General features: G+C 38.1%; 39 protein-coding genes across 39 annotated transcripts; 22 read left to right on the forward strand and 17 right to left on the reverse strand.

Moving 5' to 3' along the window:
* Positions 1-1,085: 1,085 nt before the first annotated feature.
* GCK72_010584 (uncharacterized protein) lies at positions 1,086-6,604 on the forward strand (the record flags this gene model as incomplete). Its single annotated transcript, XM_003110690.2, has 11 exons — positions 1,086-1,256; positions 1,307-1,444; positions 2,147-2,272; positions 3,175-3,282; positions 3,335-3,443; positions 3,891-3,950; positions 4,302-4,444; positions 4,494-4,598; positions 4,768-5,153; positions 5,652-6,352; positions 6,405-6,604. 11 exons carry the CDS (start codon positions 1,086-1,088, stop codon positions 6,602-6,604), a joined length of 2,247 nt encoding a protein of 748 aa, XP_003110738.2.
* A 748-nt stretch (positions 6,605-7,352) lies between these two features.
* On the reverse strand, positions 7,353-8,516 carry GCK72_010585 (uncharacterized protein; the record flags this gene model as incomplete). The annotated part of the gene is made up of 5 exons (XM_003110847.2): positions 7,353-7,385; positions 7,432-7,857; positions 7,905-8,247; positions 8,298-8,409; positions 8,474-8,516. The coding sequence occupies 5 exons, from the start codon at positions 8,514-8,516 to the stop codon at positions 7,353-7,355; spliced, it is 957 nt and encodes a 318-aa protein (XP_003110895.2).
* A 240-nt stretch (positions 8,517-8,756) lies between these two features.
* GCK72_010586 (uncharacterized protein) lies at positions 8,757-9,819 on the reverse strand (the record flags this gene model as incomplete). The annotated part of the gene is made up of 2 exons (XM_053727941.1): positions 8,757-8,987; positions 9,649-9,819. 2 exons carry the CDS (start codon positions 9,817-9,819, stop codon positions 8,757-8,759), a joined length of 402 nt encoding a protein of 133 aa, XP_053587518.1.
* Positions 8,786-10,023, forward strand: GCK72_010587 (uncharacterized protein; the record flags this gene model as incomplete). The annotated part of the gene is made up of 3 exons (XM_053727942.1): positions 8,786-9,062; positions 9,109-9,608; positions 9,655-10,023. The coding sequence occupies 3 exons, from the start codon at positions 8,786-8,788 to the stop codon at positions 10,021-10,023; spliced, it is 1,146 nt and encodes a 381-aa protein (XP_053587519.1).
* Positions 10,024-18,619: 8,596 nt separating this feature from the next.
* GCK72_010588 (uncharacterized protein) lies at positions 18,620-25,818 on the forward strand (the record flags this gene model as incomplete). The annotated part of the gene is made up of 10 exons (XM_053727943.1): positions 18,620-18,829; positions 22,000-22,050; positions 23,877-23,948; positions 24,047-24,283; positions 24,330-24,477; positions 24,524-24,597; positions 24,643-24,825; positions 24,876-25,216; positions 25,266-25,388; positions 25,716-25,818. The coding sequence occupies 10 exons, from the start codon at positions 18,620-18,622 to the stop codon at positions 25,816-25,818; spliced, it is 1,542 nt and encodes a 513-aa protein (XP_053587520.1).
* A 449-nt stretch (positions 25,819-26,267) lies between these two features.
* On the reverse strand, positions 26,268-27,317 carry GCK72_010589 (uncharacterized protein; the record flags this gene model as incomplete). Its single annotated transcript, XM_003110929.2, has 3 exons — positions 26,268-26,666; positions 26,746-27,030; positions 27,087-27,317. 3 exons carry the CDS (start codon positions 27,315-27,317, stop codon positions 26,268-26,270), a joined length of 915 nt encoding a protein of 304 aa, XP_003110977.2.
* Positions 27,318-29,114: 1,797 nt separating this feature from the next.
* Positions 29,115-30,769, reverse strand: GCK72_010590 (uncharacterized protein; the record flags this gene model as incomplete). The annotated part of the gene is made up of 6 exons (XM_053727944.1): positions 29,115-29,215; positions 29,262-29,354; positions 29,695-29,779; positions 29,824-29,911; positions 29,959-30,246; positions 30,672-30,769. 6 exons carry the CDS (start codon positions 30,767-30,769, stop codon positions 29,115-29,117), a joined length of 753 nt encoding a protein of 250 aa, XP_053587521.1.
* A 1,871-nt stretch (positions 30,770-32,640) lies between these two features.
* Positions 32,641-33,302, forward strand: GCK72_010591 (uncharacterized protein; the record flags this gene model as incomplete). Its single annotated transcript, XM_003110991.2, has 3 exons — positions 32,641-32,838; positions 33,077-33,166; positions 33,219-33,302. The coding sequence occupies 3 exons, from the start codon at positions 32,641-32,643 to the stop codon at positions 33,300-33,302; spliced, it is 372 nt and encodes a 123-aa protein (XP_003111039.2).
* A 3,024-nt stretch (positions 33,303-36,326) lies between these two features.
* On the forward strand, positions 36,327-42,054 carry GCK72_010592 (uncharacterized protein; the record flags this gene model as incomplete). Its single annotated transcript, XM_053727945.1, has 11 exons — positions 36,327-36,497; positions 36,714-36,858; positions 36,941-37,897; positions 37,943-39,049; positions 39,419-39,565; positions 39,696-39,918; positions 39,971-40,220; positions 40,801-40,961; positions 41,009-41,629; positions 41,693-41,827; positions 41,877-42,054. 11 exons carry the CDS (start codon positions 36,327-36,329, stop codon positions 42,052-42,054), a joined length of 4,095 nt encoding a protein of 1,364 aa, XP_053587522.1.
* On the reverse strand, positions 38,655-43,114 carry GCK72_010593 (uncharacterized protein; the record flags this gene model as incomplete). Its single annotated transcript, XM_003110987.2, has 5 exons — positions 38,655-39,012; positions 41,181-41,451; positions 42,554-42,635; positions 42,689-42,792; positions 42,838-43,114. 5 exons carry the CDS (start codon positions 43,112-43,114, stop codon positions 38,655-38,657), a joined length of 1,092 nt encoding a protein of 363 aa, XP_003111035.2.
* Positions 43,115-43,304: 190 nt separating this feature from the next.
* Positions 43,305-44,291, reverse strand: GCK72_010594 (uncharacterized protein; the record flags this gene model as incomplete). Its single annotated transcript, XM_003110795.2, has 4 exons — positions 43,305-43,546; positions 43,594-43,890; positions 43,941-44,121; positions 44,178-44,291. The coding sequence occupies 4 exons, from the start codon at positions 44,289-44,291 to the stop codon at positions 43,305-43,307; spliced, it is 834 nt and encodes a 277-aa protein (XP_003110843.2).
* Positions 44,292-44,631: 340 nt separating this feature from the next.
* On the forward strand, positions 44,632-45,454 carry GCK72_010595 (uncharacterized protein; the record flags this gene model as incomplete). The annotated part of the gene is made up of 3 exons (XM_003110877.2): positions 44,632-44,648; positions 44,876-45,013; positions 45,187-45,454. 3 exons carry the CDS (start codon positions 44,632-44,634, stop codon positions 45,452-45,454), a joined length of 423 nt encoding a protein of 140 aa, XP_003110925.1.
* Positions 45,455-46,142: 688 nt separating this feature from the next.
* Positions 46,143-47,450, forward strand: GCK72_010596 (uncharacterized protein; the record flags this gene model as incomplete). Its single annotated transcript, XM_003110984.2, has 6 exons — positions 46,143-46,210; positions 46,267-46,339; positions 46,390-46,511; positions 46,568-46,773; positions 46,820-46,974; positions 47,019-47,450. The coding sequence occupies 6 exons, from the start codon at positions 46,143-46,145 to the stop codon at positions 47,448-47,450; spliced, it is 1,056 nt and encodes a 351-aa protein (XP_003111032.2).
* Positions 47,451-47,937: 487 nt separating this feature from the next.
* GCK72_010597 (uncharacterized protein) lies at positions 47,938-48,841 on the reverse strand (the record flags this gene model as incomplete). The annotated part of the gene is made up of 4 exons (XM_003110954.2): positions 47,938-48,073; positions 48,219-48,479; positions 48,562-48,674; positions 48,722-48,841. 4 exons carry the CDS (start codon positions 48,839-48,841, stop codon positions 47,938-47,940), a joined length of 630 nt encoding a protein of 209 aa, XP_003111002.1.
* Positions 48,842-54,039: 5,198 nt separating this feature from the next.
* On the reverse strand, positions 54,040-56,537 carry GCK72_010598 (uncharacterized protein; the record flags this gene model as incomplete). Its single annotated transcript, XM_003111016.2, has 6 exons — positions 54,040-54,200; positions 54,373-54,985; positions 55,046-55,490; positions 55,538-55,623; positions 55,672-55,824; positions 56,322-56,537. The coding sequence occupies 6 exons, from the start codon at positions 56,535-56,537 to the stop codon at positions 54,040-54,042; spliced, it is 1,674 nt and encodes a 557-aa protein (XP_003111064.2).
* GCK72_010599 (uncharacterized protein) lies at positions 56,091-56,841 on the forward strand (the record flags this gene model as incomplete). Its single annotated transcript, XM_003110890.2, has 4 exons — positions 56,091-56,144; positions 56,206-56,295; positions 56,340-56,655; positions 56,705-56,841. The coding sequence occupies 4 exons, from the start codon at positions 56,091-56,093 to the stop codon at positions 56,839-56,841; spliced, it is 597 nt and encodes a 198-aa protein (XP_003110938.2).
* An 847-nt stretch (positions 56,842-57,688) lies between these two features.
* Positions 57,689-59,571, reverse strand: GCK72_010600 (uncharacterized protein; the record flags this gene model as incomplete). The annotated part of the gene is made up of 8 exons (XM_003110755.2): positions 57,689-57,967; positions 58,029-58,245; positions 58,292-58,743; positions 58,797-59,002; positions 59,054-59,113; positions 59,163-59,249; positions 59,297-59,510; positions 59,563-59,571. The coding sequence occupies 8 exons, from the start codon at positions 59,569-59,571 to the stop codon at positions 57,689-57,691; spliced, it is 1,524 nt and encodes a 507-aa protein (XP_003110803.2).
* Positions 59,572-59,775: 204 nt separating this feature from the next.
* Positions 59,776-60,232, reverse strand: GCK72_010601 (uncharacterized protein; the record flags this gene model as incomplete). The annotated part of the gene is made up of 3 exons (XM_003110709.2): positions 59,776-59,859; positions 59,908-60,000; positions 60,044-60,232. 3 exons carry the CDS (start codon positions 60,230-60,232, stop codon positions 59,776-59,778), a joined length of 366 nt encoding a protein of 121 aa, XP_003110757.2.
* A 411-nt stretch (positions 60,233-60,643) lies between these two features.
* GCK72_010602 (uncharacterized protein) lies at positions 60,644-63,947 on the forward strand (the record flags this gene model as incomplete). Its single annotated transcript, XM_003110760.2, has 7 exons — positions 60,644-60,692; positions 60,758-60,898; positions 61,379-61,585; positions 61,684-61,782; positions 61,826-62,298; positions 63,402-63,751; positions 63,806-63,947. 7 exons carry the CDS (start codon positions 60,644-60,646, stop codon positions 63,945-63,947), a joined length of 1,461 nt encoding a protein of 486 aa, XP_003110808.2.
* A 250-nt stretch (positions 63,948-64,197) lies between these two features.
* GCK72_010603 (uncharacterized protein) lies at positions 64,198-67,328 on the reverse strand (the record flags this gene model as incomplete). The annotated part of the gene is made up of 8 exons (XM_053727946.1): positions 64,198-64,377; positions 64,424-64,975; positions 65,022-65,306; positions 65,352-65,598; positions 65,652-66,411; positions 66,458-66,600; positions 67,102-67,229; positions 67,278-67,328. The coding sequence occupies 8 exons, from the start codon at positions 67,326-67,328 to the stop codon at positions 64,198-64,200; spliced, it is 2,346 nt and encodes a 781-aa protein (XP_053587523.1).
* A 148-nt stretch (positions 67,329-67,476) lies between these two features.
* On the reverse strand, positions 67,477-68,023 carry GCK72_010604 (uncharacterized protein; the record flags this gene model as incomplete). Its single annotated transcript, XM_003110903.2, has 2 exons — positions 67,477-67,673; positions 67,798-68,023. 2 exons carry the CDS (start codon positions 68,021-68,023, stop codon positions 67,477-67,479), a joined length of 423 nt encoding a protein of 140 aa, XP_003110951.1.
* Positions 68,024-68,674: 651 nt separating this feature from the next.
* On the reverse strand, positions 68,675-73,815 carry GCK72_010605 (uncharacterized protein; the record flags this gene model as incomplete). The annotated part of the gene is made up of 12 exons (XM_053727947.1): positions 68,675-69,105; positions 69,160-69,359; positions 69,407-69,582; positions 69,749-69,907; positions 70,179-70,304; positions 70,434-70,544; positions 70,589-70,737; positions 70,781-70,864; positions 70,910-71,072; positions 71,121-71,228; positions 73,533-73,739; positions 73,786-73,815. The coding sequence occupies 12 exons, from the start codon at positions 73,813-73,815 to the stop codon at positions 68,675-68,677; spliced, it is 1,944 nt and encodes a 647-aa protein (XP_053587524.1).
* On the forward strand, positions 73,007-75,634 carry GCK72_010606 (uncharacterized protein; the record flags this gene model as incomplete). The annotated part of the gene is made up of 8 exons (XM_053727948.1): positions 73,007-73,065; positions 73,115-73,236; positions 73,287-73,731; positions 73,822-74,010; positions 74,088-75,192; positions 75,245-75,376; positions 75,419-75,556; positions 75,602-75,634. The coding sequence occupies 8 exons, from the start codon at positions 73,007-73,009 to the stop codon at positions 75,632-75,634; spliced, it is 2,223 nt and encodes a 740-aa protein (XP_053587525.1).
* Positions 75,635-77,546: 1,912 nt separating this feature from the next.
* On the forward strand, positions 77,547-78,352 carry GCK72_010607 (uncharacterized protein; the record flags this gene model as incomplete). The annotated part of the gene is made up of 4 exons (XM_003111021.2): positions 77,547-77,694; positions 77,773-77,883; positions 77,987-78,195; positions 78,275-78,352. 4 exons carry the CDS (start codon positions 77,547-77,549, stop codon positions 78,350-78,352), a joined length of 546 nt encoding a protein of 181 aa, XP_003111069.1.
* A 4,208-nt stretch (positions 78,353-82,560) lies between these two features.
* On the forward strand, positions 82,561-88,822 carry GCK72_010608 (uncharacterized protein; the record flags this gene model as incomplete). Its single annotated transcript, XM_003110722.2, has 15 exons — positions 82,561-82,708; positions 82,924-83,087; positions 83,141-83,515; positions 83,582-84,425; positions 84,480-84,607; positions 84,653-84,871; positions 84,928-85,091; positions 85,136-85,371; positions 85,418-85,514; positions 86,008-86,128; positions 86,978-87,036; positions 87,086-87,167; positions 87,215-87,859; positions 87,906-88,611; positions 88,656-88,822. 15 exons carry the CDS (start codon positions 82,561-82,563, stop codon positions 88,820-88,822), a joined length of 4,155 nt encoding a protein of 1,384 aa, XP_003110770.2.
* A 229-nt stretch (positions 88,823-89,051) lies between these two features.
* GCK72_010609 (uncharacterized protein) lies at positions 89,052-89,867 on the reverse strand (the record flags this gene model as incomplete). The annotated part of the gene is made up of 3 exons (XM_053727949.1): positions 89,052-89,330; positions 89,376-89,747; positions 89,799-89,867. 3 exons carry the CDS (start codon positions 89,865-89,867, stop codon positions 89,052-89,054), a joined length of 720 nt encoding a protein of 239 aa, XP_053587526.1.
* A 318-nt stretch (positions 89,868-90,185) lies between these two features.
* On the reverse strand, positions 90,186-90,949 carry GCK72_010610 (uncharacterized protein; the record flags this gene model as incomplete). The annotated part of the gene is made up of 4 exons (XM_003110960.2): positions 90,186-90,407; positions 90,453-90,542; positions 90,590-90,802; positions 90,908-90,949. The coding sequence occupies 4 exons, from the start codon at positions 90,947-90,949 to the stop codon at positions 90,186-90,188; spliced, it is 567 nt and encodes a 188-aa protein (XP_003111008.2).
* A 1,238-nt stretch (positions 90,950-92,187) lies between these two features.
* Positions 92,188-92,754, forward strand: GCK72_010611 (uncharacterized protein; the record flags this gene model as incomplete). Its single annotated transcript, XM_053727950.1, has 3 exons — positions 92,188-92,302; positions 92,475-92,632; positions 92,677-92,754. The coding sequence occupies 3 exons, from the start codon at positions 92,188-92,190 to the stop codon at positions 92,752-92,754; spliced, it is 351 nt and encodes a 116-aa protein (XP_053587527.1).
* A 684-nt stretch (positions 92,755-93,438) lies between these two features.
* On the forward strand, positions 93,439-95,803 carry GCK72_010612 (uncharacterized protein; the record flags this gene model as incomplete). Its single annotated transcript, XM_053727951.1, has 13 exons — positions 93,439-93,454; positions 93,502-93,632; positions 93,680-93,773; positions 93,816-93,907; positions 93,953-94,079; positions 94,126-94,210; positions 94,262-94,337; positions 94,686-94,819; positions 94,863-95,035; positions 95,082-95,212; positions 95,258-95,351; positions 95,518-95,740; positions 95,791-95,803. 13 exons carry the CDS (start codon positions 93,439-93,441, stop codon positions 95,801-95,803), a joined length of 1,389 nt encoding a protein of 462 aa, XP_053587528.1.
* Positions 95,804-96,221: 418 nt separating this feature from the next.
* Positions 96,222-98,943, forward strand: GCK72_010613 (uncharacterized protein; the record flags this gene model as incomplete). Its single annotated transcript, XM_053727952.1, has 10 exons — positions 96,222-96,329; positions 96,372-96,678; positions 96,723-96,853; positions 96,900-96,993; positions 97,040-97,258; positions 97,311-97,474; positions 98,045-98,351; positions 98,396-98,526; positions 98,571-98,664; positions 98,711-98,943. 10 exons carry the CDS (start codon positions 96,222-96,224, stop codon positions 98,941-98,943), a joined length of 1,788 nt encoding a protein of 595 aa, XP_053587529.1.
* A 39-nt stretch (positions 98,944-98,982) lies between these two features.
* GCK72_010614 (uncharacterized protein) lies at positions 98,983-99,596 on the forward strand (the record flags this gene model as incomplete). The annotated part of the gene is made up of 2 exons (XM_053727953.1): positions 98,983-99,138; positions 99,528-99,596. 2 exons carry the CDS (start codon positions 98,983-98,985, stop codon positions 99,594-99,596), a joined length of 225 nt encoding a protein of 74 aa, XP_053587530.1.
* On the reverse strand, positions 99,435-103,822 carry GCK72_010615 (uncharacterized protein; the record flags this gene model as incomplete). Its single annotated transcript, XM_053727954.1, has 8 exons — positions 99,435-99,497; positions 99,543-99,823; positions 99,869-100,699; positions 102,315-102,517; positions 102,562-102,654; positions 102,702-103,279; positions 103,323-103,748; positions 103,796-103,822. 8 exons carry the CDS (start codon positions 103,820-103,822, stop codon positions 99,435-99,437), a joined length of 2,502 nt encoding a protein of 833 aa, XP_053587531.1.
* Positions 103,823-107,484: 3,662 nt separating this feature from the next.
* Positions 107,485-108,015, reverse strand: GCK72_010616 (uncharacterized protein; the record flags this gene model as incomplete). The annotated part of the gene is made up of 3 exons (XM_053727955.1): positions 107,485-107,689; positions 107,739-107,908; positions 107,953-108,015. 3 exons carry the CDS (start codon positions 108,013-108,015, stop codon positions 107,485-107,487), a joined length of 438 nt encoding a protein of 145 aa, XP_053587532.1.
* Positions 108,016-119,831: 11,816 nt separating this feature from the next.
* On the forward strand, positions 119,832-120,438 carry GCK72_010617 (uncharacterized protein; the record flags this gene model as incomplete). The annotated part of the gene is made up of 3 exons (XM_053727956.1): positions 119,832-120,050; positions 120,101-120,278; positions 120,335-120,438. The coding sequence occupies 3 exons, from the start codon at positions 119,832-119,834 to the stop codon at positions 120,436-120,438; spliced, it is 501 nt and encodes a 166-aa protein (XP_053587533.1).
* A 623-nt stretch (positions 120,439-121,061) lies between these two features.
* Positions 121,062-121,964, forward strand: GCK72_010618 (uncharacterized protein; the record flags this gene model as incomplete). The annotated part of the gene is made up of 4 exons (XM_053727957.1): positions 121,062-121,124; positions 121,197-121,289; positions 121,430-121,736; positions 121,780-121,964. The coding sequence occupies 4 exons, from the start codon at positions 121,062-121,064 to the stop codon at positions 121,962-121,964; spliced, it is 648 nt and encodes a 215-aa protein (XP_053587534.1).
* Positions 121,965-122,894: 930 nt separating this feature from the next.
* On the forward strand, positions 122,895-123,730 carry GCK72_010619 (uncharacterized protein; the record flags this gene model as incomplete). The annotated part of the gene is made up of 5 exons (XM_053727958.1): positions 122,895-122,912; positions 122,957-123,050; positions 123,098-123,316; positions 123,361-123,524; positions 123,611-123,730. The coding sequence occupies 5 exons, from the start codon at positions 122,895-122,897 to the stop codon at positions 123,728-123,730; spliced, it is 615 nt and encodes a 204-aa protein (XP_053587535.1).
* Positions 123,731-124,089: 359 nt separating this feature from the next.
* On the forward strand, positions 124,090-126,061 carry GCK72_010620 (uncharacterized protein; the record flags this gene model as incomplete). The annotated part of the gene is made up of 8 exons (XM_053727959.1): positions 124,090-124,188; positions 124,243-124,549; positions 125,128-125,258; positions 125,330-125,426; positions 125,473-125,564; positions 125,613-125,830; positions 125,876-125,951; positions 125,999-126,061. The coding sequence occupies 8 exons, from the start codon at positions 124,090-124,092 to the stop codon at positions 126,059-126,061; spliced, it is 1,083 nt and encodes a 360-aa protein (XP_053587536.1).
* An 8,171-nt stretch (positions 126,062-134,232) lies between these two features.
* GCK72_010621 (uncharacterized protein) lies at positions 134,233-134,610 on the forward strand (the record flags this gene model as incomplete). Its single annotated transcript, XM_053727960.1, has 1 exon — positions 134,233-134,610. The coding sequence occupies one exon, from the start codon at positions 134,233-134,235 to the stop codon at positions 134,608-134,610; it is 378 nt and encodes a 125-aa protein (XP_053587537.1).
* A 1,265-nt stretch (positions 134,611-135,875) lies between these two features.
* Positions 135,876-136,684, forward strand: GCK72_010622 (uncharacterized protein; the record flags this gene model as incomplete). The annotated part of the gene is made up of 2 exons (XM_003110803.2): positions 135,876-136,287; positions 136,452-136,684. The coding sequence occupies 2 exons, from the start codon at positions 135,876-135,878 to the stop codon at positions 136,682-136,684; spliced, it is 645 nt and encodes a 214-aa protein (XP_003110851.2).
* Between the last annotated feature and the right edge of the window lie 789 nt (positions 136,685-137,473).

The following is a 137,473-nucleotide window of genomic DNA, read 5'->3' on the forward strand; positions in this document are numbered from 1 at the left end:
TTTTTGAATATCGACACCCAGATTTGTCCACGGAGGTACACTCTCTCATTTATCGAATTCTACTTACCGTAAATACTGTATTATAACGACACCTGTAATAGAACGGCGCATGTATTATAACGACACCCCATCTATACTTGGAATCCATGAATATGATTATCCCGGCGTTTTTTCTTTTAGTTTCAATGAGTTTCTGAAACCACAAAATTTCTCTCGGAGGCAGTTCAAAAATATAACGACATGCCGTTATAATACAGTATTTATGGTATGTTTCTGTGACTGCTGTTTAGGCGGGTGGGCATATTTTGTTCAAGATTTAAAATAATTCTTTTATTGGGAATAAGGTAATCGCCACAGAGAAACACCCGTCATCTTTCCAATACAAAGTGCTCAATTTTTTTCTTCCCTAAGAATTTTTATTCCATTTTATATCTCATCTTATTATTTTTGAATGACTCCACTCTATTGTCCATTCTTTGACCTTCTTCTCTCTTCAATATAATTCATTTTCTCTCACTCTTTCGATAATTCCATGATCTTCCTCTCTGCCTTCAACCGTAATTATCTCAATTACCTTTTCCTTTAAAATGTTTAGCTAACGAGCAGACGTTCTTCCATCAGCTAATCCTTCTTCTCAACGAAACTCCGCCCCTTGTTCCATCCGGTCGGTCCCAAAAGCCCCACCTCCGTGAAGGACTTTTCAGGCCCCGCCCACTTTCCGGTGAGCCGATAAAAGAGGCGAGCGATACATTGGTTCTCTCACTCTTTCGCTTTTTCTTCTCTTCTTCCTTTTTCTTTATTTCACATTGCTCCCACTCTTTTTTCGAACTGAACACAAGTTCCGCCTTTCATCAAATCTTTTCTAAAATTTTCTGCAAAAGTTGCATTTGTTTTGCGATTCCCTCCGAAGAATCACGTCAAATACACGGAGGTTCATTTCAGAACAATTGATAAGAGAGAAACACATATATACATATTGCTTCCTTCTCTCCACTTCCTCTTTTATTTCCCCATTCTCTCTGCTCTTGCTCCCCGCATCATCAACAATTCTTCTTGTTGCAAACTTTTCATTTTTCAATTTCAGAATGATAGACAAAGGGACTGTAAAACTCAAGCTGATCCTCCTAGTACTTATCTTCTCTACATGTCTTCTCAATGCCCTTCCGACACCCAATTTGACTTCTGAAACAAATTCAGATGACGTTCCAGAAGACGTTCGACGAGCACAGATGGATGATGAAATTGTTGAGAGAGATGTGAGCCTACAGATAATAGAAATTAGACAATTCCATTGTATTATTTTCAGTTTGACGATTCGCTTGTCACTAGAGCTTTTGTCAATGAAACAAACGGAACCATCTACATTCAGCCTGTCTCGGAGCAGAAAGAAGAGGAAGATGAAGAGCCAGAGTTGGAAAGAAGGGATGATTCAATCGAATGTGACGTGAGTTTGATATGCGTGAAATGAGGAAATGATACTTTAAAGTATTACGGTAGATCTCATGTTTCCTTTGAAAATCTTGCTCTTGACATCCTTCCTCAAATCCTACGAATTTGAGAAGTTTTTCTCATGGATACATCGAGAGAGTAGTACTTGTAGCATTACGTTTTTTGAAGTGTTTCGAGACAAAGTTCAGAGAAATTTCCATAAATCAGTCAAAGTGGATGCATCTAGCTGACATATTTTCTATCGTATACTTTTCAAATTTTCTGTGATGTTTCGATTTCTCGGAAACTCTGTCATTATAATTTCCAACAATTCTGAAGATTAGGGATACTTCTTGTAAACATGCATTAGATTACAAATGTCACTATAATTTGATTCTTCGAGAGGAGGCACCGTAATACATTTCTTTGCAGAGAGTTGATGATGTGTGTAGGAGGGGATAGGGGTACGGTAGCTGTGAATTGAAAGTTCGGTTCGAAGACTGATAACCGTTACAGTACTCATTTGTTGGACTCTACGAAAATCGAGGAAAGTGTGCACAGAGGAACGCAAATTTTCGGCGCAGTTTCCAAACCGTAGTTGTTGTCCCCGATTTTCGTTCCCCGATTGAAAGTCTCTCCTCGATTTTCGTGGGCCCCCATTTGTTAAACTGCCTCACTCACTCAAAACATTAAAACCATCTCGTCATTTAAATTTCAGCACTACGATGAATCCAAGTGCGAGAAACTGGGCGAGTGTTCGATCACGAAAGAAGTTTGCCACCCGGAGAAACATTTGAAGATGGTCGGGTGTCTTGCAGTGTTCGCTTATCCAGACAATCTCACTGTAAGTTTGTTTTCTTTCTGGAGAAGTCACGAGAATCCTCTTCTTTTGTTTTCTATATTGTTTCAATTTGTTATTCATGAGTGACTTCTGCTTCTCCAGATGAATTCATACCTCTCTGACTTCTGACTCTTTTTTGTGAAGTCGAACGAAAAATATGAAAAGAACAAAATATAAAAAGAGAGAACGAGTCATGCGATTTCGGAAATTTGTAGATTTGTGCATTTTGATAATTCGAAAATTGAATTAGTTTAGGGGTATACTGTATTTGTTTTCGAAAAAAGGGTGACATTAAAAAGAAAATAAAAATAGAAAATATGTAGATGGGGGGATTGAAGAAGCATTCAATCTAATCCGTGTATTTATCTGTTTCAGAAAATGAATAAAAAGGGATAAGAATAGTTTAAAAATGGAGAAGTGGATTAGGATAAAATAAAAGATTTGAAGACAGGAGGATTTCGACTGGGAGATAACATTACATGAAACTATTCATTTTTTAGATTAATGTGTCATAAACATCAGAAATTATTTCTCAAGAATCAGGGCGAAAAATCTCTAAAAATAGAGAGACTGGAATCTTCGATGTAACTTGATACAAGAGTTCTGGAGAAAGGGACGAAACGTTAGTAGTAGGGTAGGGAAAGCGAAATTCTGATTGGAATGCGAGATAAGGAAATACTGGCATTTTGAGAGCAATTTATGATAAGAGTTTACCAGAAGATATTGAAAAATAAGGTGCTGTAGACTTGAAATAACAATCATGGAATCTTCATTAAAAAATGTTTCGGAGGCGCTCTGAAAAATACGTATGTTCACCTCCAAATTATCGGACGCGTGATCTTCACCTAAATTTCAAAAAGCTCTTGCAAAACTCAAACGTGATATAATTTCGCTGTTTTTTGCAGACAAATTCCACGGACGAATACTTTCCAGTCAACCGTTCCCTCATCAAAACCATGGGATGCATGCAGTATCAACACGATACTATGATGGATTGTGTTGATAAAAAGAAGGTAAAATCTAACTTTTGCCCGCACTAATCTTACAAAATAATCCAAATTTCAGTGTCTCCAGACGAAACTCACACACGCTCAAATCGGAATGTGCTGTTGCAAAACACCGAATTGCAATGTGCTTGCAAACGTAATGCTCATCAATCCTGATGTTCATAAGGGTCAGTGAGCACAGAAAACTCTCTTGTCACCACTCACTTATCCACTTTTCTTTTCACCCTTATCCGTCTTTTCTGCTTTTCTATATCACACTTTCCCAGTACACCGCATCCAAACCTGTAACTATATCCTGTATCTATATCTTTTCTATGTCTTCTTCCCTCTCTGATTTTAAAGAAAAACGCATGATTTGTCATTTCACCCACCCAGTCATATAGAGAGAATCTCTTGCCTTCAATTCGTCTTCCCATAATTGTGCCACCTATATTTCTTTTTATGTGTTTTGTGGCTTGGACAGTAAACCACTTTTCTTTTGTTTTCAGTTATTTTTCACCTTGTTTTTTTTTAGTTTTGTTTTCTGTTCTTTTTCTCATTGCACTCTGGAAAGCACACACAAACAAACTTCGAAAAAAGAAAATAAGATGTTAAAAACAGACAGAATATTTCAGAATCAGATGCATCCAAAGGATTCTGGCAGTCGACTCCTCCGTCTGGTATGGATGGTTTAGGTACATAAAATTGGCTTTATGCTTTGGGAATGCTTGGTTACTAATTATGGAGGCTTTTTGGTAGTCCGTTTCTTTCAAAGTGGCAACTTTGTATGTCCACAGTCAGATGTTTCGAAACTTTTAATATCACTGCACTGTTTTTTTTTCAACTGCGCTTTACGGAAACCGTGTTGAAAAGTATATAATCTATCACTATTACTCGGTTTCAATGGAGCACAGTCTTAAGAATTCACGTTTTGTTATTGTAACTTTCTAACTCTGAACACTTTGTGCACTCAGCGCTTCCAAAAGGTTTCCCAAGTGATCTCCCCAACTGTCAATTCACTCTGAATCCATTGTTTTAACTTTCAGGTGGTCTTCCCATTTATTGGGTTCTCACAACTGTTCTGGGTGGAATATTTTTCTTTGCAATCTTGATCGCTTTATATGTTTTATGGAGATGCAGGCAGAGACAAAGAGAAGAAGATGAGAAGAAAAGGAGAAACTGTGAATCGGTTGGAATACTTCTTTTTGCAGAATAAATGAAAATTTATATTATTTTAGGAGAAAACGAATGTGATGGAAGCTGGAAATCTGCCACTTGTAGATCACGAAGTGATGATAGAAATGGTTGAGACACCGAAGGAATTGCCCATTACTGACTTCCAGGTGAGATTTTTGAAAATATTATTTCACTTTTCAAAGAATGAGGTCTTGGAAACTCTGATCTTTTCATGAACTTTTTGATGACACCCGGAAAGTAGTCTTTCTCGTGATTCCTCCTGTTTGACGTCACGCAACAACTGATTCTATCCGTTTCTCCAATAATTTCTTGCAGCTGATCTGCAAAGGACGTTTCGGAAGAGTATTCAAAGCAAAGTGGAAGAGTCAAAATGGAGAAGAGAAGATGGTTGCAGTCAAAAAATTGGTTGATACTCAGAAGTCAAGCTTCGAGGCGGAAAAAAAGATATTCGAGGGACTGGTCTCACTTCCAAGGTGGTATGCAAATGTGGTTCAGTTCATTTGTGCAGAAAAGATGGGAGAAGAGTATTGGATCGTGACAGAGTTCCATGAGAGGCTTAGTCTTTATGAACTTTTGAAACATAATGAAATCAGTGTGACGTCATGCAATCGGATTATAATGTCAATGGTGGATGGATTACAATTCTTGCATGATGATAGGCCGTTCTTCTTCGGACATGTCAAGAGACCCATTATTCACAGGTTTGTCTTATTGAGAGGGCTTGATTTTTTAGATCAAATGTAAACCTTTTGGGGTGTTTCCTTTCGTGAGTTATCAAGAAAGCTCCAATATACTCATAACTATGGATACTCGAGACGTTTAACTTAATTTATTGTTCTTTCTGAAACCACTTCCAACCTTGAACAACGGCAAAAAAGCAATCGTCTCTCCCTCCCGGAAGTAACATTTTTGTTTCACAACTTGCAAAACAACAACGATCATTCCATTCACTTTGCAGTTAATCTCTGTTTCACTTAGCCCCTCTTTTCACTAATCGACTCAAAAAAAGAATTAGGATCTGGCATAAAAAGAAGAGATTAATGACTTGTGCTCTCCGATAAGATTTGAGAGTTCTTTTGATTCGATAAAGCATCTTTTCAAGAGATAAGTGTAATATGTCACGTAGGTCGATGAGTCGAATGGGAGGAAGAAAAACATAAAGTTTGTTTTTTAGTTTCCACATTTTCTTCGTTTTGCAGAGATATCAAATCAAAGAACATTCTGATCAAGACGGACATGACAGCGTGTATTGCGGACTTTGGACTTGCTCGAGAGTATAATTCTAATATTGAAAAGAGTGATCTATTGGGACAAGTTGGAACAAAAAGATACATGTCACCTGAAATGTTGGAAGGAGCTACTGAATTCACTGCAACTGCCTTCAAATCAATGGATGTGTACTCAATGGGATTGGTTATGTGGGAAACTATCAATCGGACGAAATTGAAGTCGTCTGATGTCGTCCCAGAGTATCAGATGCCATTCCAAACGATTGGTTTTGATCCGTCTATTGGAATAATGAGAAATCATGTCGTTAGTAAAAAGGAGAGACCACAGTGGAGACCAGAAGTGTTTGGACAGATATCTATGAGTTTTATGGCAGGCGTAGCTGAAGAGATGTGGGATCCAGAGGCATCTGCAAGGATAACAGCTGGATGTGCATTCGAAAGAGTATGGACTCATGTGTTTAGTTTACAAGATTGTTCAGAAGGATATCACAGTGGAAATAGTCTTAAAGATGGAAAAGGTGGCGAAGATAGAGAGGAAGAGCGTCGCAAGAATCGTAGGAATGATGAGATGTTCAAGTACCATTCGAAGCCAAATAAGCCTCATCCTAGCCCTGATCCATCTCTTGACGATTGTCCCCAGCTACCTCCAATTCCAATTATTACTGAAAGAGGTACGTAAAAAAGTTCTCGAGTCTGTAAATTTTACAAACATTCATTTTTCAGGGATCATCCACAATGATAGTCCTGACGCGGAGCCAAGTATCGGAAGAAACGAGGATCAACAGAAGGAAGAAGAGCCAATTGTTGAAAAAATCTTTGATATTGCAACGAATCGATTGTTGACAAGAGAGGAATTCGAAGCACAAGAAGTAGAAGAAGTCAATACGAGAGCATCTACGCCTACACCTTCTGGAACTTTCTGATTCCAAGTTTATTATTTTTTGTTCATTAAACATTATTATTCTTACCGTTTAGGCATCAAGTAATCTAGTCACTTTTCGTTTTTCATGGTCTCATTTTGACTGCAACCGGTGTTATATTGTAAATCTATCTGATTAGAACCGTCTCTTTCCATCTCTATTTGTCTGGTAACACCCCTAATTCCACAGCTTGATCTCTGAAACCCTCCCAATTACCTCAAAAACAACTACTATACTCTATTAATCTGTGATAAATAATAACTAGATTCACATCACAAAATCAAACTGAATTGTATTTTATTTATCTGTATATCATTGTTATTTATTGTAAAAATCTTTCTTTTTTTCTTTTTTAAGACCCTTCTGTACAATTCATAAATTTTCTAAACCAACTCATCTCGTTATCTGAAAAAAAAAACTCGGTTATGGAAAGCCTCATTCTCAGATTTTCAACGCGCAAATATTGTAGCTTTTTGTTTAAATAGAATAAGAACCACTTCAAAATACACTTCTCCTAAAACGTTGGTTCAGTTGGGGAATGTCGAATATTTAGAGGAGTCGAGGAGTTAAAGTCTTAAGGAATTGTCAATGTTTTGTGCTGAATCGAACAATAACCAAAAAAAAAGGATTAATTCAAACTGAAATAAAACTGATGAGCTCCGTCTTCAATCGTAAACAAAAACCGGTAAATCAAAAATGGTTTATTTTAACTGCGAAAAAAAAGTAACTGTAAGTTTTTGTGCATTCCATCTCAGTCACTTCCCTTCTTTTCCGGTCTCAGTATCTGGAAAATAATACTTGATCAAGACTCATCTCAAAATTGAGGCTACCTGAAACGAGCAAAGCAAGTTCACATCAACAGACATTATTGCAGCTGCATTATCGAATTCTCCACAATAGTGAGGAGCTGAGAATATAGTAACCAATTTCTTTTTATAAAAGAATTCGTATCCGTCTTGAACGACTTGATGAGCACGAGCAATCAAATCAACACCTAATCTATCCATTACTTCTTGAAGTGCTTCATCCCCAAATACTTGTCCAACTCCACGTGTACTGTCGTCGAATCCATGAATAGTTTGGTCTGGATCCGACCAGAGAATATCGATTTCTAGACTGGGATTCGGGATATCCAGCACTGGGCGAGGCAATTTTCGGAGTTGATTCAAACTTTGCATTCTTTTACTGATTCCACCATGCATGCAAAGAATCCTTCCAGCTATTAAACCAGTGTATGGCATATATGCAAAGCAGGTCTAAAAATGAAATTGGTTGAATTTGAGTTCATCATAATATCATTCACCTGAAAAGTGTTCCATAAGTTCGCACCGATTTTCGAGCCGTATTTCCGTTGTATTTCATCCAGAAATCCATAGACACGATTGATTGCTCCAGTTTCATGATTTCCACGAAGCATGAAAAAGTTTCCAGGAAATCTGACTTTGTACGCCAAGAAAAGAGAAACAACTTCAAGACTTTGGGGTCCTCGATCAACATAATCACCAAGAAATAGATAATTGACGGTCGGAGGGAAACCGCCTTTCTCCAGAAGTCGGAGAACATCTGAATACTGTCCATGCACGTCTCCACATACTTTGACTGGTGTTTCCAGCTCTACCATTGCACCTTGTTTCCAAAAAACATCTCTGAAAATAAAAAGGAATTTCAACGTGGCTCTTTGATTCAGAACACGAACCTGACCACATCCAACAGTCCGAAAATCTGTTTTGATGACATTATCGCCTCGAATTTGTTTCCAACTGCTCCCATGTTCAGGATTTTTACAATGATTTCGTCTGCGAAATCATCTGAAATTATGAAATTGTATAGCCTCGGTGATTCGGAACTATTCTGATTTGAGAAGTGACTTACTTTTATTGTTGCAAGTTCCATATGTCGAACGGTTATTTGCCATCACCGGACAATTCGAAAATAACTGAGAATTTCCTAAAAATAATTGATTTTTTAAACCACGTTAAGAATAGAAGTTCACGTCTACATGGCACTCCACACTTTTCAGCCTCTTTTTTTCTCAAATCCCCGTAACTTTTTTCCTAGAAAATCTCCGTAAACTGACCCGGTCAGATCGTTATCTTTGTGCATAAAATGAGACGAAATCGCCAGTTTAGCCTCATCTTGGAATAAAAAACCTTTATCACCAACGATCGACGCTATCAACATCTGATGGCGCCGAAACCGAATCCCCCACCGAAGGAAGACACTTGGGCGTTCCAGCCCATTGGCTCACCGTTTCCACCGAGTCCAGTGAAATGTATGGGAGAGCAGAACATGTACGTGGCTCTCTGGTACAAGCATGGAAAGCCGATTCATGGTCGTTCGTGGAACAACGGAGGAGTCGTTGAATGTTCATTTCCGTACAAGGAGGCTGAATTGACTACCAAGGCTCAATTGGAAGGACAAATTCAAGTGCTTCAATATGTTGGAGACCACAACAACCAAGGTAAGAACTGTCGACAACATTTCAAAGTCATTCGTGTCACTTTCAGGTTTCTGGTACGAGTGGATCAAGTACAAAGATCGTATTGAAAAGCTCGATGACAAGCATCAATTGGTTCGTTGTGGAGACTCTTTCCCAATCTTTTGGAAGAGAAAGGAGGGAAATCTTCTCGGATATGTTGATAACAAAACCGAGGAGGCCTGGTTCTCATTCAACGGAAAAGTCATCAAACAATTGGGTCCTCAGTTGAATGAAATGTACATCATCACCCGTAATTGCATCGGAGGACCACCACATTGCGAATGTGACAACTGTCCGAAACCACCTCCACCACCACCAATTCCACCACCAGGCCCACCACCACCACGTGTCATGCACGACGAATGGATCGATATTCGTGAGGGAGATCCGTTCCCGACTCGTAAATTGGTTCAAGCTTTGGACAAGACTCTTGACACTTTGCCCGGAGTCAATCCAGATCAATATGTCGCTTTGTGGTACATGCAGGGAGAACCTGTCATGGGACGTGTCTGGAATGAAGGAGGAAAGGTTTGTATATTCAGGAATTAATCAAAAACTAAAAATATACCTTCAGGTTGCTGCCAACTTCTCCTGGTTCAATAACGAATACTGCAAGAATGTCGGATCCATCCAACTTCTTGTTCGTCTTGGACCACACGTTGTTGGATACGAGTACGGTTGGATTCCATTCCCAGAGGCGGCGACATTCGAAGAAGGAAAGACTTGGAAACCAGTTCATGTCAACAATCACAAGGGAGATATCTCCGTTGGAGTTGTCAACTTGCCAGGTGGAAAACAAATTCTCGCCAAAGTCGATGTTCGCAACGAGTCATACGGATACGGATACCAAGGAAAGGAGCATTCGGCTCGTGGACCTGCGTGTGCTTCGAGTGTTACTGTCCTCTGCCGTAAGGCTCTGCCAGGATACAAACTCGATGGCTGAATTGCGTCAGCTGCCATGCCGTGATTGCTCATTTAAGTCAATGCCCCAAATGAAAGTGTTTGAAAATGAAAAAAGCCTTATTGTATTCTATTGTTTTTATTCTCAACCAGTTGGCTTGTCTTGCAAGCATTCTTCTGCTCTCAGCTTTCTGTTCCATCGAAACCTTCAGCCCCATATCCAAGAATAAGTTTAGCTGGAAGTGTGCTGCGTCTTCGACGCGATTTTACCTAGGGCGAGCTACGATTCTCATTCTACTGTTCCATCAGACTACATTCAGACTAGATTTACTCTTTTCAAATTTTGTTTTCGAAAATCCGTTGGTCTAAAATAAACTCGAGACTGTTGTTGTCATTTTTTGAGAAAAGAACCGATCTATTCTTAGTGAGTAAACGCAATTTGGCTCCTTCTCTTCGTGTCTTGTACATCAATCATATTTGGCGTGTCTCTGTCCTTCTTCTCCGTCTCTTTTTCTCTCATTTTTCATCTCGAGGAGCGAATTCGATGTTTTGTGTCAAATTGAGAAGCGTGCGAACGAATTCGATTGGGCTCCTCTAGAAAAGAAGAGAAAGTCAGTTGTAGTGGGAGAAGAAAAAGGAAACATAGGTCTCTCCTCTCTTGTCTCGAAATTCGAACTCACCGATGTTTTGTGTCTAAAAGAATCGAAGGGAAAGATGCTTCTCCGTGTGCTTGGATTGACGCTTTAGACCAGAAGGAAATGGCCCTCTTTTAGGCGGAGTCTCGGTTTTCAAGATGCCTTTTTTCTTCGAGTTTTCTTTTTTTCCGCCTCTCTTTTCCCCGTTTTCTTGTTTTGTTACGAGACCACCAAAACAATACAACTTTTATGAGTTGAAAGAGTGACACGCTCATGCCGTATTTGGAGTATTTACTGGCAGTTTCTAACTATTTTAAAGTGGTCCCAAGTTTTTGGTTCTTCTGAAAACGGTTTTTCAGAGAGGGGTATTCATGATCTTACTCTATTCCAAGTTTCAGAATCGTTAAAACTTTTGAGAAATGATGGCAAACTTAAAACCGTAATACTTGAAATAAACTACTGTAGATCTGTCACTGAACTGGTTTCTTTCCGACTCAAGACTCTACACATGTTAACAAAAAAGACAGTTTTGGAATGAACCGTTCCGTTCTAAAACCTGAGAGAACCAAATCTATATAACTCTCATCCATGTTTGTAAAATTGTATCTGTTCAGTTCTAATATAACTGAATTTTGAGTTCAGTTTTTATCTGATTTCTCGAATTAAAGAAACCAGAATATATCTCTTCCATCTCAACAAATTCCTATACAACCAATTATCCGTTCAAACTATTATATTTTTCGAAAAAGCTCATTATTCCCAAGATCATTTCATCCAATTTTCCCATCTAACGCGGGTTTCATGACACTTTGAAAATGGTTCTCTCACACGTTTCATCAATTTTTTCATCAATTTTTCCGTCAATTTTGACTGAAGTAGAAGATTAGATGGAGGAAACCACAAAAAAATGAAAAAAGAATAGTAGATCTTTTGCTTTCAAATAAGCTATTAGTTTGAAATTAGCTGAAGTGGGTTAAGAGTTGGAGATAATGAAACGGAACTAGAATGGAGTCTTTCAAGAAATAAGTCCGCTTGCATAGAAAGTTTTTGCTGAAATTTCACTTTTTAAGTGTCTCCTTAAAACTCAGTCTTTCTTACTATGAGCAGCTAAATTCGGATGTCTCCTGACAACTTTTATAGCTGCTAAGCGTTCAATTTAGGTGTTCACAAAACTGGAAGTCCCGCACTGGACGATTTCTTACACAAAATCTGCATTCGTACAGTACACGAACAGACCGACTGAAAAGGAATTTGTTTTAAATGACCTCATATCTCGGTTATATTTCGTTCACATCTGAAGATGCATCTTCGATAGGTAACGTATTCTTAGAGTACTATCATACCGATATTTTTCAACGTCCGTGGAATCCGCGTTTTCTCAGCTTTCCAACGATATAGGTTACATCCCATAACTCCACGGTCATCCGGAGGCCTTCCCTAGTAAGAGGTTCAACTGAGATTTTCTCTTCCGATCCTTTTTTTCAGTAAGCTAGTAGGTCGGTTATCAGAAAACTTTTCTGGAATCAACTTATTGTTTTTCTAAAGTCTGCGTTACTTTATATTTTCTACTATTCCTCAATACCTTTCAATCGGTAGAATTAAATTCCGGAGCCTCCCCCTTTTTTCTATTTTTCTGTACTCTTTTTAGTCAAATTCCTAAAAAATCAAGAACATACACTTCTTTCCATTTTTAGAAGTCATGTATCCGGGATTACGTAGAAACACAAATTCTCGAATTCCATAAAAGTGCAATGTATTTCAATCTTTTCTCCTTCTAGATTTTTGAGTTTTCACTCTCTCTCTCTCCTTGACTACAAAGTTAATCTCCATCCTCTCAAGTGCATTGATCCATAGACAAGTTTAATTTCTTCTTTTGGAATATGTGCTTTCTTCTGGAAAGAAAGACAGAAAGAAGAGGCAGTTCCTGTTCCTCATTCTCTCCGTCAATTACCATGTCACAATTGGTTTCTTCAAAAAATAGAAAGAGAGAACCAGAAAAAAGAGACTTTTTGGAGGAAAACCCTCCTCGAAAATTGGCTGTGCCAGTAGAAGTCAGACCCATTTTTCTCCGTTTTCTTATTCCTTTTTTCTCCTTTTTCCTTCCTTCTTTTTCCTTTTTCTGTTGTTCTTTTTGTTGTTGTTTTCATGTATTTTTACATTCAAAAACCCTCTTTTTTTCTTCCAATTCTAACTCTCTTTTCTTCTTTTTATTCTTTTTTTCTGATCTCGAATCGTTTTTTCTCTCTCAATCCATTCAAATTCATCAAACAATTCATATCATATATCTTTTTATTTTCACAGGAAACAACAATAAGAAAAATGAAGAATACATTTGCACGTTACTCGTTAACAATTCCAAGTATACCAGAGAACGTCATCTCTCATCTCAGACAGTGGAATGAATGGTAAGTGCACTTTTTATTTTCGATTTAGTAGGAAAGCAGATGCTTCAGATGAGATTTCTAGTAGAAAGATGCTGAAAAAACTTATTTGGGGACTCCGAGAAAGTATTAGGTTTTACGATTGACCAACTACGTGTGTTAAATAACTACAGTCATCAGATTTCCATTCTGTTTTCATCTGTAATTTTTTTAAATTGAAATGCGAGCGTTCTACATTCAGGTTTTCAATTTTAAGATCAGACAGAACAAACAATTTGTACCTATTCAAATATCCCTTTGTGTTTCAGTCTCTGTTTATCTTTTTATCTTATTTCGAGTAACCCATTCTGATTTTTTGATAAAAATCCGATTTGATTTGTAGTAGTGAGATTAAAATGTGAATCTAGCACGTGCTTGACTCGAAAACTCGAAAGTTGACTTTTTGAGCTTTTCACATTTCGGAATTCTCATTGTTTGGATCAAGTGAAACCTTTCCTACATCTTTTCTCCAGCTCAAAAGTGATATTTGTAGTGAAAAATAAATCAGAAGATTAAGCTTAATCAGGGATTAGAAAAAGAGTTTGGAAGGATTTTGAAAAGTGTTCGTGAAGTTTTAAACTTGTTTCTTTTATTTTTTGGAAAAAAGGAGAATTATGAAGAAGAGATGTTTGAAATAGAGAACCAGGATGCTGATTTTTTAAAGAATACTTTCTAGAAACTGACTTTAGCGGCTCTCACGCATGAAATGCTAGCCAACGTCAGTTAAAAAAAAATAATAATGAAGCTATCTTTCCGTTTCTGTTTCTCTGAATTCACTTATTATCCGATTCAAATTCTCATAAAACCGAATTCCCTGTAAGTTTCCCTTCCATTTCTCCCAAAGCGATACATTCCTTTCTCTAAATGCACTTCCTTTCCTTTCTTTCACTCGAAAAAAGAAGTTCTTTCCGAGTGCGAAAAAGTCAAACGGGAAGAAAGTCATCAGAATCAACTGAAAGCACGCACACACACATTTTGTTCCGATTGCCCCGTGGCGTTTTCTCTTTTTCTTACTATCCAATCCAACTAATCCACTAGAGATAATCCTTGATTGTCTGCATTTTTTAGAGGAAGATAGATGCACCCACATAATAATATAATATAATTGTGCTTCTTCTCTTCCTTTTTCTTTTTCCCTTTTTTCAGCTACAAATTATGTACTCTTTCGGATGAATCATTCATCTAGGAATACTGTGAAAACTAGAAAGAAATGAGAAGAAAAAGAAGACAAATTTTGAAATTTTATACCAATCCCGGATATTAGATATGAAGATGATCTCTGACATTTATCCGGTTTTCAAATATTAAATATGCAAATTCTAAGAAAAACGGAACTTACAAAAATTTGAAACCCAATAGAACTTGTGACTTCAAAAATTCTTCAAATATCAGTTTTTGAACTAAGGAGTTGAATTTCAAAAGTTTTATTTTTTGATTTGAGAGAGAAGCTTCAAAGTTTAATCAGCTGTTTGGAAACGGGTTGAAAATTCAGAATCGAGAATTTTCATCAATAAAATTTGCAAGTGAATTAAAGTTAGTTTATTTTGTTTTAGAAACGAACACTGTTAAACTTTGTTTGTTCTGAAACTTTCTGGAATAACAAAGTGCAGGAAATGCATCTCACCATCCGGATTCTAACTGTCACTTATCATTTAGTTCATAATCTGAACCCACGTCATACTCACTGATACTTTTATAATTTTCGATTAGATCTGTCCCACTACAGTAAGATATTTTAGATAGAGATTACAGAACACCATAGTTTACTGTATCAAACTTCAAAGGTGCCGTGTGATTTTTATCATAATCTCGTATTCAATGAGCCTGAACCTCAAAAATTACTGTATTTGAAAACCCTCAACTCATCCGATATAACCACAATGAAAATCCTTTTCCTTCTTTCGACTTTCGGATCCGTTGTCCGTGTTGTCAAAGGTCATTTGTACTATTGCATACCTAATTTCTCTTCTGGATCAAAAGAAACAGATACATTTTTAATAATACAATTCATAACTCTTTGTCTTATTCTTTCCTCCATCAGATATAAAGTAGTCCGTTCAATTTTCTCTCACTTTTAAATGTAGTTGCTCTTTCTCTCTCTTTCTCACCTTTTCCTTCTCTCCATCCTCAGTTTTTTGTTCAACAGCTCCACATATTCTCTGCGTCTCCTCGTCCCTTTCAGATCTCTTATTCAGCTCTTTCTAATTCTGTCGTCTGTGTCTCTTATGCTCAATACTCTCTCGTTCTCTCTCTCTCCATTCCGAATTGCCTTTTTGGTGAAAGAGTAGTGTCATTGGCAAGGAGAGCTCTCACATAAGATACATGTGACGAAAAAAGAAACAAATGCTACTATTTCTCATTCATTTCGACCCCACTCCAATCCAATTTTTTTGTTTTTTTTCTTGTTTCAGTTCTTTTTTTGTTTTTCCCAGTTTCAGGCTTCCTTTTTATTCTTACTCATTTTTTGGAGCTATTGTAATTTTCGAAATATGAAAAGAATAACGAGAGAAAAAGAGAAATATCAATCTTTCGACCTATATTTGCTAGCTGGTAATTAAGAACATCCCTTTTAAACTATTCTTGTTTAGGGAGAAGTGGACAATTGGCTTAGCAAACGATGATGTACTTTCCAAATGAAGTTTTCTAAAAATACTTTCTCTTCTGTTCAAAAGTTTTAGAACAACTTTGCACCTTCTAACTTGAATTATATAAGTATCAGAGTTTTCAAGCTCCAATTTTCTCATTTTTCTCTCTTTTACCAATTCTTCAATTTCTTTCACCTGTGACCTAGTTTTGAATATTTCTATGTTCTATCTCTCTTCCCCGAATTTAAGTTAAAATATATTATGACTGAGCTGAAATCTATACATTTTGATAACAATTTACATGTACACATGTATAAACTCGAGAGTATCTCTTCGTTTTCTTCTGTTCTTGTTAGACATTTTATTTCAGAAGTAATTTATATCAGTTTCTGTGAAATCGTATTTTCATTTCCAAAAAAAAATCTGCTTCTGCTACATAATTTTTTCCAGATCATTCATGCCAAATTTCATCATATTTACCGTACCTCATTAATATAATAATATAATCACATTCTGCTTCTACAAACCCATTCGTTCTCTGCTCTCTTCTCAGAATTTCCATTCTTTCATAATCAGAAAATATTTCCGTTCTGCAAGAAGAAAAGGAAGTCATCTGAATCTTCTTGTGTACTTGCACTTTCTTTCTCCAAATGAAGCCTTCATTCTGCTCATTCCAACTTTTCATTTTTCTTTCTTCTTTTTCTATTCCCGTCGAAAAAAAGTTCATTATCCGTTTATTTGGAGTGTTAAGATCTTTCTAAGGACTCATAAATCATTTACTTTTTCCTTTTGCTTATATTAATGGCAATCGAAATAATTAGGTTGGGTTCTCATATCGACGTCATCCATTTCGTTTTCGTCATTTTCTCCGTTATTCCTCATGACGCCAAACTTCCAATTAACCGCGTTGGCGGAAAGATAAAACAGCTACTCGAAATTCTTCTTCCGATCCAGAAAATACTATTTATTGTTGCTTTTTTCACTCGATTCTTGCTCCATGAGAAAGAAAAAGAAAACTAATCAGCATAAAACAAAAATTTGGATTGGCTTTCGGGACTGGTTCTCTCTGGAAAAATGAGAGTGATATATCTCAATTTCTTTCTAATTCAATCTCTTTCGGTAGTATATATTCAATCACTCTCTTTCTACTCTCTTCCAATTTAAATAATGTCTCATTTGATCTATTTTCTATGGACACCTGACTTCTCACGAGGTCTCGCTTCTCTCTCGTTTCTCTCTTCTGCAAATCCATATGTTTTGTGCAATAAATCGGAGATAAATCTACATGTGAGTTAACTATAAAAGAAGGAATCTATTCTGTTTTGAATGATTTTATTCCTGAAACTGTTAGGCAGGTTCTAGTGGATAGAAAATCAAGTTCGAGTGATCTTACTTTCGAGTTCTCGAGAACAAAAAGCTCTAGATTATTCTGGAAAGTCTTAGGTTTGATAGTATCTTTCATCGAAGTTTCTATTCTCTTTTTCCCATTTTAATAACAACTGAATCTCCCTCTCTCTCTCTCCTGTTCCCATATCCACTACTCCCGCCTCTTCTTGCCCTAAACTCAATTCTAATATCAAATTCATTGGTTTCCTAAGAAAAACTAGAAACTCCAAATGTGATTGTCAAAACGAAAAACCGGAAAACTTTTTGAATCCAAATGCCACAAAATATCACACGAAATGCACCTGTTCGTTTAGAGAACTAGGTTTCTGTGGTTTCTTTTCCGATTCGTAATGTTCAATTTTTGTGTGAGGTCTTCGATTTTTTGCAGAATATTCTATTGTTAGATTTTGACAGTCTACAGTTTTATTTTTGTAAATTGATCTCAACAAATTCCAACACTCAAAAAATCAGTCATTTTTTTCGTTTTATTTTTCCGACTCTTTCACTCATATATATGTTTTCCACTTGACTGACTTACTGAAATCGAATTTCCGTCTTCGTATTCATCATCGTCCGAAACCAAAAAAGAGAACTCCATATAAATCCAACATTTTCAGAGTGTAGAGTTTCAGACTCATTTTCTTTCCATATTTTCTTTTTCTAAAAAGCACTCCGCGACGCGGAGGGCCGTGAATAATTTATAGTTCTGTTGCGGAGCCCATGTGAGAGCTCAGCCATAGAGAGACGGCTATTTTCCTCTTTTTTTGGTCCATTCGCCGCCAGTTTCATTCACTATTTAATTCATTCATTCACCAGTTTCTCTGCCCAGCTTCTTCTTCTTTTCATTCTTCTTTTTTTGCCTTTTTTTTCTATTTCTTCCAGATCTTTTTCATTTTCTCTCTTCATTTCCATCTATCCTATATATTTCATTTTATCTAATTTCCAGTTATATCAGTCAAGATGTTTGCAAGTGCACACGCAAATCAGATTACTGAAAAGAGAAAGAGAAACACAACTTTTATGTTTTTTGTCTAGATTCTTTTTCCTAGTTTTAATTGTATATCTGTCAATTTCATAAATGCTATTCGTCTGTTTGCAACTACTCACTAGAGATCTTTGTCTCGTAACTTCCCACATTTCTACTTTTTGAGAGTTTACTCATTCCAACTCTTTTATGCAAGATTCCGAGGAAATTGTCGTACTGACCAGCCTGTACGTAGTCCAGAAGATAGCTTGGTTAGCATAAAACATAATGCTTTCATTTTTTTCAAATGTTATACAACAATCTTTGTCAATGTTAATCAAATGTTATATATCTTCTAATAAAAGAGAACCCACACTTAAAAGACTCAAACTATCATCAAAACTCAAAAATTTCAAATACAGACTATCCAAAATAATCCTGAAATAATAAACGAGGCGGTCTTTTCTTTTTCAATTTCCGCAAATAGCCATCAGAATCGCCTTATAAAAGATATTTTGTACGTGGCTTCTCGCCTTCAAAATCTTTTTCGAAATCCTCTTTTCTGCTTCTTTTTTTACCCAGTCTTTCCTCAAAAGTCGCCCACATTTTCTTCAAATATTATTATACATCATCTTTTCTTCCTTTCAGGATGGTCGGCGATACATCCGATGATTCGCCGGGTCCATCGTCTTCTTCTCAAACAAATGTAATGACAACAACAGGCAATGTGGATAGAAGATCATTATTATCAGCTGCTTCAATGGTTAGACAACAATCAGATACAACTGGAGTCAGGAGGCTAGTGAGGGCAAGAGCTGTTCAGGAAGATGATGAAGCTGGACCTCATTCTAGTAATAATGTAAGTTCTTTTAGACAGATGCAACAAGGAAAATAAAAATAGCTGACTTATCTGATTTTTTCTTCCTTTTCTTGGTTTTCTATTCTGGAGATTACCTTCTGTAGAGGAGCCGAACACATCACTGTTCGCGTGGTAAAACGTTACCTACATGGCCAGGCTTTTTTTCAACTCTTCCGAGCCATTATAATCCTGAATTGGATTCTTTTCCGTTCTCACCCTTCGAATGCTTTAAAAAGCCTACAGCATTATTCTGTCATCCACCAACCCACCCAACCTAGTCACAACTTCCTCCCCTTTTTTCCTTAATTTGTTAATTTGAATCTTCCGGGTACAGACGTCATGGTACTCCTTCATACATATTTTCAAAACAATTCTTGTTTCTTTGGGGATTCCATGAATTCGTGATAATTATTCAATCACCCACACGACTAGACAATTCTCAAAATATCATGGGAAAGGTTTAGTGTGAATATATAGAAAGAGATAACATCAGAACGTATTGATAACTTTAAAAACTCTCCAGAGAATCTCTCCTAGACTCTTGTTTTCAATTCATCTTTTCTCTTTTTCATGATTCCAAGTATCATGAACGAACTTGACGTATATCTGAATTTCACTCTGTTTTGGATGATTTCCAATTGGATATTCTCCTAAAAACTCATCTGAGCAAACGCATTTCATTTTGATCTCTTCCTTATCTCCTTATTTTTTCCTGTACTCCGGAGATCATCAGTCAACTCAAAACATCTTCATGATTTCATTTTTCTCAATTTTTTTGGAGTTGGAACTGACTATTCGTTCTTCGAAAATTTTTTGTGGAACATCAGAAAAAGTTCAATAATCAGACTACATCAAATCCTCAAAAACTTATCCCCTAGGAGTCGCAAATTTTAATAAAATGAGCTTGTCCGTTGATTTTTGAAATAAGAGAACAACGACTCTCGCTCCGAAAAATATCTGAACTTCATCGATTTTACACCGAAATAAAATTGGATTCCTCTATAGACAACAAGTAGAATCTTATGAGCCGATAACATTATCGTGATAATGTTGTGTGGACACCAGGTCGCGCGCTAATTGGCTGACCGGTTCCTAAAATTTCTCTACAGTAATCCATGAAAGCTCAACTGTCACCCGGTGTCTCTATTTCTCAATGTCCATCTTCATCATCTCCTTCTCTCCTTTCTTGTCTCCAATATTTTCATTCTCACAAACAAAAATGCGCTGTCAGGGACCAGTTCGGATGGCTCATAATGGCAGTGAATTGTTCCCGAGGGAGTATCATTTCGAATGAACTGCGCCACACTTCTCTGTAAGGAAAAGAAGAAGAAGATCTCCTTATTTCTTCTCCATTTTTCTGGGATACACCCAGACACCCCTCTTCGCTCAATGATGAACATGACCACTCGTTGTGAGAAGGAAACTCTCAACGAACATCTTTTTTGTTTTTTTTTATTCAGTCAACAAATTCAGATCTATTTTTTAGCTCACCGTCTACACTTTATTCTTGAAAAAGGAAAACTTTTCGCTTCCGTCTTCTTTTTTTGCTCTTAACTCATAATTGGAATGAGACTAAAGGCAAAAGACGAAAAGAGAAAAAGAAGAAGACAAGAGTACTTGCCATGATCCTTTTTAGTTCCACTTGAACTTTTTTCTATCACTTTTCAAGAATTGAATTCCTCATTTTTTCCAATTTTCTCTAGGTTTTGCTCTAAATTCGGACATAGAACACAGTTCTTCACTCTATTTTATGCAAAATGTTTTCGAATAAAAACTGTATGAATTGTATTCCTTGAATCTGATTTCTGGAATTCCAAAATATCAAGAAAGGTGTCATGTGTGAAGTAGTAGTTGTAGTCTTCAGACAAGACAATGAAACATTTGCAGAAAAAAGACAGAACAAAACCAGGAAGAAATAGACAATTTTCACCCAAAGATCATAATTTTCGAACTGGTTGACTGGGTTATTCTTCTTAATCATATCCAGAAATACTGTAAATTGCACCATGTTTCAATAAAACTATGTAATTAATGTGGCTTCATTATTTTGGCCTTCTCTGGTCAAGAATTTAATGAAAATACTTGGTACCGTACTGTCAATCGATTTTCGTTTTTTTTTTCATTTTTTAGTTAAAAACCAGCTTTGAAAATGAGTTATGGGTGGGCAGTAAGTACCAAAATATCAACTTTTTAGTTTAATATAGATAACGCGTAGATATTCATTTTCGTAACTCCCAACCAATTTTGTGTGACACCACCCTATCAGGCTTCAGACTTGTTCCTTTCAAGTTGACGCATTTAAGTTAAAAAAAGCTCAGACTTTTAATATCAACTATAGATTTTTACTTATTGAGAAGTTATCCACTGGAAAAGTGAAGTTCTCGGTTTTTCTACAGTTTCCCAACACTCCGAGACGGTGTTGCAGATTCTGAAGACCAATGGTTTACAGTTTTTTTTTGAGAATTCCATGATGGATCAAACAACACATTCTGAATGTAGTGTAGAAACGTTTTTTTTTTGAAAATAACATAATAATATTCGAGATCCCTGTTCCATTTTTCTTCGTTTAACTTCTGAATAGGTTCAATCAAATCAGAAAAGAAAGCGATGAATCGAGGACCTTCTTTATCTGCAATAAAAGCCAAGTGTCCTTCTTCTTCTTCTTTTCAAAATCTCAATGGTGTCATTTCGAATCAACCACCTCCTTCTTCTTCTTCTTATCCTTCCCCACTTTACTCCACTTGTGCTCATTTTCTCTTTGTGTGTAACATTGTTTTCACAATTTCTTCTTCCATCGCTTTGCAACACTTTCCCAATATTTTCCTTCCGCTTTCTGATTCTCTTCTGATCTTTTCATCTCTTTGTCTGTTCCAACTCATCTTTACTTTCCACGTCATTTTATTCCACTAGAATGCCACCTTCACGACATTAAATCTTACTGTAATGGGCATTTCTGATTGTTGTTGTGTGGGCTAGAATAATGAGAATAGGGGAGAAAGAGAGCTGACGCCTTCTTTTTTTTACGAGGTTGCATAAATCGAAACGACGGAAAAGGAGAAGAAGAAGGCGTATATTTTTTCTATATCAAAAAGCCGTCGAGTCGATTGAAAATTTTTAGGAGGACGGCCGGGTCCTTATTCTGCACCACTTCAAGTCATTTTTCATTTCAGCTCGCCGCCACAATGTCACCAAATTTATCGAGACCGACGAGATATGTTAAGGTGAGTTATTTGATTTTTCTGCAAAATTATGATTGAGTTTCACACGAGTTTGATTACATTACAACTGGGCTCAGTTCTGATGATCTCACTCGTAGAAGACGGTCTGAAACTCGAAAAATACAGGGGAATTGATTGTAAAGTTTGGATGTTAAATGATAAGTTACAATCTGTATATCGGTGTGTTCTCAATCTATAGTTTCGGCTTCGTATCACTTCGAAATTATTCTTTTAACAACAGAAATAATAATTCAGTGTGGAAATATATTAGATTCTTTTCATCTCTCTCTCTAAAACTCTCTAAAACTTTCAACTGAAGGTGTATATAGCTGCAAAGACCTTATTAACTCGTCACAATCAAGATTTGGGAATTTATACAAAAAATAAGGCGCATCTTACAGTAACTCTAGAGACTACAATACACCAAACCAAACTTCTGGGAATTCTCTTTCGCCACACCAACTTTTGTACTTCCGCTTTTTAGTCAACGATTTTGTTTGTTTCTATTATTTAGAAACTGAAAATTACCCTCATATTAGACACCAATTTTGTCTATTTTCAGTTCCTTCTCCATAACATAATTACACGTTTTGACCTCCACGGTTCTGTGTTTTTGATTTTGAAACAAAATATGAAAATCTCACGGAATGGCTAGAAGGATAAGGAAACAAATATGATTAGGGGCTAAATTGGTTCCAAATATTCTCACACACTATGACGTTGAAATCTAAAAAAGAAAAGTGAAACTATGAGATTTTGCAAGATTTACGACGTGCTAGAATTTGAAATATTGAATATTAACAGGGGAAAGGAGAAGTTTAAAGGCAGTCCCGAAAAATACCGGATCTATTTTTTGAGTCTTAATTTTTTTATTTCGTAAGGTTTAAAGGAGATGGGAAAAAGAAAATAAAAATGGTACGGAATTCGGAAGCAATTTTCTTTGGAAGTGTGAGTATACAAAATTACTACCGACTGTGCGAAGACCTCGGGAATGTAAAAGTGAGAAATCCTTCAAATCTTAATATCGGTCAGAATGCGTTCTCACTTCCTAGATGATGGAGCTTTTCGTATTAGTCATTTCTCATAAGCTCCTTGTATCACGAACACAAAACATCTCATTTCGGTCTAATTCGTGCTTTGAAAAAATGATTCCTTCATTACATATCAAAGCCTGCAATCTTCTCATTCCCATTTTCTAAACCAGATCATTTTGTCATGTTTTCATAAACAGAAGAAGCCGTTTATTTATATTATTCGTTTTCAATTCTTCAAAATCCAAACACTCAAAACCATATGTAAAAAGTGACGTTTCTCGTTCAACTTCCGAAATATTTTTGGTGTCTTCCGAGAATTTTGGAAAGAATTTTGAAGATCATGAAAAATGATGAATTGATGAATGACTTTTTCCATAGTAACGTATTCGGACACATATTTTCCCTTATTTTCTAACGAAAGAGCAAAAAGAGCAAAAAGAAGAAGAGATTTTGGGGGAAGTGCATTCAGCGACTAATCCGTAGATTCACTTATCCCCTCTTAAAAGCAACATGTTCAAGAGAACGGAAGTCGTTTTCTCCACTCTTTTTCCACCTCCCCGACATCCATTTGACCCACCTTTCTTCTTCTTTTTCTTCTTTTGTTCTCTCATTTTTTGAGCAAAAGATCTCTTAAATCTACTGCCACATCATTCTCTTTTCGAGTGTCAATTTGTTTGTTCACTCTGAAAGATAAAATGAAAAAGAAGAGAAGAAGCCGTAAAACTGCGAACGGTGCTTAGCAGCAATTCATTCCACAGTGAGATGTTCCTATTTTCCAAAATGTACACTTTTCAGTCGGTCTCACAGCAGCGGAGCGAAAGTTATATTCAATTGAATCAATACAGGCTAATGGAGGAAATAGGACAGGTAAGAGGAATCCCTTTTTAATTTCAATGATTACTAAAGCTGAGAGAGATTGGAACGATAAATTACCAATAACGTCCAATCACTTTTCCTATTTCCAGGGTTCTTATGGAATTGTTAAACTCGCTTACAACGAGGAAGACAAGAATCTTTACGCGTTGAAAGTACTGGATAAGATGAAACTTCTGAAGAATTTCGCTTGTTTTCGACAACCGCCTCCACGACGAAATAAGGAAAATGCAGCACCATCAGTACTCAAAAATCCCCTTCAATTAGTACAAAAAGAGATTGCAATTCTGAAAAAGTTGTCACATCCGAATGTTGTCAAATTAGTCGAGGTAAGCATTCAAGCATCTTTGAACTCAATAATGAGAGTGTTCGCAGGTTCTCGATGATCCAAATGACAACTATTTGTATATGGTTTTCGAGTTTGTGGAGAAAGGATCAATTCTGGAGATTCCAACAGATAAACCACTAGATGAGGATACTGCGTGGAGCTATTTCAGAGATACATTATGTGGATTAGAGTACTGTAAGTTGACGACATTCAAGCTGATTACAAATTTTGGAATTTCCAGTACATTACCAAAAAATAGTTCATCGAGATATCAAACCATCAAATCTATTGCTCAGTGATATAGGGCAAGTAAAAGTGAGTCATCCCAAGCCTACAATAAATCATCTTCCTTCTCTTCAGATTGCTGATTTCGGAGTTTCTTGTGAATTCGAAGGGATCGACGCCTTCTTATCGGGAACTGCTGGAACACCGGCATTCATGGCTCCAGAAGCACTTACAGAAGGAGCAAATCACTTCTATTCGGGTCGAGCCCAAGATATCTGGTCATTAGGAATCACTTTGTATGCTTTTGTTATTGGAACTGTGAGTAGTATCACTGAAACTTTGAATATTGAAAACCTATTGAATTTCAGGTTCCATTTGTGGACAATTATATTATCGCACTTCATAAAAAGATCAAAAACGATCCGATCATATTCCCAGAAGCACCTGTTTTGAGTGAAGCACTTCAAGATTTGATTCTCGGAATGCTGAAAAAAGATCCTGGTCATCGATTGATGCTTCATGAAGTGAAAGTTCACACCTGGGTGACACGTGGTGGAACTGTTCCAATGTCGTCAGAACAAGAGAATTGCCATCTTGTAACTGTGACAGAAGAAGAAATTGAGAACTGTGTCAGAGTGATACCTCGACTAGATACTCTCATTCTTGTGAAAGCAATGGGACATCGGAAGAGATTCGGAAATCCGTTCAGGTAACTAACACTACTTTTCTATAATCGAACTTAATTCGAATACTTTCAGAAATAAGCTGAGTGCGCAATCAAGTATTCGAGACAGACGGAAAAGCTCTTCTGTCAAAGATCCAACCTATGTTCCACCGCCTAACTCTCCTCCAGCTACATCCAATAACAACTCAAGCAACAAGTGAGTTTATTTTACAAATTCTACACTAGAACTATTTACTTTCAAAATTTGTTTCATTTATTTGAAACCCGCTCAGACAAATGCCTCATATCCGCAATGGAATTAGGATTCGTCATTTAGTAGTCTTCATCGACGGGTTATTCGAGTAAGGTAGACGGAAAAAGCGAAACGCCGCGTCTAATGTTTATCAAGCGGCCGACACTTCACGGGTTCCGCCGGCCACCGCATTTTGTGTATAGATAGACTCCGCCCACAAAAATTGGGAGACATTCTGAGTCGGCACAATTCACGAAAAAAAGAAATATTTACTGAAATTATGAATTTCAGAGTCGACCGTCCAGAAATCAAATGTATCGAGATGAATTTATCGGGTTTAACGTTGAAAGTCGACGAAGCAATGCAGCCGAAAGTCGAATCCGCTAGACAATGAACTACTCCTCAATATTTTAAATTCCCATTTAAACAACCGGTTATCTTGAATCCATTTCCTCCAAAAAATCTTCTAGATCTCATTTGCATCGATTATTTTCGAATTTGTCATCATCATTCCCTGTGTTAAATTGAATCAAATCTTTCGGCTTTTCTCAATTTTTGAGTATTTGAAATGATGTCTTTGAATCAAAATGTCGTGGGATACATGTGCTTAGAATTGTATTAGAAGTGCCTCACTTTGCCATTTTAAGAATAAATGCTCTTTTTGGTTTTTAAAGTTTTATTGAATCGAGGGAGAGATGAAAAAAAACAGCACAGGAAAGAAAAAATCACAGGAAAAAATTGGGACAAGAGATCATACAACTTACAGAGATATCACAGAAAAAGAAGAAAAATACAAAGTTATCGAAAGGTCACAAAGAAAAAAGACTAAACAAAAAGAAAAGACTAAACATAAACCGCATCGGAAACACTCACATCCACTTGGTTTTCGTAGCAGAAGTAATCGTAGACGAGAGATCCGAGACGTGGCATTGATTCGATGTCGATTGAAGCATCCAAGTCCAGCTCTTCGTATTCGATAACTGGAGGCATCAGAGCAAAGAAATCGACAAATTCTTTTTGTTTCTTTTCCGGAGAGATGACAGTGGAATATGACAATGGAGTGATGGTTGATATTCCTGATTCCAGAGACGGGCACGTTTTGAATCCACGTCGAAGTGTCATGAATCGACGGAGGACGAAGTAGAAGAGGCAGAAGGAAAGAATAGTGAAGATGATGAGAAGAATGATAGCAATCAAAGGCAAACGATGAGTATAGATGAACGATTCTGGAGCGAGGGTTGTCTGAAAATATGGAATTTTGATGCAGGAAAGATGAAAAGATTTGAATCACAATAATCTCAATAATGGAATGAAAACTAACCGGTTGTGGAGTGGTGGTTGGTGGTGGACAATACGGGCATTCTGTATCCACTTTCAGAAGAACTTTTGCAGTGAAACACTGGGAATTAATGACAACAACTCTTGTGGAAAGACGCTCCATGACATCGATTGATGACTGATTGAAGACGACTTTCGGGTGAAATCCTTCATCACATTTTGCAACGAGACCGAATGGATTCAATGGATTACTTCCTTCGACTTGGACAGAAACACGGATTGAATCGATTGAACCATGCCATTGACTAATGAATGTTGGATTTCCGGTCTGAAATCAAGATATAATCAGCAAACTAGATATAAATAATGTTGTTTAAAACTTACCGAGTTGAGAATCTCCTGAATTTGCCAAGCACGTGAAGCGAATTGAGTTGGTTGATTGATATTAGTAGAGATTCTGAGAGATGGATTCGAACAAGCTTGGGATTGATTCCAGAAGGCGGCACACTGATCACGAACTTTGAATTCAGTGAGAACACTTGTCACCCAGAATTGATCATTTCCAGAGACGATAGTGAAAATGGAAGCGAGAAGGAAGAAGAGACGAGTAGACATGACGACTACAATGAGGTAAGACTGAAATGAGAAATGGTTAGAGCAGTGGGTAGACACATATGGGCGGAGTCAGAGAAAGGAGGCGTGGTCGTAAAAGGAAGGGGTCCTGGGAAAACGGAACGGAAGGGTAGAGACGCGGCATGGGAATGAAAAGATGCCAGATGTGAAAAGAGGGGTTGTAAAAAGATTGAAGTAAGTTGGGATTGAAAAAATGAAGTACATAGAAATATAATACTGTCTAGACTAGGAATAGAAGTAGAAGACTAGAGTCTTTTGGGTTATTGATGTTATGATTTTGGGTCATACATCACTAGGATTACCACAATGATGAATTAATAACAATCCCAGGAAGGCCAACATTTAGATGTAAAATGTATATCCACCTTCATAAGATTCTCATTCGTAAATAACCTACTTTCTCATAAAAACAATGTACAATAAACTTGGGACACCGACTGAAATGATGCGATGAGCGAGTCAATAAGGAAGTCTTCCGGAGCCATCTGCACTGACAATGTGAAGATGATGTTGCAATTTATGACTGACGGATGAGAAATGTGGTGATCGCAGAACATAAAACTGTCATCAAATGAGTATACCGGAAGTGAGAACGTGTAAATTAGAGTGAGTGTGAATTAACTATCAACCTTTTTTGCACTGTTTTTTACTATCGAAGATATTAATCTCGAATCGTAAAGCTCATAAGGATGACGTAAATTCGTAAAAGTAGATGATAGATGATGACAATGATTATTATACATATCAAGATATCTGATCAGTAAATAATGCTAAAAAGTGATTTCATCGTACGAATCAATTATATTTAATCCTTTCTAAACCTGAGAAACCACTTGGAAAAAACAAAGAACTCGGAATAACAACGAGTCAATTTGGGGTTTCAGCCTAGTTTTCAGCTCTCTCATATGAAGATCTCTACCAAGAAAGAACAGGTTGGCACATAACCAAAGCTATAAAAGACGCAAAGACCACACGAGAACCAACACAACTGACTTGCTCTCTATGTTAGGTACTGTGATGATAGCATTCCAATTAGGTGATCAATCATTTGTCGTTCTTTTTTCTCTGTGTTGCATCATGAGATTCATCAAAAGATTGCCTTCTGGAGTCTTCTTCAATTCATCATTTTCTGTTGACACTTTCGTTTGACTGCACTTCGGAAGGTGTTGATTCTCGTGCTCACACTTTCAATCATCACGGATCTTTGAAAAAAAAGAGACTCCGGGAACATAAAGAAAGATGAAAGAATATGTTAGATGTCCAAGAATGATTTGTGTGATAGTATCAACTTTTCTATTGAATCACTGGAGTCGTACCCTTGAGTGCAACATGGAACCCTTCCTTGGTAGATCTAGATTATGAGATTGCACGTCATAATCATGATTTCGAAAAATTTATGAATCCATGTCGTTATTTACGAGCTGAGATTAGAAGAATAAAATGTTGGAGTGTTGGTGGAGGATCTAGTCGAAAAGAACCGTGACGAGGGGCTTCAGCTTGGGCACTACAGTAGAGATTTAGGATACAGTAACTCAATAGATGTTTTCATTTCCCCTGATGGCACCAGGAGTTGTTTATATTGAGATGGTTGCCCTTTCATTTCGTCTTTTTCTAGTCGGTGTCCCAGTTTTATTAGAGCAGGTTATACGAGCAGTATTTCATAAAATAATTTTAAAGTCTTGTGAAAGGAATATTATCGAAGTTATTGCAGTAGTTACAATCCACAATGAGATCTAGATCTGATCCTGAGTGAATAAACATTTTAATAAAATAAGTTGATTATCCAAAAAACGGATTAAACATTGTCTGTGTTGGATAACTGGAATCAACTGCAAAGCACCATGGGCATGCTCTCTGCTCTCTGGTACGGTATTCGTCACCTGAAAAATGGAAAACACAATTGTTATATTCCCTGGATTAACTCACCAGGTCGTCTGAATTGATTTTTATACCAATCTCCCCTCCCAGCATAATAATTATGGTACAGTGATGGAACAGGATTATTAGCTGGTTTCAGGTCTGCAAAAAAAACAAAATTTGAACTGCCGCTCAGAAAGGAGGTGTGAACACGACGGCGCAAAAGTACACACTCAGCGGAAAAATCTCTAACCTATTTTTTATCGCAATATTTTTTTCCCGCTAAACTTTTAACGAAAGCTGTTTTTATTTTCTTTGTTTTTAAATATTTTTTCTAAAAAAGATTAGCTCCTCATCTTTTTTACGAAATTTTTACGTGCCGTTCTGAATTCGTCTTCTAAATAGTCTTGATTGTCATACTTTAGTTTTTTTTTCAGTTCTTCTATTTTCGATCTGCTTTGAGGTATTTTTTTCTTTTTACTTTCCCATGAATAAAACTTACATTGCCCATTTGTCTCTCCGACTTGATAAGGCCCCACAATTGATCTTCTTGATGTTGGACCGACATTCACACCAAAAAGCGTATGCTGAACTGAGAAATAAGGGTTTTCAGAGTTGTCAAATTTATTACCCGTAGTTTAATGAGGTCATCAGCAACCGAGGCTCTTGAGCCGATGTCCACACCTGCTCCCTGACTATCCCATTCAACTAGTCCTCCTCTTCAATTTCTTGTGTATCCTTTTCAACTTTGTTTCTACAATCTCACCTATTATGCTTCCAAGCTTGAAATATTTTGTCTCTGGTACCTACTTCAAGCGCTCCATCGTCACGAGTTACATCTACCGTTGCCCCAATACTATGACCTATTTCGGTATCATCGTTTATTAGTGGGACTTTATGCTTTCTCAATAATCGAATGTCCACTCCGTTGTGATATCCATAAGTTGCTCCTTTCCTGTTGGTCAATCCGATCCTCTCTTCTTTCAAAACTTGAACTCTCGGACCAAGACATAGATTCTCCCTGATCCCCGGTGTTAAGCAAGTTATAGCAGATCTAAACAGTTTTTAAACCTTGAACACTTATTTTTTGCCTACCGTAAGGTGAAAGGAATATCGATTCCATCTTTAGTTGCAAGTGATGCTTGTCTTTTTAACCGAGTAAACTCGGAATTAGCAGAAGAAATCAGTAACAAAATTAGGAAAGAATAGAAATAAGCAACCAACACCGCCGTCATTGTACATGTGTGACCAATGATACAGAATTGCGTAACATTTTTGAAAGCGAATCTGCGTAAGAAACGGGTTCTTCTAGGTTTTCCAAGATATTATCTATCGTCCTAATTGTTTTTTTTCCTGTTCATTGTCGTGTTTCTGAGTGATAAAGGTCATCAAATTCACCAGAAACACTCATCATCTTGTGTCCACTTGTTCTCTTCTCAGTCGGTCATTATTTGTTTCTGGTTCGATTCTTCCTCCCACCTCAATCCGCTTTTCGGCTGACCTTCAGAAGCATTATCATTGTTGTCCGTTGTCATCTGAAGAATTGTGAATCTCGTGGAACACCGCGTGCCGACCATCGTTTCCGCATCGCATTGAGTGTCGGTCCGGCATATGTTTCTTTCTCGGTCCCAATTTTTATTTCCTGCAAACTTTTCGGTTGCAAGCTGTTTTGTTATGCATTTCACTATATTTCCTGCGGCAAGTCTGTGAATTTAACATTGTAAACTAGGCTCCCCTCGTCTTTATTTGTGAGCCTTTTCTTGATTTTTTGAATGCTTTGTTTGACTGAGCTTCAGTTATTTACAAGATTTAGTGAAGCTTGCTGTTTCTTCCCACTGAAGTTGGAGAATGGGTACGTAGTCAGTGTATTTTGAGTTCGGACAATTGGCAACCGGACGTTACCGGACGTTCGGCAAAGTTTTTTGGAAAAAAAGAAAATTTCTCGATACTTTTTTGAGAAATTTCTCAGGAAATTTCTCGAAGCGGCCTCGAAACCACACGCTGGCAGTATGAACTCCAACTTCAGAACTTGAATCTCCGCACCCTTTTTATGCTCAAACATGGCATATTTGCAAGTTTTACCTTCTGCTTTTTACTCATCTTTTGTGTTAACAAATGCTATCCTGGAAAAACCACTTCTTTCCTCTTTCATTCCTTGTCTTTTCGGCGCCCCAAATCCCATGGATAGTTTTCCATACGACATGTTTTTTCTCTCTCATTTAACAACGTGGTGGTTGCTTTTTCCATTAACTTTGTCATCACTTACGCGCGCGATGGCCCCCTTCACAAGTAACGGACGGTTGGCCATAAAAGTACCGAGCAAGGTCAGACCAGAAAAAGAAGAGGGTCGTCGTGCATGCATACCTCTACACAAACAGTGTCGGTCAATTGTCGGCCGCTCGTGGTTCGGTCCGATTGACAAAGGATGAGAGAAGGAAACGCCATTGGCACTTTCCTGACAGTTTTTCTCTTTCTTCTTTACATTTCGACGTTCCTTTTCATTTTTTATCTTGAAGTTTGACAAGTGCGAGTGGCGGCAGTGAGCTAGTAATTCACTGTTTTTCATATCCGCGCGAGCGCCAATCTGTTCGCTTATCTCCGCGCCTAATGCTCGGCAGCACTCACTTCAGATCACTTATTGACACGACTAAAATTTGTCATTTCGTTTCGCCTCCATCTCTCATAAATTATGTGCTCCAAGTTGTCCAGTGGCATATGCAATGAAGAGCAAGCATAGCTAACCCAACATCTTGCGCAGCTGCCAATGACTCAACCATTTTTTTGGGTAACACTTTGAATAAGCTTGACATTTTGTTAGAAAGGTCACCTTACACAAAATGCTCCTTCTTTTGTCATAATTTGAGAATTTTACAAATTCTGTAAACTATCTGACGGTCAGTTTTCTGTTTTCATTCAAAATTTCTTTGAAAACTGGTTCAATTTGGAAAAGTATTCTTAAGAAATACTGAATGTATACTCACCTTCAACACATTACATCTCATTGACTCCCACTGGAGAAATCCCCTTCAGTATGCTCATTAATATGGCTCTTCTTCCATTTCTGTGTAACACTTGACAAATTGACCAAGTGGAATGGGAATCCTGGTAAAGAATCCGAAAATGTAATTGGATAACCACCTTCCTTTCCCATCTTTCATTTCTCTTTCAGTGAATTCTCACAAGACATCTTCTTCATTATTTGTTTTGAATTCAAATACTCTATGGTCCCATCCACTCTCAATTTCTCTGTATTGTGTATTGTATTTTTTTCCTTTCTTTTTTTCCTTATGTATTTTTTCTCGAGTCAATCCCAATCATTCGCCTATCTTCTCAATTTTGCAGATAAAAAGACGCAAAGCAAATAGGTGAGAAACGAAACGAGACGAAAGTGTTGATTGGTTAGTTACTTTCTACTTTTCTCTCACCACTTGAAAACTGATTTCACTCAATGCTCACTTTCGCAGGTCGATTGCTCATGTCAGCTTCATCCACATCATCATCGACATCGTGTTCACAAGAAGACGGCGGAGTACCGTCTGATTGCTGTAAAGACGGTGACGAGGGAGACTCCACGTTAAAGAAGCGAATGCAACAGTATGGAAGTGTCGGGGCGTATGCAAACTCTACAATTTCAACCCTCGATCGAGTAAGTAACACTAGAACTCGTGTTCATTTGGAAAGTACTTTAAAGTTCTTAAAATCTTTAGGTAGATGTAGTCAGCCAACATAACTTTTTCAGAACTCATAAACTACATTCAATGTGACGACTAAGTTTTATTGAAAATTAAACCGAATTAATATTGAAAATTAAATTTCGAATTCCGTGAAGTTAATTTCAATGTTCCCTCATAATGTTGTCCTTTACACAAACTTTTTCTTTTCAGAGTCAATACCAATCACTCCCGCTAAATGGAACTCGTAGAGTTACTGTACAGTTTGGACACATGAAAATTGTGGTTCCCTGGAAGGAGTCCGTAAGTAGCTTTTTTAGTTTTGACACTCCTGAATTCTGAATTATTTTTTTAGGATCTAACAGTGGGACAGTTAGCCGAAGCAGCACTAACTCGTTATAAAAAGGCAAAGGGATTTGTGAGTTTTCATTTCAATTAGAGTAGAAAGATTTTATCATTTGAGAGATGGTCATTTTGAGTGAATAAACTGACCTGGGTTCTTGAATAGTTTCCCATGAACACATCAGATGGAAGCTCTATAATAAAACCAACATGACTCTTCTTCCCCTTTTTTCCTATTATTCAATCCCGAAAACTATGGGTTAATTCGACTGAGAACAAGGCCGATGCGGCGGCATGATGCGGAATAGCCTTCCCGCATATGTGGTCTTTTCACTCTTCCGTTTTCCGAAAATAAGCAAAACGAGAAAAGAGTAAATGGTTTCAAGAGAAGAGACACACAAACGCTGTTTTCTGCATCTCTGTGGTTGGCACATTGTAAATAATACGCCTGTAGTTTTTATTTCTCTTTTCTGTGTGACTGTCAAAAACTCTCCCACCGATTCACGAACTCTGATGCTCTTTTGCTTCCTTCAAATTGAAGGCAATTTTCTTTTTCGTCAGTGCTCTATTTTTTCACAATTTCTCACTAATCTCACAATTTACATTCCAAGATTAATTTCCAAAGTGGAATCGAGAGAAATTTCTCCACAAGTCCAAAGTGAATTTGACTTTAATCGGTGCGAATTCCGGACGATGGTCGTCGTCGCATCCGCGATTTTGCAATAAACGGATTGATTTCGACGCGCTTCGTAGATTTTTGTTTATATAACATGCATCTCACTTCTCTACCGACCAGGCGGATTTCGTACGAATCTTCTTCGTCTCTTCATCATCGTTCATCGCTTGTTCTCCTTTTTACGCAGTAAATTTTTTCACGACGAACGAGATGGCCTCCCCTCATAGTGTGATCTCAGTCTGATAAGAATGCTGTCTCCAGGTTTAGATTTGTGGGTGGTTGTGGTGGTATTTGTCTTGTTGATTTAGATTTATTTTCCTCCGGCGGAATCAGCTTTAAATTAGACAGAATAGGAATGTAAGTGGTAGTAAGTGATAGTGACTCATATATTACGAGTTAGGAAGAAATGTTATGATAGGAAAGGTGGCGCCGATTACCGCCTACACTGATACGACGAACATGGAATGCTTCAATTCATTCGAACCCTTTCAATTCACATGTTCAATGTTTAATTCAATTCAATCACATATCTTTTATTTCCCGTGATTGTACGACAATGCAATCTTCCTTTTCTTCTGAGTGCTCTGTCGAAATTTTCACTTTAATATTTTCCTCGTCTGCTCTGAAAAAAAGACATGCCGTCTCTTCCCACTTTCCTATGTCAAAACATCTCATATCTCATGCTATCCACTTTTGCCGCCACTTCTTCTCCAAATCATCCCGTTTTTACTTCTCTTCTCAAGTAGGCGCTTCTTTCTGTCGTTACCAACCGAAAAAAAAACAGCTGATAAACAGCAGTGTTGTTCAGTAGAACACACATAAACATACAAACAAAATGTACAACAACTCGACATCACTTGAACATCTTCCATCATTTTCAGGTGATAAGAAAGTGACACAGACGGAAAAGGGGTTTTGTAAAAGTGTGTATACCACCCATCATCTCCATATGTATTTCTATTTGTCGTTCGCTTCGCCGTGTCGATCGTCATTTGCCGCTCCTTTCTTTATCATTTAGATATCAACCCCACATGCCCTTGTGCAACCTCCTCTGATCTAGGTTACTTGTAGATGAAGCATTCTTTGAGATGGCATAGAGAGCACACAACATTGTGAGTGAGTCATTCATGAATGTGAATTCTCCTCTTGTACATACACAGCCATAACATCCTCATACAGAGTTCACACGGGTTATTTCTCGGCTCTGCGTATTTCGCATAGCAGTCGGAAGGTCCAAAAACGTCATAAAATAGGCTCATAAAAGAATACTGTAGCTGAGGGCATGACCACTCGAAAACTACTACATTCTTCCGCTTTTTGTCGTATTTACTTTCTGTTCGTTTCCTCTCCTGTTGTTCTTTTTCACTTTTTCTTTTCTCATTACATCATGTTCTTCTTTTTAAAACATCTGACCTCCTCTCTCGTTTGAAGAATGAAAATTCAGAACATCTGTGCTCCGTACCAGCCGGCTGAAGCATTCTTTGTTCTCATCAATTGTTCACCTCTTTTCGTTGAAACATATATGTGGTATCAGTTTGCAGTTCACACAGTTTTAACGTGAAATTTGAATACATTGTTTTTGTATTATTGTCATCGCTCTCGGGTATAATGCTATTATTTTCTGGCATGGAAACTCTGTCGAAAACAAGTTTGTGTTCGTTTACCCTCAACGTCAATCGAAAAATTAGTTAGAAAAACGAGAAGATTGGATTAGAATCGTGTACATACTTCTGTTTTTTGTTTGAAAGATTCATTCAAATCTTCGAATTCAGAACATAACACTCATGTTAATGCTTGCTTCCTGTCGTCTAATGAGTCGGCTTATATCTTGTCATTACAAGGTACTGTCTCAATAATCTCGCAACATCTGCTCTTCCACATCTCTACCGTATCCGCCTTCCTCTCGCTCTCTCTCTTTTACAGGCTCTTTGCCGCATTTCTTCCCTTTTTCATCTCGCTATGCATTGTTCGTCAGACCTTTTTCCACTCTTTTCACCTGCGCAGGTGTATGAACAATTTCGGAAATAGTAAAGGTGTTTGGAGAGACGCAGATGAATTGCGCGCAATGACCATGCTCTCTTTTGCCTCGATAGAACGTGCCGGAGAGAAGAAAGAAAGAAAGAGATGGAGGACATCGACCTCCTCGGAGAGAAAAAGAGACTACCAAATACAGGCGAAGGTATTTGTTATAGTATTTATTAATCACGGACGGATTCATTCCATTCATCTTCCTTGCTCCGTTCATTCTCGTTTGCTCTCTTTACATTATTTGGCAAGGTGTCCTTTGCTTTACTTCCTCTTTCTCTTTATATTTTCTTTTCTTATTCCTTCTTCCTCTCTTTGGTATTGTTGCTCTCTCCATCTCTCTTCCTGTTATACTTTTGTTTGGTTTCGCAATACATCAATCATTCCTACTGTAGAGCTGTAATTTCAGCATCAAAGCAGATGCATACCGGTGGTCGTAGTCGGTATGACTCTTCAGTCATTCCGCCACCACCACCCTATCATTTTAACCACGTGCACACTCCACCGCAACGTGTAATTCATCAAACACATAGAAGTCGTGATCCACCAGTTTATTCACCCAATATGACCACCACAAATGATAATGTTACGGTTAGTAATTTTCGTACCTTTTTCTTAAATTTCAGGGTAGTAATGATCGCATTCGAGTGCACCGTTTAGAGTGTGCATCAGACGGCGGAATTCTGGATATGGATGATGTTTTAGAAGAAGTTTTTGATTTGAATTATGACCAGGTTTGCCTGCTAAAGCGATATTCGAGATCTTTATATTCAAAATGATTTATATTTTCTTGAATATATTTTTCAGATACTAGCTATAACCGATGAAGCGAATGGGGGGACAACAACTCCCACTTACTCACAAATTCAAAAACAGCAACACCATTACGCACAACCTCTTCCGTATTCGAGGAAGTTTGAAGGTCCTTCCACTCCAATTGCCAGTGCATTCGGTATGTTTTATTTGGTAAATCTAGAATCAGGAAACAGAAAGCTCTTAAAAGATTTCCAATTTTTTAAATTTAATAATTTCAGGAAGCGTGACAGTCAATAATCAAGCCCACCGGTCTTCTTCTCCTTTTAATGTAGGATTTGCTCGTGCCACTACTCGAGATCTACCGATCCCACCATCGTCAAAAGATCGCCGAGACTCGGTTGTGGAGGTGAGCAGTTTCGAGAACATTCCCCAATCAGGACTCCGAGTGTCAGTTACCACTCCAAAAAGTGATGCTAGGTTACTCAATGAACCGATTTTACGATCTTCGCTGAGAACAGAAGCATCAGGAAGTCGAGCTGACGATTCAACACCAACGAAACATTCGAGAGTAACGCTGAGTCCAGAAGTCGAGAAAAGGCTCGCTGAGCAAGAAGGAGAAGAGCGAAGAAGTGAAAGAAGAAAGTATGAGAAAAACGGCGGTCGATTCAATCGGGGATCTGATCGAAAATCAAGAATCACGGATGCTCTCTTAGACGCTAGAGATCGAATCGCAGATCAACTTGAGAATGAGGTCGAAGAGAAGAAGGTTCATAGTGTGAGAGGACGAATTGAGCAAGGACCTTTGCCAGGAACTACATTGATTACATTTCTGCCTGTTGGAGATAAAGAAAACGATCTCTCGAAGCAAATGGGAATTGAAGTGAATGCTGTGTTCGATGAATCTTCAGAGATCCCAAGTACATCTGAACCTTGTATACTGAATTCAATTCAAGTTATGAAAATAGAAGAAGGTGGGAGAGTTGGAAAAGATGGAAGGATTCGAGTTGGAGATTGTATTCTGGCGATTGATGGAAAGTTTGTGGATCAAATGTCTATAATTCGGGCTCGTGCTTCAATCTCTGAATTGGCGTCTATCAACCGTCCTATCGCTCTGGTTATAAATCGTACGTTGGACTCTTTCCTAGAACAAGAATCTGCTAAACCTATTCAATCTGCTTTACAACAAGCTAATACACAATATATTGGTCATACAACAGTAGTTGAACTTGTTAAAAGTGAGTTTATTTCATCTGAAACTCTGTCGCAACATTCGTTTTCAGGTGCCAAAGGATTTGGTTTCACTGTGACTGGTAGAGAAACTTCGAAAGGAGAACGATTATTCTATATAGGAACTGTCAAACCATACGGAGTAGCTCTTGGTCATCTGAAATCTGGTGATCGTCTTCTCGAAATCAATGGAACCCCAACAGGACAATTCACACAGTTGGAAATTGTGGAGAAGTTGAAAGAGACTATGGTGGGGGCCAAAATAAAGTTTCTCGTCGCGAGAGTGTCCCAAACTAACTCGGTCATGAATTCTTCTTCCTCTTCTGAAAATAAAGAAAACGAAGGAACTCCTAAAAACGAAGAGGAAAAGAGTGCTCCTCAGAAACTTCCTCTCCCAGCACTAATGACACCTCCAGTGCCGAAAGAATCGCCGTCACCGTCTTCTAATCCTCGTTTCGATATTGTAATTCCATTCATCAATGGATCTAGTTCAGCCGGATTGGGTGTGAGCCTGAAAGCCAGAGTATCGAAGAAGTCAAATGGTACCAAAGTAGATTGTGGTATTTTCATCAAAAACGTGATGCATGGTGGAGCTGCTTTCAAAGAAGGAGGATTACGAGTTGATGATCGAATAATCGGAGTTGAAGATATAAATTTGGAATCGTTCAACAACATGGAAGCTCAAGCAGCTCTATCAAAAAAGTTGAAAGAAGTAGGAATGGTGAGGTCGAGTGTGAGGCTGACTATTCTTCGAGACAATGACTATCATCCTGGACATATTTCAAGAGATCTGTCTCGTATCACAGTAGATGCATCATCTCCATCTCCTTCATCACGAATGTCATCCCATACCGCTCCCGATTCTCTTCTCCAATCTCCACACACTCGAGCAACTTCATCTAGCGGACCTGATTCCTCGCATTCGAGACAATCTTCGTCCTCATCAGCTGTTCCAGCTCCTATCAGGCCGAATGAGCGTGATTCGATAATTTCCGATTCGACCAACAGGCACGATGAGTCGGAGCTTCCCGATACGGATCCATTTAATAGAGAAGGTCCAGGAAGAAAAAGTTTGAGCGAAAAGAGAGGAATGGGAGCAGCAGCTGATCCACAGCATATCAAGCTGTTCCAAGAGATAAAACATCAGAGACAGAATAGTGGTGAGTTCCTTTTATTCATTTTAAAGGGATGGAACCATTTCCAAAATATTTGATTTTTTATATGGATCGTCGTAGAATTTCTGGTAAAATTGGAAACCCTCTTGGAAGTAAATCGCCAAATCAGTCTAGAAGAAGTTAATCGCGAAAGATTCAAAAAAGACGATTCGTCGTGCACATTTCAAAGGAAAAAATTCTCGTCGTGCACATGAAACCGATTTTACCAGAAATTCTGAGTCAAACCATATAAAAATATCACACATTTTGAGAATAATTCTATCTCCCTCAATTCATTTTTCCGAGTGTTTTTGAGCTTTCGTTCTCCCCCTCTTCCTTATTTTCAAAGCTTTCTCACGCTTCTCCCCTTTACAGCGCCGACGTCTTCAACACAAAAGCGGAGCAAATCACAGCCGCGTTCTCTTTCTCAACGAAATTATCGTAGTCCGATGAAACTAGTGGATCTTCCTCAACCATCTGTTACTTCTACAGTGGCACAACATGTTCCACTTGACGATTCTGGTTGGTTTTAAATTTACAAGGATTAACAACTTCTGCTTTACTGGCATGAATTGGAACCCTGCTTTTCACAGAGATGATCCAACCTAATTTATTTAGCCCTTTTATAATTTTTCAAAAGGTTTATTTTCAGATATGCTTAATCGGCGATCGCAAAGCATGGAGAGTATCAATCGACCTGTGGAAAGCATCCTTCGTGGAACGGGTCAAATAAACCCAAGTACCTCATCGAAGGTTCAATTCATGCAGAATGCAAGTCCTGATCAACATCCATTCCCACCTGGTTCAGCATTGTTGCGATTGAAAAATGAGGAGAGTCGATCGAGGGATAAATCGAGACGGAAGAGTATGGGAAAGTGAGTGAATTGAATTATGAACCAACACTAACGAATCAAAAAGCCGTTTCAGTGCTATGAGAAACTTCTTCGGATTCGGAAGCAAATCGAGAGATGCTTCACCAGAGAAAGCCGTTGAATTGAGATCGGTCGAAAGACCGAAGTCAATTATAGATGAGCGGGGTGGAAAAGAACAACTAAAAACAACTACTGCACCGCCACCTCCTCCGCCACATCAAGGACCTCGTCGTGGAAGTGGAGGAAATGTATTCGTCGATTACGGAGAGCCATACGGTCTTATCCCACAGTACCCACACAACACGGTATGTTAACACGTTGGACCAGAAAAAACATTGTATGTGTGGATAGGATGGTGTTTCTATGAAGGGACTATTCACGTCCGAAAAAAACCGTTTTCAAATAACAAATAACTATTATATGTAGTAACTCAAAGAGAATGCTTAGATAAATAATAATAATAACATGTCGATTATTTAGTTTAATTTATGTTGTTTGGTTTTATCTAGAAATGTGTATTCAAACATAATTCAGACTAATCCATTTCAGTCGCAAATAATGGCTGCAACGGCCCCAGACGGTATCCGCCTAATTTCTTATACTAAGAATAATTCTCCGCCTCCTGGTATTTCTCCACATACAGTTCATCTTGGAAACTCAAAGTTTTACTCGAGTTATCGCGAACCATCGGTCACTCAACGGCCTAGGTACTAACGAAGATGCTTCACCGACTCAACCCGACAGTCACCCTTTTGTTCCGCCTGTGTTTTGTTTCGTTCTGTCTGTTTTTCCTGTTGTCCGGCTATACTCCACCACTAACAATCAAACCTTGCCACATAATTCCATAGATTCTGAATCAATTTATTCTAACTATCATCAATTCAGACTTCCGGATACGAGTCGTACGCCGACTCAGAGCTCTACGACCGGTATGCAGCCCATCGCTATTATCCGCGCAGGGGAATCGATGAAGACGAATACATCTACAGGCAACAGAGTAGTTCCTCGCTCAATCCATCGTCCTATGTCAACTATGGATTACCAGCGTAAGTAAAATTTCCATTCTTATTTGAATACCATTCAAATTTTTCAGATCTAATGCGTACCATGTCGATGCCAGAGTACCATCCAAAGCCAGCGGAAGTGTTTCAAAAACCACGATGCGTCGTGTCTTCCCGACCGAATACGAAGACGATTCCTATCAACACATCCCCCAGTCTTCGAGATATCAACAAGACGGCAGTGGGCGGGGCTCAGACTATCACCACATGTTCAACTCCTGGTTCGCGTATACAGGCGGCGGAGCAGTCGGCGCCGCTCCAGTCATCAAGTCGTCATACGGTCCATCGCCGGTCCGGATCGCAGCCGCTTCAGCCATCGAACGAGGAGAATCGTTCGCCGTTGAATCCGGTGGGGGTCCGCCGCCCCCGCCCATTGACCGTAGGGGACGGACCACTTCGGGTGGAGCAATTCCAACATCAACATCTGGACCATCCGGTTTCCATTCCTCGAAGGAGAAGTATGCGGATGCTAGATCTGGAAAATTCAACGGTGGCTCGACCAGACTCTTTATTCCTCGACACGGGGGTGGACTCAGCGCGGCAGCGTTCGCAACAAACTTCGGCAGCACCGAAGGATACGAGACGCGTGGAGGATCCGGCTCGCCGAGTCAATACCGCCGTAGAGACCAGGGACCGCCTCATCGTTTTCCCCAGTACTAGGTTGGTTTTTTAAAACAATTTGAATACAATTGTGTCGATATTCAAACTATTTTTAGATTCCCTATTGCTGCGTCCTCAATGCGTGTCACTTCTGTTGCAAAACCATTTGCAAATTCTGTAAACTTACGATCTGTATCTTCAAGTAATAAAGTCAATGATAGTTCATCAGCAAACGAACGAATCTCATTAAGGTTTGTTAGCTAATTTTTGAAAACGAAAAGAAAGTTAATTCATTTTCAGAGCTAGAAAGAAGCTTCATCGAGAAGCAGTAACCAGGAGCGAGTTCTTCTTGCCGTCGTATTCAAACGAGAATATCAAGCTGTTCAACAGCCTCCTTCCGCCATCTACATCGTCAATAATGAAAACAACCCCTTCCCCGACCACCACCAACGACTCAGTTACACCCCGAATACCTTGATTTCAGATACCTTAGCTTTAAACAATTTACTTCTTTATCAGAAATATATCCCACACTCACTTCCCAAACCGGTTCAGATGTTTGTGTAATCTAATTTATGTGTTCATGCCATAAGCCCGAAAATCTGAGGGCACTCGTTGTTTCAAGGTGCCTTAAAATTTCGAGATAACGTCCCTGTCGAATAGCCTCTGTGATTATTTGTTTCCAAAACGTAAATATATTGTTGTATTTAGTAGCCCCCAAATTAATTGCTCATGTTATCACCCACCCCTCATCCTGTTCTTTATTTTTTTTCTTGTTTTATAACGAATGTGCAAACTGATAATTGTCAGCTGAAATGAATGTTAATGTAAAATACTTTATCTTTTTTAATATCAAACGCAAAGAAGTCACAGAGCTCGTAACTTTCTGCCTACTATTAATTTGCTATATCGGGAAAAATTATGTGAGAAGCATTAAAGAAATGATTTTCGCATGATGAAAGCATCTGGAGGATCACATCGTTGATAATACTTTGGAACCATGCTTTCTATATTGAATCCTCTTTTTTTATAAAAACCAATGGCTTTTTTATTGGAAATCTGAAATATTGAAAATATGAAGTTTGGAAGGATTGAGTGCAAAAAAGCCTTACTTGTACATGGAGCATTGCATTCTGAAGATTCAGTGATTTGCACTTATCATGAACAAAATCCATCAGAAAGGAGCCAATTCCTGACTCTCTGTGCCGTGGATGAACTGAAAATTCATAGAAAGAATAAGAATATTTCTTCTCTTACGAACCTCCAAAACTTCTTATATACAATACTTGTCCCGTTTCGAAATTCTCTGGCTTTACAGCCACTATCGCAATAGCCTCTCCATTATGTATTATCACTCCGACTAGTTCATTATCCACGCATTCTTGATAAAATTTGTCACTGTATGACACAGGAAAAATACTCGTGACGAGAGTTCGAACTGTTTTCAGATTTTCTGGGGTTACTCGTTGTAATTTGAGACTGAATTTATTTTCCTGTTGAGATAGAGATTTTGTTGCCCCGTCTTCTTCCTCCTCCATCCGTCTTAAAAGTTTTCCGATAATTAATTAGTATAAGCAGATACACTAATAGTAATCACGATATTCATAGTTGTTGACTTTCAAAGAATACAAAAGGTTTCCAACAAAGGAAAAAGTATATAGTTTATTATATTCACATGCCATTGCTGGTTCATTTATACAGATTTTGTAGTTAAATTGCAGAATACATTTAATCACGGTTCTGATTGAAAACTCTTCCACTACTGGAAGTAAAAACAGGGGGCGGTGGCATCGTGTAAATATCAACTGTTTTTCGTTCTGACGCCGCTGGAACACTCGCTGGATTTCTCGCAGGAGTTTTCGGCAAAACAATTTTTGGTTTTAATGGTGTTTCTCCAGTTTCATCTTCATCGTCCAAGTCATCGAATTGTAATCGCCTGCGCTCATCGGATATGTTTATCATTGATATCTCTTAAATATATACAAAATTTAATTCAATAATTTATTTATAAACTTACCATGCCCGTTTAACACCGAATCATCTAAGCAGAAAGATTCAGGTTTGGGAACATTTTCTTTTTTTTCTTTTCTTGTTGACATTGCTAACGATGTATAAGTTGGTGGCTTCATTACGGGATCCATAGAAGGTGTCGGCCGATGAGCAGCATGATCTTTCATTGCAATCGTCGAACAACTGGATTCTGACAGCGGTAATTGCTTTTTGGATTCTGTTGGAATTGCAAAGACTGCTTTTTCAGTTTGGCGAGGGGGATTTAAAAAATCGATGTTGCCAGTTTTCAATAGGGTGTTCCTTTCTGAGAATCAATATAAACTTTCTCGGTGGTATTAGCGAGAAAAAACTTACTATTAGTTTCCTCAATTGCTTCGTTGAATTCAGTGTTTAATTTAGTCAGTTTTTGAGCAAGTTCACACTTTTTTCGTTTAAGTTGAACTTGTAGATTTAGAATCTCTAGATGATCTGATAAATAATCTTCCAATCCCTCACTTAGAGAAGTAGTAGTCTGAACATCGATTTGAGCGAAGTTCTGAAACCAAATTATATAAAACATTCCCGCGTTTTACTCGCAGAAAATGAACTCACTTTAAACTGCGACAGAGTCAATTTTTGGAGTAAAGCCGGTGACTGATCGATTTGAATCTCTTTAAACTTGCTCAAAAAGTGATTCAGTATCTGATTTAACTCTCCATCGTTCATTTTGGATTACTTGAAACTCTAGAGTATTGATGAAGTGAACAACTGCCAATAATCGTTGAAATTCAAAGATTCCCGCGTACGTTCCTGCCTGCGTAAATCGACACATAACATGTGCGCTCCATAGTGTATTGACTGAGGAGCGACTCATTCCTATGCTTTTGAGTGATACTGCACTGTCCTTCAGTTTGGTGAAGTTTTTTTCTGATTTTCCAAATTGAAGTTTAATTTTTGAAAGTTTCTGCAAATTTTTTTGTTGAAGATTGTTTGAGTTTCATAATTGTTTGAATTAATAATTATTGTTTTTCCAGGTAAACATCAAGGACTCCAGCTAACAAGAACAATGTCTGACGCAGGAGGGTACGGTTTTTCACTAAATCTTGCTAATTGGCACATAAACACGGAGGATTTTGAAGTCATAATTTTCTAGTCGTAGTGTGCTATAAAAACCGTTCTTCTGCCACACGGGTACTGGCCTACAAGCTGTATCGGTTCCAAAGTTGTTCGAACAATTATTAGTCATAGCTTCACGTGTAATACTAATTTCCAGTTTTCAATTTTGAATACGTTTAATTTCAGTTTTTCAGAGATGTTCAAGTGGCACCAGCCGCCATCGCTCAGGGTCCAATGGACAAGGAGCAAGCCTTGAGAGCTGTTCTTCGTGCTGCTCACCACGCCGATGGACTCGCCAAGGGACTCCACGAGACCTGCAAGGCTCTTGACAAGTGAGTTTGAAATAGTTGCAACTAAATTCCGATAGGCCCCACTTGCTTCTTCTATTAATCGCAGCTTTCATAAGTCTTGTGATGTTAAAAGGTGGTAGATGAGTCGTCCCTCTGCCACACGTGTACTGGCTTTATGCTGTATGAGTTCCAAAGATTTACGAACATTTTTTCAGGCGTGAGGCTCATTTCTGCGTTCTCGCTGAGAACTGTGACGAGCCACAATACGTCAAGCTCGTCGAGACCCTCTGCGCTGAGCACCAGATCCCGCTCATCAAGGTTGCCGATAAGAAGATCATCGGAGAGTACTGTGGACTCTGCAAGTATGACAAGGAAGGAAAGGCCCGCAAGGTCGTTGGATGCTCATCCGCCGTTGTCACCAACTGGGGAAATGAAGAGCAAGGACGTGCCATCCTCACCGATTACTTCAACTCCAAGAACTAATTTGTTCGTTGTTCCAATAAATTGTTATTGTTCCCTATCGCTCTTCTTTCAAACAATATCATACATACAATTTGTTAGGACTATATTTACTTGCAAGTTTAGAAAAGGATATCTTGAACGATCAGAAATTTTATTAGAATTACACTCTTATGGGCGATAAATAAGTTGGCTGGAGTTCAACCAGGTTTTTAAATTTGAAATAGTTCTCAGTTTGCACATTTTAAGCACTGCTGGTGAGAGTTCTATCCTAATTGACCGCTGAGCCAATCCCAGAAGGTTGTTTTCATTAAATCAACTGAAATATAAAGTATCATCCATGCATTAAACACAATTCTAGCTTTTTTTTTATGTTATTGTCGAAATAAAAAAAGTGATACCCGGTGTTTGCGGACTTAATGCTAATTTTAATAATTTTTCCACTAAGTCCGCAAACACCGGGTATCACTTCTTTTATTTCGACAATAGCTCGTATAGGTGAACAATTGTCTTTTCTGTCCGGTCAATTGTCGTGGCAAGTGAATCGATACCGTTTCGCGAAAGCGTGGCGCAAAGAGACAATTCAGCTTTTCGCTAGCTATTGCATTAATGCTGGATATCTCTTCATCTATCTTTGTCTTTTCACTATTTGCGCACCTTCCTCTTGTTGTGAATGCCAACAGCACAAATACATTCTGATTGCAGCTCGTCTATGCTGCCACGTCATGTAAAAGATGACGTTGAGCCCATTCATCTATTAGGCTTCAACATTGCGAGAAAGTAAGAACTCGTTCAATTAAATATTAGTACGGAACTATATAATATAATCATTTAAGACCGAAATGGCTTCAATTTGTTCTTCTCTCAGGTGCAATATTCGTTTTATATGTAGGATACGGGTATATGCAAGTGAGTGCAGTTTTAAATATATTAGGCGTATTGTATTCTCATTTTTTCAGGAGTTGATATTCAAGTTACCAGGAATGAAACCTTTCGGGTGGACGCTGACCCTCATTCAGTTTTTGATTTACAGTAGTTGTGGATACGCAGAATGTCTTGTATGGCATAACACTAGAAGGATGTATGTGACCAACTACTTTTAATTCATAACAGAGGAAAACGGGTTTTATTTTTCAGGATCCCATGGAGAATCTATGGAGTTATAGCATTCTTCACCGTCGCTACGATGGGCCTCTCCAACGCATCTGTCGGTTATCTCAACTACCCGACACAAGTAATTTTCAAATGCTGCAAACTTATTCCAGTGCTGATTGGTGGAATTCTAATTCAAGGGAAACGTTATGGATGGATTGATATTTCTGCAGCGATTCTCATGAGTTTAGGTGTGTTGTATTATAAAACATAGGTGAGAATTGTGAGCATTTATAGGAATCATCATGTTCACTTTGGCTGATAACAAAGTATCCCCAAACTTCGATTCTCGAGGATACATTATGATTAGTGGAGCTCTACTTGCTGATGCTGTAATCGGAAATATACAAGAAAAAAACATGAAGAAGTATGGAGGATCCAGTAATGAAGTGGTTGGTGCATTCGTCATTTGCATCTTTTCTGAGTTTTATTTCAGGTTCTTTACTCGTATGGAATAGGATCGGCATTTATCTTTTCTTATGTCATTTTATCCGGTGAAATTTTCACTGCAATTCCATTTTTCTTCGAAAATGCATGGAAAACCTTTGGATACGCATTGATATTCTCATTTTTGGGATACCTCGGAGTGAATGTTGTGTTGACACATATCAAAGTTTTTGGAGCTCTCGTTGCAGTTACAGTGACAACACTTCGAAAAGCTCTGACCATCATTTTGTCATTTCTGCTCTTCTCAAAGCCATTCACAATTGAATATGTATATGCTGGATCTGTTGTAATGCTGGCAATATATCTCAATTTGTACAGTAAGAACAAGACTTCATGGGACAATATGATTCGAAGATTAGTGGCAAGGGCAATGGGATATCATGATGTCTCCGTAGCTCGAAAGGATCCAATGTTGGTCTAATTGTGATTAATCAAATTACTTTTTGTGATAATTATTAACACTTATTTGGGACCGGGTATAACATTTGCTTTTTTTCTGTTTTACTTTTCATGTGATATGCTTATCTAATTGCTTTCGAAAATTATAGATTTCACAAATAATTTATTTGACTTTTTTGTTTTTGTAATGTAATTCATTCCATAAAAAGGAACTTCAGACAAGAATTAGGGTGTAAGATATTTACAGTAACAAAAAAGAAGAAGTTCACAAAATATCGGCAAAAATTAGTAAGTGGTGGGGGATGAGTTGATTCAGAAGAAGAGACACATCTACCCGCGGCAGAGAAGACGAAGGAGACAGGTACTCTGCGGATTGAAAAGAGAAGGAGTGCAACACAAAATAAGAATGAAGAAGGAAAATGTAAAGCTGGAAGAGAAGAAAAAGAATAACAATTGAAAATGAAATGAAACAGATTGAAGAGAAGAAGACGAAAAGAAAGAAATGTTATTTATTCAGCATCTTCAGCAGGTGACGATGGACGAGGAGTTCGTGGCATTTCCAATGCAGATGGGATATCAATTGGAGTTTCACACGGATGCACGACAATCGTTGGGGTCAAATCGTCTCCATTGTGAACTTCGTATCTGAAATTATATTTATTTTGCAACCAGAAACAATTGTTATTCGAATTCTGAACTTCTGAGGAGATAAAAAGAGATGCATGTTTTGGGAACTAAAACAAAAAGATAAACTTTTCCCGTTTTTTGATTTTTATTTCTGCTAACTCACTTTTCATCGATTGCGAATGACGCAAGTCTCGCCATCAAATCAAAATTACAAACAACAGGTGGCATATCTTTCGTTTGTTCCCATCCAACTGGCGGTGAGCATGGTGGAGAAATCAGAAACTGTTTTTCGAGTGGCGGTGGTTGAAGCATTTGAGAATTAGCACTCATATAAATCCTCTGAGCGAAAAATGCTTTCAATTCGTGTCCTTTGAAAGAGAATCCCTGGACGATGAGTTTAGCTGCCGTTGCGTTTTCAGGTGAACTGGAAAAAAGAGAGAATAAAGGAAATGGACAATTTGGAAGGAGACTGAAAATTGCTGGGAAATTTCAGAATAATAACTCACGAGAAGATTACTCGAACTCGTCGGAAGCTTCGGAGGAAATCGAAATGAATGTCCTTTTCGATTTGAGTGAAGAGAGATGAGAAGTTCGCTTTGTCTTCTTTATTATCGAACACCTGAAAAAGAAGAAGATAATTCTCACTTCAAGAAAATAAAAACTCACGTCTTCTGGAACTTGAGTCACAATAATAGCATTTGGAAGGTCATCTTTGCTTGAAACTGTGCTGATCAATGATCCGTTGGCAACAGATTTTGTGGATTTTTCCGAGTTATCAGCGACCATTTTTCTCTATTTTTCTTGAATCCAAAAAAGACGTCGAATTCAAAGAAGACGAAACTCGCCTGAAATGAATAAAAACATTTACTCTATCTTCTTCTGTGGGGGCGTTTTGAGCGGAAATCGGTTGCCGGAGGGCACAATTTCAAACTCAAATCACATGGATTTTATCGCCCAAAAACAGAGTGATGACGATAAGAAAAAAGAAACGGAACGAAGAACAGATTTTGGAAAAATAGGGAAATAAATCGATGAAAAAGGAACAGAGAAAAGAAGAGATCGGTAGACAGAGACAGACAAAGAAGAGAATACCTTTTTGAAAGAGATTCGTCTCCCACGTCATCAGGGGAATTCTAGAGAAATTCTGAAGATGACTTATGCCACTTTTCGTTTTTTGGAGGCAAGCATGAGATTTGGGTGGGTGGAAAAAAGCAAGAAAAAACGAAAAACAAAAATGAGTTTCTCCATTTCTTCTGACATGATTTCAGTTTGAATGATGTAAAAAGAAAAATGAAAATGAAACTGGACACCATTAATCAGTAATTTCTTTAATCAAATACTCAGAATAATTTCGAGAGTTTTCACCGGAAGGAAATGATGAAAAAGGGGAAAAGAAGAGGCAATTACAGATTGCGAAACAAAAGGAAACGAATAGAAATGAGTAATTGGAATGAATCGTTTTCATTCTTCTTATTTCTCCTCTTCTTCAGTTGACTATTATATAAAAGAAGGGTCTCCTCCTCTAAACATTGTGTTCTCTTCTTCTGATCCGCGCGGAAAATCGACGCAAAACTAGACGGTTTTCATGGAAAAAGGGGGTTTAGTGATGTCATTTTGAATGTTTGTTCACGTGAGAAAAGCAAATTGTGACGTGGCAAAAAAGAAAAAGGAGTGGTCGATTAGATCAGAAGAATAAGAACGGTGGTGATGAAGTTTGAGCCGGAAAGGTTTTGTGAGACATCTCTAGTCTCAAAACATGTAGTTTTAAAAATTTTCCTAAATTCCTTGTGTTGGAATATCCTAAAACGAAGGATACTATAAATAACTGAAAAAGGAAAAATGGTTAAAATAGAGATTAAACCACATTTTCGTCCTATAACCCACATGTTTTTCAGTTCAAATCTAAAAGTGTTGTTGACTTGTTTTTTGGGAGTGGGGCTTCTTCTTTTTAAGTCATTTTTCTCCAGATCAGACCTATTTATCATTCAAAATGTTATACAATGATTAAGTAGTTGGAGAAGGAATTAGAAGGATTACTCACACGAAAATATATTGGAAGAACAGGAATAGAAAAGGGATTTTTTGCTTTCAAAATTAGTTTTCAGAAGCACTAGAATCTAGGATAAAACTAGACTGAAAATTCTCCGTTTCAATTATTTATACTCGTTGAAACCTCAAAACTATTATTCAATCTATTTTCAGAGATGTTTCAGTCCTTTTTGACCTGTTCAAACACGATATGCAACTATTTTGGGTTTTATTTCGTAACCAAACACTCATAAAAAACTGAAAATTTATGTTTGCATATTCTGAATTTCTCTCTGCTGAAATTACCATAACGTGCCGTTTTGACCCGAAATTTCTCTTCGTTTGATGCAGGTTTCACTGGTCAAAATAGAATGAAAAATTGAAATTCCTGGAGAAGAAAAGGAAAAAAAAAGAAATTTGAATATATGATACAAAAAAAGAGGAGAAAAAACGGATGGAAGGTGTTGAGTCTTGAGTCTCTGAACTATGTGAGCACCCAACTGAAAAAAGAAATCGGTCAGAGTTTTTTATTCAGAATTCAGGAATTCTGAAGAAAGAGGAGGAGGGAAAAAGAGAAGAAGAACAGAAAGGGAATGCGACAAAAATAGAAAAAAGGAGGGAAAAAGGGAGCGAAATTTGAGATCACATGCGCGGATATTTTGATGCTTTGACATAGGACGAAGAGGTGTTGTATTTGACACTCTAATCGGGAAAAAAAGAGAATTCTAGGAATGTTTTCGGATAAAAAGTTGTATTTTCAGGTGAGTGGTAATATGATTATTATGTTTTCATGTGTGTGGGAGTATTCCAGATGAATGGTTATCCCGATTTCTGGTTTTTGAATTTCGGGTAAATAAAAGAGATCATATGAGAATTGGTAACTGAAATGAAGACATTAAGAATTCGGTCAATCAAACTTAAATGGTTGATTTATTTCAGAGATTCGATCCGGATGATCTGTTATAAATAAATCTAGTTTTTTTTTGGATAATCCGAAAACTAGTTCCTGTGAAATTGCGAATGTATCAAGATGATTCTCTGCCAAACAAACTATTTTTAAATATTACAACTTGTGAGAAGTGTTCTCATTTTCAAAAATACAAAGGTCATTGAGAAAGATCGAAAAAAGAGAAATCGGAGAAGAAGAAGAAGGGATTACCTAGAAAATAGTAAACTTTACAACAAAAGAGAACAAAGAAGAAGACCTTTTTATCATTTTTCCATTTCGAATAGACCATTTCACATTTTATGGAATGGAAGGGCTTTTCGAAAGTAGAAAAATCTGAAGAAGAGGACACCCAACAAAAGAATATTTCTTTTTCGTTTTCGAGTACTCATAGGCTCATGACGCAGTTCGTTTCAAATACTTTTTCTTTTCTTTCTTTTTCAAATACCGGGAGGATTTGTGTCAACACAAACACTCACAAAAATGCAATAAAACGATATGGAGCAAAGAGAGCAAAAAAACAAGAAAACGAAGAAGAAAAACATTCCAAAGACTCATCTTTGAGCTCAACACAGGTTGAGCATTGAACATCTGGAGGGCACAACACGCGAGAAAAACGAGAAGAAAATAGATATTGAAGACGTCAAAACGGTCACTAAAAGTGTCGTTTTATAGTTTTCTGAGTTATTTCTTTTTCTAATCATTATATATTTGTTCTTCTTATCGAAAAGAGCGAATCCAAATTGTCTATTGGGGGGTTTCCGTGTTAAATAGATTACGATAATCAGAATTTCAGATGATTTTCGTTGAAAAAGAGTTCGATGTAGTCTCTCCAGTAAGAGTTCACAAACCGTCATTCCATTGTTAATCGCATTGTCAATTTTCGTACTGGTGTACGTCGATAGGCAAGCAGAAAAAAGAAGAGAAAAACAAACTAGATGACGGGTTTTCTATGTTTGTTTAGTTTTTAATTAAGACAACGTTTTCTGGAAATTTATTGTTCTGCAAGTTTCTATGAGACCAGGTCTATGAGACCAGGAGATAGGAATCGTTTTCTGCTCGAATGGGATAATTAATACCAAAAATGAAATCTTCACAATTTATCAACATTTTAACGTTTCCAGTCAAAAATTTTTTTTAGAGAAGTTGAATTCTGCTTTTTCTGAATTGAATAATATCAAAAATATACATTTCAACTTAAAAATGCAGATCCTAATTTATTACCAAACAGTAACCGATAAACCTTGTTTTTGCTGATCTGAAAAACTGAATCTCACCTAACTTTGATAGTTAATAATAAAAGAAAGAAAACTTATTTTTTGTTCGAAGTATAAGAACTTGTGAAAACACAAAGATTAACGTCAGATTTACCTCGAAAAATCAGACTTACAAGAAGAAGAAAGAAGAAGAAAGAAAAAACGAAGAAGAAGAAGGGGTTCCCTGGAAAATAGATATCTTATGGGTACGCTTTACTATATTTCTCTAGGTTTTGAAGGTTTTCATTTAATATTTTTCTCAGGAAAATCTGCAGAAAACGGTTAGAAATTCTCAAATCGAGTTTTCAGAAAGATAAATTTTCCAGAAATAGTTTGCAAAACGAGATCCAATCATATTTCTGAGCAGAAAAAGAGCTCAATTGATAAACAACAAGATTTCGAAATGGGTCATCAGACATCCAATGAGCTCAACAGAACATTCTAGAAAGAAGAAGAAAAAAGAGAAAAACAGGTCCGAGAAGAGAAAAAAAGAAGCAGGTGAACCGACAAGAATCGAATAATCGTTGACTCAAACTGTCCCATTCTTTTTCTATTTTTATCGGTGACTCGTCGGTTCGGATACTATTTCGGAGAAGAGAGAAACGATCCCACAAGGTTTTTTAGTGAGGTGAGTTAACTTTAGGTAGGGAGCCAGGAAAGAGAGAAAAAAAGAGAAAAGATTGACGAAATATGTAAATAGAGAAGACAAGTTGGTGAGCCAGTAGTCGGTGGAAAATGAGGAGAGAGTGGACACTATAGAAGAGACGCAGAGATGTTAGAGCACGGGCAAAGACGTAAGAAGAGGAGCGTATCGACGTCACGGACAGAGGGCATAGGAGAGAAAAAAGAAGAAGAAGAAGAAGAAAGATGTGCTTTGATTGAAAAAAGAAAGAGAGCGAATCTTCGTATCACAGTTCAAGTACTTTCTAACACCAACGCATTGTTCAAAAACTAGAAAAAACTAAGCTGAGAAAATGTTGAAAACAATCACTAATCGGACTGCCGTTTTTCTTTTTTAGGCTCCATTTTCGGTTAAAAAAGAGGAAAAAACAACATACAAATTGGTATAAATGCCAAGTTCTAGAAGACTTTGAATAATACAGTAATCTACAGCAATCCACAAGTCATACTGACTCCATGTGTCTAGAATCATTAGTGAGATCTGCAGTCTTAAAAATTGAACCAGAAATTCCTTGTGAAGTCTAACCTTTGTTTGTGACTTCTTCTCCACAAGAAAATCTCATTTTCTTCGTCTTTCCGCCCACCGAGAAACGCGCAGTTCCCACGCCTTGCAAACTTTCTCGGATTTGTGTTTGGCGTCACTGCGAACATGAATTATTGAAAATTCCGAAATAGAAGCAAGAGAAAAAGAAGACGGCGAAGGAGCCCCCATAAGAAAGTGAATGTGAAGCAATCTCATTAAATAGGCGAGCTCGACGAGCAGAACCAAAAATAAGCGAAGAAGTAGGAAAAGAGAAAATTCTCATTGAGAGAAAAAGAAAAGAGCGCGTTCAGGAAATGCGTCGAAGACTCGAAAATAGCCGCCATCTTTACTATTTTTAGCTGCCAACTATAGGACCAGTATCCCACTGCTTCCTCGATGATTACATACATGACGCGGTTAGTCATCTACATGAGTACATCATTTATTTTCTGCTGCAAATACAGAAAGCGGGAGGCAATATATAAATATGCATATAAATATTTAGTGGAAGAAGAGAAAAAAGCAAAATGAGAAAGGAGTGAGAACTTGTTTATAATGGTACGACGTAGTTTCCAGGAAATAGACCAGTGACTCCATCAAGCACTCCCTCATACCAGTCATCGTCGTTCTTTTTCAATACGTACACGATTGCATTTTCCCGAAGTGTTAACTCGTCTTCTTTTTGAGCGTCATAGTCATACAGAACCCGTACTGAAAAAACACGAATCATTGAGAGGTTTTTGATCAAGCAGAGTAACATTGAAATTATCCGCCATAATTTTTAAATGGACATTTGAAAATATTTTCTCAGTCTCCGAAAAGAAGCTGGAAAAGTAGGCGGTGTTCGAGAATAGAATTTGTTGAGTTTAATTTGTCTACAAACCTTTTTCTAAATATTCGTTCGGCATCCATCCAGCACTAGTATCAAAGAGACTTGCTGGTTGACTTGATAAGTACGAATCTGACCTTCCTCCACTGAATACTCCGTAAGCTGAGGATCCTCCAACAGATTCTGGAGGCGGCGGCAAATCATCCATATCATCGTGTATTGAAATTCGGTTTCCGGTCAGAACTGAACTTGGAGGAGGTGGCAAGTCACTTCGACTAACTGTTGATTTTCGAATAGTTCCATAATTTTGTGGCTGGTATGGTTGCTGGTGTTGTATTTGTTGCTGTTGTTGCTGTACAACACTTCCAGGTGCTACGTACCCGTTATAATGCATAGAAGATATTTGCGGTGGTGGAAGTGGGAATGTGGGTGATTCTGGACCAGCACTACTTTGCGCAGAAGGAAGTCTTGGAGCTGCTACTGAACCTCCATCAATAGTTGTTCTTCCGCCTGCTCGAATTGTTCCGTATCGATCTTGTTGATAAATAGAATTGTAATCTGATGAACCATGCTGACTTCCGCTTCCTCCTCCTCCGCTAAGATGATCACCAAACTCTGATCCGTGACTGATTTGTCGGGTCATTCGAGACTCTGATTGTGATGACATCTAAATTAATAATCGGATTATAACTTGAATGTGGTATTCCAGGAATTGAGGTAAATTCACCTGTGGAAGACGATAATCTGAAGGAGCAATAGACGGAGCATAAGGTCTCATAGTTCTGCCGAGAGTGGCCGTTCGTTCACCAGAAAACACACCATACGCTGGAGAATCATTGTGATATTGAGAAGGAGAACTTCCTGACACTGAAGAAGTGGCTCGAGATATCAGAGTACCACCTCGTGATTGATCGGCAGATCTCACACCATGTCCGATTCCGTCGAGAATGGAGTAATCTATCGGTGTTCGCTGATATCTCAATTTTGGTTCTTGAACAGCTGGAGCTATTATTTTCGGTTGTTTGAACAATGTCTTGTTAGTCGTCAAAGCTCCAATCTCCCGCCTCGCAAGTTTCTCTTTGTGAACATCTACAACTTGACCAACATATTGCACCTGATTTACAAGAGAGTCCACCTTCTCTGTTTGAAACGCGAGCATATCATGTAGGTCTCTGTGAATACCTCTATTTATCACAATATTTTTTATAGAAAATCTTACACTGCCATCTTATTAATTTGATAAGCAACACTGGCCAGTGATTGAATAGCATATTGTTTTGTCTCCTCTAGCGCGAGTGGCTGATCCTGAAATTGAGTCATTTAGCCTCACGATCAAAACTGGTGAAAACTCACTCTCGACGTCACATAATTTTTTTTACAAAACTCAGCAACCTTCGCCAGATTTTCATGACTCGTCTCCAGTTGATTTCTATTGTCCGGAATTCGTCTATCAATGAGCTCTTGTAAATCATTTACACTCATTCCTCCTTCTGCATGATGCAGCATCTGAAAAAAGAACAAATAGGATAACAATATCAATTTCAGCTGAAATTCCAAAAACACATATTTAGAACACCCCTGACTAAGAACAGGAGGCGGGCAAACACATTAACCAAAACGCAAGAGTGCGGCATGCCTTTTCGCAATGACGGCGCACACAGTTTTCGATGTCTTTCCATTCTTTTTATTGCGGTCCCATACATATTACAACCTTAAAATCAATAACTCCTCATTATAAACATATTTCTTCTCCAAAATTATACTTTCAAATCATGAATGCTAACGATTTTCTCGCTCAACTTGCCGGAATCAACGTTGCTCCGGAGGTATGTATAAGAATTTAATACGCTTCAAATTTTGGTCATCGATTACTGAAAAAATTTTCAGGTAGTTGAAAACGAAGAAGAACCAGGGGACTATGAAGAAATAAGTTATGAAGAAGTGGATGCAGAACAGTTCGATACATTTGAAGTAAGAGTGAGTAACTTTTTTAAAAAACTTACCTGATTATCAGTTTTCAGGCATCTCGTCCAGGAAACTCGAAACGCAGAGTTTCTCGAGGAAGAGTAGCTCAACGAGAACTTCAGAGTCTTCAATTTGACAACCCGGGAGGTGAAATGGTCAGATTTTTGCCGGATTCTGCAGATATAGTGAACGCTAATCGTTCTCGACGAAACTACACTGAAAAACAAGCTGAAATAAGAGAGGAAGCAATTCATCACGACAAAACTGGAAAGTTATCAACCACAACGAAAGGGCAAACAGAAGTTATTGATTTATGTGATTGCTTGAACCCGGACTGTGATGGATGTCACTGGCCATGTGCTACGTGCAAATGTAAGCTGTTCAGATATCTTATCACAATAATGCATTCCTCTCGTTTCAGCTCGCAAATGTGTGTTCCAGTGTCGTCAAGGCCGCAGGGATATGATCGCGAGAGTAGAAGAGATGTTCACTGTTGAAGGCACAAAGGAGCATGCGTCAGCCACGAATCCCTATTTCCCATATGTCATCAAAGATTAATTCAACTATTTTTATGGTTACAAAAATTGAATTACTGGTTCTCTATTTTGCATCTCTTTCAATCATGTAATAAAATACACAAAATTTTTTAAAAAGTTTTCCAATCTGGTTTTTTTCTACAAATCTTCAGGTTCTAACCTAGTAATACTTTCCCAATTTATGTTTATGTATTATTGTTCCTATTCAACAAAATTCAGATGTCCTCATACGCTCTTTATCGAGGGACTACTTTGGGCCAGGCTCTCGAACAGACGTTGAATGACATGGAAGAAGAAGGCCTTCTTCCAAAATCTCTCGTTTCAAAAGTTCTCAATCAATTCGATAAGAGTATGAATAAACAGATTTCGAGGCTCCCGAAAGAGAAAATGAACTTTTGCGCTTCACAACTTCTCACTTATCGTTATTGTGACAATGTATGGACATTTATTCTCAACAATGTCACTTTGAAAGATCCACAGAGATCTTTCGATGATCCTATTGGGAAGTAGGTTAAATTCAAAGATTTAACTTGTAATTTTTTGTTTTGCAGACTGAAGATCGTTGCTTGTGATGGCCGACAAACTAATCTTCTTCAGAATATGTCAGGTCAAGGATCATCGAAAAGAGTAGCCCGCGCTGCAGGCGATGATGATGATGATGACAGCGATTAATTGGAAAGCTCTCATCTATACCCAACCATTACTGTTGTTCTAGAGGCTTTGTATGAGCCCAGCTCATTTCCCCTGTTAGATCTCCACGCTGTCTCAGCATAACCTAAACTTTACTTTACATTGTATCTGTGTAGAATAATTATTGAACCACTCGAGTTAGAACATGAACATTCATTCTTAAAACAATCGAAGATAATTTATGAAATGCAATTTTCACAAATACCTCGCCGAGCGCATATTGCACGAGAATCGCAAGAAATGCGTTTAGCACATTTCTTGCATTGCTTTTCGTCGAGAATATGTTTTTGTAAATGATTCACAAACATCTGAGTAGATGGAAAATTGGTTTTCAAACAGAGATGACATTTAATTCTGAATTTTTTCGACGCTTTTTGAGATGGTTTCATCTCGACTTCTGATTCGTCTAATTGTGAATACTGTAAATCAGCAGCAGCAGGCTCTTCAGTAACATATTCCTGAAAAAAAAACTATGGCTATGACGACAAGACGAAATTCGTCTGACGAATAGCCTCCTACCGTCTCAATCACTTCTTCTGTTATTGGATTTTCAAAGTTGTCAAACAACATAACCGGAGGGTCATCTCGTGAATGTGGCACATCATCGTCCGGCGTTTCAACCTCTGGTCGAATAACTGAGTGCCATTCCAAAGATTCTCCCGTAGGATCCATGTATTCGACACTTTGATAAATACCGTTTTCTTCGTTCTGACCGGCTATTGGACGCCACTGTGACCTATAATTCATTCATTAAATATAACTTAGTTTATTTAGTTTCTCACTTGTTTTCATAAATGTTATGAGGTCGACATGCAAAATGGTGTCCATTAAAAGGGTCTCCATTACTTAGAAACTTGTAACCGTCCAGATGAATCGTCCGAATAACATCTCGAATTCCACTTTCAGTTTTTGCTTTTCGGCAGTTCAAACAAGCATAAAACTTCGTATTATGCAATCCATAACGATTAAAATGAAATTCATAGAAAAGATGAGGTTGAGCAACTGGTGTCATTATGGCCACTTGATGAACGTTCCGACTTTTGTGCTTATTATATGGCAATCGATAGCGAATTCTATATCCGAGTGACGCAGTACTGGTGCTTGGCTGGTTCAATGCCTCCTGTTCTACCTTCAGTTTCATTGCAGGTTCCCATGGAAACGGCTCAGAAAGACCTGGGCGACGTTGTCGGTATTTTGGAAGAGCAGTCATTTTCCAGAAAATACGATCTTCCATCTGAAATGCATTAATTCAGTCCAGATCTCAGTTTCGTTTTGTGAATAGCTCACCATTACGAACGTGTCAGAAGAGAAATGATAGCAACAGATATACGGTTCTTGTGTTGCATCCAAAACACTGCACGGCAATCGAAAAAAATGAAGCCATTGTTCTCTGAGTTCTCCAGATTTCGGCCATTTGAAAAGACGAATTTTCTCTGATTCCGTTCGCTGACAAACGATACAAGAAGCACTTGATCCAACTATATTTCGAATTCCTGGAATGAAAACAATATTGTGGAAAATGTTTGTTTTCAGAAATAGCATACTCTTGTCGGTTCCAATTTTTTGATCGTTTCCTTCTCCGTAAATTTCGTGGTAGACCAAATCTGAAATTTTCAAATACTAGCTTCTGATTAATACTTCGAAATCGAATACCTTCCATTTCATTTTCATAGTAAACCTTCTCAGCTTCAATTATTTCATGTGATGTCTCGACGGGGACAGTGTTATGTGGATAGATTTCTGAAACTCGGTAGATTGAAAAACAGTGTTTTCCAGAATAGAACCACCTTCGTAATCAATTTTCATTGAAACTGGAATTTCCATTTGGTCATGATTAGTAGTGGATGGCTCTTGCTCATTCAGGTATTGATTTTGAAAATCATCAGGGTTAACGTCTTTATAAACTATTCGTTGTTGGAAACTGTCCGCGTTATCATCTTCCTCATCGTCGATTGGTTCATATTCTGAAGAATCCCGATCCTCCTCATCATGATCGATTCTCTGAAGACAAAAATATATACATAGGCGTGAAGATATAACTATTTTCACAAACCTTATCCATTTTTAAACGAATTGGGTCAGCCTGGGAAAATTGTGAATTGATCGAGTTTTATTCTCATTTATTTGAAATAAAATGGCACCAAACCGAGAAAAGCTAAAATTGTGATAGAAGAAAAAGTAAGTAGATTTATTTATTCCATAGACAACTTATAATACAGAAAATGTACACTTGATATCTCCCGTTTTTCATATCAAAATAATCCAGTTATCCGTATGCAGGTGTAATGCTGTATTGAATCTCCAAAACTTCGTCTCCAGTACTTCTTACAGAATAGCATCGAGATAACGACTGAAAGGTTTTCGGACATTTCGGATTTGAAAGTTAACGAAAAATCACCTCAAAAGTACAATCAAGAGAAGGTGCAAATGCGTTATCAATGTAGAGGAACAGAGAATCGTTAAGTGGCAAATTCAACAGTTTTCGCAAGACCTGGAACAATTCTAGTTTTTTTTCTTCTAAAATAAAGTTTTACCTTTGAGAGTGATGCTAATGTGTCTGTTGATTTCACAATTAGTTTTTTGTTTTTCAGCACAGGCGCGTCTCCGATGTTTTTTAGCTTGATGGTCACTTTTTTCAGTTTTGGAGCAACTGCGGTAGGAGCAATGATGATTTCCGGAGATGTCGTGCTTTCAGGTGCAGCTTCGTTTGCCAATGAATCCATTGTCTGAAATAAAATTATATGTAAACGGAGAATTAAAAAAGGAGATTTTGAGTTACGAAAAAAAGTAATTGATGAAGTTAAAGGCGCATTGCAAAAGTGAACGATTGACTCTCGCAACGAAACCGTAATCGTTTAAACCACACTGTTAATTAAAGCTTCTCGTACTACAGTAGACGAAAAGAGAGTAAATGAAACCTAGTTTAAGCTGACATATATGGAATAAGCTCGTATTTTTCTTCAAGTGGCCGTTGACGCGTTTGTCGTGTCAGACTGAGAAAAGGAGACCCAGACAATTAGACGAAGGGGGTGCGCAGAAGTTGATAACCCTGGACACGCTGTGGCTAGTATCTATATTTTTCCGAAATCTGATTTATTTTCTATATTAGAAAAAGAAATGACATAAATAAAGAAATGAGTGGATTTCTTGGAAGACTTCGTAGGAAAAAAGAGAAAGAAAATGGTATGTTTCCAAATATGAAAAAGAAGAAGATAAAATCAGATCAATACACTTTCTTCTGAATCCAGGTCATCCATCTACGTCTTCAGATTGCAATTATCAAAATGGAGATGCCCACAGAGATTCATTGAGTAATGATCATATTTATATTCCATCGCAGAGAAGACAGAGCTCATCATTATCAGTTCCACAGCCAACTGCTGATATAGGTATGTTGTTTAAAAAACAAGTTTTTTGAAATTTCAAAGAAAAATTAATGTAAAAAGAAAGAATTACCAGAAGAGAGATTGGTATTTTAATTTTTTTTTTTAATTCAAAAAGTGATTATACAGAACATCTTATGATTATGGACCTACCCACGAAGAAAACTTGTTCCATTTAATGCAATTTAATTCTATTCGCGAATTCAATTTGATACATTTTTTGCATTTTTGTGCCATAAAAATTCATTATTTTTCGTTCGTGAATAGGCAAGTTTTCTTCGTGGGTAGGTCCATTACTGATAAGAAGTGCATCCACATTTCATACGGTACTTCGCAATGATTTGAATGAGAACTCGATTGAATCTTAAACAAATCTTACAGAATTCTATACATTCTGAGCCTTTGAAAGTTTTCATTACAGAAAATGAGCTCATTACTCACAAAATAGTTTAACTATTGATCGTTATCTGAATTCTTTTTTTCCAGGAAGTGGATCAGATCATGAAGGAATTCAAGTGAAACAGAAGCCCCAACTGGCTTCATCTCTTGATCGATTACTCATTGATTCATCAGCTCTTTCTTATTTCATACAGTATCTTGATTCGACTGATAAACTGAATCTAATCAAGTTCTGGATGCATGTCGAAGGATTTAAATCTAGTTTTTCAGAACAGATTGAAGCCGCACAAGAATGTGAGTTTCAGATGTGAATTTCCTAAAATAAATATATTTTCGAACTGTATTGTATATGATACATTTCTTATTCTTTGAAAATTAAAAAATGTTTTCAGTATCGCTTCGAGATGCCAAAAGTATTTATGACAAGTACGTAGATGATGGATCAACCAGCTCACTTGCTCTCCCGAGAAAAATAAAACAAATTGTCGAAGGTATTGCTCTCTGAATATTCAATTGAAGTCTTCTTTTTTCCAGATAATCTTGCCATGAATCCACTCCAAAAAAGTTGTTTCGATGAAGCTCAATCATTTGTGAAATCTCTATTCGAATATCGATATTTTGATGAGTTCCATAATAGTGTGTACTACAAAAAACACGAATTGGAAGTGTTATCCGATGGATGCAGTTTAGGAGATATTCTCAAAGTTCAACCACTTCTTCTCTCTTTTTTAGAATTTATAAAAGAGAAAGAGGATCATGATATGGTTCAATTTCTATTAGGATGCGACAGTTTCGAAGCGAATTTAGAATTAATGGAGGATTCAGAAGCACTTGGAGATGCTATGGCTCTTTATGAAAAGTATTTTTCAATGCAAGCAACGAATATGATTGACTTGGGCGGTGCAATCCGGGCAGAAATTGAATCTTTGATATGTGAAGAATCAGGAAGACCGAATCGAAAAGCATTTAGAACTGCAAGAACTGCATGTTTCTTCAGATTACACGATGTGAGTTTCAAATTTTCTTTTTGAACTTTCGAAAATGAGAAACCAAAAAGTTTTTCATATCGTCATTGTAGATGATCGTAGACCAATTGTGTAATTTATCGTGAGATATTTTCCACAGAAACCAGACCCGTTCTCTGAAAATATATCATCAAAAAATAGCAAACTATCAAAATATGAGTTTCTAGATTGATCATAAAAATTGAAAATTTCTAGGTAATTGTTCAATTATCCTCAAATAAATTGCTAAACATATAGAGAATCTTCTCGTAGTTTTGATAGTTTTGAACTACAATATTACTGTGGTTTGTGACCAGCACACGAGTACAAGTTGAACAAATAAAGAAGAAAAAGTAAAGCGCTGGTTTTCAAACAAAAAATGGAAAAATGAATCACGAATAGCATCTATCATGGCCATAACGCCTTGTTGGTTTTCCATTTTTTTCAATATCATTCTTTTAAAACTCTCTTGAAAATAGTGAAATACATTCCGAGTCTCGATGACCATTCACTAAATTCCTATGAGTTATTTGTGTTTCTTGTTTTTTTTAACTTCATATAAGAATCTCCTTTTGTAATCTACAGTAACTCAATGTCCATCGCTTGGTCCCTTCTCAAACATCTGATTTATAAAAATGCAGAAGTCCTACGGTTACTTCAGAGAAATTCTATGAATAGGAGAAAACCCCGAAATTCTGAATTCATGGAACTAATTTTCTGAACGAGAAACAAGATAAATGTTTTTTTTGTGGAGAAAATGTAACCTGCGATTTCCAAAAAGTCAATTTACAATTCTATTATTAAAATCAAAACGAAAGTCAAAGATTTCCTTTTTTCAAATTTTAAAAGTTATCTCCATAGGATCTGCCTGGAAGTCCCTAGAATACATATTTTCATATCCTAACTCTCTAAGAATTTCTCACTGTAATCATACGATTCTTTAGAACATTTCCATCATCTTTCCCTTTCATTTCAGCCATCGAACAGTCACGTTTCTCTTCGCGAACATGTAATAAAAGTTGACCGAAATCATCCTATCTGAAAACACTGTAAACAACATTTGTTGGCCGTCTACTCCCTTTTTCAAACTCTTTTCCTTTTTTCAGAAATATCTCTCGGATTTTCTGAAGACGTCATACTATCACAGCTACCTTTCTGAGCTTCAATCTTTGATTGAATTCACTGTCGAATTGCCAAGAAAAGTAAGGAATCGAGCAGCAAGTTCTTCTGACGTCGCATCGTCAACTGATTCATTGACACACGCATTCAGTCGTCATTTAGAAGATTTAGAGAAGAAAATGAGTGATAAAGATGAGCAGAGAACACCGACATGCTCACCGAGTCCATCGAAAAGAAGTACTCCAAGAAGTAGTCGATTGGCTGAAATTGATGAAATGGGGAGATATCATGCATTATATGATGACTCGCATTCTCAAACTCCTCAGAAACCGATGAGGTAATGTTTCGAATTCTTTTTTTCTGACATTAAACGGCTTCTTTCAAATTTCAGAATAAGGACTACTCTTCGGAAGTATCTTGATAAGAACTCCTTACGAGAAGAGGAAATTGCTGAAGAAGTCGCACGGACCATAATTCGAGATATGCAGGAGATGGTTGCATCTTCTGATCCTCCAAACTCACCCACTTTTTGATCATACGGATTCCTCTCATTTGATCTAAAATCTTTTGCATTTTATTCGTTTACCCACTTCCCACAAACAGCTCAAATCACTTTTGCATAATGATTATAAATACGCGGTTACACCTCTGTCTCTTTTCTGTATTTTGGGCCTTTATTGACTTCTAGTGTAGTATAGTGAATTAATTTATTCTACTAGTAAAATGATCATTTTTGAAACAGATTGAGATGAACAATGATGATAATTATACAAGTTTATTTTTTCATCGCCGATAACTTCTTTCGCGGCTTCTGCTTCGATTCCTGCGGTGACGATCTCTAGAGCGAGATCGGGAACGATGTCTGTCAGATTTTCGGGATTTTTTGCGTTCGCCGGATCTAGATCTGTCCCGATCTCTAGAACTCCTGGAACGAGATCGACGACGCGAACGACTTCGTCTCCTCTGTAATCATTTTGTTTTATTTATTTTTGCACTGGAAATAACTGACCTGTTTCTTTTTCTCTGTCTCATCTTTGATATCTGGTTTCTTTTCTTCAATCGGATTGAATCCAGATTCAGATAATAAGCTATTGATTTTGCTACTAATCATATCATCCAGCGATTTGGGAATCCGTTCTTTTGGCGCCTCTTCTGTGTTCTTCCTTTCAGATCTTCGCTCAGACAGTGATTCTGATATCTTCTCGGCTTTCCTGCGTGTTTCTTCTTCCAACTTCTGACGTTCTTCATCTTCTTGTTGCTTTTTCATCTTCTTTTCTAGAAGCAATTTTTCCATAAAAATTCTCGCTTTTTCCTTCCGATCTACTTGTGTTTGAATAGAACTTTGGAATGCTGGAGGTGCCGGTGGGGGTGGGAACAGACCACTACTATAACTGTCATCAGCTGTTGAGTCGGAAGGGCCAGCAAACGACATTTCGTCTGCATCAGGGTCAAATCGAAAACTTGAGTCTTCGTTTGTTCCATCAGTTTTTAGAGTAAAAGAAATCGGTTTCAATCCACCTAAACTTTGAAGATTTGCTGGAGTAGAAGCGCTTTTTGGTATCTATAATTTTTGAGATGATTGTTTTTTTCAATACACTGAAACTTACATCTGTGATCGGATCAAACACACCAGGCTCGAGTACTGACTCGTCAATGCGACTAGTCTCAAGAAGTCGTCTTCTTTGTCGACGATTCATTGGGGGCTCTGGAGGAGTAGAAAGACTCAAATTCAGTAGAATTGACGGACCAGGAGAGCACCCGGCAGTAGATATTGGAGGAGGAAGGAGATCAGAAGACACGAGCGGGACGACTGGCGCCACGAGAGGAATAGAAGCTGGATATGAAACACCTTCCTGTGATGTTTGAAACATACGCCACTGATGTAACCGAACCTGCATTTATATCATTATCGAAAGTTCAAGAACTATTCAACTGACTTTGTGATGATAATATGAATGGTAGGGACTGAGTGGATTCATGAAATTGAGTTGCAAGTCTTTACGAGCTGCTAAAGCTTCTTCAACCTCTGCACCTTTCAGTGCAACGGTTTCAGCATAGCTATTAAGTATCGGTTCGAGATCAGGAGTTGGTGGAATCATAGGTCGCGGACCAACCCAAGGGCATGGCTTTCCATAAAACATCTCGTACCATTCACGATATTCCGGATCTTCCAGTCTATCATTTCTAAAGCTTTATACACTTGTTTAGAGGGAGCTGTCTCAGGAGATTTGACTCACGGATCATCTTCTGGAGGCGTTGGATCGATTTCTTTGTTTTCCGTTCCATGTTTGATTTCTTCAACTCCAGCCGCTTGTCGAGTAACATGAGCCAAGTTTTTGAAAAGAGCAGCATAAACATCATTTCGCTGAGTAATATCGCCTGCCGGTTTTAAATCGAAGACTGGTGGCTTATCGTGTTCAATCGGTTTCTTCCGTGGTCCAATTGTTCCTGGTTTATCTGGAGTAACAGATTTTTTAACACCTCCTGATAAAAGGGATGGATGAAGTTCACAGTCCGAGTCAGAAGCATCCGAATCTGATCCATAACCATGTGCTGCTGCAATAGCAGCCAATGGACTTGAAATGGCTGGCTTTGAAGATGAAGAAGCAGTCTTATTTAATTTTTTCGGTCGTTTACTGATGTCTGGTATATATTTCTTTTCGCGAATGAGCTTCTGGAGATATTTATAAAAAGGATTGAGACGATTATCGAACTCTAAAAATCCAAAATTCTCCGCATTGTTCCGTTGCTTCGCTTTGATGACGATTTCCATCTGAGTGCCGTTTGCAACAATGAAGGAAGCAGTTTTCTCAATTATATGATGAAGTTTCATGTTCGGTGGCAGCTCGAGACCAACTGGAAATTTTATTCCCTCTGGTGGTTCGAAAGGCTCATCTTCACTATCGCTTTCAGGTTCTCTTATTGTTCCTGTCCCGTAATCAAACCCGATAGCATTTCTTTGATTTTTCATACGTTTTTCTTCTTCTTCCTGTTCTCCTGAAAAATTTTGTAGATTTTTGAGAACCGATTGCATTCTATTTACTCTGTATATCTTTGTGCAAATCCAGATAACGCTCTTCTTCACACATTTCTTCTTCCATTTCTTCTGTCGGACATTTCTCGGCTGGAAGTCCACTTCTTTTTGTAGCAACGCTGATCGATGGTAAAAGAAGTCTACAGTCGTACCTGAAAATGAGCGCATTAGGCACCGAATATCTCATATTTAATTTTTCCATATCCCCAGCACATTTTACTCGTTAACACTCACGGATTGTTCACAATTCCGCCGAACCGGTACCAGTTGACCTAAAAAGATACATTTTAAATAATTATTGTGATAAGCAATGAAAATTCCTGGACAGGAACCGTTCCATCAAAAACCTAAAGTAAAGTAAAGTAACTAGATTGTGTGAGGAATTATATTTGTATTTAATTGACAGTATTAAGTATTTGATATTAATGAAACCACGAAGATCAGCTCGAAAGTTTCTGACAAATTTTGATTCTGAAAGCTCAATCTCTTATGAAAAATATTAAATTTCAAAGAGAAAAGTTAACTCACCACTGTTCATTTGACCGAAATCAGTCAATCTTGCGTTCGATGAAGTCGCACATTACGTCTCAAAGTCTTTCACCCCACTCTTCTTCCCGGACAAGTTTTAATTTTGAAAACGGAAGGAATCCTACCTGTCCACTCGATTTTCGGCGTCTCCAAGACAAGGAACCATGTGACGCTCTTCAGCAATGTTTTCTGACTGGTAGTCATTAGGGAAGATTGAAGATGCATAACCAAATATGAGCAGATCTTTGAACTCCTGAAGACCGCATCGTAATTTCAATACACAGAAATCGGATTCACTCACATCCTGCGCGTCGTTACTGCTAATCTGATTACGACGGTTCCAACTTCCCATCACTTTCTATTCATCTTGCAATTTAATCAATCTCCAACTAAGAGGATGTAATGATATATACTAATGTCCTATACACTTTCTTGTAATATTTAAATTGAAAACAATGCAAACACAGTTAATATTCATTTGTAACAACAAAAACAACAGCTTAGGCGATGGATCCTGCATTAGCAGCAATTCTTGGCCAGAGATCAGCGCACTCCTTGGCGACTGGTCCGGTGATGGCGGATCCCTTCATTTCTCCCTTGTTGTTGACAATAACTCCTGCGTTATCCTCGAAGTAGATGAAGGTACCGTCCTTTCTGCGGAATTGCTTGCGCTGTCTGATGACGACTCCTTGGAGAACTGAAAAAAGTTTATATTAAAAAAGGAATATTTCTAAATTAAAAATTCTTCGTCGAAAAGACAGATTTCGAAAAGCTAAGTGAGAAAAGTTGAACGATTTTTTGACAATGTAATAAAAACATACCCTTCTTTCTGAGCTCTGGCTTTCCCTTCTTGACGGAGCACACGAACATATCTCCAACTCCAGCACTTGGCAATCTGTTGAGACGTCCACGGATTCCGTAAACGGAGATGACGAACAAGTTCTTAGCTCCGGTGTTGTCGGCACAGTTCATGACAGCACCGACTGGGAGACCAAGGGAAATGCGGAATTTGGCTCCAGAAGCTCCTCCACGTCCTCTCTTCGACATTTTACCTACAAAAGATTGAGTTTATGACTACTGCTAAAACCAAAGGCACAAAATCGCGAGAAGTTAAGACGATGGACAGATCATCAGCAAATAGAAGGATGGGAACATAATTGTAAACGTCTTCGATAAAGGGACAAATATTGTAATCGCAATCTAAATTTTGATATAGGTCATTCAAATAATTGTTTCTCAATACAAACTATGCTATTTGACACTATTTTGGAATATTTGAAGCAGAAAATTGGCTGAAAACGAAAAAAAAATTGGAAAAAATTCGCAACCGGCGGAGAAAGCGATAGACCCACATGTATTAGCGTTTGATACTCAGCCAACATTTGGCTGCTGTGTCTTCGTGTCAGGACTCAAAGGGGTCGTGTCGATTTACGAAGGCCATCGATTAATATTTATTTATTTTTCAAGTTGAAAAATGCTGAATTTTCATGTTTTATGGCTCTCAAAAATCATATTTCTTCATTTTTACTCTTCCTTATTCTTTTCATCACGTTAATCACAATTTTCCAGCAATTGCTTTCAATGTTCGATAATGTTTCATTCGTTTATTCATATATTAGTGCGCTCTAAGCTTAAATGTTTTTTGTAGTGTTTTGTAGGCCAATTAGTTCAACATGGTTTATTCTCAATTGATAACAATTACAATTCATTCTTAGCAGTTTCAACAATGTTTTCCGAACTAAGTGAATTAGCTTCTTTAATTTGTCCGGAAAGCGAAACAAGGGTTTCTCTCAACAAAGCGTTGTCAGATCTCATTTGTAAAATGTAGATGAACTGGAATATAAGAAGTAGGAAAAAAATAAAAATGATTAAAGGCATGTTGAAGTTGACTCCGCCGATTGAGAACCCATCTTTCTTAGTGTTCAGAAGTTGTTGCTGTTGATGTAAGAAGCTCGATCTTCTCTCTTCTGGTTGATCGAGTTTTACATTTTCCGACAGTCGGCACTTGAATTTGAATTCAGCCTTGTTGATGGCATTTTTAAATTGTTCTGAGAAGTTGTCAATATCAGTTGACGAGGACTCCATAGTGAGAAGAAGGAATTTTTCTTTGTTCCACGAATGGCGGTATTCTGGAAGCTTCCTCTTATTAATTATATCTCTAAAACATATCCTGAAGAGCTCACCATATTGAAGATAGACTCTAATTATTTCAGTAGTCCCAGGCTGAACGATCCCCGAGCTTGGACGGACTCGGAATTTTTCGGGTGAAGTAGTCTTGAATTTGAACATTATAGGAGTTTCGGATGATTGATTTTTAACGAGGACGACATCCAGCAGATCGTTTTCTCCGTCCAGCTTCTCAAGACGTAGTTCATCTCTTGGTCTGTAACTTGGTTTTCTTTTAACCTGACTTTAATAGACAGCTCTTACGTTATTGACACAAAGTCATTGGATGACCAGTCGTCACTTGGTGCGTTAACTCGGTTATCGATAAGTGGTCTTAGCGCCGGTGGGATGTGTGATTTCCTATTTTTCGGTCCGCGACTTGATCGGCGAGACAATGACGGTGCTCGTTTAGTTACAGACTCTTCGTCGAACTTGACGTTCTAAAATGCTTTTGGAAGTAGTAAATTGTTAAGTGTAATGATAATTTATGTTAGTGAAATTTTATAACTGTTATTATGAATCAGCAGAGCTGTCGCGACCCCGGCGCTGTGGTACCTGGCTCCGTCACTCGATATCTAACCGAGTTCATATAAACGTGTAACTTACTCTTCTTTGAAATGACGAAAAGTCAAATTCAGTAACATTGTTGTTTGTAGTGTCGTCGATAGAATGCATTCGTTGCTGTAGTAGTTTTGGAGAAGGTTTTGGTGGTGGTGGTGGTGGAAGGCATTTGGCAAGCTCGTCCATAGTGAATTTGAAAGTATCCTTCAAAAAAAAGTCGATGAAAGTAAGAGTAGAAACGAAGAGAGTTGGTCAGAAAGGCGGCCTGGGAGCGGGTCGTTTGTTACAACACGCAAAGAGAGTTCATTCTCGTATCGCCAGTGAGGGGTTCAGCGAGTAGTGTTAAACACAAGTGGTCCCTTCATAGAGCCAACACAAGATGATGGAAAACGGGAGATTTCATGGAAACACCACTCTGGTGATGAATGTACACGGACTCGCAAAATGTAAAAAAGAGAGGAGCAAAATGTCTTACGGTGCCTCCTTGATGCTCCAACAGATGACTTTTTGATACGTAATGAGTGACACTGAGCTTGGTGACAAATGTTAGTAAGTCCTGTCTCTGATTAGCAGCTGAGGACTCGAGCCAGGATCCGATTACCTGAAACAATACCAGAGATATAACGGGAAGTGAAGTATAAAGCAACAAATGTGTGGATTTCGATACGGAATCCCTGCCATAGAGTTCAAATTTCAAAAAACATGAAGAGTGTTATGAAACATCACTCACTTTCCATGAAGCATTCAAAATAGCGGGGTTGTCGAAAATGAGGATTGATTCGATGGCATTTGGATAATAGTATTTAGACGAATGAATTATAAACTTCATCACATCAAAGCTCTGGAATTTTTATTAGAAATCCGGTTCATCAGACTATTTTCTACCATATTTTTTAGTCCGGTACCAGTCATGTCTATAAAGACTGTTAATGGCTGACAACCCTTGTATTCCATATAGTGACGTTCCATCCAAAATGTAAACAGCTTTTCAAACCCCTCTTCGCCATTTTTGTATTTGTTCATCATGATCCATACTGTAAAACGAGCATCTAACCGCTACGTCATAATAATGCTTACATATATGTCGATTTTGTAAATCGTTTCCATGAAGATACATTAGTTGATTGTCTAGCAATGGTTTCAACGAAAGAAGGCTGATTCCTAAATTACTATTCATTACGTCGAACGGTTTTCTCATTTACTCACTGTCTACCTCAAAGTTTCTTCTCCATTTCAAACATTCAAGAATAATTGCATAAGCAATATCTACATCGTAATTAACTGATCCTAAAAATCTGTCAAGCCACCAATCTTCGTGACGTATCCTTTGAATGTCATCTGCTGAGTGTTTTACTGTTGCTGCTGGGTCCTAAAAAATTAATTCACGGTGCCTCAACATGATTTCCCCTGATCTAACTTGCAATATTCTCGATCGTAATTCATGAACTGCTAACACATTAGTCGGATCTGTAAATGTAGAACTTCGTCTTCGAAATATTTTCGAGTTCGCAATGTCGGTGACCATCTGAAATTACGAAGAATTAGTTTCTGGATGGTATAACACCAAGCTTAATTCATGCGGTGTAAGAAAATAAGAATGCTTATAAATTTCACCTGACATTGGCTATTAGTTTTAACGGTGTGTATTGAAGCATTGATACGAAAGCTAGAGCACAGAGAATAGCTGGAGCCCTGCTCGAGAGAATGAAAAATGTAGGAGTCTGTCACAACTGACACAGAAAACAACAAAAAAAGAAAACGAGTACGGGAGGAGTTGTTATTAAGTGGAATGTTTCTTTCTAACTCCATACTGAAAGTTGTAGTTCACCAATTTCTAGTATCTGACCTAATGTAAAATCAGATGGGAAAACCAAATGGTTTGAACATCGACCATCAGAACTCCAAAAAATGACGTTTCTAAATGTACTACTCGCCTTTCTCAAGTGAGTAAGAACGAAAAATGAAAGTATTTCCGAGTACCTGTAAAATGAAGAAAAAGTAAGTAAATAGGAACGATATGGATGGCGCGGGCGGATAAATGAATGAGTGTGAGTTTTGTGTGAGTTCTCCTCTTTTCCGAGTCCGCGAGTGCTCATGCCACTTTCTGTTTTCTCTATCTCTGAAGCTCTCACAGCCTTCACTGAATGTATCGAGCATATTTTGTTCGGACGCTTGCTCTAATTAACTAGGAAAGGATCACGGGCCGATATGGAGTTACAGGTGGAGATATATATCACTAAAACAGATATTTTACGCTGATTTCAAATCTGTATTCTGTTTTTGCCGAACGATCTCGTGAAAAAAAGTTATTCGCGTTTTCTGGCATCTCAGTGCAAAAATGATCATTTCCAACTCTCACAGAATTAACGTTTTTCTAAAAAATTTTATCTTTTTTTAATAGAAAAAATATTTTTGTGTTGTACGTGTATTTCCAATCTAGTAAATTGTATGGTTTATGTCTGAACGTTAGAAAAATTTCAGACAAGTTTTTTTGAAAATGCGTCATTTTGAAAAATTCAAGTAACTGCACAAAATTGTTTCTGAAAATAAATTTTGAAATCAAATTAATTAGCTAAAAATTTATTTGCATTCGTACTCATTCGTACAGCTTTTAAAAATTTGAAAAAAATAATGTTTATCATATCATCATAGTAAGCTCTCACCGTATTTATCCCGAACTATCAATTGGTAATTTCTTTTTCCCGATCAGTCTCTCTTATTCTGTGTAAAATACGGTAACCTGGAAGCCCTAGCCGTAGAAAACAGCAAAGAAGACCAGTTTGGGCGACCGCCCGTGTCTCGTCTCCGCTCCTCAATTTCCCTGTTTCGTATGAGTAGTGTTTCCTCGCTGCGCCTGCTAGATACGCGTCTCCCGTTGCTGCCAATTTTTGATCATTATCGCACCCTCGGTTTTTCCTTTTGTGTCTTTCTTTTTTTGTTATCACCTACTATAAGTTTGTGGTTAAGGTTTCGATGTTTTGTTAAAGTTTACTAGCTTGAGAAGGAACATTCTCCAACTGTGATGATTCCTCGAGTATACTAAAAACGTACAAAAAAGGGAAAACAAATAATACGTACTGCCTATTTGGAGAATGTATTCAATCATTTTCTCTCACCAATTTTCCATATTTTCGAACGTTTTTCTTTCAACTATTTCATTACTCAACTCCTGCTTTCATTGCCTCTAATCAATATTTATGATCTCTTTATACGTTTTTCCTGATCCCTCGTTAATTTTGTTCAACTCATTTCAAAGTCTTTATTCCAGACGCGGTAAAAAACCTGTGGACAACGACAGAAAGCATGAATATCGATAATGAAGATGCTTTCTTCGATTGGCTCTCTGATGAGCTAACACCAATGTAAGTAGCTTTCGGTTACATCTATATTCAAAACACGTAAGATTTTCAGAACGGACGCTGATCCCAATGCCCTCGCTAAATATGTTCTTGCTTTAGTGAAGAAACCGGACAAAAGTCAAGATGAGTTGAAAGAATTCACGAAGGATCAGTTGAATGTGTTTTTAGGAGATCGTGAGTTTCGCTTCAACAGTGGACTTTATTTGGTAAAGTATTTTTTCCAGACACTGCCCCTTTTGTTGAAAAAGTGTTCGTAGCTCTGATCAGCAAAAGTTATTTACCTTCCGAGACTGTGCCCTCTGAGACTGCTCCTACTGCCGCTTCAGAAGAGAAATCAACTCGTAAGGATGACGTTCCTGTTGAAAAACCGTCGTCGAAGTCGGTTATAACTCGTCTCCCTTCACCAAGTGCTCCAGCAGGAACTCAAAAGCCTAGTGGATCAACTAGCTCGAGTAAAAGCGACAACAAACCGATTCGTAAGCGGATAAGTCCACCGCCGTCCGAGAGTAGTCGCGAGAAAGAGAAAGAAAAAGTTTCTCGAGACAAGGATCGCCGTCGTTCACGATCACCAAGAGATCGTCGTGGTCGTACAACCACCACAAGAAGTGGCAGAGCCTCTTCCAGTGATCGTGATCGTCATACCAGACGTCGTTCTCGCTCAAGAACCAGGTAATTATCTCAAGATTCTTAGGATATTAATTTTTGTGTATAACAACAACTCACGTTATATCTTACTAATTCAAAGTTTAACATTTACAGATCGTCAAGTGGTTCCAGGACTCCGCCATACAAATCAAGAAGTAGTCGTCGTCGTTGCAAGGACTTTGAAGAACGTGGTTATTGTATACGCGGAGATCAATGCCCTTACTACCATGGTCGTGATCCAGTTGTTGTCGATGAGAATGCTCTAAGCGCCATGGTTCCACTTCCTGCTCCTCCTAATTTCTCGTATGTCTTATGTTTACGTAGCAATTAACATATTATTATTTTATTGCTACTAAAATTTCAATCTTGTTCAGTTTCAGTCTTCCACCACCTGGATACAGTGCTATCAATCCACCTCCACCTGGGGTCGTCGTTACATCTGGAGAGTACAACCCCGAGACTCCTGCTCTGACTAATTACAGTATGCCACCACCACCCATCCCTGGAGCAATCCCTGGCGCATGGACACAGCAACCCCCATCAGTTCCTCAATATGTTCCACAGCCTGTGAGCACTTTCACACAGCCACCGCCAACTGCCTCTTCCGCTATCGCGGCGCAACAACCAGGAGCGTTCCGTGGAGGAATTCGTGGAAGAGGTACAATCAGAGGACGTGGTGGTTTTAGCCGTGGAGGATTCACCGGAGTTATTAACAGAGATAACTGTACCCTTCAAGTTGCCAAGATTCCGCCAGAGATGAATAACATTGCGAAGTTGAATGAGCATTTCGCTAGTTTTGGAGCTGTTGATAATATACAAGTCAGATATAACGGTGAAATAGATGCAGCTCTCGTTACCTATTCCTCGAAGTACGATGCCATAAAAGCATACAAGTCTCCTGCTCCTGTTTTGAACAACCGGTTCATTAAAGTTTTCTGGCATAATCCAGGAAATGAAGGAGCAGAAGGTTCGACAGACAAAACAGCTACTCCAGCATCTCCTCCAAAGCCAGCAGAAAAACCGAAAATTGCGACTGTGCAAGAATCAAAGTTTGTAAGCGTAGCAGCACAAAATCAACGGAAGCAGCTTCAAGACGCGAAAGAAAGGCTGACAAAAGAAAAAAGCTTGTTATCAACATTGGTGCAGGCTCAAAATCAACACAATATCGTTCTCGATAAATGGCTTGCAAAACAGAAAAGTTTATTAGTCAAGGCAAGAACTTCAACAGATGAGAATGAAAGAAAGAATTCAACTAAACTGGTCAAACATTTACACAAACAGATCAAGGCTTGCAAAGAAGAAATCGACGGAATTTTGTTAAAAATATCTGAGAAGTCAATGTTGGTTGATGAAGTTGTTGCACAAATTGAAGCATTGAAAAACCCATACAAGACTGAAGACGGTAACAGAAAGAGAAAAGCTGGAAGTGATGGTGAAGACTCGAGAAGCAAAATGAGCAGCATCGTGGTGGTAAAGGGAGTGAAGGTAATTTATACTACAGAAACAACTGTTTTTACATTATCTAAAATGTTTTCAGGAAGAACTAGTTGCTGATCTGATGGCTCAAATGGAAATGTTTGGAGAAGTGTTCGATCATAGTGTGAAAGCCGATGAGGATGGACTGATGACGGCTGTCTTCCCTTTCAAAAGAACTAGTGATGCCCTGAAGGTTTGATAGTAGCGTGACAGTGTATTTTATACATTTTTACAGGCCATGTCAGAGGGAAAACTACTCAATGGACAAGCATTGGATATGGAACTGAAGACTGAACGAATCGAGGAAATCCCATCAACAGATACGAATATGTCGGCAGATCAGCTGCTCGCAGCTATTCCGAGCGGTCTCGAGGTAATATTTTTTCGTTGAAACAGTAATACATTTTTCATTTTTCAGTCCGACGACGAAGACGATCTTCTCAATGACTAATACAGATGCATTTTAGCTTGATCTCGAATGTTTCCTTGGTGATCTTACTTGTTGATTTTTCGTAAAATTGGTTTCTGTCTGGTAAGTACATCAACCTCAAATTTACCTAATTTTCCTGTTATTGCCTTTTTCTCTACCATACGATATCCCCATAATTTATCTTTTCCTCTTTTCCTGTTTTGTCCATCTTATGTGCATCTGGCAAATAATCGTTTGCTGGCGTATTATTGTAATAGTTTGACTTGTCACGCTGTCTACATGACTTGAGTTATACAGTCGGCATCGTGACAAGTTTTATTTTGCCCTTTCTTTGTTTCATTTGCACGATTTTTGTCTGAATATCTATTATGAAAAGCCAGAGAAAAGATCAAAAAGAGAGCAATGACTCCATAAAATGAAAAATAAAGTAAAAAAAAAACAAAAGATTAACTGTGATCTCAAAAAACAGAAGACGGGCCATTGAAAATAAAGAATCGCAAAAAATACGAGTAAAAAGAGCCCCGGTGACGAGTATACTGAGTTGACTTTAAATACAGGTATCCTATCAACACGGAAACGGGTTTGTTTTCGTTTTTAAGACGTGTTTTACCAAAAATAAATGTTTTCTATTTATTTACTGTGTTCTTTTTTATTAATCCATTTGACGTTGAACTCGTCTTGTTTCTATATTTTATATCCATTTTCACATTTATCCGAGTGGGACTAGTGAGGAAAGTGATGTGAGTTCAGTTTTGTTAACTATTTATTCTGCAATACTCGAATTTTTATGCGAAAAAGCTACCCTTCAAGTTTGAGTACATTCAAGATTCATTCCATCCAAATTTCTCAATGAATGTAATTCCGTATGAAAGCAAAACTATCCGAGAAATGCGCGATTGCACTGATCGGTTACAACAATCTCAGCGGCCGGTTCTCTGCGTTTTGCTTGTTTCTTTTCGGCAACTTCAGAAAGTGCCACGTCGCTTGGAATGTTCCCACCAAAAATTCGATGCGCGCGCGACATTTCATTTCAGTATTCACTTTATTTTCTCTCCGCTTCGATCCTATATCAGTTTGGTTCCATTGTTATTCTCTGACTCATCACTTCTTTTTAAACTAATGCATCACGTTTGAAACTAGAGATTGTTCTAGAACGATTGTCACCTGTTACAGCCCTATTTATCTCCAATTCTTTTGACTTTAGTATTTGAAGTGGGTTCTTTAGACTCGAGTACTGAAGTTCGAACGTTCCTTATCAGAAAGTTTGTGCCTAAGTTCATTTTTATGTGTAACGCTAAAATCATTCTATCGTCAATCAATAGATTTAAACTTATAGACTTGAAATGCAAAAAGTGCAGATAACGTGGAATCTTCAGCAGTCAGTTCCAACAACCTTCACTTCGTTTTCTCACTATGTGTTCTTCCGTCCTGTACTAACGGACAGATGAAGGCAGTCTGCTGCCCTTTCTGTCCCTGTCGCTTCTTTTCCATTCTCCGTCTCTTCACTTTTTCTATTGATGCCTTTCCTCTAGTTCAACCGCTACGCACCACACGCGACGCGCACAGCGAACAAGACAAAAAGCGGGTGAGAGATTGAGAGGAAAAAGACATTCACTGGTCGCCAGAGACTGCTGCGTTGGTGACACGTCGGTCGGTGTAGCCACTGCTTTCATGCTAGATTCTCGCTTCTCGCTTCTGTTATAGATATCCATCTCATTGCCACGTTTTTTCGATTTCTTTCTCTTTTTCGTAGCATCGTCAACGCACTTTTCCCGGTATCTGAATTTATTCATTCGCTTGAGATCGTTTTCCTTATTTTCCGCGACTATATTGATTAAACTCTCGTACTTTGTTTTTTTCTTCGCTTCGGTAATCCAACTCTAAAAAATAATTTTCTAGAGAATTTCAATTCATCATAAATATATTTTTTAGCATGGGAAACGTGTTCGGCAGTTTGTTCAAAGGCCTTTTCGGCAAAAAGGAGATGCGTATTCTGATGGTGGGATTGGATGCAGCTGGTAAAACGACAATTCTGTACAAGCTCAAACTCGGAGAGATCGTTACCACAATCCCAACTATTGGTGAGTCATGTTCTTATAAATGTTGCGAAACATTATTTTTGAGCTGTTTCCCATTGAGCCATATTTTTTCCATTTCAGGATTCAACGTCGAAACTGTTGAATACAAGAACATCTCATTCACTGTCTGGGACGTCGGAGGTCAAGACAAGATCCGTCCGCTCTGGAGGCATTATTTCCAGAACACACAAGGTTAGTTTTCACTACAAAGTTAACAATCGAGCTTATCGTTATCATGAGTAGCAAAGAGTGCCCAATTTGTATGGAAAATCAAAGAGAATCATTTCAATTTCAGGACTCATCTTCGTCGTCGACTCGAACGATCGTGAACGTGTCGGAGAAGCTCGTGAGGAGTTGATGCGCATGCTCGCTGAAGATGAGCTTCGCGACGCTGTTCTTCTAGTTTTCGCAAACAAACAAGATCTTCCACAAGCCATGAATGCAGCTGAAGTCACCGATAAGCTCGGTCTTCATTCGCTTAGAAATCGGTCATGGTACATTCAAGTGAGTGGTTAACTTGGAATTAATCAAAACTTTTGATAAACACGATATAGTTCATTCAATTATTTTTCACTTATTTCAGGCTACGTGCGCAACATCTGGAGACGGTCTTTACGAAGGACTAGATTGGCTCAGTAACCAGCTCAAGAATCGATCTTAAATCATGAACTGTTTAGACGAATGAACTGCAATATTATTTTCGTTTTCGTCTTTTTTCCTCTCCCAATTCACTCTCTTTCTGTTCCCTTTGTTCTTCGTTACTTTCCTCTCTTTCTCTCCCATAGGCTTTTTAATTTGATCACCATCCTTTTCTTCTAATTTTCTCCCACATTTTCTCTCCCCCCATTCATTTGTCGTCGATTTCTTTTTCTTTTCCAAACCCACCATTTTTCTTATCCGATTACATTTGGAACCGCACCTGACGGGATAATATGTAACTTATTCATTGTCCTTCCTCTCACTATTTCTGTCTCGCTCCACCCTGCGTTTCCTCTCAATACTTCTTGAAACAGTGTTGTGCCACGAGATGAAGTGTGGACATGTGAAGGTAGCGGTAATATTTTTGCCCGTGCACAAGTTTGTCTTCTCTTGTTGAAATGTTTTTCATATGTGATTTTTTGCTTCTTCGCACACACCCAAACAAATCTCCCTATCTTTCATCCGTTCCCATCCCAAGCTTCTTTTTTTTTTTCGAAAATTCGGTGTTCTTCCATTTCGTATCGAACACTGTTTTTGCTTCCTTCTCCTTTTTCGTATTTATGATACCATATTCATATTTTTGTGGAGTAAATTATTGTGTTATTCGCCATCTACACTCGAACTTCTTTCATATCGAATATCGAAATGAGACGACTAATTATGTTGTGTCAGAGAATCGAGGCATGTAATATCCGATGGAACGGAAGAAGATTACGTGGTCGTGATGTTGAATTACGCCATCCGATATTCTGCTCGCAGTTGGAATCCATTCATCCAACAGAAGCAGCACCACAGCACCGTTTATATGATTATAAGGACGGATTAACCTCCCCGTTGAGTGAACGCATTCATCATACGTTCGCAGTTGTCACATTGTAAACACCTAGATACCAGATTTTTGAATCGATAAGTTCTTGACTGATGTTTCCATAGATCGGGCGACTGATATTGATCTTGTTCTGATGTGGAAAAAATTAATAATCGATTGCTCATAGATCGAATAGACGTTTCATTTTTGCGAAAAAGCAAAAACTCTATTGGGTACGGTATCTCAATTTTTCCCATCTGACAACTCAACTCTCCACCCAATTTTTCAACAGTTGCATTCACCATTTTTCAAGTTTCCCATCGAAGTTTGCCTGTCATGTCGATAAATTATTTTCGTGTCTTCACGTCAGACAGTATCTGCTCAACAGATCTTCTTACGGAGGCCCACCTCTCCCCCTTCAATCATCAGGTTTTATATATTCGAAACAAAACTTTCCTCTCTTTTTCCGATTCATTCAGCAGATTGTCTCCTTTAGTAAGCGTCAAGGTTTAGTCCGTCGTCGTTCGAATTTGAAAGAAAATGTGGTGGAGAGAACGCACCCAATTTCCTCTCCATCTGCCTTTTCAAGTATAGTGAGCAGCTATTCGCAACCATCTGCCTCCTTCAGTGAAGGTGCTGGGTCACATTAATAATAAGGTTGCTTTTCCGATTTGAAATATTCATGTATTCTAGAGTGCAGAATTCAGTAACAACAACTGTTTTTTGATTTCTTTGAATGGTTTCTTCTCTATTTTAAACTCATCAGATGATGGGCTTCATTACTTTTTCAAATCTTTCGCTTCAGTTTCTCACGTTCTTCCTTATTCTATCTTCTTTTTCTTCTCATTCATCTATGGTTATTTCTGGTCATTTCAGTTGATGACAATATTTGAGTTGGGATATCTGAGCGGATTATTGCGCAATTCGCACTGCGCAATGCAATCCGATCTCCTTCTCACTCATTCCACCTTCTTTCTTTTTTTGCTTGTTTCTCATGCAAACAAGTTCCTAAAAGTCATTCAATTCTCTAGTTACCAGAAATATATTTGATGTTTTTCATTCCATTTATTCATTGCTATTAGACGGGAAGTGAAGTGGTATTCTTGAGTATAAATGACATACCAATTCAGTTGAAGAGGACGAGAAAGAGATGGGAAATTTGAATATTTTCGAAATTTAGAATCTCTTTGAGATTTCTTCCAGATTCCTCAATAATCTAAGATTGCTACCTAAATATCGGAAATGTATAAAATTATTTATAACTGAATGCAGTGGGAGAATAAGCAATTAACGTAATTAATAATTATATGTTTTTAGCCGAGAGAACCAACAAATTAAATACAGCTAAGAATATTCTATTTATAATAAGAGGTGAGGATGTTGATGCTCACTCTATCTATCTAATTAAAATTTATTTTAAGATAAATATGTACACTACTCACTTGCTTCACAAATAACTAATTCTTCTTCCTTTCTCATTATGCACCCGGAGAGATCGCGGTCTCTGGGTTAATTCGATACAATTCAAATTGTGCGCCCCGAATTCAATTTATTTTCGAATTCACCCATTCATTCCTGTGCTGTCCCTCTCTGTTTCTTCTTCCTTCTGCTGTTAGGCTATGACTGTGGTGAATGAATGGTGCAGAGAGTCCACATTGCGTCACTCTCTGCGTATCACTCCTCGACGTACTATTTTCTGCACCGTTTTTCTTACGGGGCACCCTTCGTTCGCCATCTATTCACCCTGTGTGAGGCCCGTTTTGTTCTGTTTGCCTGTCTGTCGTACAATTTTTCCTTCCCACCAGCACAAGCATCCCCACTATCCCGTCATCTTCCCGGAGGCTTGGCTCCAATTATCGCCTCGCCCAATTAACCATTTTCTATGTGATTCCACTTTTTGTAACTGTGTCATCAGCAAACACTTTTGAATTATTTGATTGGGAAAGTCATCCGTCGTCCCATTTCGAGTGTCCTTCCTTTCCGTTTCAAAGCTGTTCCCTACTGCTTTTTCTCCATGCAAACATATGGAGACAGATGTTTTTTCTGCTTGAAGGCGTTGGTCACAGGTGCGATTGTTTGCACTTCTTTCTGATTCTGTTGCATCTTTTCTGATAAATCCTCCATGAAATAGATGTTCATTTCAAACTGAAACAATACATGAAACATACAATTCAGAAGAAAATGTTGTTGGTTAACCATTTTCTAATATCTGATATACTTCTTTTTAAACTCAATTCATTTGTCAACCAGATTCGTATATTTAATTTTCTCGGGCTATCTGACACGCGTGATGATTTAATAATGTGGTCAGTTGATTGATTACTACTGGATGCTGTATTCGTGAGTCCATCAGAGTCAGTGCACACAACAAAAACTGAGAGCAGGTGCACATGATTCGAATGACATTTTCTCTTTACTTTGGTTTGATTTCTTCAAAAAAAAAAGGAAAATCACAAGTTGCGGACTTCTTTCCACTTTGTTGAAATATTTACACATGAACCAATCTCAAGAAATCATGGCTTACAAAAAGCATTTTAGTTTGATTTATTGTCTACTACAAGTTCGGTTCCTTTGTTATTTTCTTCTTTTTTTTACGTAGTTTGGTATAAAACGCAGCTTGTACCTTTTCCCCCATCTTCTTCTTTTTCTTCTTTCTCTTTTTCTTCTTTTCATTTTCGAATTTTCCAAAAAAGCGGCGTTCGCGCCTTAAACTTTCTAGGCCACGCTTCGTGTACTCCTCTCGGACAACTATCAATTTTCTAATTGCCGCCTTATCAGTTCGAATTTCGTCGGTTTAAATGTGTTGATACGAAACATGCACGCTCATGTTTTTATATCATGTGAAGAACGATCAAGAGATGAACTATTCATGAATAAAATCCAGCTTTTTGAAGTTCAGCATACATAACAGCGAATTGTTCTGTTTTTGTCTCGTTTGCCCTGTTCCTATTGGTATTTGAACTTCATTCAAGTGTCCGTTCGGCCTGGCACCCCCCAGTGAATGGCCGCATGAACTGATTTATCGGCCCACTTGGGACAATTTGCATTCATTATCCCCGTTTGGTTATCCATCTTTTTCTTTTTATTCAGAGAAATTCAAAACTTGGACATATATATTTCGCTTTCAGGTCTATCAAGAAGATCTGAGTCCGTCATCGATGGATGAGGAGTGCACAGATGCAGGTGAGAAATTTGTACTTCCATGAAGTGTGAAAAAGTACTCAAAGAAAGCAAATATTGTGAAGAGGGTAGTGGTGAGAACATCGCCCACTTGACACTATGTTTATTATTAGTTATGTTAGTTGTAATACTACTGGGGCCAAAATAAGTGTTTGAAAGGTTAAAAACTTAAACAATTCATAATGCATCCGTTTATTAATTTACCCGGTTTTAAAGATACATATGGATCGCAACCATGCACACCTCAATCATTCAATCCGATGATGCCATCAACTTCACGTGTTGCAACTCCCGTTACACCGTCTAGAATGTCGAATCGGCAAGTTCCAGGTTTGTGGAATTTATATTATTGTTCTCGAAAACTCTTTTTTCGGACGTTTACGGCGCCTTTGTAAACTTAGGTCATCTAGCGTCTTTTTTATCGACTATTTCTTATCACTTTTGCATTCTCTTTTCCATTTCGTGCCTCATGCGTTCTTCATTCACTTCCTGAAAACCTCCATTCATTTGACAGAAATTGTGTAAATAATAATGTTACATTTCAGTTTCTCCGTTCCGAGCCCAGCCGCAAAACATGGAACCATCGATTTCGCGTGTGCACGAACTCCGTGAAGGTGCTGCTGGAAAACGATCGTATACGAATGAATGGATGCAGAACAGTTACATCCCACCAACATCACAGCAGCAGTTCTCACGAGCACCGAGTATGGTTAGTTTCAGTTTTCAGACTATCCCAATCATGTTAACAAAGTTTTTCTTAAGATTGGGTCGACTATTTCAAACATGTCAAATATGTCACAATTGTCACAAATGACGAAATTCTCTGCGCTTTCTGTTAACACAGAGTATGGACAATTCAATAATTGGATCAATGAATCTCAACCGGTTCTATCCAAGGTATCACATTCATCAATGGAAAACCAGGATCCGATGCAACGACGGAAACGTATGAGCATTCCCGAAATAATTCAAAGTTTGGCATCAACCGAAGTCAGTGTACAGGCATCTGCAATTCGAGAATTAGAGCCACTTGCGAAAAAGTGGCTATTAGAACAGACATATGGCCAGGCTGATCTGAAGCTAATAATCCGTGCTCTTTTCCAAGTGTTATATCCTCGAGAGGTGGAGAATGAAAACGTATGTTTTTTATTGCTGTGAAAAATAGTTTCCTCATTTATTAATCATAATAATTCGTTCTTATAGGTGATACGTAAAACCTTCGAGATTCTGCATCATTCGGTGATGCTAACATCAAGACATGCTCGAAACACGGACAAGATATTCTTATCGCTTAACGCAGAATTAATGAATTCGAAGAGTAGCATCTATGAAATTGTGATCAAAAGGGCAGAGCGGCTTGATACTGTCTACGAATCCAGTGCAATGGTTTTGTTAACTCACTTGTGTTGTAAGCCGTATCTCATGAGGCATGTGTTCTCCGAAAAAGTTGAATCTCCTGCTCATCAACGCCTTCATCAAACTGTCATGGAGTTCGCAGTTAAAAACCTGAACAATTCGGAAACTAAGCCGAAAAATAAGGGATTTTCGGTTTCAATCATCAAGAACTTGTCACGAACAAATGGAAGAATTAGATACATGGCGAAGCAGATGGATGTGATAAATATTTTTCTTTCAATTATAAGAAACGAATATAGTGATGAAGATCTACTTTGGCCCACTATGCAAGCATTGACTACATTCTGTTCTGATAGTGAAAACGGCAGTAGATTTGTAGTTCTTGGTGGTGCACAAGTTCTTTGTGGATTATTATCACATGGATCTACACGTCTTCTACACGAGCTTCTGGGGTGTATGCGAAAATTGGCTGATCTTCCAGCAATTCAAAATCAGGATATGGAAGAATCGATTCACAGTGTCATTCGATTAGTTGGGTGTGATGATGTTACGATTGTTGAGCGTGCAACAGGTGTTCTCCGGAATATTGGATTGCATAACAAAATGAATAAAGCAATCATGGTGCAAAACGGTGTGACAAGTCACGCCTTAGCTGTTCTCAGAACTTCGGATCGTTTCAGATACCAACAAAGTGAGCTTTATTTTTCAAAAATCATTTAACATTCATATTATTCATTATTTATAGGTGCAAACGTCGATTTTACAAGACAACAAATTCTATCAATTTATGAGAATTGTCTCTCCATCCTCAACAATGTAACATTGATGTCTCAAAATGACATAATTGAGTCTGCTGTTCACGCTTGTCAAATGGTTCGTTACATATAAAATGATTGAGTCCATTATATATTTTTTTAGATCAGTGAGAATCCAGATTCTGCTCACGTTCTTCTTCATTACTTCAACGTTGGAAATAGAAAATGCAGAAAGCTGGCGGTTACTGTTATGAAGCGAGTCATTGAGGCAGTTCCTTCATTTGCAGAACCGTTTGTTGATTTACTCGGAACAACGAATGAACCGCTTGCTATATTGTTACTACAACGAGCATATGAAAGTTTGCAAGAATGGAAACAGACGGTTAGTCAATTTTTCGTAAATATTTGTTCGGAAATTAGGAGTTTTTAAAAATTCAGATCGCGGAGCTGATGAGAATGGACCAAGACACACCACAACGGAGAGAAGTTGATGAGAAACGAAAGGATCATGAGGACATTGTTAAGCGTTCTGTTGGATTGTTGACCAATCTTTGCAGACACGGAAACCCGCGATTTTTCGATAGCTTAAGACATGTTTTGGCGTGAGTTTACTATCTTATGATGTCCACCATTTTTTTAATTTCAGAAATCAAAGAAATACTGCACTGAATCCATTCTTATGGATTACAAAAGATATGAGTGACAGTATACTTCCGGAGTGGCTCGAGTTCATATTGTCCATCTGCTGTACTGAATGGTCGCAACAAAATTGTTTGTTGTATTGGTTCCTAAAACAAGCCAATATAACACAAGACGATTTACAAACGCTGCGAAACACCAGAGGAAATGAAAGAGTGAATGAAAAAGCCAATGAAAAAATTCGTGAGTTTTTCAGTCACACTTACTCTTCAATATTTTCAATTTTCAGGTACATACATAGATAGAATCATTGATCTTGGCTGTAGACAGCAACAACTTCAGAATCAACAGCAAATGCTCATGGCTCAACAGCAACAACAACAAATGTGACAATCATAGAAACAGCGGGTACAATCTGAACTTCCGGTTATCAATTCACGAATGATCTAAATCGTCCCAAGCGTGCATGCCTTACTTCCCATTATTCTCGTTCTAGAAGTGTCAATCCAGCTTATACTCATTTTACTTTGTTTCAGTTAAATCTCATAATCTCATAATCGAATTCTTTGCTCATTTCTATCAGTATTAGGAACATATCAAACAAATGCTTGCTGTCCAACTTTTTATGCTTCTTTACCTTTCTCAGTTTTCCACACTCATCTCAAAAATCTCAAATGCTAAATATTACAAGTTGAAGATGTTTTGTCAATTTGATAACGGGCAGTATTTTTTGAATTCGTGTAAATGAAACAGTTTTTAGTTATGATGTCGTCACTTTAAGAGTATTGAATCATCGACCAGCCACCACCAATCGAAGAAAAAGTATTGTGAAAGTAATGGAAGAAGCAATGTAGAGAATGTATAGTGTTATTCTTCCAGCTTCCGCCTTTTCACCACATTCTTTGATGAAAAGAACGAAGTAGAGAATAACGAGGATGATCTGAAGGAAGTCGAATTTGGGACTTCAGATTTGTTCAAAGACTTACCCAAAAAAGCAACTGTATAAGATAATGAACAAAAACCGCAAAAATGTCAGGGAGGCAGATTATAAAAAGAGATAAAACAATGAGAACAGTCTGAAAGTGAACAGGATATTTATCAGAGAAACAGAATTATACTGAATTCACCTCAAAAATGAAATAGAACTTGATGGATAATGATATAATGACGAGAATAGTATGTATAACTGCAAGCATGATAAACCAGAACTTTATAGGCATACAGATACATGAACTATCAGGATCAGCCGCTATATTTCCACCAGAACGGGCTCTGTTACTAGAAACGGGGGTGAATCTGAAGCTGATAAGCCATGCTTGCTAAGGTTTTTTGTAGAACTCACTTCCCCGAGGCACGAAAATCTCTTTCTATCATTTTAAAAAGAGAACTTTAAAAATTAAAGTTATACTCACAAATACTATTATGAATCGTGTTAAGTTTTTCCAGTACCACGTTTCACACCTTAAATACACTTTAAAACAAACAAACACATCAAAGGCACATCGTCGGTTTTATTCAGCAGGTTTCGCAGCGATTACAGTAAAACCGAATATATTGGCGGCAGAAATCTCATTTTGGAACTCAAAACATGTTCACTCTTCAGATAATGTTTTTAACCGAATCTTTTTTGTCCTATTCCCATAATTTTTGCCGAAAATGCTTATTATGTTTGATCTTCGCGCGGAAATTCTTCCATTTCTCTGCCAGCTGTTGTTCTCATCAATTTGAGCCTTAGTTCTAGTTTGGTTTTGCGGATATTGCTCTCTATTTCCAGTATTTCGGCATCCAAGCAACATGCTTGTTGTTTTCGAATTTTATCAATTTCATTGTCAATATATACGAATTTCAGGCGATGAGCCAGCAACCAGGAAGTGACCGTCGAGTGAACTTCGCACAAGAGGAGCCCATGTAAAATCAAAACAGCTTCATTATCATTTCTCAAAAAATTAATTTTCAGGACTCTGGGCGAAAAAATAAGTCATAGAATGGATCAGTTCAAAGAGATGGTCTCAAGCGGTTGTTGTTCGTGTGCAAGCAGGGTATTCAAACTCTATATTTTCTAAAATTTTTAATTCTTATGTTTCAGTGTCCATCGGTTGCCATCGTTCTCATTCTGGCTCTTGTGATTTTGGGTATTCTGGCAGCCATTCCTCTCACTTTAATGCTCACTTCTTCTGCTCAGAGAATGTCGACAGACAGTACAGATCTTTCTCCTTACTCTATTCGACATCCGAAGTTTTGGCCGAAAACTGACAAAATTCACTTCAACGACCTTGACGGCATTCCAATGTCGTCTTTATTCCCTCCAAATGTTTCTACATGCTCTGGATTCGGATTCGCCTGTACTGGTGCCGTTCACATGATCATTCCTTCTTCCAAGAGATGTGATGGAATCAAAGATTGCCAAGATGGTTCTGATGAAGAGAATTGCAAGGAATGCCAATCAGTATTTTCGTGCCGTTCTCACGTCGAAGAAGATTCGAAGAAGAAGCGCAAGACCAAAGTCCTCCCAACATTGATTTGTTTAACTGCTGAAAAACTCTGCAACGATGTTCAGGACTGTCCAGATGGCTCGGATGAATCAGTTTGCAAGTCTACATGTTCCAAAGATCAATTCAAATGCACCGGAAACAACGCTTGTCTCCCAACTTCTGCCAAGTGTGACGGTGTCAACGATTGTACAGATGGGAGTGACGAGAAGAATTGTAATGAATGCCAGAAGGGAGCTCACGTATGTTTTTGAAACTAATTTTCCAGTATAACATCTAATTTTTCAGAAATGTGGAAAGCAATGCATCAAAGCCAGTCATGTTTGTGATGGCGTTGCGCAGTGTGCCGACCGTTCGGACGAAAAAGAATGTGACTGCAAGTCTTGCTCAGGATCAGACAAAGCTCTATGTGAAGATGGAACTTGCATCAAGCGCACTCAAGTGTGTGACGGAAAGAAAGATTGCACCGACGGTATGGACGAAGAGAACTGCCCAGGATCCTGTAGTATCGAAGCTTTCTCAACTAAAACTAAACAACTGACATGTTCCGATGAGAAGCGGTATACCGAATCAGAGGCATGTTCGGGAGTCGTGGAAGCATGTGAACAAAGCTGTCCAAAATGCCATCCAAAGCTCACATTCACTTGCCCTGCCGTCGGAGGATCTCAGAAAAGATGCATCAGAAGAAGTAAAGTTTGCGATGGAATTAACGATTGTGACGATGGTGCCGACGAGAAAAACTGCACACCAATAAAAGAATGTGGTATTGAAAACGCCAGTCAGTTCACCTGTGATCGCAAGTGCCTTGATGCCAGCCGTCGTTGTGATGGTGTCTGGGATTGCGAAGACAAGTCTGACGAGCAAAATTGCCAACAGTGTTCTTCTGGATCGATCCGATGTGCTGCCGATAAGAAGTGTCTTCCAGCTTATACTCGCTGCAATGGAGTCGCTGAATGCTCAGATGGTAGTGATGAGCAGAAATGTTCCTGCGAAGGTAATTATTCGTTAATAAACTGACAATAAATACCGTAATTTCAGAATGCCTCGGTGCTCATTCCAATACATACATGTGCAATGAATCGAACAGATGCTTAAAGCGCGACGAAGTGTGCTCTCCGTACTCAATGTGCCCCAACGCAACCTACACGGACAAGGCGTACTGTGCTGCTTTGGTACTGAAGAACTCAGGCAGATTTCCTTACTAGAAAACATGAGTGTCCTCCCTCAACTAATTGTAAATTACACTAACGATCTCATCTTCCTGTTAATGTTCCCCTACCTCCCAATACTAATTATCTTGCCATATACTTACTATTGCATTTCAAATATTGCATGCTGATAAAATTACTAGTTTTCTGTAGAACTGCACAATCAGCCATCAAAGGCATTTATTGTAACAAAGAACATCAATCAATGAAAAAAGGGAGAAACCTATCAAAAATAAAATCCAAAATCGTATCCATCACAACCGTATCCGCCATAATATCCATCATAGAACGGATCAAAAACTACCGTATCATAATAATATGGATAAGGACTCATGATGACTGGAGGTGGTCCAACAATCACTGGAGGAGGTGGTCCATAATACGGAGGTCTATATCCAGGTGGCGGTGGTGGACGATGACGTGGCGGTGGCGGTGGAGGTGGACGTCCAGATGGAGGAGGCGGACGACGAGGTGGGATCGGTGGCGGCGCGGGACGAGATGATGACTGAAAAATATGAAAAGTGTTATGAGAAGTTAGTAACTTTGATACCGGTTTGGAGCTTTCTCTTGTTTTTTTCTTTGACTCTGAATTGGATTTTTGCTGATTTTGAACTGGTTCAGGAGCCGCCGATGCGGATGGACCAGAAGCAGTCGTAGGTGGAGCAGGAGAGGGATATGGTGTCTCGTCCTCATCTCGATTCTCTTTTAGTTTCGTCTCAGCTTCATTCTCAACTGGTTGTTCCACTGATTTCTCTTTTTCAACTTGTTTATTTTCTTTCTCCTTCTTTATCATATTTCCTTCTCTCTCTTGATTTTTTTCATTTTGAATTCTCGGATCAATCGACTCTGCGGAACGTTTCGATGGTTTGTTTTTCATAGTTTGCTCATAAGAAGGTGGCGGTCCTTTTGGGTAATGTCGAGGCTTAAAATAGTATAATTGACATCGAAAATAATAATTTCTCGAATAATTTACCACTGGTTCTCTGCGAGTTGCCGATGAAGTTGACTGATTTCTCGCTTTTTTCGATTGACAGCATCCCATTTTCAAGATATTTAAGTACTTAAAATGATCAAACTAAACGGAAATGAATGGGAAATATTCTGATTTTCGGAAAGTTTGTGAATCTATTTATTTGTTTATTTCATTGATACGCGTGCTCTACATGAAGGAATTGGAATTTTACAATAAAAAAACGAAATAGCTTGAACGCGTTAGTTTTTTGAGAGATTAACTCTTTTTGTTTTCTTTCCAACTCTTTTTGTAACTGTTTTCTCATTGAACTTTATCATCAGAACTCATGAATGCTACAGTAGTCTCTGTTCATTTTTATTTTTATGAGCAATGAAGTTCAATAAATGATTATGCAGCCACAGCCATGATTTGTTCGTCTCCACGATTCTGATAATAGTAATAAAGCATTCGGAACATGAGAATAACTACAGCAATTGCAAGAATTATCTCAATGCATCCAAAAATGATTGCAGCTGTTAATTCACTTTGAGTTCTTTGAGTCCAATGATCTTCACCCTTCAACTGTGCTGCCTGAATGGTGACAACAATTTCAAAAATGATGAATGCAACCTGAAAAATAGATTGGAAGCTAGAAAAGGTTATGATGGATTATACCCAGACACAAAAGTTGACTGCAAAATTGATGATATTCGAAAAGTATTCAGGAAGAAAAATGATGAGACCCATGAAAAGAGTGGATAGAGTCTGAAATTCAGTTAATCTCATCTAGTTTAATACTTTCTAAATCTCACAAGCCAGACGAATGAGGAAAAATATTTCGAAAGGATCCAATTGAGAATTGCGACAACTACAAGAACAGTGGCGATTCCGAGCATAACAAATTTAGTTGCACAACACGGAAAAAGCATTTCATCTGGTTCAGCAGCCCATTCAAATCCGGCTGTTTTACGAGGTGACTCCTGTTCTGTTTCATCTTCTGCAGTCGATTCGTTTCGGTTTTTCATCTGAAATTCACACCGGATTTACAATTTGAGATTCGGTTATTTTCGGGGAAATGATTTCCACCACTTCAGATTTCTAACTGTAGAACGAGTAGGAAATAAACTTACTTTGGATGTCAAATTAACGGAAACGTAGCTGGTGTTGTCCATAGCTTTCTGATAAAAACACAATGGCTAGCCCGATTATAATCTTCTCTTTTTTTGTTTTCATATTCCTTTTTGTTCCAAAAAGTTCACGTTCGGTAATAACTTTCTTCATAAAATATTTTTTCACTCCCTATTAGTTTTCCTTTTCTCTTATCAGTTAGTACCGTCTTCTCTATCATTTTAGATTACTCTCTTCAGATTATTCTCGCATTTTTCCCTCATTTCCAGTCAAAGAATGTCTCATTCCATTTCTCCGAATCCTTTTGATAACTGTCCCGGATATTATCTTCCTGATTTCTATCCATATAAATCATGCACTAATATTTCAAACTTTTGTGAGCATGCAAAAGATATTTATAGCATTGAAATGCTTCTCCGATGGGCGATTTTTGTGATTCCGTGTTGTTTGAGCTTCTTCGCTTTCTTTCTGAATATTTATATATTCTATGTATTGATTCCTAATCTCAGGAGAATGAATAACAGGTTCGTTTTCATTATTGTTGCAGTGAAACTTTCAAACCAAGACTGAATTTCATAGTTCTGCATTTCCAGAGCAAAAAAGAAGTACGTCTTCGTTTTAAGTCGTGCAATATCTTCAACCATGTCTATCATCTCAATATTTTTACTTCCTACAATGATTTTCTTAACTCATTTCAACTTTTGGGTCATTGCACTGTTCATTATATTTGAAATGCTGAGTTTTTTGTCATTACTCGGTAAGTCAGGTTCGAAAGAAAACCAACTGGATGCACAGACGCACAGACAGACTCATACTGAAAATGTTGTTTTCTTTCAGGAGGGATAGCTGGAACAACTCTAACAATATACCTGGCAGTCGTGCATCCTGTATACTACCAACGGGAAATGTCTCTTCGAAAATGTGTCATTTTAGTGTTTTCATTTTGGATTTCAGCGGTTACTGTAGCGGTGAGAAGAAGGCATTAAATGACGATAACTACTTTGACTACAGATTGGTTGTGGTGTGGTTGAAGCTGCATTCGTTGGAAAATATGCTCCATTTCTGTGTGACTACAAGAGTTGTGCTGAACCTGTGTTGATATTTGGAAGTATTAAGAACACACTGATTTGAGAAAACAGAGAAAAAACAGGAAATTTCAGTTGTATGCATATCAGTTGCATTCACTTTGTGTCTTGGAACACAGTCTTTCGTGATATTTTCGTTATGGAGACATGAGAGAAGATCAAATAAAAGAGGAGATTATTCGAGTACTCAGAAAGCAATGACTGGAGTCAAAAGGAAGTTATTCGGGGGATTTTTTGCGTTCGGAACGATGGCTGTGTTTGAAATTTCATCAGCGATTATGTTGGTGAATAGTGTCAGTTCACAGAATCAAGGTAGTTAGAGAATAGAAAAGGAAATAGAAAAAAGAAGAAGAAAAAGAAAATAAAGGATGAAGAGATAGAAGAAAATAAAATAAAAAGGATAGAGCACCGTATAATGGTTTAGGTTGAGAGGACTTGTAAAAATTAAACCGAACCAATAAAAAAATTAACGATTGGTTTGCAGATATGGACCCATGTTCGATGCTTCAAGCCAGTGGAGACCGTCTACAATTCGTGATTTCCTGTGTGGTTCTCACCCTGGTATGGACAATTGGTCTATTTATAGATCCTATATTCACCCTCTCATTCGATCCATTATTCTCAGAAACTGTGACAAGACATGTAAGCATCTAATAAAAAGAGCTTTACGAGTATACAGCTTTCAGTATTCATTGATGAAATCAAGAATTTCGAAAAAGAAGAAAAAAGAGGAAAAGACACAGTCAGACACTGGTTATCAGTGATTCGTTATAAAACATTTTATCGATTTCCATTTTCGAATGTCCGGTGACTTTTTTGAGAATTGCACTAATAGATATTCAATTGAACATGATTTCGAAAACTGTACAAACACAACGAATCAATGTGATCTTATCTGGGTAAGAAGAGATCTTAGTTGTTTCAAAGAGTGAAAAGTTTTCAGAATATGCATTCGGCTATGGAAGTTTTCGATTGGCTTTTCTATTCAGCAACAATATTTTTTACTCTCTCTGGATTTCTGAATATTTACTGTCTGGTCTCCGCTTCTTACACTTTTTACTACTTAAATAATGAGTGAGTCTATTGAGAAAATTGGAAGACAGTTGTAGGTTGAACTGATAACATTTTTGATTGAGGAGTTGATAGCAATCGAATATTCTTGTAGCAGGTGTTGCAAAGTTTTTTTTAAAGATCATAAGAATAAAGTTTGAGATAAATTGTTTCATATTCAGATTCCCAACAGAGAGTTAGAACGAAGCTAACATATCTACCGTAACCTTTTACTTTATTTCAGAATCCGGAAACATTACGTTTTCGTTCTCAGCCGTTGTTTCTCGTCAATAATTTGTGTATTCTCTCTTTTAATAACTGAAAGTGCACTGTATACTGATGCTATCTCATCTTCTTTTACTTTTTATGCAATCGGATTCTCATTTTACAATTTCAGTATGGATAGTTTGTTGTGTAAGTGTTACTTTGATGAGACATTTTTTGAATTATACTTATTTTAGTATCCTACATGATGATATCTCTTTTAACTTATTTCGGTGTTGTTCATTCATCATTCTATAGGAGTAATGTGACTTTAAGATCTCTATATTTTACACTCGGAATAATCTGGGGATTCTCATTAACACTTGCGGTGAGCCTCTAAAGAAGATGAAGTGCCGAAGAACCGGATATTTTCAGATTCCACTGAGTCTCTATCAAGCAGCCGTCAATTCTCCCGGTCCGATCGAATGTGATCTTCATTATTGTCTGAAAGTTGTCGAATGGATCACTTGTTAGTTGAATTTCAAAAACTTTTAAACTATTATAATTCCAGTTTCCTTCGCATGTATATGTTTATTATTGAATGTTCTGCTAACTGGATTCGTTGTTATTTCTCTATACTGGCATCATTTCAAAGCCAAAAAAGTAAGTTTTCATTGTTTCTCACGTTCTATTTTCACTAATTTCCAGAACGGAATCGAAGTTCCAGAAGTGACAAGTCGTGCTCGTGTCCGTCTAACATTCACATTCTTTGCACTGGTAATTGTCTGTTTCGTTGAATTATTCCCGTTTGGAATTCTCATAGGATTCGATCAAAGTATGATCTCTGCATGATTTTCTGAGATTCACTATAAATTTTTCAGGCGGTCTCCAAAAGTGTGAGAGTTTTTATCAATCCGATAAGTTGTTGATTCAAGTTATTGTTTCTTCTATCGAGACTTTTTTGGGGTGAGAAAGAAAATCGTTTATTTTTTAAAAGTTTTATTATTTGAATTTCAGCTCATTGGTATTCGTGGCAGACCCGCTTATCAATATATGTTTTGATAAAAATATATTACAGACTGTGAAATTGCAGGTGGATCTGAATAGTTCAAAAAGGTTCTTAATAGCCTCCAAATTTATAGAAAAGATGGATTCGAACAAAACTTTTCGCACGCCCCCTCAAAAAATGATACGCATCACTTTTTATCGTGAAATTGTGAAATTGAAGTTTGATATCAGTCGAGACACAATCAAAATGGTTTATTGCATTATATTGATTTTGTCTCCAAATGACACAAATTGGTGGTCTTTTTGATAATTGCACAACTCATTTTTCATTTGAAAAAGATTACGAACAATGTGTGAATGTGACGAAAAATCCATGTCAATTGATCAAAGTTAGTTTTGATCTGCCTCTAGAACCCAATTTCAACCATTTCAGGACATTTCAATTTCTCATTCGATTCGGTTATGGATGGGTTTCTATATTCCATCTGTTATTTGTTTTCTGGCAATTTTGGTGGATATTTATTGCCTTGTTATCACTATTTTTCTACTCCGAAGCTTGAACCAACAGTGAGTGGAAAGTCTGATTCATTTTCAAAACTTAAAATTACAGAACACGGAAAAGATACGTATTTGTTCTTGTTAGATTATCTTCTGCAATTTTGGTTGCAATTTGTATTATTCTGGTACAATCTACTAATGCACTGGATGCTCCATTTCAAGATTCTTATACTTATTATGCTATATTCTTTGTCGTTTATGATTTCAGTATATTCAGTTTATTGGGTTAGTATCGCACTCAATGTTTCAATATTCTCTTTCAAAATCTCAGGATCGTTCACCGGAGTTGCTGTAATAACATATTTCGGTGTGATGCGTCCATTATTCTACAGAGATCGATTGACTCCTAAAGTGATGTATTGGGCTGCAGCTGGAATATGTATAGTTTCGGCTTGTATTTCGGTATGACGTTTTCAGAAGTTTGGTGATAATTTTTCCTGTTTTAAGATCCCAATCGGATTGTTTCAAGCAGCAGATTCTGCCGATGGACCAATAAGATGTGATAGTACGAGCTGTCAAGTAATTGTCAAATGGTTACTGTGTGAGTTATCTTACGGAACCAACGGATGAAGATAATTAAAAAAGAGAATATGCAAAAATCTATCTCTTTTTTCCCCTACTCAGAAATGTGTCCTATTCATTATTTGTCAGGGAATACACAACAATCATTTCCCAATTTTTTTTCACGCAAACCTTACTGTTTTAAGTCAGTATTTCCTGTGTGATTCTCATCGGAGCCACTTCCACATTATTATTCGTCACGATTTCTCTCTACTGGCATAATTACAAATCGAAGAAAATGGGGAATCTGACATCATCTGCATCGGATCACGGAAGAGCTCGTTTAGCATGGACAACTGCCGTCTTGATTATTCTTTCATGTGTCGAACTCATTCCAACTGGATTATTGTTGGCTTACGGGAAGTGTGAGTGAGGAGAAACGAGTGAAATAAGAGATGGATGTTTAGATGTGTTTTCAGTATCCATATCTGATGATTGTGACAATTTTTATCGAGCTAACGAACTGTTAGTCCCCACAATCATATCTTCGTTGGAAACTTTCATTGGGTTTGTTTTGAGGAAAAGTACTAAAATTTCAGTAGGTTTTTCAGATCAATCACGTTTCTACTCGATCCTTTCATTAATTTTTTCTTTGACACATTTCAAAACACATTTCTAACCAGGTAATCTTCTGAATGTCCATTTTTAATTGAACACCGACAAGTTTCAGATTAAATCAATCAAAAACAAGTTATTCAAACGGTCACCTGCTGTATCTGACAAAAATGAAATAGTGACGACTAGTGATTCTTCCTAAATTCATTTCTCTATTCTAAAGTAATTCCTTATACAAACACTCTTCAGTGCATTCTATCAATTCAGTGATGGGTCTTACTGACACGCTTTCGAAATGACTAACCAGCACGCTTCGATCTTTTCCAATTGTTCTGTACATTACGATCTGGAAGTGAATTTTGAGATATGTATCGAGGCCACAGATCCATGTTATTCTATAGAGGTATGTTTCGAGGTGGAAGAGTAGAGAGAATCAAATTTTCAGCAAATCGAAACAGCAGTCACTATATCCTATGTCGACTATTGCTCATCTGTAACACTATTCCCGCTTGCTGGCTTCATGAATATCTATTGTCTTCTGGTTATCTTACCTATTTATCATCGCTTGCAAAATAATTCAAAAAAGAAATACATATTTCTGATTACTCGATGCATTGCCGGCCTCTTGGCTGTAACTGCGTGGCTTTTGCTTCAATGTGTTTATCTTCGATCGATGACTCCAAACACAGGAGATTCAGCTGGTTATGTATTAGCATTATCTTTGTATATTGGGAGTACTTATGTACTTTTAGGTATGTTCTCATCTTTTGACAAATTATATTATTTTGACATACAGGTTCCTATGTTGGAATGGCTGGAGTACTGTATCTCGGAGTTATGAATCCAGTTGGATTTAATCAACATCTCACATTAAGACTCACCTACATAGCTGTTTGTGTCATTTTTATATTTGCTTTAATTCTATCAGTGAGTTTGGTCTACAAGGAAATACAAGTTGAATTCAAATAATCAGATTCCTCTTGCCATACTTCAAGCAGCAATTGCTATCCCAATCAGTATAAAGTGCAGAGACAAAACATGTGCTCCTGTTGTTACCCTAATTAATTGTGAGTTGTTATCTAAAGTTTCTGTCTCTCATATTAATTTTTTCAGTTATTCTCGTATCCGGATCTCTCATTATCACAACAATTACGCTGTCATTCGTATTGATCTCATTATTAAATCATCGGAATGCGTTCAAAAGACTAGATACAATGTCGAACGCATCTTTGAACTCTGGCATTCGTCTTCTAATCTGGACACTTTTTGTGGTTATTCTCATTACGATTGCTGAAATTATTCCGTTCACTTTCATGGAAATCAGGAGAAGTGGTAATTAAAAAATAAAATTTAATGAGAAAATTCTGAAATTATGAATACACAGAAGGTACAATAACTGGTTGCTACTGGTTTTATCACGCTGGAAAGGTTATCGTAGAAGCAATATTCGCATTGATTGAATCATCGATTTGGAGTGTTGCTCTGATTGTTGACCCACTTACAAATTTGATATTAGACAGAACTGTCTCCAGACAAGCTGCTAGTCAGGTGAGCATTTTGTTTTGTTCATAAAATAACTATTCTCACAGGTAAAATGGATACAAAGAAGCTGTGAACGACTTGTTATTTTTGTTATTGGAAAGTTCTCCAGACGGAAAAAAATCAGGGAAGAAGATGAAGAAGAAGAAAAAGTTTGTCAGGAACAAACGATCCAAACCGAAATAATTTCCTCTTCTCCGGAAATAAATCGTTGAAATCTCAGTTTTCATTCATATTTTTTCCAAAACCTGTATTGCAGAAACTAAAATTTTATTAGTGTTGCGAATTACAATAAAAATGAGAATGATGATGATGACGATGGTTGACAATTCACTCTAAGACATTTCCCGTCATTTTTAAGGTAATTCCCTCGACAAACAATAAAATAACACCCTATCATTTTAGTGTCATTTGACACTTTCTCTATATGACTCAGCAACTTTCTTCTATTTTCTCTAATTGTTCCCAACATTATGATTTGGAAATCATTTTCGAGTTTTGTGTCAATGCAACGGATCCATGTAGATCTATTCAAGTGTGTTTCCTGTTTTCTTTCTATTTTGAAAACTAGAATTTCAGCAAATCGAAACTGCCGTTACTATCGCTTATGTAGATTATTATTCATCTGTTACATTATTCTCAGTTGCTGGATTGATGAATATCTACTGTCTTCTCGTTATTATACCACTTTATCGCCGAATGCAAAATGATTCGAAAAAGAAATACATTTTCCTGATAACTCGATGTATTGCTGGTCTTTTGGCTGTAGTTTCCTGGCTTCTCATTCAATGTATTTATCTTCGATTCATTGCTCCAACTGCCGGAAATTTTCCATATTATGTGCTAGCTCTGACTTTGTACATTGGGAGTACTTACGTACTTTTAGGTGAATTCTGGATATGATCCATTGATATTAAAAATTTATTAAAGGTTCTTATGTTGGAATGGCTGGAATACTGTATCTTGGAGTTTTAAATCCAATATCGTTTCATCAACATATCACATTACGACTCGTTTATGCAGCTGTTTGTATCTTCTTTCTTGTTGCTCTTTCACTGTCGGTAAGGGATTTCTAGCTCTTCCAAAAAGCTAATCAATTTTGAAGATCCCTCTAGCAACATTCGAAGCAGCAATGGCTATTCCAGTAACAATAAAATGCACTGACAAGTCATGTGCACCATTGGTAACTCTCCTCAATTGTAAAATAAGTTTCACCCTTTTCGTATATTTCATCATCATTTTCAGTTGTTCTCGTTCTTGGATCTCTTATAACTGCCGCAACAACTATCTTGTTTGTTCTGATCTCACTCTTACGCCATCGAAAAGAATTTAAAAAGCAGGATACTGTATCGAATACTAATCTAAATTCTGCAATTCGTCTGCTCACTTGGACTCTTTTCGCATTATTTCTTATTTCAATTGTCGAAATTATTCCGTTTGTTTTCATGGAAGTGAAGAAACATGGAAAGCAGTTTTAGAACAGTTAAAACCACCAAATTACTATTTCAGAAGGACCAATGACTGGATGTTTTTGGTTTTACCACGCGAGTAAAGTGATCGGAGAAGCAGCATTCTCATTGACTGAATCTTCTCTCTGGAGTATTGCTCTTATAATTGATCCATTGACAAATGTGATTTTGGATAGAACTGTATCTAAACAAGCTGTAAGGCAGGTAATTGTAGAAATTGAGAGTTTCTATCTGGGTTCGAAAAAGTTATAATACTTACAGGCAAAATGGATGAGCAAAAGCTGTGTAGGACTGGTGAGGAGTGTGACAGGAAAGGTTTCGAAGAGAAGTACAGATGATAATAATTCTAAAGAAGAAACGCTTTCTCATGAACAAACAACACAAATTGAAATACTTTCGTCTTCAGCTGAATGAATCATTAAAAATTTAAATGCAAGCTTAAAATACAATATTCATTTTGGCTCTGGCCATTTTCACAAGGTTAGTTCAAGGAGACTTTTTTACTTGTTCTCTTCTTTGCCGTCTTCAAGAATATTGCTGGCTTGACGAGCGATGGTTTTAGTCTGAAATCAAACAATCCTATATTTTTTCAGCAAAATAAAACTGACATGACTAGTAGTGTTAGCACTGGAAAGATTCCATTCGGAACTCTTTTCCCATAATTTATTCCCTTTGAACGAGAATCCAATAATCTCGACTTCTGGTTGTTTTTCAGCCAAAAGCATGAAATTTACATTGAGAACAAGACGTTTCTTATCAATCATCATGTCCAATTGAACCTCTTCTTTGAATGCTTTTTGTCCAGAAACAAACGAAGAATTGATAGATGGAGAAGTGTCATCAGAGACTTTGATAGGGATGACATCCAATGTTTGATGAGTTTCTTTCACTGAAAATTTATAATCTAAAAGGAAAAATGAGAGAGAATGAATACCTGTACTCAAAGTGACCATATTCTGATTCAGAGTATTCTTCATTTTAGGAGTTGCAGGTGAATTTGATCTTGATTTTTTGTCAAGTTTAACCTTTTCCTCTTTCACAGTTTCTTCTTTTTTCTCATTCACTTCATCTGGTTTTCCTTCTTCTTGACGTACTTCACGTGTCACTTTTGTCTCTTTTACACGCAAAATTCCACGTGGAGAAATCAATGATTTTGGAGCAGAAGAAGATGAAGAAATACGAGAATCATGAAGATCTTTAGCTGTCATGTATGTCGAGTTATTGGCATTTCCAGTTGAGTACATGTATACAGAATTACCAGGAGATGTTGGTGGTTTTGAACTTATTCCTTCTTCTTTTTTCTTCTGTGATTCCACGATTCGAGCCAAATTCTTAGAAGCTGTTGGTTTTTTTGAACTCAAACTTTTATCCAAATCAATTTCATTATCACTGTGCTTCTCTCCTTGCACTTTGATTGGAATAGATCCGTGAAGAAGTGGACTTTTATTCGGAGTTGTTTTAGAAGCCGATTTGATATTTGATTGGAGAATTGAAGAGGAATTCAATGGAGATTTTGGGCTCTTCGGAGTAGAAGTTGCAGCTGGAAACGAGTGATAAAATGACTCGTTGACAGTAGAATTCCGTTGATCCGTCGACTTGATTGAACTCAATCTGAGGGGTTCTTCGTCTAGACGAATGAATTTTCGAGATGATTCTCTATCTGGACTTTTGGTTGTCTTTTTGAGAGAAGCATCACTAAATTGACTCTCCCCAGTGCCTGGAGAGTCTGGCCTGATTGTGTTGTGTGCAGTGGTTGTGTGAGTACCTCAAACTTGGGTAATTAAACCTTTTATTATAAAGATAAATTAAGAAAATAACAATAAGATTTAACAAATAACAATTGGGTGAAAATATAAAAAGATGAGAAATCGTTTCGATAGGATTCGCTATTTATATGAATGAGCTCTGTCGGTAGGGGGGCGTGTATACATTCCCAGACAGAGCGGGGGACGAAAAGTTTAATAAATCTATGACTCAATTCAATTTAGATTGATTCGTTTGATAAAGGATTCTTTCGTTATTAAATTCCTATTCGATGATAAGAAAAGATGCTCGGTGTTTGATCTTCGGAGTTAGGATAAAGTACAATATACAATAAAGAAATTATACAAAAAGAGACCCGAATCGGGTTCACTCCCGGCTCCCCGAAGACTCGATTATCGTTGATAGTCGTGTCGACCGTCCCGCCTTGACTCGATGACTCGATTCCAAATTGCGCTTTCTCTCTTGATGCTTGTTGTCGGTCGTATCGGTCACTAGGTTTCGATTTCTGCTCTCTCGTTTGACGTTGGCTGTTTAGACTCATAAGAGAGAGGCTCCCAGCAGCAAGATTTGGGAGTTACGTTTTTGATTGTTTGATTCTTGTGCTTCGGTAGGTAAAATTTTCCCAAGATATTCTCAGAGGAAGAATTCAATTTTCTTCGATTTGCTCTCAGCTCCTTTTTGATCTGTTGTAGAACACATCCTTGAATCGTGTGCCTGTCCGATATTTCCAATCCAAATATCGAACACCAACTGGCTCCTTTAGCTTCATCGTCAGCCAGAATTCTTTTCTGGCACTGTCACTCATGTGTCCAGTCCGCGGATTTCTCAATTTTATCTCAACGTTGACTTCTGCCTTCTCTGTCCAGTTTCGCTACTTTTTTTTCGGTTGTTGAGCAAATCGTTATTCGTTCCTCGGTGGTGATGTCCAGAGGTCCCACTTCGTTAGTCGCTCGCCCTCCCGGATAGAGTGATAAGTCTTTTTCTCCACCCGGGGCCACGCGGGTCTTTCGTCTCGGTGATCGTTACTGAAGTCGTCGATGCACCATAAATTGACTCTCCCCAGTGCCTGGAGAGTCTGGCCTGATTGTGTTGTGTGCAGTGGTTGTGTGAGTACCTCAAACTTGGGTAATTAAACCTTTTATTATAAAGATAAATTAAGAAAATAACAATAAGATTTAACAAATAACAATTGGGTGAAAATATAAAAAGATGAGAAATCGTTTCGATAGGATTCGCTATTTATATGAATGAGCTCTGTCGGTAGGGGGGCGTGTATACATTCCCAGACAGAGCGGGGGACGAAAAGTTTAATAAATCTATGACTCAATTCAATTTAGATTGATTCGTTTGATAAAGGATTCTTTCGTTATTAAATTCCTATTCGATGATAAGAAAAGATGCTCGGTGTTTGATCTTCGGAGTTAGGATAAAGTACAATATACAATAAAGAAATTATACAAAAAGAGACCCGAATCGGGTTCAATCACTCTTCTTCTTCTTCATTGTTTTCTGTCTTTTAGTTCTGAATTTAGCCCGTTTGGAGCTAATTGAACTACCAGAAGCAGAAGAATTGGATGAAGAAACACTCTGATTGCTGGAAACATCACTAGATTTACTTGAGTTTTCAGTTGATTTCTTGGGAGTTTGGACAACTGAAGATACTGTTGCTCCAGCCGTCTTTTTCTGATCTTTTCCAGTTTTTCCATCATCAAAAAAGAAATTAACTTCGCGATATTCAGACTGTTCTTCTCCGAAAGATCCCACTTCATGACTCCACATCTTCTCCATTGTGGCAGTTGACTCGTGACGGATGTCAATTCTGAACGAAACATATATCACTGTTATCTTTTATTCTACTCCTACCCGATATTTTTGTTATCAAAAAAGACGAATTCATTGAATGCAATCGTCTTAGTTGGATCAAAAGTAGTCTTGAGAGCAGATATTGGGACGTTTCTGAAATTAGAAATACATAAATAACATGAGAATGAAATCTAGTTTACCCAAAAACACTAGAATCCTTCAAACCAATTTTGAAATGTTCAGAACGAGTATAGTTCTGATTGATGACTGAAACAGTTTCAGAACAAGTAACATTCAGAAATCCCTCAACTGATTTTCCCAAATCTCCCACAATTTTAGTTTTGCAGATGTTGGAATAACTCTTCGATTCAGTGATTTTCGATGATTTTCCATTTCGAATTTTGTGAACATTCTGCACGGAATGAATGTATATTCCTTTTGAAGAATAATACATTTTCAATTGAAAATCTTCTTCTGGTTCATCATCTGATGATTGACTGAGATCAGAAGAAGAACGAGATGTTCCAACATATTCTGCTTCGACCATCTCTGCATACAACTTCTTTCGATCATCAATTGACAATTTGTGGGAAGTCAAAAGGATTTTAGTGACGAATTGAACAGTCTTTTTCTCACTTGCTCCAACGACTTGTTGTTCAGTTAGAATGAATAATGGAGATGGAAGTTGAATTGATTCGGGAGCAACTTTTGATCGACACCCGAAAACACTTTTATTCGAAAGATGAGTTGGAAGACGGAGCAACACTGTTTGATCAATCTGAAAATATATGAATGTAAATTAATTAAATCGTTGAAATTACCTTGTTCTCTTCTTTCTTTTCAATTGGAATCGGTGGAATTCGTCCACGAGATTTCGATCTAGAACGAGCCTGAAGACTTGTAGATCTCTTCTTTATCTTATCACCACTGGCGGATCGAGTACGAGTCAATGAGCGTCCACGAGATCTGATACGATTCCTCGAACGACTTCTCGAACGACTCTTGGAACGACTTCTGGAACGAGAAGAAGCCGTCGATTGAGCTGAACGAATTGCATTGTTGACAATGGCCTGACGACGAAGATCGACGGATCCACGACGAGGACGCTTCGGTTTCTCGACTTCACTGATGATCGTGATCTTTCTTTTCATGTCTTTCTCCAGATTGATTGTTATTTGACCTGGTTGATCAGAAGCTGACACGTAAACCGTATCATCTTCACTCATTGGAGCATCATCTTCGTTGATCTGCAAGAAAATAATTCTTACAGTTCTGAAAAAGACTGAAAGGATACCTTATCGGTTGAACGATCGTTCTCCATGTTTTTCGATTGATTCGAGTTGCGATATCTAGACTGATTGCAGTTTGAGACGAATTTTGTGAGCTTCATAATGCGATTTAAGAAAACAGGAGGTCACGTGATAAGCCGCTGACGAATTTTTGGTTTTAGCCACATACTATGTTTGGTTATTTAAAACTCGAATAATTTTTTCTTGCGTCAAGATAACTTTGAAGCAAATGAACTCAATTTCTCTTATCACTGAACGAGTAAAAGTCAAAATGATTCTGATTTATTTCAATATGTTTTTCGACTTATTCTTCTTTTCAAACTCGAGTCTATTTAATGAGTGCAAAGCAAGCAGAAACTGATTTATTCTCACATAATGATCTCACATAATGAAATCATAGTGACAATTGACAATTCACTCTAAGACATTTCCCGTCATTTTTAAGGTAATTCCCTCGACAAACAATAAAATAACACCCTATCATTTTAGTGTCATTTGACACTTTCTCTATATGACTCAGCAACTTTCTTCTATTTTCTCTAATTGTTCTCAACATTATGATTTGGAAATCGTTTTCGAGTTTTGTGTCAATGCAACAGATCCATGTAAATCTATTCAGGTACTTTTCCTGTTTTCTTTCTTTTTTGAAAAACAAAAACTCTTCAGCAAATCGAAACTGCTGTTACTATCGCTTATGTAGATTATTATTCATCTGTTACATTATTCTCAGTGGCTGGATTGATGAATATCTACTGTCTTCTCGTTATTATACCACTTTATCGCCGAATGCAAAATGATTCGAAAAAGAAATACATTTTCCTGATAACTCGATGTATCGCCGGTCTTTTGGCCTCAATTTCTTGGCTTCTCATTCAATGTATTTATCTTCGATTCATTGCTCCAACGGCTGGAAACTTCCCGTACTATGTGATGGCCCTTGCACTAAACATTGGAAGCATTTATGGATTGTTGGGTGAGTATGTTTATATCTCCTAAAAATTTTATAAGTTCCAGGTTCTTATGTTGGAATGGCTGGAATACTGTATCTTGGAGTTTTGAATCCAGTTGCATACAATCAACATCTAACATTGCGAATAGTCTATAGAGACTTGTGGGGGACCTATAAGAATCGATAATAACCGTGACGGTTTGAGCAAACAGTGGGACGACCACTGGAATGTACTCTGCGTCTCTCGGACCTGTACACTCTTTCATTTCTCTGCGTCAATCCCGCACAATGATGTCTCGTCATCTCTGCGCGCACTCTTACTTTTGCATTGTCTCTCATTTTCGTCGTGTGCTGTCACGCATATTAATTCAATTTTGTTTTTGTTTTATCCGTATCATTTTTTTGCGCATCTTTAGCGCATCCTTACCGTATCCATATATTTTTCTCAAACCCCCATGATATTATACTTTTTGAAATCGGGAAGATCTGGAGATTACGAATATGCTAATTTCATAGCATGAATATTCCAAATGTTCAATGTGTATTTAATAAAAAGGGCAAATTTGAAGTTTTTTAAATGACGTTTTTCAAATTCAAATTTTTCAAATGACGTTTTTTCCGAGACAAAGAAACCATTTTTGACACATTCTTCTTTGTTAAGCTATGTGTCGGTTAGATAAAAGGGTGACATTTCCTATAAATACCTCGCTTTTGGAGGTATTTTCCTCATTCAAGACAACTTAGCGGAATAGTTGTCCCTTGCCATATATTGATTTCTTGTGTCGAAAACTTTATATGGTTCTACCTATTTTTCTGAAATTCTTGTATTTACTAGTTCAATCACTCACTCAATTCCCGACTGGATTCGCCTCGAACCTTGATTGACAATGCAAACCAAATAACGGAACAATTGATGAAAAGGCTCTCCGAGAAACTGAAGAGAGTCATGTCAACTGACGAAGAAGAACAAGAGCAAATGCACATTGAAGCATTTGACTGAAACCATTGTGGCTCCATTCAAGAAGCACTCGTTGGTTATTCAAACTCCAAATTATTGGAGTTTGTTCCTCGATAAGGATCGCGATGTGTCTCTTGGAGGTGTCAACCAAGTCTTGAGAAGCTGGAACTCGCTGAGCACTAACATCTTGGTAAACAAATTAATTTTCTATAAATTGAATGTGAAATTTTATTATTTCAGAAAGTCAATCAACGAGTCCTGGAAGGTTTGGAAAACTGTTCCAACTGGAATGCTGCAGAGCAGGACGTCTGGGTGGTTTCTGGTTCACCGGTTGTGTGCACTTTGAACTATGACTTCTTTGACAGCTACGAAGCCGCCGATGTGCTTCAATGTCAACGTGCCCTTGTTGGAGGCCGTACAGAAGTCTTCCGCGTGTATGTGGACTGCAAGGACGGACTCGAATGGAAGCAAGGAAACACGGGACTCTGCTCGACATTGACGAAAGCTCAAGAGACTCGTTTGACGACATCGTGGCGACTCAGAGTGTTGGATGTGGTCAAGAATAAAGTGGAAAACTCGTTTATTTAAATATTTTTTATAATTTAAAAATATTTTTCAAGTAAATAATAAATAATAAAAATTATTCACTTTTTTGTTGTGGGTCGAGTCTAAAATAGGAACATGTATATAGTTTTCTCAAAATTGAAAGCTTACTGGTGATGATGGCGGGGTTGGAGTGTAGTTGGTGCCCTTCAAGTAGTCTCCTTTGCGAGGTGGCCAGTCTTTCGCGTCTCCCTCCTCAGCGTCCCAAATGCCTTCTTGTTTGATCTCCGTCTGACATTGAGAAATATTTATGCATAAAGTCGGACAATCTTACCTTAATCTTTTGTTGAGCGGGCATTGTAGCGAATATCGTGAATGAAATGATGGTTTCTTGAAACTGCTTCTTCTTCTTCTTCCTCGTGACTCATGTTTTCTACAAAATTCCATTAACTCCCATGAGTCATAACCAGGTAGCTATCCAGATGTCACATGAAGATTATTTTTCTCGTCTTTGTAAATTTTGATGGTTCCCACAAGAGTCATATTTTTGAATGCATCTTCATAGAGTGGAAGCATTTGCGGATATGGCGGATGAGGGAGTCCGATGGGGTGATTGTTTTGCGTTGGTGGATCCATAAAGTTTCCAGACATTGGACTGAGTGGAGAGTCAGTCGGGAGTGGGACAGCGTCAATTTGTTCAATCATTGTTAATGAATGGGTTCTGATGGCGTTTCAACGGCTTATATACTCTGCTCTCGCACAGTTTCAAATGGTTTTTGACCCATTTTACTACAAAATTGTCGTTTTTACCAAGATTTGCTGAAAATGGCAGACGTATTGCCTTATTCGATCGTTTTCTTGCCTTTTGAATCAAAAAGTAAATGCAATAGTATCCACACACATTTGAAAGTATTCCTTGAATAGGTGATTGTAGCACCTTTTTCCACTTTGAACAGTTTTCAGCGAAAAATTGCACAAACTCATCTTGCGGGTCACAACCACTACTGTCAAAGAAATATCCATAGTTTCGGTCATCTACCCAAAGGGCCACCCAATGCTCCCCAGATTCGTTACTTGGTGCTGTATTCCATATAAAAGAGCACGGTCTGCTGTTAATAATGGGCTTTTTGTCACTTGGGAAGACTCCATGAAAACATCTTCTGGTCAGGCGACAGGTACTTAGGAATTTATCAAGTTGAATAGTTGACAACGACATTTTTATTAAAACTTGACAAAAATACAATTCAATAAACACGCATACGGAACCAAATGGCCTCAAGTGGGTACATTCTACCAGAGGAATCACGCAAAAGGGGTGAGTGTGGGTAGTTAAGGGTGATATTGTACTTTTCTTGGAAATATTTCAAAACTGAGACATAATTGCGTTTTCCTCGATTTCCGACTCGAATGATCATGTTGACAAAGCTGTGGTTTCGTGGAGTCGCATCCCTGAAAATAAAAATATTTTGGAAAAAGGTCTTCAGAAATATAAACTTACAAACTCAATTCACTGATCAAGTCCACATTGTAGCCGTTGCAACCATTCCAGATTTGGGGGATATTCATGTCAAGTAGATGAAGGTTAATGTTTCGAATCTTGTTGATTGACAAGTGATCCAAGGAGCCAAACTTTGTTGCCAAATAGGATGCCAAGTTAGTGTCGACATACTGAAAATTAAACATTATTTGTGTTAAAAAAGATAAAAAATTACCTGTGATGTCGGTGGAACATATCCATCTGGAAGAACCAGTGGTTTCTTGGAACCGGGCAGCATCACCAAACAGCAAGGCGAAAATGAATCAAAATGAACTTTTGTCTAATGGTGACTAGTCACATTGACATTTCGGAATCTGTCAATTTCGTACATTGAATCGAATTGTGACAAAACTATCACATTTAGACCACCTTTCGGTGTTTTCTTCGCAAAACGCATCAAAAGCTGGGTGCTACCGCTTTGAACGAGTTCCCAAGCATTTGACGATACAATCGGGGCTAAATTGAAAACGAAGAATGTATAGCCTGATCGGTACATTTTGTAAGAAATCCTCGGGGTAGTGTTGGTTGATACACCACCAAGTTCTTCATGGAAACGGGCAAAAGCTTGAGCATAGTTTTTGTTTTCAAAATCACATCGTATCGGCTGAGGTGGGTAAACTGTACCGCCGGCATCTAGTTGTACTTCAGACACATTATAATGGCCAAAATCCAAGGAATTGGTGATAATCGACTCTTCTGGCGGGAGAATACCAATAATCACACGTCTTGGTATGATATCATGGTACAATGTATTGAATGGCATCTCGAGTCTTCCCTCTGGAACGGCAATTAGTTTCACCTTTGTGGACGTAAATGGGTATTGAGCTGGAGAAGACCGCAAACGGTTTTCCATAGCAATTGTAGCAGAGGAAACCACTTCAATTGCTCGCATATGAAGTTTCAATTCAGTAATTTCTAGCTCCGCTCTAGTATCTTTGGAACTTTTCATACAAAAAGCATTGTCACTCCGATAAAGTTGAAGTTGAATATTGATATGCGGGACCAATAGTCTTTCCGTTTGAAATGGCTCCAAAAGCAGGGGAGCACACAAATCAAGGTAAGTTTTTTCGTTCAACGCACGAAAGTCTTCATCTCCATACTCATGCCAACCAGCCGCAGTCAAAAGTCCTTCCTTGGTGTCACTGTTTTCACCCAAAAGTGTGAGAATATAGCTCTTGTAGTTGTAATCCCCTGAATCGTAGATCATTACATTATTAAAGGATAGTTTGACTTGATTGAAGAATGTCGCTCCGATGAAATTGGTATGCTCAATCTTGATAGGTGACTCTGTTCCAGTTGGAGCTTCAACGTTTTTCAAGTTTAGCTTGAACGAAATATACGTCCTGTTGAGTTGGAAAAAGTGAGCACTATCAAACACATTAAAGGAATACGGCCCTTTTGAATCGATTGCGCTAGTTGGGGTAAAAGTCATCCATTTCCCCTTATTGAAGGCAACTTGACTTGGTGGAGTGTCGAAGAGACAAATGTTGGAGGGTGCACTTGGTGCGCTATTATTGTTGATCAGTTTTGCCATTTTCCAAAAATATCACGTTTACGGGAAGAAGATTTTGGTAGAGAGCGTTTCCTAGTTTTGACTTTCTTTGAAGGCTTCTTTCGAGGTCTTTGCTTCCGCTTCTTCAAAGGTTTTCGTTGTCTTCTACGTCTTTTGCGACCACCAGACTGATCCAGTTTGCTAACAGCTCGATTAATCAAAGAATTATAAGAATTTGTAGCGTTTTTCGACAAGGACTGTTTAAAAGAATCACCAGACGCTACGTCGTTTGCAACACGAAGTGACGAATCCATAACTTCACGGCCTATTGAAACACCCATTCGTTTTAGCAGGGGGACAGCGGAAATGAAGAGTTTTCCGAGAAGTTGCGAGAAAGGACCGTTTCCCCGTTGATAGAGACTTCCGGCACGAAATCCACCAGAACCTGCTTGATTTGGTTCATTTTCGAAAAAATGGACCCAATCAACAGAATTGTCAGGATCAAAATAGATATACATATCACGAGGCATGACTTAACCATCGATTGAAAATGAAATTGGACGGAAGTGAAGTACAATCACAATCTTTCCAGAGTTGAAAGGAATGAAATGATCACGATCGTTCTTTATTTGTATGCCAATACGATCAACTTGTCTCGATCGAACTGGTACATATAGAGGGTTTGTGAAGGTTTGATCAATATTTCCAGTGTTTGTCGTAGATAGGGTGATAACTTTCAAAAGTGGCACTTTCATATGACTAATCGTTTGTGGCTCCACCAATCCTTCAGAATAGATGTACATTAGATCGGATCCAGAAAATGCAGAATATTGTCCAACGACTGGAAAAGCTGTTGAAACCTTGTTGAGGCCAAGAAAATAGCTCAATCTGTCAGAAAGTTCAACTTTGGTCACTTTTGCACTTTTCTGAATAGTTACCCTCTTGAACAACGGTTCATAAGAAAATAGTTCAATCTTGGTTTTTGTGTCGTTTGTGACACGAATCATAGTGTTGTACAGGGTATAATTCAAAATACCAACCAACTCGACAGGTGAAGAAAATGAGCAATTGGGAATTGAGCATCGCATACTTTGCTTGTCAAACCAAACTACAAACTCGTTTTCAAAAGAACCATCAGTTTCCAAGCTTTTTGTCAACAAATCGTGGGATGATGGGTAAATTATTGAACTCAGGGCGACTTCGTATGGTCTATTGAAATTTAGTGTAGATGGTAGATGCGTCTTAAAGTTTGAAATTGTAGAATCCGTTTGGGCGTTTGAAACAAGAGTGATGTAAAAATCCGTCATTCTTTAATTTTTGGGTTTGGAAGAAGGTATCCAATACACGAACCAAGAACAACTAGCCAATGCTGATGTTGAGGGTAGTCAAGGGTACAAATTTTATATAGAGCAACAAATGTGACAATATAAATTATCAAAACTTGGGAAATGAATACAATCAAAGCTTTGGAACAATGAATGTTGCCACAAGACCACGTAGGGCTTTCCATTAAACTGAATCAAATTCAGGAATATAACGAATGATAAACACTCACGATTTTCTACTACGTTTTTTAACTATTTTATCAATTTTCTTCAAATTATCAGGTTTCTGATACAATATCATCTCTTCTTGATACCAGATACCGTCGAGCTCATTTTCCATGTCATCTGCGAGAATGTAGACTGGAATATCATATTCCACAATTTTGATCACTTTGAATACTTCTTCGGACCACTTGGCACGTGTCCCTTTAGCAAAAGGCGAATTTTCCATAAGAATCCTGACAGTATCACCTACTTTGAAGCAAGGTTTACTTGATTTTGCAGATCCATAAAGTCGATTCCAAACTTTTTGGGCATTGTTCCAGGAAACTTGCTCGGGAGACATTCCAATTGAATCCATATAGGTGGCATTCAAACCCTGGACGATATCATCCAAAACCAATGTCCACTCATAACTACCTGTTGCTGTGAACCATTTTTCCAACTTGTTTTTAATTCTCATGATTGCATTTTCAGCATAACAGGCCTTCACGTTGGTGTTTTTTGGATTCATATGAGAAATCCCCAGTGAGCCTACAAGTTCTCGAAAAGTGCGTCCCATGAACTCGGTACCTGAAAAGTAAAAATTAGTTTTTGCAAAAAGATTAGTATTTTACCTTTATCAGTATACAAACGAGCTGGAATCCTCCAAGTTGTCAGCAAAATATCTTCATACGCATCGGAAACTGTGCCACACTCTTTATTTTTCAAGGGTCGGGTGAAAAGAAAGCGGCTAAAGACATCGACGACCACCAAAATGTAACAGAATCCTTTATTTTTCTTCTTTAGAGTAGGTAACATTGCGAGATCGGCCATGTGATGACTATCGGGACCGGAAGCAACCCATGGGTTATGCTTAATCTTTTTGATATTATGAAAGTGTCGAGTGTATGCATTATTGGAATGAAGATAGGATACTACATCTCTTCGTGTGATAGTTGGATCAATTTCCCGGGCATCAGCGAGTAATTGTGAGACACCACGGAAACCAGACTTGGGATTATGATACAATTTTTCAAGTAATTTTCCTTTTTCTGACATTTAGACCACCACTGCTCCAACGTCTAACTTTGAAGTTTCTGCTACTGGACCTTTGTGGGTATTTTCGCTTTGGATTCAAAATGTACTTTTCCGGAAAATTGGTTTCGTTCAAGTATTGTGAAATGGCAAAAAGTCCTGGGGTTGGTTTAGTAATCGGATTTTCGTTGCTAAAGTCTTCGAGAATCCTTTTAATGGTGACATTGGGTATTATAATATCCCTCAAGTAGAAATTACCAGAAGTCTTGTCGATTTTAAAAACTTCAGGGTTTTTCTTGAAATGTACCAAAAGCTTCTTTTTTGCCGTTTCTATATCAATTTCATTAGAAGTTGCAGTAAGTGACGCTGCCGGCGGTGGTGGTGGTGTTAGTATCGTGTCATTTCCTCCATAAAACACATCATCAGCTGGTTCTTCCATAGGTGGCAAATCGACGGGTTTTTCAACTTTAACGGGTTCTTCTGGTTTTGTGGCATTTACCCGTTCTCTCACCAAATTTGATATTTCACTTCGCAAATGAGCAAGTTTGACATCATTTTCCATGGGAGCATCAAGAATATTATCAATAGGGTCTTTCCTTTTCGAAATTAAATCTTCATGTTCTTCAACCGACAATAAAACATATTTACCGTAGGACATTTTCAAGAATAGTAGTAGCGGCTGCTATCAAAACGGGCAAAAGTATAGTGACTGGGGATCCACCAGTTTGAATCAAAAACTCTCGGGTATCATCGAGATTACGGAAATTTGCCAACATTCTCAAGTTTTGAGCTTGAGGACTTAGTTTTGCAACAATTTTCGGTGGAACCTTGATTGAACCGTTGATAATGTTAAAAACCAGTTCAACTAGACATATGAGGACTTTGTCGGGAATCGAATTGATTTCGGAGATTCTTTCATTTTCATCCGTAGTTGAAGAAAGGGCCAGAATCTTGTGAAAAGCCTCCAAATCCCAACAATTATTTTGGTACATAGACATGAGTGGTTTTGCCAGGGAGGATATTATCGCGATAACGAATTTCGTCAGGGCAGTTTTTATGTAGATCAATAAGCAAATACGTATAAGGCTGATTAGTAGCGTCTGTATAAATGGACAGAAACGTATTGCATGAGCCAGGCATAAGTTGTGAACCCAAACACCGTACACTTGACTTGTCTGCATTGTTTTTGAACAAAATTATATAACTTGCCTGCAAACGCAAGTTTCTAATCACTTTTGAGTAGAAAATAGTGTGAAGTAGAAACATGATGGTCATATCGTAGTGGTGGGCCAAAACAGAGACTAAACGCTCCATTCCAGAGTTTTGGTCGATTTTTGTCATTAAATCGTCTATAACCACCATAGCCTGTTCCTTCTTATATTTCTTCAATTCTTCCAAGTTTGGAAGTCCCTCACGAAGCAAAATATCAGGCCTATTCTTCATCGAGTCGGGTACGCTTTCAAAGGTATCGTAATACCAAAAACAGACTTTGCTATTTGCATCAAAAATAACATTTCGTTGGTCCACAATTTGTCGAGCCAAAGTGCTCTTTCCTTGACCGCTTGGTCCGACAATAAGAATAGTAGACTGCCAAGCTAGCTTAACCATGATGAATGAATATTTTTTTTTTTGAATATTTTTGTTTCATTTTCATTCCATTCGATGCGAAAAAATTTCTATTAATTTTTCGTTTACTGGAGAATCTCATGAATTTTCCATTTTATCGCATAATTTCCGATATTAACACATTTCCGACAATATTTCACTAAAATATGTGATGGCCGTCCCGTAAATCGACACGGCCTATCTTTTCTGGCTCCCAGTCCCCGGCCCCGCGCAAGTACGTAAGTACACCACGGGCATTGCACACTTTTCCCATCTCTCAACTATTTCATCATCTCCCTTCTCTCTGTGTGTCTGTTTGCTTCCTTCACTACTTTGACGCGGACTTGTAAAAATAAATTTATTAAGAAAAAATCCCTCTTTCCCAATAACAACATAACCACCAAGAAAAGCAAGTCGGAGGGTCACAACAAGTGACCTGGAGATGAAGCGAAAGCCAAAGGCTAAACCTTCCCTTCGCCACTCCTCACCGGAGCGGCTCATTGGTCAGGTTCTGAGAAGGAGTTTGTGTTGTGAGAGATTCCATTCCAAAACCGTGTCCCATAGCATGTTGAAATTCAGACACTTAGTGCAAAAACTCGAAAACCGTGTCCCATAGCATGTTGAAATTCAGACACTTAGTGCAAAAACTCCAAAACCGTGTCCCATAGCATAATCCAAAATCTTAGTGCAGAAAGTACCTTCTGTTTCTCCCTATCCAATGCAAATTCGCCTTCACTTCCTTGTTAAATGTACATTTATTCGTGGAATTGCGTAAAAAGAGAGACTTTATTCAAAATACCCGAAAAGTAAAGTAAAAACATGATATTTTATTCGAAATACCCAAAAGGTAAGGTTGATCCATCCATCAGTATTCTTCTCTTATTAAATGTGAAGCGGAATCTCTTATTGATGGTGCGGCTGAACACATGATGGTCCCTGTCTCGATTGATGACAAATTGCGGCAAGTTCATCGTGGTCCTGTCAGCAACATCCTCCAAAACCTCGGTGATCATATTCTTCATTTTGCCAAAAGTAACTCGCTTGTCGACTTCGGAATTGATTGTGACGCCCTTCATCTTTCTCACAACCTGAAATTTTATATAAGTATTAAAGTTTTTGAAAAATGAATAGTACCTTGACTTCTCCACTGGAAAGACGATCCTTATAACAATAAGTTTTGGGTCCAAGGCTAACAAACTCTTCCAATTCACCATCCAATTCATTTGTGAGTTGTCCTAGGTAGGGTCCGATCTCCGATGCCAGTGGATCGTCGCAACCGTCTGGGACCGTATAAATCAATGAATCGGTATCTGAAAAAAGTTTGAAAATTTTAAGAAAATTATATAAAAACCATACCGGAATACACTAGATTGTCTGGACCAGCCATCTCCATGAGCCGATACAAGCGGAGGCGAGCATAAGATGTTGTCAATGCGGCTAGATGTACGGCGCTTGTCTTCAAACTTGAAAGAGTTTCCGCCTTCTTTCGATACTTGATGACGACCACATCATTCACAGGACGGACATCGAGGAGGGCAATGGAGGTGTCATTAACCAATTTCCAAAACTTTGATGGATCGATAACTATTTCAGTGTGCTCACGATCGACTCGCTGAGCAAACTTCCCCCACTGAAAATATTATTATTTTTAAAATTTTTAGACAAAAGACTTACGAGTGAATTCAGCAAGAGTTTGGCAACGGCTCGTTTTCCGGCATTCTTCACGAAACGAGTCCAGTCATCGAGGCGGATATGTTCCTTCTCCCAGTATCCCTGGCAGTATTCAGCCTTCTCTTCATCCGTGTTGACATTTGACGGCCAGCCAGAGCTATACTGAAAATTGAAAAGAAAAGGATTTTTAAAAGTTTGAATACAACTTACAATCTTCTCTGCCATCATTGAGTTGATGTATGATGTGAATAGGCCTCCTTCTCCATCAGCATTGTTTTCCACCCAATTCTTGTACTCTACTCCATGATAAACTTGAACAATTTTGTAGCCGAGTTCAAGGGCTTTTTTGAGTTCCACAGTTGTATAAGTTCCAGAGAAAGCTCGCTCCGATTCAGTGTGCTCACACTTTGACTGGCACCCAGCTTTTGCACATTCTGAAAAAGTATTTTAAATGATTGAAAATAGTCTAAAACTCACTTTTGCACAAAAAGAACATCAACCGGCCAGATGCTTTTCCGGGAATCAATGGTGTCTTCAAGTCATTTGGAGCAACAATTTTACAACTGAGGAATCCTTTGAACTGCAAATCTTCAGGAGTGGTCATTGGCACCTTCATGCTGCTTCTTGGAACATTGACTGGCTCTCCGATAGGATAAGACTCGTGTTTCATGACGGTCGGGTATAAGCTGAAAATAAGTTTACGACCAAATTTTGGAAAAAATACTCACCTAACTACATCGAGGTAGTATCCTTTCTTTCCTTCACAGCGCAAATGAAGTTTGAATACCTCGGTACGTCCTCCGACCAAAGCTTTTTCACATTCAAGCAAGTCCTGAAAGGATTCAACTAATTTTAGAAAAATTTCAAAAATGCTTACCACTGCTTCATAGTTTTCGAAAAATTCAGCCATGTCCTTATTGTTTCGGAGCTCTTTCTTGACTTCACACTCGTAAACAACTTTGACTGGGACGGTATTTCGCAATGTTCGAAGGCGTTTCCGGTCTTCCTTCCAAATTTCACGAGCACTCCTTTCTCCAATAATTGATTCTTCCGAGTAGGTACATGTGTGTCCATGCCAATAACATCCCTGAAAAATCTTTCTATATTTTGTATATTTTTCAAAAACTTACAAAAAATTCAATAACCTGACCGTCAGGGTATTTTTCGCATTTCGGAATGTAACCATCGACTCGATAGCCATCAATTTTTTCTTCACCGTACGTGGTCGACATGTTCATTTGGACTCCTTCACTTTCTCCAATCCAAGCCAAGTATTTTTGACTCAATACAGAGTTGCTGACTGATACGGAAGGTTTAGCGTCCAAGACAATTTCACGATCCTTGTGCAAATGATTACGACGGAAAACTTTTGCTGCAGCTGAAGCAGCTGTCGTAGATTCCTAAAAAATTTATTATTTTTAAAGGTAACCAAATAAAAAACTTACTTCCAAGAGGCAAACGTTTGTCATCGCTTCAAATTCTTTTTCGAATTCCGTCATTGCTGAAGAGAGGATGAAGACATCATTATAACAATACTTGTGGATTTCGTCAATGAAGTTGAATTGTTTTCCAGCATTTCGTTCAGCATCCAAAAATTCGACCAATTTCTCTCTGACAGGTGCTGGTTTGTTTTCGATGGCGTAGTAGTCATTGTCGGGGATGGCGCCAGAGTAGTCGTAATTTTCAGGTTTTATAAACTTGACCGGAAAATCTCTGTAAATTGAAAATTATTTTCACAACGAGTAATTGATAACATACCCTTTTTCCGACTTGATTTGGAATGTCTTGGCGACGTTGGCGAGGCTCATTGTCAGGTATTTGAGGGAGTCGATGAGACGGACATTATTGTATTTCATGTAGATAATTTTGGTCCCATCAAGACATACTTCGGGTGCAGCCTTGTTGCTGGAGATCATGTTTTCCAAGATGAATTGACCATCGTAACTAAAAATATTTTATGTTTAACTGAAAAGAAAATGTTTCTTACCCGGATGAATTGTGTGCGACGGCAACATATCCTCGGTGATGATTGCCAAACAGCCACTTTGTGAGACTTGCACCAACATTGACGTTCCTATTGTCGGGCGTCACACACTCAATGACCTTGACCCTTCCATTTGGTGCACACTTTTTGCAAACCGCGTTGCGCGCATCTTGGAGATTTTTTGGAATGTTGTGGGAACACTTTGGGCAGCAACGAAGAGCCACAAACAAGACGGGGTGCTGCTCGCCATTATCGGGATTTGCACGACACTAAAATATAAAAATGTTTTGGGAAAATTTCACAAAATACTCACCTCGATGTCGAAATACACTCTTTTCCTTGTCAACTTCTTTTCATTTTTTCCACATGGTGTCATTGTGCATTTATGATCTTGATCCTTCGGGATTTGACAACGGTGACAGTATTTTTCACCACACACATGGCCTCGATTGTTTTTATTGTAGTAATATGCTGTCTCACATTTCCCACAAAATTTGGTAAAGTCACATCTACTTTTACCATTTCTCGGACCTAAACAAGAAAAATTAATACATTTTTTCAAAAGTAAACAACTCACCACGACGAAGATGATTTTGGTAACAATTTTCCGAGGGAAAAACCACTCTACATTTTGTGCATGTTGTTTCGACATCGTCCTTCGAGCTGTGGCAGTCATTCGCTCCACACAATCGATGACGAAGACGACATTTATAATGGGAGGCCGCATCTCGGTATCTCGTCTGGCATAGTCCACAATAATATTTCGTCTTGAGGAGGGCACACAGACTCCGCACACCCGAGTAGTGACCGTCCGCCAGATAGAGTACCAATTGTTTGTCCTTTCCAACATATGGACCAGCATAGTACGGCGTGGAGGAGTTTTGTGTGAAGACAATTATTTGATATTTGCCAGCATAGATTGTCTCCTGGAATTGCTTCACATCCAACATGTCAAAATCCGTTGATTTTATGACATTGGCCTCCTATAAAAATATCTAAAAGTTTGAATGAATCTAAAGAATGGGATTACCTTTTTCATTTTCCGTACAGCCTTGTATACTTCTGGGAACTTGTTTGGCCGGCTGTGGGATTTGCGGGTGGAGTTGAGGTATTTGTTTCTGCATCTATCAAGCTTCTGCCATTCAAAGTGCATTTCAGCCTGGTATAGCGCGTGTACCAGGCAGTCTTCCACGACTGAAAAAAGGTATTTTACTTAAGAAACAATTTATTTAAAAATTACCATCATTTTTCATAATGTTGCTCCGTTGTGGTCTGATGACTTCATCCTCAAGCTCTTCAGCCTCCGTCTCCTCATCCTCCTCGGATCCGTCGGTATCCTTGGCGGCAGCATCAAAAAGATCGCTCGCGACCTGTTCCTCTCCTCTCTCTTTGGCTCTTTTCGATCGTTTCCCAAATGCCGTCAGATCGAGTAGGCTGGCTATATCGAATTTCCTCTTTCCTCCGCTGCCAGACGGAGGGTTTAGGTAGGTGATGCGAAGTGCCAGCTTCGGGGTATCAAGCTCGAGTACAGATTTATTGGACTGGGACATTTCCTCCATACTTTGAACAAGGTCTTCTGAGGACAGCTTGTTCAAAGGTTTAAAAGAAAGCCCAATCACTTCGGAAATTTCATCCGACTCGAGCATGATTCCCACTCGGCAATTAGAATGAGAAATCCCAGATGGTACATTATTTTTAATTATTTTTATAATGTCCTCTCCAAAAAGTTGTGGACCGTTAGGGTCCACAGTATAAAGTCTGGGGATTTCTATATCTAATTTGACACGTGTCACGGCACCTTTAAAACGCCTCTTCCCCTCCGTCACGGCCCTACTCAAAACTTTCAACGAGGAACCGCCTACTTGCATCTAAGAGAAAAACCATTATAAATATGTCTTCAAAATGTGACTCACCTCGTTTTCGGCCTCATTGTTCTCCATTTCTTCCACTTTTCCCACCAACTCGTTCACCACCTCTTTGATTTCCGACTCGATACGTTCTCGATCCATTTCTTCCACTTTTCCCACCAACTCGTTCACCAACTCTTTGATTTCCAACTCGACTTGAGCCATTTTCTTCCAGAGATCCTGAAAAATGTCACAATTGGCAACAACAGCTCCACAAAAGAATATAAATGAGACTGGCACCGGATATGTCACGAGCACACAGCAACCATATTACGATCAAGGAGGAATGGTGAGTTTTATAGTCAAAAATGTGTCAAAAATAATAAAAATTTCAGATGAATACGGGTGGAATAGAACCAATCTACTTTTCAAACGAAATTGTGCCAAAAACCGTGAAGAAACCGGAAACATTCGTTTTCAACTTCAACAAGGGTTCTGCTCCAGTTTTCAACATTATGAAGGAAAAGTGACGAAATTGAAAAAAAAAGTGCTACCGATTCCCCCTACACTTTTGCTGAATTCAATTACGTTTTCGATGAGTCATCTTCGATTTTGTGAAAAAGTGCCCTCCAATACACCTACCCGCAATATTGTGCTTTCCACCGTGTTTTCGTCCTTTTTGATGTTTTTCCACACCTATCATCCAATTCCAATGATTGAGTCATGGCTCAATTTGACAATTTTCCTCGTTTTTCCTGAAATATCATACTTTTTCAATTATTTTTGCTCAAAAAATTTTTGCTTGACTCCGCCCCTTTTTTGATATGCTTGTCACTTTCATTTCATTTCATTCACTTTTTATCGCTCTTCAATAAATTTCTTACTATTCTAGAAATGCCTATTACTCGTTGGGATAATCCAAAAGCTAAAGCTCCAGAGCAAGACGCAATCAAGAATTGGTCTCCAACCACCGAAAAAACCATTGATGATTTTGTCAAGGAAGCTGCTATGGAACCGATTGAGAAGCCAAGTTTCCCTCAAAAATCCGCGTACAAACGAAAGCGCGAGGAAAAGAAGGTCGAATCACCAGAGGACGCCCATAAAAGAAGAGTGGTCGGTTTCAACACTTTTCAGTATTTAAATAGAAAATTTGTTATTTTTAGGAGTGGCTCCACAAGCGTGCCAAGGAGAGTGCTATTCCAACCGAAGAGGGGGCCGTTCTGAAGCCATCTTTCATTTTCAAGGACATTGGGCCATTCATTGTCAACATGTGCCTCAATTGTAGAATTTTCAACTCGACTCAAGAACCAAAAACAGTTGCTGATGGAATGGTTCAAATGCGTAAGTTTTTTATATTTTTTCCGTTAAATATCATATTCTTATTCAATTATTTTCAGCAATGGCTCTCTGTACTGTATGCCGTGCTCACTTCAATCATCAACGTGCTACAAAGTTCTTCCATTTCGACCTCCCATCAGTCAAGAAAAATTATAATCTCTAAATATTTTCCATTTTTTATTATTACTTGACAGAATTCTTTCAATAAACTACAGTAACCCAGAAGTTGTTTCTATGTTCGGGAGAGTATGATGAGTATTCAGAACTCTACTCACCGGTAAGCAAACAAAAATACGTATATGGGCTCTAGAATACAGTGATAACTCATCACTATCGAGTCAAAAATGGACCACTATTACACTATTTTTTCGCGAGACTCCGCCTTCGGAATTGTTAAACTTTATTCATTTGCTCCAAAATTTTTCATTTTTATTTCAATTCTTTATTTCAATTTTCATATAATTTTTCGTTAAATTTCTAGTAGAATGTTATTCAGCTATTAACCAGAAATAGTAGCTCTGTCATCTTCGTGAAAGTACTGGAAACATTTGTTTTCCTGATTACGTTATGGTTTAGGGTTTTCAAAAGTATTGTTAGATGTATCAAAATTTGATTATTTTAGCTTTAAGGTTTCCAATTTTGGATGTTTGAAATTTATTTACGAACGAGTCGTTTAAATTTTTATTTATTTTTAATCGTACTTTTCTGGAATTTTGCTGAGGAGCCATCTACTAGAAATTTAGATTTTAAAATACTCACCCTTTTATTCACTTTTCAATTTCAGCCATGTCGCTTAGCAAACCAACTGTTTCCTTGTCCTCAGGTCGTTCCGCAGAAGTCCAAGCCAAGGTAAAATTTGCATTTACATTTTTATTTCTTCACCTAAAAGAAAAGTTTAAAGAATATTTTTCACATTTTCAGATTGCTAAAAATCGGATGAAGGCCTTGGAGAAGAGAGTGTCATTTCTCGAAAAGGAGAGCACCGAGCTTAAGAATCTACGGATCAAACTGAAGGTAATAGTATTTGTAGAATGGGAAAATTCTATTTAATGTTATTTTGATGACGAATTTCGTAGAATGAAAAAAAAAAAAAAAACTATTTTATGTAATTTCAATGAACTTAGTAAAATATAAATTATAGTTTCACTTTTCAGATCGCTAAAAGCCGGGGAAATGCTTTGGAAAGAAGGCTTAACTTGATCTCCCAGGATAATGACATATTAGCCCAGGATAATGACACATTAGCCCAGGATAATGACACATTAGCCCAGGATAATGACACATTAGAAGGAGGAATAGATGCCCTCCAGGCCGAAGTAGCCCGAAAAGATCTGGAGATCGCCAGGCGAGATGCGGAACTAGCATGGTTTAATTGGAATGAAGAGGTTCGGGAGGAGAGCCGTATTTGCCAACTCTGCCTCCAGGAATATAGCCATGAAGCCAATATTCCAAAAGTCATAGGTAACGATAAATTTCAACAATTGGATCTAAAAACAAATTTCAGCCTGCGGCCACATCTGCTGTCACAACTGCTTGGCTCAGGTGACTGAGGAAATCAATGGGGTGGTGGTGGCCAGGTGTTGGATATGCCGACGGTATACAAAAAAGCCTCAGGACCGTGATTTCGCCACAGCCTTTATTGTACTTCCCCGTCTTTTGCCACGGCCACCAGCATTTGTTCAACTTTAGCTTAGTTATCCTAATTTATTTTTTCTGTATTCCTTTCAAATTTTCTTAATTGTTTTTCTCTATCATTATTTTTATTGACTTTTATACGTAATTCTTAAAAAGTAGATGAATAAATCAAAATTTTACCTTCACGACTCGATTCCAACCATGTTATCCACCGGTTTCACGGCTTCTGATTCCACCAATGACAAGGACTTGACCTTTTCTCCGAGCTTTTTGAACACTGTCATCCTGTAAAAAGTCAGTTTTGGAAAAATATAAAATAAAAACATGAAAAGTGTTGAAAAAGGAGAAATAATTTCACGAAAAAGGCTTCACATTTGAAAGAAGCAAAAATGACGCGAAAATTCTCGAGAGGGAAGTCGCGCTGTGAAGGAGAAATTTCGGCAACCAAGGTTACCCTTTCATCTAGCCGACACATGGCTTAACAGAGAAGAATGTTTCAAAAATAGTTTCTTTGTCTCGGAAAAAAGTCATTTGAAAATACTTTGAATTTGTCCTTTTTATGAAACACACATTTAACATTTGGAATATTCATGGTATGAAATTAGCATATTCGTAATCTCCAGATCTTCCCGATTTCAAAAAGTATAATATCATGGGGGTTCGGTAAAAATATATGGATACGGTAAAGATGCGCTAAAGATGCGCAAAAAATGATATGGATAAAACAAAAACAAAATTGAATTAATATGCGTGACAGCACACGACGAAAATGAGAGACAATGCAAAAGTAAGAGTGCGCGCAGAGATGACGAGACATCATTGTGCGGGATTGACGCAGAGAAATGAAAGAGTGTACAGGTCCGAGAGACGCAGAGTACATTCCAGTGGTCGTCCCACTGTTTGCTCAAACCGTCACGGTTATTATCGATTCTTATAGGTCCCCCACAAGTCTCTGTCTATGTAGCAGTTTCAATAATATTCTTAATGTCGATTGTACTGGCGGTGAGTGAAAACATTGAGATCAATATATCAATGTTCAATTTAAGATTCCATTCGCTATCCTGCAAGCTGCGATAGCCATCCCAGTAAGCGTAAAATGCACTCCAGAGAAATGTGCTCCACTAATTGCAACAATGAACTGTAAGTGGGAACATTCTGAAAATTCTACTCTACGTGATCATTTTCAGTTGTTCTTGTTTTTGGATCCCTCATTATAACAATAGTGATTCTCTTATTTGTTCTGATCTTACTCTTATGTCATCGAAAAGATTTTAAAAAGCAGGATACTGTATCGAATAATAATCTAAATTCTGCTATTCGTTTACTCACTTGGACTCTTATAACTGTTTTGTTTGTTTTAATTGCTGAAATCATTCCATTCGTGTTTATGGAAATCAAGAAACATAGTAAGAAAAATTCATGTTACAAAACCGAAAGTTCAGATTTTCAGGGGGCCCAAAACCAGGATGCTACTGGTTTTATCATGAAAATATTATAGTTGAACAAGTATCATTTGCTATGATTGAAGCATCAGTATGGAGTATTGCTCTAATAATTGATCCATCGGCAAATGTGATTTTCGATAAAAATGTCTCGAAACAAGCAAAAAATCAGGTAAACATTAACTACTAGAGATTTTCGGTATGTGATTCGAAAATAGAACAAAAGGATTAAAAATTGAAGTAAATTCACATTTTCAGGTGAAATGGATGCGTAAATTAATTGTCGGATTGGTTAGAAACGTAGCAACAAGATTTTCACAAAAAAGAAAGGAAGAAAAAAAAAGAATCATTCGATCGGGAGCCGAAAACACAATCTAAAATGATCATATTGTCTCATGAATCATCATGAATCATCTAACGGATCATCTCTCTTCTATTATGCTCTACTTCATTCACTTGTTAGTTTTTCAATGTTATTTTATGTATCTAAATGAGAGACTCGTGTTAAACAAAAACGGGTTCTTCAAATCTAAATTGAATAAAAAAGTAAAAAATCTACACTATTTGCTCACAAAAAAACCTATCAACTAGTAACGAATTCAAGTTCCAAAATCTTACTTTTCCTGAAAAAATCTCGTAATTTTCCCACCTTTTCGTTTGTAATCCTAAGTGCAAACATGTATTTTTATCAAATGAATAGCACAAAATCATCATGAAGAAATAGTTTCAGAAGAAAAATGAACCACAGTTTATTTGAAAACTGTTCTTATCATTATCCAAATGAGCCTTCATTCGAAAATTGTACACTTACTACTGCTCCCTGTGTTCTAATTCAAGTGAGTCTTCTGAACATTACAGTAAATTGTAGATAAATTATTCAATAATTTCAGGATTTGAATACAGCAATTTCTGTTAATTTCTATGCATATTATGTCACAATATCTCTGTTTTCTGTGGCTGCTCTCGCCAACTGTTACTGCCTTTGCATAACAGTTCCATTGTTTTTCGAAATGGAAGAGGAGTCAAAGAAACGATATATATTTTTGTTGACTCGATGCTTATCCTGCATCTGTATGGTCTTTTCAATGATATTAACTACAAGTGTTTTCGAACAAATTCTCACTCCAAGTTCATCGAATTTCTTTATTTATGCCCCATTGGCTATTGCCAGTACCACGTGTATGTTTGGTCTATTGGGTAAGTTTTTTTCTGAAAACATTTACAGTTGTTAATTTTGAATTGGGAAAACCATTTGTTGATACTCTCTTTATGAAATACGTGTTCCAATTTCAACAATTTCATTTTTATTCTCTGATGATCAAAACGTCTTCATTAAAACCGCCATATGATTACTCATTCATTTTGTGACTGTCTGTAACATAAATCATATTATGATCTTTATGAAATTTGTGAAATTTGTGCTCGGCATCGGGCGAACAAACTGTGTAGAATTGTGTAAGAAACCACAAACTCCGTTTTTCGTTTCCGTCCGTATTTAGTTTGTCGTGAGTTGTGATGGTTTGTCACTGAATTCTGTGCCCCACCATAGACTCAACCATGAGGAAATAATTCTAGAATTGTTCACATGAAACTGTTATGTCATATGTGTCTGGTTATCATATATTATTCTAAACATGTTTCTTGGATTCCAGTAATCTATAATTCTATAATTTCAGGAAAATGATCTGAGTTAAAGGAAGAATATAAAAGAAACAAAAATAACAATTCATGTCTTAAAGTACCCTTCACTCTAATAACAAAACGTTTTATTTCAGGCTCTTATGTTGGATTAGCTCTTCTTCTTTACATTGGAGTGATGTATCCAATGATATTCAAAACTCAAATTTCTCTACGTTTGGTTTATCTCATGGTTTCCTCTATCTATTTGGTTTCTCTTCTAATTTCAGTAAGTTCCATCGAAGAGGGGAACGCCGCTAAAACCGGTTGAGTGAATTCTAAGATATAAATTGTCTACAGATTCCCATTGGAATATTTCAAGCAGCGATTCAAAGTCCCGGAGGATTAATTAATTGCACTCAGAAAACTTGTGTTCCTTGGGTCAATTTAATTGAATGTGAGTTATTCTACTATCAAGTTCTGTACAGTTCTGAATCTTTCAGTTATAATTTCTGGAATTTGTTTGGTTTTCACAATCGCCATATTGTTTTTCGTCTTTATTTCTTTAGTGCGGCATAATCAAAAATTGAAAAGAGTAAGGCAATAATTGTTCCGTTTCTTTTCCAAAACAAATAGTTTTCAGACTGATACACTGTCTTCATCAGCGTCTTCTATGAAAAGAGTTCGTCGTCGTCTTGGATGGGCAATAATAGCAGTAATATTCATATCAGCTGCTCAAATTATTCCATACTTATACTTGTTGGATGTTGCTCCACATGATGTTGATACTTGTAATGGATTTTATAGATCAAATAAGTTTATGGGAGAAGTGATTGCCGGATTCGCTGAGTCTCTCGTTTGGTAAGACAATTGTTTTTTAATTGGAAAGAAAATGAGAAGATTTAGGATATTCGTATTTCTATTCGACCCGATTGCCAACATTTTCTGCGACAAAAAAATGTCAGAAAAAGTGAAAAATCAGGTAATAAAGGAAAATCTGGAAATATTTGTTGAGAATGTTAGTTTCAGTTCAAAACGCTGAATGACAGAATGCCAAATGCAGCACTTGCTTCATCACTTGTTCCACGATGAAATCTCATGATCAATGTTTCGAAATGAATACGAATTAGAAAAAAGTTTTGAAAACTATGAATCTGTAGATTCTTAAAGACGAGTTCTCAAAGCATTTTTCCCGGGTTGTGATAGTTCAAACTTACAGGTTCCAGATTTCTTTTTTATATTGTTAACCGTTTCTCTCTTGAATAAACTTACATATCAAAGGCAATGAATGTATTCCGCTTAATTGAATTAATTCATTCCTTTAGATGCACAGAAAATTCTTGGAATTTCCTTCCGAGGTGTGTATTTTTTTTCAAAACTAAAAAGGCAATAAAAATTGGTGAAATTGTGTAGGTCCTTCTTTTTGTATTGGAGAAGACAAGAGAATAAAGAAAAAACAAACAGCGAGCGACACGCATCAAACTACACGGCAATTTTTGCTTTTTTTTCTGACCTCACGCGTTTAAAAACGAGACACGTTGGCGACGACCCCCACGTTTAGAAAGGGTCCGACGTGGATTTCGTGTCGTTTCTTGCAAGAGAGATTACCCATGGGATCAGTACTGTGTTTCTCAATCTACGTTCCAGTTTTTTTCGAACTGTCGGGCAGTTTTGACTCGTCTAGCATAGTCTAGGACATGAAGTAAGTTTTCAACTCTGTTTTTCTTCAAACATGTTCTCCAGACTCCGAGTAAGAACTGCAAGGAAATTTTTGATCTACCCTCATGAAACGAAAAATTTGAGAAATTTGCAGGCCTAAAACTGTATTATTTTAATTTTTAGCGTAAAGCTCAAGATCGGAAGTAAAAAAATTTCAGTTTTAGAATTATTCTGAGAGCATTATCCAATCATTCAATCCAAAAAATCCTGGTTTCAGATATTTTTTCAGGTCCAAAAGGCAATTTTTCATTTGGACTTCGGAAAAATCTACGGGATTTTTTCATTTCTCAACATTATCCAACGAATGATAGCTCAAATCGTGCTCCGGAGATTTGTACACATTTCTGTAGGACGGTTTTTCAATTTGCTCATTAGTTTTTGAGAAATCGATCAAATTCCGAATTTCTTTCAATTTTTTGTTATTTTCTCGAAAACTAATGAGAAAATTGAAAAACCGTCCTACAGAAATGTGTACAAATCTCCGGAACACGTTTTGAGATATCATTCGTTGGATAATGTTGAGAAATGAAAAAATCCCGTAGATTTTTCCGAAGTCCAAATGAAAAATTGCCTTTTCGACCTGAAATAATATCTGAAACCAGGATTTTTTGGATTGAATGATTGGATAATGCTTTCAGAATAATTCTAAAACTGAAATTTTCTTACTTCTGACCTTGAGCTTTACGCTAAAAATTAAAGTAATAACGTTACAGGCCTGCTAATTTCTCAAATTTTTCGTTTCATGAGGGTAGATCAAAAATTTCCTTGCAGTTCTTACTCGGAGTCTGGGAGACTGTGAAACATTCAATTTTTTAAAGAGAAAAAAATTGCGCTCGCTTACTGAATTTATTAGTTTTCAAGAGGAATCAAAATCAAAAAATTTCTTCTTTGCTACAATGCCGCCGGATGGATTCGTTTGCCTATTCTTTCAGATTTCTGACTGAATCCTTGTATACTAACTGTTTTAAGTCCCATTAACCTGCATTCGATCCCCATGTTCCCACCGGTTATAGGGTTCCTCTTCGACAGGAGCAGTAGGCTATCATTGAGAATATGCCGCCGGATGGATTCGTTTGCCCATTCTTTCAGATTTCTGACTGAATCCTTGTATACTAACTGTTTTAAGTCCCATTAACCTGCATTCGATCCCCATGTTCCCACCGGTTATAGGGTTCCTCTTTGACAGGAGCAGTAGGCTATCATTGAGAATATGCCGCCGGATGGATTCGTTTGCCCATTCTTTCAGATTTCTGACTGAATCCTTGTATACTAACTGTTTTAAGTCCCATTAACTAGCATTCGATCCCCATGTTCCCACCGGTTATAGGGTTCCTCTTCGACAGGAGCAGTAGGCTATCATTGAGAATATGCCGCCGGATGGATTCGTTTGCCCATTCTTTCAGATTTCTGACTGAATCCTTGTATAATATTCCACCTGTTTTAAGTCCCATTAACCTGCATTCGATCCCCATGTTCCCACCGGTTATAGGGTTCCTCTTCGACAGGAGCAGTAGGCTATCATTGAGAATATGCCGCCGGATGGATTCGTTTGCCCATTCTTTCAGATTTCTGACTGAATCCTTGTATACTACCTGTTTTAAGTTCCATTAACCTGCATTCGATCCCCATGTTCCCACCGGTTATAGGGTTCCTCTTCGACAGGAGCAGTAGGCTATCATTGAGAATATGCCGCCGGATGGATTCGTTTGCCCATTCTTTCAGATTTCTGACTGAATCCTTGTATACTAACTGTTTTAAGTCCCATTAACCTGCATTCGATCCCCATGTTCCCACCGGTTATAGGGTTCCTCTTTGACAGGAGCAGTAGGCTATCATTGAGAATATGCCGCCGGATGGATTCGTTTGCCCATTCTTTCAAATTTCTGACTGAATCCTTTTATACTAACTGTTTTAAGTCCCATTAACTAGCATTCGATCCCCATGTTCCCACCGGTTATAGGGTTCCTCTTCGACAGGAGCAGTAGGCTATCATTGAGAATATGCCGCCGGATGGATTCGTTTGCCCATTCTTTCAGATTTCTGACTGAATCCTTGTATACTAACTGTTTTAAGTCCCATTAACTAGCATTCGATCCCCATGTTCCCACCGGTTATAGGGTTCCTCTTTGACAGGAGCAGTAGGCTATCATTGAGAATATGCCGCCGGATGGATTCGTTTGCCCATTCTTTCAGATTTCTGACTGAATCCTTTTATACTAACTGTTTTAAGTCCCATTAACTAGCATTCGATCCCCATGTTCCCACCGGTTATAGGGTTCCTCTTCGACAGGAGCAGTAGGCTATCATTGAGAATATGCCGCCGGATGGATTCGTTTGCCCATTCTTTCAGATTTCTGACTGAATCCTTTTATACTAACTGTTTTAAGTCCCATTAACTAGCATTCGATCCCCATGTTCCCACCGGTTATAGGGTTCCTCTTCGACAGGAGCAGTAGGCTATCATTGAGAATATGCCGCCGGATGGATTCGTTTGCCCATTCTTTCAGATTTCTGACTGAATCCTTGTATACTAACTGTTTTAAGTCCCATTAACTAGCATTCGATCCCCATGTTCCCACCGGTTATAGGGTTCCTCTTTGACAGGAGCAGTAGGCTATCATTGAGAATATGCCGCCGGATGGATTCGTTTGCCCATTCTTTCAGATTTCTGACTGAATCCTTGTATACTAACTGTTTTAAGTCCCATTAACTAGCATTCGATCCCCATGTTCCCACCGGTTATAGGGTTCCTCTTCGACAGGAGCAGTAGGCTATCATTGAGAATATGCCGCCGGATGGATTCGTTTGCCCATTCTTTCAGATTTCTGACTGAATCCTTGTATAATATTCCACCTGTTTTAAGTCCCATTAACCTGCATTCGATCCCCATGTTCCCACCGGTTATAGGGTTCCTCTTCGACAGGAGCAGTAGGCTATCATTGAGAATATGCCGCCGGATGGATTCGTTTGCCCATTCTTTCAGATTTCTGACTGAATCCTTGTATACTACCTGTTTTAAGTTCCATTAACCTGCATTCGATCCCCATGTTCCCACCGGTTATAGGGTTCCTCTTTGACAGGAGCAGTAGGCTATCATTGAGAATATGCCGCCGGATGGATTCGTTTGCCCATTCTTTCAGATTTCTGACTGAATCCTTTTATACTAACTGTTTTAAGTCCCATTAACTAGCATTCGATCCCCATGTTCCCACCGGTTATAGGGTTCCTCTTCGACAGGAGCAGTAGGCTATCATTGAGAATATGCCGCCGGATGGATTCGTTTGCCCATTCTTTCAGATTTCTGACTGAATCCTTGTATACTAACTGTTTTAAGTCCCATTAACTAGCATTCGATCCCCATGTTCCCACCGGTTATAGGGTTCCTCTTCGACAGGAGCAGTAGGCTATCATTGAGAATATGCCGCCGGATGGATTCGTTTGCCCATTCTTTCAGATTTCTGACTGAATCCTTGTATACTAACTGTTTTAAGTCCCATTAACTAGCATTCGATCCCCATGTTCCCACCGGTTATAGGGTTCCTCTTCGACAGGAGCAGTAGGCTATCATTGAGAATATGCCGCCGGATGGATTCGTTTGCCCATTCTTTCAGATTTCTGACTGAATCCTTGTATACTAACTGTTTTAAGTCCCATTAACCTGCATTCGATCCCCATGTTCCCACCGGTTATAGGGTTCCTCTTTGACAGGAGCAGTAGGCTATCATTGAGAATATGCCGCCGGATGGATTCGTTTGCCCATTCTTTCAGATTTCTGACTGAATCCTTTTATACTAACTGTTTTAAGTCCCATTAACTAGCATTCGATCCCCATGTTCCCACCGGTTATAGGGTTCCTCTTCGACAGGAGCAGTAGGCTATCATTGAGAATATGCCGCCGGATGGATTCGTTTGCCCATTCTTTCAGATTTCTGACTGAATCCTTTTATACTAACTGTTTTAAGTCCCATTAACTAGCATTCGATCCCCATGTTCCCACCGGTTATAGGGTTCCTCTTCGACAGGAGCAGTAGGCTATCATTGAGAATATGCCGCCGGATGGATTCGTTTGCCCATTCTTTCAGATTTCTGACTGAATCCTTTTATACTAACTGTTTTAAGTCCCATTAACTAGCATTCGATCCCCATGTTCCCACCGGTTATAGGGTTCCTCTTCGACAGGAGCAGTAGGCTATCATTGAGAATATGCCGCCGGATGGATTCGTTTGCCCATTCTTTCAGATTTCTGACTGAATCCTTGTATACTACCTGTTTTAAGTTCCATTAACCTGCATTCGATCCCCATGTTCCCACCGGTTATAGGGTTCCTCTTTGACAGGAGCAGTAGGCTATCATTGAGAATATGCCGCCGGATGGATTCGTTTGCCCATTCTTTCAGATTTCTGACTGAATCCTTTTATACTAACTGTTTTAAGTCCCATTAACTAGCATTCGATCCCCATGTTCCCACCGGTTATAGGGTTCCTCTTCGACAGGAGCAGTAGGCTATCATTGAGAATATGCCGCCGGATGGATTCGTTTGCCCATTCTTTCAGATTTCTGACTGAATCCTTTTATACTAACTGTTTTAAGTCCCATTAACTAGCATTCGATCCCCATGTTCCCACCGGTTATAGGGTTCCTCTTTGACAGGAGCAGTAGGCTATCATTGAGAATATGCCGCCGGATGGATTCGTTTGCCCATTCTTTCAGATTTCTGACTGAATCCTTGTATACTAACTGTTTTAAGTCCCATTAACTAGCATTCAATCCCCATGTTCCCACCGGTAATAGGGTTCCTCTTCGACAGGAGCAGTAGGCTATCATTGAGAATATGCCGCCGGATGGATTCGTTTGCCCATTCTTTCAGATTTCTGACTGAATCCTTGTATAATATTCCACCTGTTTTAAGTCCCATTAACCTGCATTCGATCCCCATGTTCCCACCGGTTATAGGGTTCCTCTTCGACAGGAGCAGTAGGCTATCATTGAGAATATGCCGCCGGATGGATTCGTTTGCCCATTCTTTCAGATTTCTGACTGAATCCTTGTATACTACCTGTTTTAAGTTCCATTAACCTGCATTCGATCCCCATGTTCCCACCGGTTATAGGGTTCCTCTTCGACAGGAGCAGTAGGCTATCATTGAGAATATGCCGCCGGATGGATTCGTTTGCCCATTCTTTCAGATTTCTGACTGAATCCTTGTATACTAACTGTTTTAAGTCCCATTAACCTGCATTCGATCCCCATGTTCCCACCGGTTATAGGGTTCCTCTTTGACAGGAGCAGTAGGCTATCATTGAGAATATGCCGCCGGATGGATTCGTTTGCCCATTCTTTCAAATTTCTGACTGAATCCTTGTATACTAACTGTTTTGAGTCCCATTAACTAGCATTCGATCCCCATGTTCCCACCGGTTATAGGGTTCCTCTTCGACAGGAGCAGTAGGCTATCATTGAGAATATGCCGCCGGATGGATTCGTTTGCCCATTCTTTCAGATTTCTGACTGAATCCTTTTATACTAACTGTTTTAAGTCCCATTAACTAGCATTCGATCCCCATGTTCCCACCGGTTATAGGGTTCCTCTTCGACAGGAGCAGTAGGCTATCATTGAGAATATGCCGCCGGATGGATTCGTTTGCCCATTCTTTCAGATTTCTGACTGAATCCTTTTATACTAACTGTTTTAAGTCCCATTAACTAGCATTCGATCCCCATGTTCCCACCGGTTATAGGGTTCCTCTTCGACAGGAGCAGTAGGCTATCATTGAGAATATGCCGCCGGATGGATTCGTTTGCCCATTCTTTCAAATTTCTGACTGAATCCTTGTATACTAACTGTTTTGAGTCCCATTAACTAGCATTCGATCCCCATGTTCCCACCGGTTATAGGGTTCCTCTTCGACAGGAGCAGTAGGCTATCATTGAGAATATGCCGCCGGATGGATTCGTTTGCCCATTCTTTCAGATTTCTGACTGAATCCTTTTATACTACCTGTTTTAACTCTTTCTTCGACTCTCGTGGCTCTACTCTTGGACTCTTGCTCTCTCGGACAGTCATTCAACTATCGGAAGCTCCACCAATCGGGATCTCTACCGTGGCTCCACCGACCGTCTCCAACAAGGACTCCACCGACGATCTGGCTTACCAAGAATTCAAGGAAACTGAAGTATCCTCACGTCCCATTCACCATATTGAATAAACCTGTCAACCTTTCCTATCTTGTTATTCTCGCATTCTAAGTCTGACTGGGTTCACCTCCCCTCTAAAGTCAGCACATGGTGCATCGACCTGTGGACACAACCCATAGGTGGCGAGAATACTAGAGATGGAGGTTTACAATAATCGAATCAGGCACTAAAGGATACTCCCAACACAACACTTGTGAGAGCCACAATGAAAAGAGTCACACCAAACCCTAGCTCTGGTCTTATCAAGAAGAAGACGTGGCACTGAGCAGCTAAAGGGATCACAACTTTCTCAACCACTGAACCACTCACAATTCGCTATTCACCCAAACACCGAGTAGCTTCAACTCCACATTCTCGTACCACACTACGGAATATGTACGAGTTTGTAACTAGTGCTCATAATGCACACGACTAGTACCAATAAGGTACACGACTAGTACCAATAAGGTACACGACTAGTGCTCATAATGCACACGACTAGTGCTCATAATGCACACGATAAGTGCTGATAATACACGCACGCGATAATGTTAATTTTATTTTGTTTTGTTTTTTTTTGGTTTCTTAAAACCAACAAATACCTACACAAATTCCACAAACATAGTATCGAGCGAGCACAACTTCACTTGATCAATACAAATACAACTTGGTTCACACAAGAACCCCGATACAACATCGATCAAAGCTACACACACGCACGAGATCCTTCCACTAACGGACTGTCATTACAGTTCCATCTGCGGATTCTTCGTGCCACACCGGCACCACTTCAGAAGAACCACTTGTGGCTTTGAATCCACCCACCAGTGCTCAGAGCACCTCTTGCCGCCCCCCAGTGTCGCGGAATTAATAGGTCTTAATTCACGACCTAACTAAATCACAAAGCCACACGGGCTCACAAGAATTATCACAGTCCACACTAGACCACAATTTCGGATAACTATCACACGATAACATATCTATGCTGTCCTACAATCATAAAATCTATTGTATACACTACTCAGAGCAACAAGAAACCATGATTACTGAAGATAGCTCACCAAGCTCCCTCACAACTATTTCTGTTTCACAAACTTCCAAACCCACATACATTATCTCACTACAACTGAGGGATCAACTCAAATCACTCGAGCAATCAGTTACAAACTACGATCAACACTTGTACTTAGGATTCGTACACATTCACAGCAGCAACTGCTTTTACACGATCACAGCATTTTGGGAGCCGCCACAGAGTTCTTCTCGTGGCCCCCCAGTGTCGTGGAATTAACTAGTCATTAATTCACGACCTTCAATAACCAGCCTAACAACTCTATGGCGTCTGTTAGATTCACAAATATCTAACCAAAATGGCTATAAGAAATGGTTTTGACAATGAATTCAATACGTGTTACGTGACCTTCCCGAGGAAATGCTCAACAACTATCGTCGACTACTTGCGTGCCCTGACCTCTGATTGTGCCGACCCCAAGATAACGATCGCCCTCGATTTGCTGCATATAAGGAAACGGAATCGTCAGTTCAACCACTCTTTCTTCGACTCTCGTGGCTCTACTCTTGGACTCTTGCTCTCTCGGACAGTCATTCAACTATCGGAAGCTCCACCAATCGGGATCTCTACCGTGGCTCCACCGACCGTCTCCAACAAGGACTCCACCGACGATCTGGCTTACCAAGAATTCAAGGAAACTGAAGTATCCTCACGTCCCATTCACCATATTGAATAAACCTGTCAACCTTTCCTATCTTGTTATTCTCGCATTCTAAGTCTGACTGGGTTCACCTCCCCTCTAAAGTCAGCACACCCATTAACTAGCATTCGATCCCCATGTTCCCACCGGTTATAGGGTTCCTCTTCGACAGGAGCAGTAGGCTATCATTGAGAATATGCCGCCGGATGGATTCGTTTGCCCATTCTTTCAGATTTCTGACTGAATCCTTTTATACTAACTGTTTTAAGTCCCATTAACTAGCATTCGATCCCCATGTTCCCACCGGTTATAGGGTTCCTCTTCGACAGGAGCAGTAGGCTATCATTGAGAATATGCCGCCGGATGGATTCGTTTGCCCATTCTTTCAGATTTCTGACTGAATCCTTTTATACTAACTGTTTTAAGTCCCATTAACTAGCATTCGATCCCCATGTTCCCACCGGTTATAGGGTTCCTCTTCGACAGGAGCAGTAGGCTATCATTGAGAATATGCCGCCGGATGGATTCGTTTGCCCATTCTTTCAGATTTCTGACTGAATCCTTTTATACTAACTGTTTTAAGTCCCATTAACTAGCATTCGATCCCCATGTTCCCACCGGTTATAGGGTTCCTCTTCGACAGGAGCAGTAGGCTATCATTGAGAATATGCCGCCGGATGGATTCGTTTGCCCATTCTTTCAGATTTCTGACTGAATCCTTGTACAATATTCCACCTTTTTTAAGTCCCATTAACTAGCATTCGATCCCCATGCTCTACTGTAAAGCTGGCGAATGCATATGATGTCTCTTCAATCGCTCTCCTCTTGATATTTATTGATATTTATTTAACCGTTTAAATAAACAGTAAAAGTGACTGGAGTTCAGGTAAGGTCCCTCATGAGACTAAACTTGTGAAGGAAAACGAGGTGTTAATAAAAAAGAAGTGAACCTAATTTATGATTATTTCATTAAAAAGCTGAGGTATATTCTTCTTTCCATGTCTTCACAAAAAATCACTAAGCTCTTGAAAGAAACGGTAAAAAATTGAAGGTAATGTTTTTTACAATATAACTTTACGAACGGAAACAAAAGAAGACTTAGGGAATAAACAAATCAAGGTGATATCACTCTAATTAACCAAAAAGAGTAAAGGCAAACCAGCGAAATGTTTCGAAACTGGAAACTCAAGAGAATGAGTGGGAAATATTGGTTCTTTTGATGACTCCTTACTGTTTTAATCCCTCCTTTTTTAATACTTTCCCTTCATTTTCTTATCAATGAAACTTGTCATTTCCGTAAAATGCCAGGTGGAGGCCTATTCTCTAATTGCTCCGAACATTATCCATTTGAAAACTATTTCGTAAATTGTACAAACACAACACGTCCGTGTGAACTCATTCATGATTTTGCAATTGTTGCTCAATTACTCTCAATTCTTGACTTCTACATTTCATCTGTTCTTTTTCTGTTAGCTGGAATACTCAATGTGTATTTCTTATGGATCACAGTTCCATTGTATCTTAGTTTCAATGATGAAACCAAAAAACGATATATTTTTGTTATCAGTCGATGTATCTCATCAATCAGTGCGGCAGTCACTCTTCTTATCCTCAGATGTATTCTATATGTTTATTTTCCACCGGAAACTTCTAATTATTATCTTTATGCTATCGTTATTATTGCTGATGATATCAGTTTTTATAGTTTGCAAGGTTAGTTGAAACTTTCTCCAACGTATTAGAGTGGCTTGATTCTTACAACATTGCTCTATTGAGTTTTTAAACAGATTACTCTATGAAACTTCAGTAGAGCGAAGTTTCAAAAACAAAGCCATGCTTGAACAACTGTGTATCATTACTTTCCAAAATAACTTCAGGATCCTATATCGGGATGGCTACCCTTTTATATATCGGAGTTATCCATCCCGTCTACTTTTCCACTCGTTTAACTCTTCGAAAAATCAAAATATTCGCGGGAATCAACGTGATCATCGCTGCTCTCATATCGTTTCCATGTGGAGCACTTCAAACTGCCACATATGTTCCTGGACCGGTTGAATGTGGATCACAACATTGTGGTCCGATTGTCGGACTCATCAACTGCAAGTGATGTTTTGGTATCGTCTCTGGTTCAATTTGTTTTTATTTTCAGTCATTGTAGTCAGTACAGCATTTGCTCTCACTATAATGATTTTATCATTTGTCTTTATTTGTCTCAGTTTTCATATACATCAAGCAAAAAAACTAGGAAATTACGTCTCATCCCAAACTCTCCATCATGCAAGAATTGGATTAGGATGGACCCTTACAGCAATTATAGTGATTTCACTAGCAGAAGGAATTCCATCAAGTTTCTTAATTGGATTGAAAGCTGATAGTGTTTTGAATACTTGTAATAACTTTTATCAAGCTGATCGATTGGTAAATGTCACTGTTTTTACATCGATTGATTCAATTGTTTGGTGAATTCTATTTAAATTCAAACTTCAATATAAAACAGATTTACAGGGCGATAGTTCTGATACTTGATCCACTCGCCAATATCTTTTTCGATCGACAAATTCTCCGCAAAGTCTCAAAACAAATAGATTGTTCAAAACTATACTATGCTAAATTTCTAAACTCAGTTTCTTCAAATGAATGAAATCTTTGTTCTGGAATGATTCAACACATGTTTCCAAGTGTTAATAATCCTGTCGAAACTGATAAGAAAACTTCAAAACCTTACCGGTCTACATGTCTCCGTCGTTTCTTCAACTGCCGTCATTTTTGTAAATGACAAACATTTTCGAAAATTGTTCATATTATTCGATTTACGAGCTATATCTTCTCGATTGCACCAATACAACTGATCAATGCTCTCTCATTCAAGTCAGTTTTTGATTGCGAACTTCTGAAA

Source organism: Caenorhabditis remanei, chromosome III (assembly GCF_010183535.1).
Source record: "Caenorhabditis remanei strain PX506 chromosome III, whole genome shotgun sequence".
In the NCBI taxonomy this organism is placed as follows: domain Eukaryota; kingdom Metazoa; phylum Nematoda; class Chromadorea; order Rhabditida; family Rhabditidae; genus Caenorhabditis; species Caenorhabditis remanei.